The sequence below is a fragment of the Dendrobates tinctorius genome, unplaced genomic scaffold (genome assembly GCF_039654945.1).
Source record: "Dendrobates tinctorius isolate UK_male_01 unplaced genomic scaffold, ASM3965494v1 ptg000013l, whole genome shotgun sequence".
In the NCBI taxonomy this organism is placed as follows: domain Eukaryota; kingdom Metazoa; phylum Chordata; class Amphibia; order Anura; family Dendrobatidae; genus Dendrobates; species Dendrobates tinctorius.
In genome coordinates this window covers 7,354,634-7,498,812 of record NW_027361681.1, presented here as the reverse complement: position 1 = coordinate 7,498,812, position 144,179 = coordinate 7,354,634, and the positions used below count along the sequence as shown (strand labels likewise).

The following is a 144,179-nucleotide window of genomic DNA, read 5'->3' as shown; positions in this document are numbered from 1 at the left end:
CCAGGTTGGGACCAGCCTCCAACACTGGGTGGGTACAAGTGGCCATATTGGTGGGGTTGGCTTGAGGCTGACATTTGGGGCTGCGGAATAGAAGGTTGGGTAGGGGGAGGAAGGAGTTGAGGTGTTGGCACACATATTAGGGGCTGTTCGGACCCTGCTTGAGCAAGCATCTGTGTGGATGGTCTCATGCGCATTAGATTTTGTGGTGAGAGCTGCCACCTCTCCAGAAATTCAAAAACCTCATATGGGGTATTGGGGGGGGTGCTTGCATCAAGCAGGATCTGAATACATCCCCTAATACGGAGCCGGACCTCACGGCTAAGGGCACGGAGATAAAGGGTGAGGCTACGTGCATAGGCCTCCTCCCCATCATCTGTAGTTACTCTAGACAAATAATTGAGCACCCCTGTGTCCACATTGGTCCTGCTCTCTTGAATAGTGACCTGGCGCCTTCTTCTTGTTCGCCGTGATGTAAGAGCAGCCTGTGGGAAGGACCTGATCTGGGCAGTTGGGCTGCTGCTCAAGTTGCCCGGCTCTTCCAGGATGGGTGATGTGGCAGCAGCAGACCGTCCTGGTGGTGTTGTGTGTAGGCCAGCCATTGTGTTGTCCTGTGATGCCTCATCTTCAGCCATCCTTTTTGTAGGGGGAGAAGATAGGCCAGCCACCTCATCCCCTACAGGATCTATAATGGGCTCTGCCTCTGAGGCCGTTTCTCGATCCGTAAGGTTGGATTGAGTTCTGTTATGAAATAGAACAGAGGCAAAAATACATCAATATTTTTGTCCCTGTAAAGTATTTGTGTAATGTATTTGTGTAATGTGGTGTGAGGTATCTACTTACGGTCTCAGATCCAGAATTGGGGCGAGGAAGGACAGCCGGTCATAGTATATGTACTTCCTTTTTACATATCCAGCATCCCCACTCCTGGACCGCTGCTGGCGTTCCCGGCGGAACTGGTCCCGGATGCTTCGCCAGCGTTTCATCACATCTTCCACTGCAATGTGACAGGAAATATTGTCAAATTCACATATTTGAGAGGTCACATTTTCTAACAGTAGTCTAGGCATGGGGCCTTCTGGGGTGTGCGTTCTACCCATGGTGGCATATGTAATTGGGCAGATACACAGGGTCTCATTAGCTACACTTAAAATAATTTGTTTGGCTAGGAGGATGTGGAGCTTGTGGCCTAACCCCAAATTATGGCTGTGTGAAGCCACGTGTCACATCCAAATGTAACGGCCTCATGAGGCTAAAAGTACATGCACAGGAAGGGGGGTGCTGATTCTAGATTCCTTTTTTTTTGCACGCTAAGGTTAATGATGTTTAGCGTTGCACTTACGAATTTTATGCTGCTCATCACGTGGTCGGTCACCAAAGTCATGGTACATCTGGCGACAGATGCGCCTCCATGACGCCTCCTTTCTTGTCCGGTTAGCATAATTTGCATCGCGTGGGTCCCATATTTCGGGACGCTCCTGCACCAGGACAATTAGCATCTCAACATTAATGTATGTGGACGCCATGCTGCTACTGTATACCGTGGAAGCGTACTTCCTGGATGTCTGGAGCGCTTTTTGAGCTAATTTGCATGTCTAGGCTTCCTGATGATGGATTGGCCCATTTCCTGTCACCAGCCAAAAGACCTGCGTATTGCTCGCAGGTCACACGTGTGGTCCGTGTGTAATCCGTATTTTTTGCGCACCCATAGACTTGCATTGGCGTACTACGGGCGTAGTACGCTGACAATCGCAGCATGCTGCGATTGGCACGGAGCGTAGGATACGGATGAGAAATATACGCCTGGTGCGAGTGACCTCATAGAAAATCATTTGTCCGTGTCTAATGCGTGCTTTTAGCACCTCTCACTCGCCCGTATTCCTCGCCAGTGTGACTCCGGCCTAAAGCAATACCCCATGTAGTAAAACTCCATTTTTCCCTTTTCCCCTTTGCACCACCTCTGTGCGTGCATCCTGCAGTACTGATCAGTGATGAGCGTATATGCCTGCTTAAAACCAGAGCTTTTCTTTTCCTTGTCCATTGTTTTCTCCCTCCCCCTAAACACCACCTCTGTGTGTGCATCCTGCAGTCACTGAGCCGCTGATCAGTGACACTCATCACTGAATAGCGTCTGTACCCTCCTTTGGCTTGAGCCTTTTCTTTTATTGTCCATTTTTTTCCCTGTGCACCACATAGGTGCGTGCTGCAATAATAATAATAATCTTTATTTTTATTTAGCGCTAACATATTCCGCAGCGCTTTACAGTTTTGCACACATTATCATCACTGTCCCCAATGGGGCTCACAATCTAAATTCCCTATCAATATGTCTCAAATCAAATAAAAATAATAACAATCTAAAGAGTCCTCCTATAGACAGTATTTACTCCTATTAAATTCCATAAAGCAATATAATAAACTGAAAACAGATCAAGCCCATAATAAAGGCACAATGTGGAATATTATCCATCACAATTATGCCATGACAATACATCAGAGGAGACAGAGATAAGGAGATATTTAAATGATATCAAGAAATAATTACTTTATTAAATATTTTTCCCAAGGGTAACAGGACCCTAAAAGTTATTGTGCAATTTGTCCTGAGTACGCTGATACCCCATGTGTGGGGGTAAACCACTATTTGGGCGCATGGCAGGGCTCGGAAGGGAAGCAGTGTCATTTGACTTTTTTGGCTGGAATTGAGATCGGACACCATGTCACGTTTGGAAAGCCCCTGATGTACCAAAACAGTGGAATCCCCCCACTGCCAGGTGGGCCAGCTGGCAGTGATGGAAAGGGTTTTATAAGCTGATTTATCAGGCTGCGGCCAGTACTAGTTATAATTCCCTCCCTGCAGCGGCCTAATAGCCAGTGCACATCAAGTAGCCCATCCGGCGACTAATTATCCTAGGTGTAATTCCCTGACTGACCTGAGTGTAAGGGGGCACCGGAGAACTGCAAATTCCAAAGTGGAACTGAAAAGTGGTATATACATAAATTGTGATACGATGTGGCAACGGTGGGAAAACCTAAATAAACCCCCCCTGCGGTAAATTGTTAGGGTAAGACAAGCTTGCTGTTTTCATCACATTGTTGGCAGCGGCGGGATAACTAAGATAAGCCCCCCTGCGCATGTGATAACTGTGCGCGGCCAAAGGTCACACCCCCTGATCGTGACATTGTTGGAGTCGGAGGTTTGGCTTACCAACTCCATAGCCCTGGTATGAGGGAGTCGGAGTCGGAGTGGGAGTCGGAGTTTGAGACGGTGTCAAGGAAATTGAGGAGTCAGAGTCGGAGGTTTGGCTTACTGACTCCACAGCCCTGTGCAAAATGATGCTAAGTTAAAATGGCTCAATCCCCATGCAACTATTACAATTCTTATAAAACCACAATGCTAAATAACACGAGATATACACATAGGGAAAAGAAGAAAAAAACCTGTTCAAACACCAACATGCTCCTAACTGTTGTTTGGGCCCTAAAAAAGTCCCATGAGGCCCAGACGGTCTCAAATCTGTCCAAACTCGCATTAAATAAGCATGTCATGTGCTTGCTATGTACTTTTAACATCACATTGCAATTGATATATGATCTGTAAGGCAGTGATTCTGTCTGCAATGTTGTAGGTGTTACATGCAAGCAGCCTTCAAGCCTCTTACTGTCACGATCCATTTTTTGGATCTGTGTCAGAGTCTGGACTCTCTTATATAAACTTTTTTCCTTTCTGGCCCTCGGGGGTTAATATGGGTGTTTGCCCCCGGTGGCCGCTGGTGTTACTACAAGTTTAGTCAGTCAGCAGGTGTGACCACTCCCTCCTTCCTATAAAGGTCATCAGGTGCTGCAACTCACTGTTGGTGATATTATTCATTTGGAGACTAACCAAGCTGGACTCAGGAGCAGGCTGTGTTGCAGTGGAGCTCCAGCTATCCCCTTGTTCTGGTGCCTTACTCTGCTGCTCGGAGCATAAGCAGCAGAGAGAATCTAAGTCTTGTTTTTTAGTTTATTTTACCCTTAGGTGTCTGTCGTATCGTTCCTTGTTTGTTAATTGGTGCAGTACACGTTTTCCCTGTCTCACCTCCTGAGGAGGGGGTTGGGGGTTTGTGCTCAGGACTAAACAGGAGATAGGGACAGGTTGGGGACTTGGGCCTCACTACTATCAAGTGTACCCCCAAGTTAAGGAGAGTCAGGGCACCCCCTTAGCCTGAGGGGCAGTTTAGGGGTCCAGGTTCCACGTCTCCTGCTTTCCCCCTACTGCCCCGTGACGGCTATTGATTTACGTTAACAACTTTACAGCTACTTTGCTACTACTTTATGCTTTGGAAGCTTTTATTTAGACAGACATGCCATCACTTTGAGATGTGTCCTCCAAAATATGACTGCTGTAATTATACATTTTGTCATGCACTTATCTAAAATCTAAGATACATGTGACCATAATATTCATTGTACTTAGCTCCATATATACAGTACACCAGCCTTGCTGCCAGTGGCGTAATTGCAAAGTTATGGGCCCTGGTGCAAACTTTCAAATGGGGTCCCCCCATGCCAAAATACATGCACATTTCCGCTCCGTATACCCCGTACACACGTGACTCTGCTCTGTACACACGCGGCTCTTCTATGTCCACCTTATACACTGCGGCTCAGCTCCATACACTTTGTGCACACACGGCTCCTCTCCGCTCACCTCGTACACACACGGCTGCGCTCCATACACTCGTACACATTCTGCTCTACTCTGTACACCTCGTACACACACAGCTCCACTTCGTACACACATGGCTCTGCTCACCTTGTACACACATGACTGCGCTCCATACACTTCGTACACATGCGGCTTCGCTTCGTACACACACGGCTCCGCTCACCTCATACACACACGGCTCTATTCCACACACTTCATTACACACGCGACTCCACTCCGTACATCTTGTATACACAAACATGGCTCTGCTAAATCCACACTGTAAACCCCTCCTGACCCCAAACATAAACTTACCGTCATCCAGCACCATGACAACCAGCACAGCAGAGTCCTACATACACGGAGGCTCTTGATCATGTGACCCCTGACTCCTCCCCTCCTGTGACCATATTTTTTTTATATCATTTAAATATCTCCTTATCCCTGTTTCCTCTGATCTCTTTACAGGTTATAATTGTGGTGGATAATATTCCACATGGGGCCTTTATCGTGGGATTGATCTTTCTGTTTTCGATTTAAAATAAAAATAATAGTTTAGATTAGTTGATAGAGCTAGATTAGGGATAAGTTATCCACAGTAAAAAATATCTTGCAGTATTTCGTTTATTTTTTTTTACTAAAATATAACTACAATCAGCATCAGATAGTGACAGGCGCTCAGTAACTTTTTTTTTCTTAATGTCTGTTTAGTGATTGTAGAATCGGAATTTTTCTGGACAAATCAGTTTTTTTCTGTTAATATATAGAATCAAAATTAGTGTCAGATAGTTGCAGGCACTCGGTTATTCTTTTTTACTGATGTCCATTTAGTAATTGTAGTATCAGAATTTTAGTAGAAAAATCTTGTAGTAATTCAGTTTTTTTCTACTGTATAGAATTACGATTAGCGTAATTTAGTTGCGGGCGCTCAGTAATTGTTTTTACTGTAGTTCATTTAAAAGTACATATATTTTGTGTCACCATGTCTGGAACGTCCCACTCTGTAAAATTGTTCCACTAGTTAACCCCTCCAGTGAACACTTAAAAGAAAAAAGAAAAAACGAGGCAAAAAACAATGCTTTATCATCATACCGCTGAACAAAAAGTGGAATAACACGTGAACAAAAAGATGGATATAAATAAACATAGTGCCGCTGAAAATGTCAGCTTGTACTGCAAAAAATAAGCCACCATAAGCTCCATCAGCAAAAAAAATAAAAAGTTATAGCTCTCAGAATAATGAGATGCAAAAATAATTATTTTTTTTATGTAAAATAGTTTTTATTGTGTAAAAGCCCCAAAACATGAAAAAAAAAACCTATAAATGGGGTAATGCCTTATCAATTTTATCACATGTGTTTGCGATAACTGGCAATGAGTCTTTTACAATGTTCTGGAGGAATTTTGGCGCACCCATCTTTGCAGAATTAATATAATTTAGCCACATTGGAGAGTTTCTGAGCATTCATCCTCAGAAATTGGCCAACTGGGATGGTCCAAATCGTTGATCCTGTGTGAGTTGATAAGAGAGTTGACTGAATAGGTCTGTATTTAGCCATCGTTAAGTACTTCTAGTTGGATGTCTAAAAAGTTATTACAGTAGTGTTCAAAATAATAGCAGTGCAATAAGACTAACCAGATTAGTCACTAGTTTTGGTATAAATTATATTACCGCATGTCAAACAATTTACCAGTTGGTGCAGAAGATTCTAAGAAAACCACCAGACTCCGCATTCGTGATCTGCTGGTTTGAGTCTGTGTATTAGAATAATTGAGAGGGGCTGTGTTCACAATAATAGCAATGTGGAGATCAATCATTGAGTTCAGTCATTCTGTGAAGAAACAGGTGTGAATCAGGTGGCCCTTATTTAAGGGTGAAGAAAGGACATGTTGGAGGTATGGGACTGTATAACATCTCAGCTTATTATTACTCTAATCTTATTAAGAAGAGTCTATGTTGGTGGTCAACTGGCCATATACCTTCATGGGCGGACTTGGAATTTTATTTTAATAAAAATTCCCCTCCTTGTTCTCTTATTTTGAATCTATTGACATCTAAGCATTTATCTCAGTCTAATCATCCAATTTTTATGGCTGCTATTGTGGCTTGGAGGAAGTTTTTTAAATTTAAGAGTGGTTTTTCTAGGATTCAACTCCTGTTGAGGCTTCCTCTCTCTTTTCTGGCCTCTGTTTATTCATTCGATTTGCATTCTACTTGGGCTGACTGGGGTATTTTTAAATTAAATGACATCTTTGATGGTCATAAATTTGTATCTTTTTCTCATCTTAAGAAAAGGTTTGGGGTTCCCTCCTCTGCTTTTCTACACTTTACTATGTTGAAAGAATTTTTGTCTCCACTGGTGACTCGCTGCCCTCCGCTATCGGAGCCAGCGATCAATATTTTACACAACTCAGGCCATAATATTTTTTGATCCACTCGTTATATCTACCAGTGGTTCAACAACGATTCTGCATTTATAAAATCCCCATATATGAAAAAATGGGAATCGGTTTTGAATTTTTCTGTTACTCCAGAGGTTTGGGAACTGACCATGTCTCTAACCTATTCTGCTACCATGTCTATGGCTCTCCATGAGTCCTACTTTAAAATCATATCGAGATGGTATTACTCGCCATCTCGTCTAGCTTTTATCAATCCTTTCACCTCCTCTGTTGGAGGGATTGTGGGCATCATGGTAGCCTTTCCCATTTATTTTGGTTTTGTCCACGTCTTCGGCATTTTTGGGACGACATCTCCTCTCATTTCTCATATTTTAAATCAATCAGATTTTTCACTGACTCCTCAGTTCCCCCTGCTCTCGTTGGATGCAAGTCGTTTGAATCCTTCTGTTAGGAAATTGGTTATTCATTTCCTTTTGGTTTCTAAAAATGAAATTGCGTTTTATTGGAAATCCACTCAAGTGCCCTCTTCACTCGATATCATTGCAAAGCTGACTTTACATAAGGCATATGAGCAAAAATTGGCTTTGATGAAAGGCTGTCTTCCTTTCTTTATAAAGAAATGGTCTCGCTGGCTGGAAATGTTTCCATGAGTTCTTCTTATTATTATTTATAGTCTGGTTTTGTTTTTTTATTCTTTCTTTCATGTGTCATGAATGCCTCATGATATTGCATTTATGTATGCTCTGTTATAAAATGTTAATAAAATTGTTTGGAAAAGAAGCCAGGACATGTTGTACATGCATCTCTCCTTGAAAGCCTGAGAAATATGGGTCGTTCGAGACATTATTCAGAAGAACAGCGTACTGTGATTAAAGAGTTGATTGGAGAGGGTAAAACTTATAAAGAAGTGCAGACAATGATCAGCTGTTCAGCTACAATGATCTCCAGTGCTTGAAAATGGAAAGCCAAACCAGAGAGAGGTGGAAGAAAACGGAAGACTAACATTCAAATGGATGGAAGAATAGCCAGAATGGCAAAGGCTCAGCCAGTGATCAAATGATCAAAGACATTCTCAAGAGTTACCTGTGAGTACTGTGACAGTTAGAAGACGCCTGTGTGATGCTAATCTCTTAGCCCACAAAGTTCCACTGTTAAAAAAAAGACGTACTGAAGCGGATACAATTTGCAAAAGAACACACCAACTGGACTAAAGAGAAATAGAGAAACATTTTGTGGACTGATGAAAGTAAAATTGTTCTTTTTGGGTCCAAGAGCTGCAGACAATTCATCAGACGACCCCCAAACTCTGCATTCAGCCACAGTACACTCTGCAGACAGTGAAGCATGGTGGTGCAAGCATCACGATATAGACAGGTTTCTCTTACTATGGTGTCGGACCTGTTTACTACATCCCAGGGATCATGGACCAGTTTGCATACAGTGAAGGAAATAATTTGATCCCTTGCTGATTTTGTAAGTTTGCCCAATGACAAAAACATGAACAGTCTATAATTTTAAGGGTAAGTTAATTTTAACATTGAGAGATAGAATATCAAAAATAAAATCCAAAAAATCACATTAATTCACTAATTGACACTAATTCAATAAACACATCTATTGGGGATTGATATCATAAGACGGGGCATCTTTTGACTCTTGGCTTTGTGTTTGGTAAAAGGGCCATCACCTGTGTGTTCTGGAATAGAATCGAACAGGCCATACAATAGTCTCATGTCCGGCAGTAATGAATCAGGAATATTCATATCTTGACAAAGGCATTTGTCTTCCCTTATGAAGTGTTTGTGCTACTTCAGTTATCTTGTAAATAAATGAAGATCTTTACTCTCAAAGACCGGAAAATCTGAAGTTGGTATAAAATTTAGACCCTTGTTTAAAGGGAATGTCACCCTATTTTTCGCCTATCAGCTGTGGCCACCGCCATCAGGGGCTTATCTACAGCATCCTGTAATGCTGTAGATAAGCCCCCGATGTACCCTGAAAGAGAAGAAAAAGGTGTTAGATTATACTCACCCAGGGGCGTTCTGGGTCCGGTTCGGGTCCGGAGGGAGTTGCGGTCCGCTCTGGCAGCTCCCATTTTGCAGCTATGACGTCCTCTTCATTCCTGGCCGTAGCTGCTCCGGCGCAGGAGCACTGCTCTGTCCTGTGCAGTGCGCAGGCGCCGGAAGAGGTCCTCAACAGGGCACAGCAGTGCGCCTGCACCAGAGCCGCGATGGCCAGGAATGAAGAGGACATCATCGCTGCAGAATGGGAGGTGCCGGTCCGGACCGCGACTCCCTCCGGACCCGGAACACCCCGGGTGAGTATAATCTAACTCCTTTTTCTTCTCTTTCAGGGTACATTGGGGGTATATCTACAGCATTACAGAATGCTGAAGCTAAGCCCCTGATTGCGGTGGCTGCAACTGATAGACGAAAAATAGGATGACAGATTCCCTTTAAGACCTGAGTCTCTAAGTCGTTCAGAGTTCTTGCTGAGAGGTTTCTGATTTGTCCCTTATGTGGGGGGGGTCAATTGGGATTTGGTCAGTTCTATAGAAAGTAAAAACGCAAACTCCCGGGCCTTTCATCCAGTTGCCCTCCTAAATTTCCCCATCCTCTCTGTCTGCCTTTAGAGGTTTTGTGACGTTTCAGAATCAGATAGTTCAGTGTCCATTGAGGATATGTCAGTCTACAAATTCCTAGGTGAATTTTCATTGGTGGAAAGTTGGTAGGCTTTTTTATCTTTGAATTCTTGTGGATCCCTTACAAATAGAGTTGAGCGACTTTTGGTTTTTTAGGGTCGCGTTTCGTTTCGTGAAACCCAACTTTTCCAAAAGTCGGGTCGAGCCAGATCGTCCGATTATAGGGAAAAGTCGGGGTCGTCCCGAAACACGAAATCCAATGTAAGTCAATGGGGAATAAAAGTCGGCAGTGAGAGGAGGACAGGAAACACACCTACAGTGCCCATTTGAATGCCAAAAGCATCAATTCTTCTTTCTTAAGCTTGTCAACCTTAATTAACTTCATAATACAAGTTACGCACTGAAAAATGGGGGTTATTTGGCTACAAACTGTGGGGGGGGAGGGCTGGCTCCAGGTTTTCATGTGCCCTGGGCGAAAGAGCGCCCCTTTAACACATACCACAACTCATCATGCTCCGATACGGCAGAGAAATAGCGGTATAGTACAATGAAAAATACCTCACTTTTTACATCTCATGACGAGGCCCATCTATTTCTCCATACAGAATCATTGGTCCCATATAATGTTTGAAACAGTATATGATGAGCTCCACATAATGCTACAGTATATGTTGGTCCCCATGGATGAAGCTCCACTGTCTTATGGGCCCAAATAATGCTCCAAACATAATGGGCCCCATTTCTAATGCTCTAGTGTATAATGGGCCCTGTAAATGCTGCTCCAGTGTCTGATGTCCACCTTTGGAATGTTCCAGTGTATGGTGGGCCCCATCTATCATTCTCCAGAGTATAGTGCTCCCCAAAAATTGCTGTCCCAACATTGAAAACAATCAAATAAGTCTCCTCGCTAGGGAATCCCTGTACTTGTCTGGACAGGTGCTGTAGCTTGCTTAACAGCTCGCCAGCCGTTCTCACGCCCAGTATGGATTACACGTGATTGCACAAAGGTGAGAAAGGGTACCGTATCCCCAGATAACATGTATGGATAGCGTACACATTCAAAATATATGTCTCAGGAGGCAGGCTCAGACGGTGTTAGGCCCAGTATGGATTGCACGTGATTGCACAAAGGTTAGAAAGGGTACCGTATCCCTGGATAACATGTATGGATAGCGTACACATTCAAAATATATGTCTCAGGAGGCAGGCTCAGACGGTGTTAGGCCCAGTATGGATTGCACGTGATTGCATAAAGGTTAGAAAGGGTACCGTATCCCCGGATAACATGTATGGATAGCGTACACATTCAAAATATATGTCTATACAGCATGAGGCAGGCTCAGACGGTGTTAGGCCCAGTATGGATTGCACGTGATTGCACAAAGGTTAGAAAGGGTACCGTATCCCTGGATAACATGTATGGATAGCGTACACATTCAAAATATATGTCTATACAGCATGAGGCAGGCTCAGACGGTGTTAGGCCCAGTATGGATTGCACGTGATTGCACAAAGGTTAGAAAGGGTACCGTATCCCTGGATAACATGTATGGATAACGTACACATTCAAAATATATGTCTATACAGCATGAGGCAGGCTCAGACGGTGTTAGGCCCAGTATGGATTGCACGTGATTGCACAAAGGTTAGAAAGGGTACCGTATCCCCGGATAACATGTATGGATAGCGTACACATTCAAAATATATGTCTATACAGCATGAGGCAGGCTCAGACGGTGTTAGGCCCAGTATGGATTGCACGTGATTGCACAAAGGTTAGAAAGGGTACCGTATCCCTGGATAACATGTATGGATAGCGAACACATTCAAAATATATGTCTATACAGCATGAGGCAGGCTCAGACGGTGTTAGGCCCAGTATGGATTGCACGTGATTGCACAAAGGTTAGAAATGGTACCGTATCCCTGGATAACATGTATGGATAGCGTACACATTCAAAATATATGTCTCAGGAGGCAGGCTCAGACGGTGTTAGGCCCAGTATGGATTGCACGTGATTGCACAAAGGTTAGAAAGGGTACCGTATCCCCAGATAACATGTATGGATAGCGTACACATTCAAAATATATGTCTATACAGCATGAGGCAGGCTCAGACGGTGTTAGGCCCAGTATGGATTGCACGTGATTGCACAAAGGTTAGAAAGGGTACCGTATCCCTGGATAACATGTATGGATAGCGTACACATTCAAAATATATGTCTATACAGCATGAGGCAGGCTCAGACGGTGTTAGGCCCAGTATGGATTGCACGTGATTGCACAAAGGCTAGAAAGGGTACCGTATCCCTGGATAACATGTATGGATAGCGTACACATTCAAAATATATGTCTATACAGCATGAGGCAGGCTCAGACGGTGTTAGGCCCAGTATGGATTGCACGTGATTGCACAAAGGTTAGAAAGGGTACCGTATCCCCGGATAACATGTATGGATAGCGTACACATTCAAAATATATGTCTATACAGCATGAGGCAGGCTCAGACGGTGTTAGGCCCAGTATGGATTGCACGTGATTGCACAAAGGTTAGAAAGGGTACCGTATCCCCGGATAACATGTATGGATAGCGTACACATTCAAAATATATGTCTATACAGCATGAGGCAGGCTCAGACGGTGTTAGGCCCAGTATGGATTGCACGTGATTGCACAAAGGTTAGAAAGGGTACCGTATCCCTGGATAACATGTATGGATAGCGCACACATTCAAAATATATGTCTCAGGAGGCAGGCTCAGACGGTGTTAGGCCCAGTATGGATTGCACGTGATTGCACAAAGGTTAGAAAGGGTACCGTATCCCCAGATAACATGTATGGATAGCGTACACATTCAAAATATATGTCTATACAGCATGAGGCAGGCTCAGACGGTGTTAGGCCCAGTATGGATTGCACGTGATTGCACAAAGGTTAGAAAGGGTACCGTATCCCTGGATAACATGTATGGATAGCGTACACATTCAAAATATATGTCTATACAGCATGAGGCAGGCTCAGATGGTGTTAGGCCCAGTATGGATTGCACGTGATTGCACAAAGGTTAGAAAGGGTACCGTATCCCTGGATAACATGTATGGATAGCGTACACATTCAAAATATATGTCTCAGGAGGCAGGCTCAGACGGTGTTAGGCCCAGTATGGATCGCACGTGATTGCACAAAGGTTAGAAAGGGTACCGTATCCCTGGATAACAAGTATGGATAGCGTACACATTCAAAATATATGTCTCAGGAGGCAGGCTCAGACGGTGTTAGGCCCAGTATGGATTGCACGTGATTGCACAAAGGTTAGAAAGGGTACCGTATCCCTGGATAACATGTATGGATAGCGTACACATTCAAAATATATGTTTCAGGAGGCAGGCTCAGACGGTGTTAGGCCCAGTATGGATTGCACGTGATTGCACAAAGGTTAGAAAGGGTACCGTATCCCTGGATAACATGTATGGATAGCGTACACATTCAAAATATATGTCTATACAGCATGAGGCAGGCTCAGACGGTGTTAGGCCCAGTATGGATTGCACGTGATTGCACAAAGGTTAGAAAGGGTACCGTATCCCTGGATAACATGTATGGATAGCGTACACATTCAAAATATATGTCTCAGGAGGCAGGCTCAGACGGTGTCAGGCACAGTATGGATTTGACGGCCCAGATTACACAGCGGAGGAGCAGGGAGAGGTAAAGATTGCAAATGCTGGGGCCCTGCCCAAGCAAGGGGGGCCCACTCGTGGGCGTCGGTACTGGCACTGGGCCCCTCATAGTACAGCGGTGTGTCTGACGGCGGGTGTGCACCACCACCGTCAGAGACACTTGATTGCACTATGAGGGACCCTGTGCCAGTGCCCGCGCCCAAGAGTCGGCCTACCCACCTGTCCAGGGCAACGGCACTCGCACGGTGTCGTGCGGTAGGTGGTGACCCCGGCCATGGGGGGGGAGGCAGCACAGTTAGGGAGTTTTAGAAAGTGGCATATGTTGATGTTGGACATTCAGCTGATGCAAAAGGCGAAATAGGTAAAGTACCAGGAAGAGGTGGACCAAAGCAAGCCATTTTTCTGTCACCCTATGTGTCATCAGGGGAAGGTGGGACAAAATCCTTGGAAACCCATGCGTGGTTCATTTTAATGAAGGTTAGATCATCCACATTTTGAGTTGACAGACGGGTCCTTTTTTCTGACAGGATTGATCCAGCTGCACTGAAGACTCTTTCCGATAGCACACTTGCAGCTGGGCAAGCGAGCTCCTGTAAGGCATATTGGGCCAATTAAGGCCAGGTGTCCAGTTTAGCGGCCCAATAGTCAAAGGGGAATGACCTGTGTGGGAGAACATCGATATGGGAGGAAAAGTAGTTTGTTACCATAGTTGACAACTGCTGTCTCCTGTCACTTTCCATCGATGCAGTATTACCAGTTGTGTGAGCGGTATTTGAAAAATCAGTCCACAACATTGTCATGAAACCCCTGTCTCCAACGCCACTTCTGCTGTGTGCACCACGAACACCTCTGCCAAGCTGCCCCCGGCCCGTACGGCTCGTGTGAGAACCATCACCGCTGCTGTGTGCTGGGAATGCCTCAAGCAACCGATTTACCAGAGTTGCTTGTTTATTAGCCAATATTAGGTCAAGGTTCTCCTGTGGCATGATGTTTTGTAATTTGCCTTTATAGCATGGATCCAGGATGCTGGCCAACCAGTAGTCGTCATCGTTCATCATTTTGGCAATGCGGGGGTCCCTTTTTAGGATCTGCAAGGCATAATCTGACATGTGGGCCAATGTTCCCGGTGTCAATGATGCACTGCGAGTGCTGGGTGGAGGAGCACTTTCTGGCAAATCCACATCCCTCCAGTCACGCACAAACCCTGTACCAGACCTTGCCACGCCAACATTTTCACTTGCCCCACGAGATGCATCCTCCTCCCCTAAGTAATCATCCCCATCATCCTCCTCGTCCTCTTCTTCCTCCACCTCGTCCAGGAGAGGTCCCTGAGCAGACAATGGCTGAATGTCATCAAGGATTCCCTCCTCCTCTTCCTCCTCATCAACATTGGCTGCAGACGCCTGCTCCTTAAGGTGCGTCAAAGTTTGCATGAGCAGACGCATAAGTGGTATGCTCATGCTTAGGATGGCGTCGTCTGCGCTTACCAGCCGTGTGCATTCCTCAAAACACTGAAGGACTTTACAAAGGTCTTTCAGCTTCGACCACTGCACACCTGTCAACTCCATGTCTGCTCTCAAAGTGCCTGGCCGTGTATCCTCCCACAAATGCATTATGGCCTGCCTCTGCTCGCACAGCCGCTCCACCATGTGCAGGGTAGAGTTCCACCTTGTTGCAATGTCGATAATGAGGCGGTGGTTGGGAAGGTGGAGCAATCGCTGCAGCTCCTGCATACGAACGGAGTGTACAGGCGACCGGCGGATGTGCGCGCACAGTCTTCGCACCTTCTGGAGCAGGGCTGTTAACTCCGGATAATTTTTGAGGAAGCACTGCACCACCAGGTTCAAGGTGTGAGCCAAGCAAGGTATGTGGCTGAGTTTTGAAAGGGCTATGGCTGCCACAAAATTACGGCCGTTATCACTAACTACCTTGCCTGCCTCAAGATGTACACTGCCCAGCCATGACTCAGTTTGTCGCTTCAAGTACTCGGCCAGCACCTCGGCGGTGTGTCTGTCGCCCAAACACATCATCTGCAACACAGCCTGCTGACGCTTTCCACTAGCTGCTCGATAGGGGGACACATCGTGTGCAACAGTGGCAGCTGCAGATGGAGTGCTCGTACGACTGCGCTCTGTGGACGAGCTTTCGCTTCTGGAGGAGGTGGAGGAGGAGGAGGGTCGAACGCCTACAGCCAACTGTTTCCTATACCGTGGGCTAGGCAGCACTGTCCCACCACCGCTGTCCCCTGTGGACCCTGCATCCACCACATTAACCCAGTGCGCAGTGATGGACACGTAACGGCCCTGGCCATGCCGACTGGACCATGCATCAGTTGTGAGGTGCACCTTTCCGCTCACTGACTGCTTGAGTGCATGGACAATGCGGTCTTTCACATGATGGTGGAGGGCTGGGATGGCTTTGCGAGAGAAGAAGTGGCGACTGGGTAGGTCATAGCGTGGTACTGCATAGGCCATGAGTTCGCGGAAAGCTGTGCTTTCCACCAACCGAAAGGGCATCATCTCAAACGAGATTAGTTTGGCAATGTGGGCGTTCAAACCCAGTGTACGCGGATGAGAGACTGAGTACTTTCTTGACCTAGTCATAGTGTCTGGGAGGGTGAGCTGGACTTGAGAGCTGCATATGGTGGAAGTAGGGGTGGACAGGGCGGACTGAGAGAGGGTTGATGATGGTCATGGAGTTGGTGTTCTTTCTGATGGCCTAGAATCAGTCTTTCGTTGATATAACAGTGGGATTCCCTGACTGCTGTGGCCTTGCAACGACACCTCAACATTTGCTGATGTGCTAACCGGTGGGCTTACAGTGGGGGAAACAATGTAGCGTTGCTGACTACCTTCGTTGTGATCAGTTGCACATGTGGCACTTGAGGTTTGGTGTTGTGTCCACGCTTGCAAGTGCATGCTGGTTAAATGTCTAAGCATGCAACTGGTATTCAAATTTTTCAGATTTTTCCCTCGGCTAAAGGTCTTTGCGCACTTCTTACAGATAACCTTGGCCTGATCATGAGGATTTTGTTCAAAAAAGTGCCACACTGCACTCTTCCTACTTTGGCAGACATTTTGCGGCCTAGCACGCTGTGATCTTTTGACCCTCTGGACAAGCTGTCCAGCAACTCTTTTGATGTTTGGAACCTGTCTTTGGAGTGCTCCGGGCCTGCCAGATAACAGCTGTTGCGATGTCGATGTCTGCTGTGGATGCTCCTCATCTGAGCTATTGGAAGCAGCACCCTCTTCCCCCAATGGATGCCAATCTGGGTCAACAACTGGGTCATCCATCACCTCCTCTTCTATGTCATGTGCACCTTCCTCTGTGTCACCGTGTATGGTGGTATAGTGTGCAGGAAGGGGCACCTGAGTCTCATCAGGGTCAGAATCTGGCTCTGTACACTGCGAGGACAATGTAGTGCTCTGAGTGAATGTACCAGCAGAATCATCCATCAGCGGCTGTGCATCAGTGCACTCCATGTCAGATTCATCTTGGCCTGGGTAATTCACCATTTCACTTGATAATCCAGGCATGGTATGTGAAAACAGCTCCATGGAGTAATCAGTAGTATGGCCTGCGTCATCCTTTAATTTTGGTTGGGGTGAAGGACACAAGGAAAGGTGTGGTTCATGAACATGAGCCTCCAATGACGACTCAGTGCTTTTACTTTTTACAACTGAAGAAGAGGAGGCGATAGTGCTGGAGGCTGAGTCAGCAATGTAAGACAAAACTTTTTCCTGATGCTCTGGCTTTAAAAGCGGTTTGCCAACTCCTAGAAAACTAAGCGTTCGAGGCCTTATGTAGCCAGACGATGACGCAGGCTCAACACCTCCTGCATTCGGTCCTATTTTGCTCTTGCCACTACCATCAGATCCACCACCAACACCATCATTACCAGCTGCCAACCCCCGCCCAATTCCACGGCCTCTTCCACCAGCCTTCCTCATTTTTGGTAGAAATGTAGACAAAATCCAACAAACTATATAGTATGTAAAACAAGGTGTCTATAGGACAGGGGAGATTTTGAATTTCTGCACACACTTTTGGACACTGGACACTTTTGGATTGTGTGAGGCCCACTGATATCTGAGCGCTATGTGACAGGCTCGATGGCACAGCTGTGACCTAAGTGACTAGAGAATAAGTGAGATTTTGAATCTCTGCACACACTTTTGGACACTGGACACTTTTGGATTGTGTGAGGCCCACTGATATCTGAGCGCTATGTGACAGGCTCGATGGCACAGCTGTGACCTAAGTGACTAGAGAATAAGTGAGATTTTGAATCTCTGCACACACTTTTGGACACTGGACACTTTTGGATTGTGTGAGGCCCAATGAATATCTGAGCGCTATGTGACAAGCTCGATGGCACAGCTGTGACCTAAGTGACTAGAGGATAAGTGAGAGTTTGAATCTCTGCACACACTTTTGGACACTGGACACTTTTGGATTGTGTGAGGCCCAATGAATATCTGAGCGCTATGTGACAAGCTCGATGGCACAGCTGTGACCTAAGTGACTAGAGGATAAGTGAGAGTTTGAATCTCTGCACACACTTTTGGACACTGGACACTTTTGGATTGTGTGAGGCCCAATGAATATCTGAGCGCTATGTGACAAGCTCGATGGCACAGCTGTGACCTAAGTGACTAGAGGATAAGTGAGAGTTTGAATCTCTGCACACACTTTTGGACACTGGACACTTTTGGATTGTGTGAGGCCCAATGAATATCTGAGCGCTATGTGACAGGCTCGATGGCACAGCTGTGACCTAAGTGACTAGAGAATAAGTGAGATTTTGAATCTCTGCACACACTTTTGGACACTGGACACTTTTGGATTGTGTGAGGCCCAATGAATATCTGAGCGCTATGTGACAAGCTCGATGGCACAGCTGTGACCTAAGTGACTAGAGGATAAGTGAGAGTTTGAATCTCTGCACACACTTTTGGACACTGGACACTTTTGGATTGTGTGAGGCCCAATGAATATCTGAGCGCTATGTGACAAGCTCGATGGCACAGCTGTGACCTAAGTGACTAGAGAATAAGTGAGATTTTGAATCTCTGCACACACTTTTGGACACTGGACACTTTTGGATTGTGTGAGGCCCAATGAATATCTGAGCGCTATGTGACAAGCTCGATGGCACAGCTGTGACCTAAGTGACTAGAGGAAAAGTGAGAGTTTGAATCTCTGCACACACTTTTGGACACTGGACACTTTTGGATTGTGTGAGGCCCAATGAATATCTGAGCGCTATGTGACAAGCTCGATGGCACAGCTGTGACCTAAGTGACTAGAGAATAAGTGAGATTTTGAATCTCTGCACACACTTTTGGACACTGGACACTTTTGGATTGTGTGAGACCCATTGAATATCTGAGCGCTATGTGACAGGCTCGATGGCACAGCTGTGACCTAAGTGACTAGAGAATAAGTGAGATTTTGAATCTCTGCACACACTTTTGGACACTGGACACTTTTGGATTGTGTGAGGCCCAATGAATATCTGAGCGCTATGTGACAAGCTCGATGGCACAGCTGTGACCTAAGTGACTAGAGGATAAGTGAGAGTTTGAATCTCTGCACACACTTTTGGACACTGGACACTTTTGGATTGTGTGAGGCCCAATGAATATCTGAGCGCTATGTGACAAGCTCGATGGCACAGCTGTGACCTAAGTGACTAGAGGATAAGGGAGATTGGATTGCTTTTAAAAAAGCAGTTTGCGGAGCAGTGGGTAAACAGCAATGCCAGCCTGTCAGGAAGCCTTAAAAGGCAGCCCAACAACCAACACCACTGATACACCACTATATAGCCTCCCCTTGCACTGCACACAGTGACTGGTGTGTTGTGCAGGCCAAATTGCTATCAGCAGCAGAAGCAGTTTTTTTTTCTTCTCAGCAGGACAAAAAAAAAAAATTGGGATTGCTTTTAAAAAAGCAGTTTGAGGCCCAATGAATATCTGAGCGCTATGTGACAGGCTCGATGGCACAGCTGTGACCAAAGTAACTAGAGGATAAGGGAGATTGGATTGCTTTTAAAAAAGCAGTTTGCGGAGCAGTGGGTAAACAGCAATGCCAGCCTGTCAGGAAGCCTTAGAAGGCAGCCCAACAACCAACACCACTGATACACCACTATATAGCCTCCCCTTGCACTGCACACACAGTGACTGGTGTGTTGTGCTGGCCAAATCGCTAGCAGCAGAAGCAGTTTTTTGGTCTTCTTCCCTGCCTAACGCTCTCCCTACAGAATCAGCAGCAACCTCTCCCTATACTGAGATCGGCAGAAGTAAGATGGCGGTCGGCGTGCACGCCCTTTTATACCCCCTGTGACGCCCACCAAAGCAAGCCAATCACTTGCATGCCCTTCTGAAAGATGGTGGTGACCCGTACCTATGTCATCACGTTGCCCACAGTGTCCGTGGATCCTGATTGGCTGAAAAAGAGCGCAAAACAAACTTTTGAAACGCGACTTTGGCGCGTAAGTCGCCGACCTCGTGGCCGACCTCATCCTAGGGTCGGGTTTCGTTTCATGAAACCCGACTTTGCCAAAAGTCGGCGACTTTTGAATTTTTTCGACCCGTTTCGCTCAACTCTACTTACAAAGTACCGTTGCTTTTGTTCTTTTAAGTGGAATTGATATCGCTTCACTGAATTTTGAAGTGTAGTTTCTTTTATATCAAAATCAGATTCTCCTGAGAAGTTTTTTGTTATTTCAATTTGTTCTTTAAGTCTTTCGTTCACAATAGAGAACGTTTTTTTCTTCTCCTCCATCAAGATGTTCTTAAATCTCAGGGAACTAGAAGTGGCCTCTTTTTTCCATTGTTCATTAAAGGGGGAATTTCTAAAACGAAAGTCCGGTTGTAGAGTAAAGGCCCCGTCACACATAACGACTCACCAGCGATCCTGACAACGATATCAACGTGTCAGGATCGCTGGTAAGTCGCTATGTGATCGCTGGTGAGCTGTCAAACAGACAGCTTCACCAGCGATCAGCACAGCGACGCTGAGCGTGCGGCGTCGCTGTGTTCGTTAGTTACCAGTGCGCTGATGCAGGGAGCTGGTAACTGACGTACACATCGAGTATCCAAGGGACGTGCGTCCCTTGGATACCCGATGTGTACGTTAGTTACCAGCTGATCGCTGGACTCCCGCCTGTCACACACAGCGATGCGTGCTGGCCAGCGGGACACCAGTGACCAAAGAAAAGTCCTGGGCTTTCCTACAGCAATCAGCGATACCAGCAGGGGGGCCGGTCGCTGATCGCTGTCACACACAGCGATCTCGCTGGTGAGATAGCTGTTGTGTCACAAAACTTGTGACTCAGCAGCGATCTCGCTAGCGAGATCGCTATGTGTGACGGGGCCCTAATTCTCAAATGGCACGGTACTATACCTGCCTTAATATAACTTTCAATGCTTTGAACTTCCCACCAACTGGAGATTTGATTTTTATACACTCTGCTCAATTCTTTCAATGCATTATTATAGGAGGGGGTGTATTTAGGTTGCGCCGGAAGTGACGGCCAACACTCAAAATGGTGGTCTATTTAAAGCATTGTGAGTATAGAACAATAGACTGGACCATATTGTGCACGGAGAATGCACACTCTCTGGATTTTCGTATGAAGGAACCTCTTTTCCTCCCCCTTTTTTGCTGTTTTCCCCTGATTTGTTCAAAAATGAAATGCGTCGGAAGTCAATGGGAATATGATCATTACGAGATACCTGGAAGCTGTCATAGTGGGGGATAATGCAAATGGGTTTTTCCCTCCCTCCGTTGAACAACCAGGACCTTACTGTTTGGAACACAACCTGGCCACATCTATGAGGGAACCAGGTGAGATTGTTCCATTTACTATATAAGGTTTCTTTCTTTCTATAAAAATGTACTAACTAATGTATTATACTGCACTATGATAGATTGTACCATATTTTTGTATACAGCTATGCAAATAAATGGTGGCGGTTAAACTAGATTGAGTATTGGCTTCATTGGTTGGTATAGATTTGTATGGGCTCAGATCCTTTTGGGCACATTAAAGATAGACCTCTAAGAAATGATTGTATAGGTCCCCCTGGTGGAGCTAATTTAGCATCTATGTAAGTTCTGGGTCGCAGACTTCTCGTTCAATGTTTGTTTTTTTGTCATTTTCTCTTTGCGACTGAAAGTCCATTTTAAAAGGATTAAAAGTTATACCATATTTTAATTTTTTACCACTACCTTGCTATACACTATTCCTGGATTGGTAGCGCTAATCTAATATCTAATATATAAAGCTCAAAGTGTGTGTGTATGTATGTGTGTGTGTATGTCCGGGATAGGCATCCGCACCGTCGCAGCTACAGCCACAAAATTTGGCACAGTCGCACGTCTGGACCCCGAGAGCGTCCTAAGCTATGTTGTGAGGCGAAATTTTAACCCCGCGCGTTCCAATTCACCAAACAATTTTGCCCCTATCTACATACTGGGAGAAAAAGTGTGTGCGCGTCAAGCCCCGCCCCTCATTGTGATGTCATAATGCCCCTATTTGCATACTGGGGAAGCAGTGTGTGCGTATCAAGCCCTGCCCCTCATTATGATGTCACAACGGTAGCCATGGCGACGCTGATGTCATCAAGCCTCGCCGCTCATTATGATGTCATAATGGTTGACTATGGGATGGAGGATGTGTGATGGGTATATGGGCACTGGACTATGGGATGGAGGATATGTATGACGGGTATATGGGCACGGGACTATGGGATGGCGGATATGTATATGGGCACGGGACCATGGGATGGAGGATGTGTGATGGGTATATAGGCACTTGACTATGGGATGGAGGATATGTTTGACGGGTATATGGGCACGGGACTATGGGATGGCGGATATGTATATGGGCACGGGACTATGGGATGGAGGATGTGATGGGTATATGGGCATTGGACTATGGGATGGAGAATATGTATGATGGGTATATGGGCACGGGACTATGGGATGGCGGATATGTATGATGGGTATATGGGCACGGGACTATGGGATGGCGGATATGTATGATGGGTATATGGGCACTGGACTATGGGATGGGGGATATGTATGATGGGTATATGGGCATGGGACTATGAGATGAAGGATGTGTGATGGGTATATGGGCACTCGACTATGGGATGGCGAATATGTATGATGGGTATATGGGCATGGGACTATGGGATGGAGAATATGTATGATGGGTATATGGGCATGGGACTATGGGATGGAGAATATGTATGATGGGTATATGGGCATGGGACTATGGGATGGAGGATGTGTGATGGGTATATGGGCACTGGACTATGGGATGGAGAATATGTATGATGGGTATATCTCCAAAGACCAGAATGTTCCTGTGTCTACCGTGCGCAGTGTCATCAAGAAGTTTAAAGCCCATGGCACTGTGGCTAACCTCCCTAGATGTGGACGGAAAAGAAAAATTGACAAGAGATTTCAATGCAAGATTCTGCGGATGTTGGATAAAGAACCTCGGCTAATATCCAAACAAGTTCAAGCTGCCCTGCAGTTCGAGGGTACAACAGTGTCAACCCGTACTATCCGTCGGCGTCTGAATGAAAAGGGACTGTATGGTAGGAGACCCAGGAAGACCCCACTTCTTACCCCGAGACATAAAAAAGCCAGGCTGGAGTTTGCCAAAACTTACCTGAAAAAGCCTAAAACGTTTTGGAAGAATGTTCTCTGGTCAGATGAGACAAAAGTAGAGCTTTTTGGGCAAAGGCATCAACATAGAGTTTACAGGAGAAAAAAAGAGGCATTCAAAGAAAAGAACACGGTCCCTACAGTCAAACGTGGCGGAGGTTCCCTGATGTTTTGGGGTTGCTTTGCTGCCTCTGGCACTGGACTGCTTGACCGTGTGCATGGCATTATGAAGTCAGAAGACTACCAACAAATTTTGCAGCATAATGTAGGGCCCAGTGTGAGAAAGCTGGGTCTCCCTCAGAGGTCATGGGTCTTCCAGCAGGACAATGACCCAAAACACACTTCAAAAACCACTAGAAAATGGTTTGAGAGAAAGCACTGGAGACTTCTAAGGTGGCCAGCAATGAGTCCAGACCTGAATCCCATAGAACACCTGTGGAGAGATCTAAAAATGGCAGTTTGGAGAAGGCACCCTTCTAATATCAGGGACCTGGAGTAGTTTGCCAAAGAAGAATGGTCTAAAATTCCAGCAGAGCTTTGTAAGAAACTCATTGATGGTTACCGGAAGCGGTTGGAAACTCATTGATGGTTACCGGAAGCGGTTGGTCGCAGTTTATTTGGCTAAAGGTTGTGCAACCAAGTATTAGGCTGAGGGTGCCAATACTTTTGTCTGGCCCATTTTTGGAGTTTTGTGTGAAATGATCAATGTTTTGATTTCTGCTTCATTCTCTTTTGTGTTTTTTCATTTAAGACAAATTAAATGAAGATAATAATACCAAAGAATTTGTGTTTGCAATCATTTTAAAAAAGAAACTGAGTATTATCTGACAGAATTGCAGAGGTGTCAATACTTTTGGCCACAACTGTAAAGCTCAAAGTGTGTATGTATGTGTGTGTGTATGTCCGGGATAGGCATCCGCACCGTCGCAGCTACAGCCACAAAATTTGACACAGTCACACGTCTGGACTCCGAGAGCGTCCTAAGCTATGTTGTGAGGCGAAACTTTAACCCCGCGCGTTCCAATTCACCAAACAATTTTGCCCCTATCTACATACTGGGGAAAAAGTGTGTGCGCATCATGCCCCGCCCCTCATTATGATGTCATAATGCCCCTATCTACATACTGGGGAAACAGTGTGCGCGTATCAAGCCCCACCCCTCATTATGATGTCACAATGGTTGCCATGGCAACGCTGATGTCATCAAGCCTCGCCGCTCATTATGATGTCATAATGGTTGACTATGGGATGGAGGATGTGTGATGGGTATATGGGCACTGGACTGTGGGATGGAGGATATGTATGACGGGTATATGGGCACGGGACTATGGGATGGAAGATGTGTGATGGGTATATGGGCACTTGACTATGGGATGGTGGATATGTATGATGGGTATATGGGCACGGGACTATGGGATGGAGAATTTGTATGATGGGTATATGGGCACTGGACTATGGGATGGAGGATATGTATGACGGGTATATGGGCACGGGACTATGGGATGGAGGATGTGTGATGGGTATATGGGCACAGGACTATGGGATGGAGGATATGTATGATGGGTATATGGGCACGGGACTATGGGATGGAGGATGTGTGATGGGTATATGGGCACTGGACTATGGGATGGAGGATATGTATGATGGGTATATGGGCACGGGACTATGGGATGGAGAATTTGTATGATGGGTATATGGGCACTGGACTATGGGATGGAGGATATGTATGACGGGTATATGGGCACGGGACTATGGGATGGAGGATGTGTGATGGGTATATGGGCACTGGACTATGAGATGGAGGATATGTATGACGGGTATATGGGCACGGGACTATGGGATGGCGGATATGTATGATGGGTTTATGGGCACGGGACTATGGGATGGAGGATATGTATGATGGGTATATGGGCATGGGACTATGAGATGAAGGATGTGTGATGGGTATATGGGCACTCGACTATGGGATGGCAAATATGTATGATGGGTATATGGGCACGGGCCTATGGGATGGAGAATATGTATTATGGGTATATGGGCACTGGACTATGGGATGGAGGATGTGTGATGGGTATATTGGCACTCGACTATGGGATGGAGGATATGTATGATGGGTATATGGGCACGGGCCTATGGCATGGAGGATGTGTGATGGGTATATGGGCACAGGACTATGGGATGGAGGATAATTATAATTTGCTATAACTAACCACAGTTAGTTACTTTGCCTGGGCAGCGCCGGGCTCTTCAGCTAGTTTATTTATAAAGCCATAAGGTAAAATAAAAAAAATGCAATTATGTTATAGTCTGGGATTCATTTTACAGTAAAAATGACCTAGTAACAAGATTTTTTTTAAGCCTGTATAATTATTGTGAAACTAAAATTCGAAATATTTAGAGTTTTTGCATTATTTTAGAGACTTAAAAAAATTCTGAAATTTGTAAAAAAAAAAATGCCTGGAGCTGCATAAGGGCGCTGCCTTATTTGCTGCTGTAAGGAGTAATTTGGCAAATCACACTCATTTTGCATTTGGAGTTAATCACAGTAGAATTAAAATGTTAGCTGTCTTGTCTTGTTAGAATCCTGTCCTAGAATGGTAATGACAGGTGCCGGTGAGCATGCGCAGTAGGCAGCTCGTCTACTGTGACCAGGAGATACTGGGACATTATTACAAAATTGGGGCTAGGATTGGGAACATTATGGATGGAAGGCCAGGATGGGGGACATAATTATAAGCTGAGGGAAATTATTAGATGGACCAGGACATTGAACAGTATTGCATGATGGGAACTTGGGTGGGGAGTATTATTACAGGATGGGGGCAATGATTATTATAGGATAGGTGCAAGGATAGGGGACATTACTACAGGATGGGGAACATCATTACAGGATGGGGGTCAGGAATAAGGACATTATTACAGGATGGGGGGCATTATGATAGTAAGGCATGTAAGATGGGTGACAATATTAATGGAAGGAGACAGGGTGGACATTACTACAGAAAGGAGGCCTAGATGGGGACATTATTAGAGGATATGGGCCATTACTGCAGGAAGGAGGTCAGGACAGGGGACATTATTACTTGATAGAGGGCATTACTACAGGATGTAGCTCCAGATAGGGAACATTATTATAAGGTACTAGCTGAAGAGCTCGGCTCTGCCTGGCCATAGTAACTAACTACGGTTAGTTATAACAAATTATAATGATTCTATATATATATAAAGCTGAGTGTATAGCCCCGCCCACTGCATAGCCACATTCACTATAATATCCCACATCATCCCGTCAACCAGAGCTACCGGACTACTACCCCTAATATCCCACATTGTCCCGTCAGCCAGAGCCACCGGACTACTAATATCCCACATCATTCCGTCAAAGCCACCAGACTACTACCCCTAATATCCCACATCATCCCATCAGCCATAGCCACCGGACAACTACCACTAATATCCCACATCATCCTGTCACAGCCGCCAGACTACTACCCCTAATATCCCACATCATCCCATCAGCCATAGCCACCGGACTACTACTCCTAATATCCCACATCATCCCGTCAGCCAGAGCCACCGGACTACTACCCTTAATATCCAACATCATCCCGTCAGCCTGGGGTCAGAACCAGAGCGCTGCGTGAAATGGCCCTAACTTCCATACCGGGGATCCCTTTAAGAGAGGCCTGGCATCAGAACCAGAGTGCTGAGTGGATTTGCCCTGACACCCATACCAATGATCCCTTTAATAGAAGCCTGGGGTGAGAATCAGAGCGCTGATGGATTTACCCTAACTTCCATACTGAAGATCCCTTTAAGAGAGGCCTGGGGTCAGTACCAAAGCGCAGAGTGGATCTGCCCTCACTTCCATACCGGGGATCCCTTTAAAAGGGGCCTGGGGTCAGAATCAGAGCGCAGAGTGGATTTGCCCTCACTCCCATACCGGGGATCCCTTTAAGAGGGGCCTGGTGTCAGAACCAGAGCACTGAGTGGAACTGCCCTAATTTCCATACCAAAGATCCCTTTAAGAGACCCTGGGGTCAGAACCACAGCACTGAGTAGAACGGTCCTAACTTCCATACCTGTGATCCCTTTAATAGAGGCCCGGGGTCAGTACCAGAGCATTTGAAGGCAATTGCCCTGACTTCCATACCGGGGATCCCTTTAAGAGAGCTTGGGGTCAGAACCAGAACGCTGAGTGGCATTGCCCTAACTTCCATACCGGGTATCCCTTTAAGAGAGGCGTCACAACCAAAGCGCTGGATGGTTTTGCCCTGACTTCCATACCAATGATCACTTTAAGAGAGGCCTGGGGTCAGAATCAGAGCGCCGAGGGATTTGCCCTAACTTCCATTCCGGAGATTCCTTTAAGAGAGGCCTGGGGTCAGTACCAAAGCGCATAGTGGATTTGCCCTCACTTTCGTACTGGGGATCCCTTTAAGAGGGGCCTGGGGTCAGAACCAGAGTGCTTAGCGGAATTGCCCTAACTTCCATACCAATGATCCCTTTAAGAGACCCTGGGGGGTCAGAACCACAGAGCTGAGTGGAACGGTCCTAATTCCATACCAGGGATCCTTTTAAGAGAGGCCTGGGGCCAAAACCAAAGCGCTGGATGGATTTGCCCTAACTTCCATACCAATGATCCCTTTAAGAGAGGCCTGGGGTCAGAATCAGAGCGCTGAGGGATTTGCCCTAACTTTCATACCGGGGGATCCCTTTAAGAGGGAAGATGTGCCTATGGATGGAGGATGTGTCATGGACATATAGGCAGTGAGGGGGTGATTCATTTCTGTCATGTGCTCTCCTTTCTGGGGGGAAGACAATGGCTGGCAGCTTATGTTTCCGAGGATGCTAGATTTCTCCCACATGTCAGTGTCTGCTGAGGTGTTGTTGAGTGGGAAAACTGTTGCTCATAACAACTAATCACACCTCAGCTTCTTTTAAACAGCTCTGGTGAAATGAAAGATGCTTAGTGATTGGTTGCAAAGAAAACTGTTGCTCATAGCAACCAATCACAGCTCAGCTTCTTTTAAACAGCGCTGATGAAATGAAAGATGCTTTGTGATTAGTTGGTGTAACACACACATATATAGATGGGACAGGACTAGAACATTGTTACATGGTGGGGGCTAGGATGGGGGACATTATTACAGGATGCGAGCCAGGATGGAGGACACTATTTCAGGATGAGGACAGAATTGAGATTATTACAGGATGGGGGTGTGAATGGGGCACTATTACTGGAAGGGGGCATACTAGTGGACATTATTACAGAAAGGGGAAAAGATGGAAGTAATTATTACAGGATGGGGCCAGGCTAGGAAAAAATATTACAAGATTGTGGTCAGGGCAGGTGACATTATTTCAGGATGAGGGCTAAGACACAGGACATTATTACAGCTGGGGACATTATTACAGGATGGGAGAGCTGTGTTTTTGGACAATTTACAGCTGACATCAACTCCAAGCCCCTATTACCCCAATTGCCAACACCAGGGCATCAGGAAGAGCCAAGGCGAAGCGCCAGAATTGGAGCATCTCATGTGCAGCTCCACTTCTGGGGTGGCTGAAGCTTGCTACTTTTAGGTTGGGAAGGGCCCAATAACCATTAACCCAGCCTGATAATGTATCCATCGCTTTCTTTGCACATCTTTAACATGTAAAACAGTCATTTCTATTCTGTATTCTATTCCGGTACATGTCACAGGGATGACACACAGATGTCATCCATGTGCTGTAAGTGTTTACATGGACCCTTGGATGGTTATTGACCCTTGTCATCCATGCTGCCAGAAAAAACCCCAGACATTTCTATGTGTGAAGAAGTGGACATGTGCACGTCCCCATAGATTATAATGGGTGTGGGTGTGTATGTGTCTCTGGTACGTGTGAACACAGGTGACACATGTACTGGAGACATGTAAATGTGAAGGAGAATTAAAGCTGTACACTGCATTAGTTGTACAGTAATGATTACCTACTATTTGTAAAGTTTCATATATAAATACAAAACTGCACAATCTCATCCCAATTTAATGGCTCCTGAGGCCCATTATCACATGAGATGCGATCGGAGGGGTCCTATAAATTAGGACACACTGATCTTCTGGCACCCGAACACCGCACAGACTCAAAATCAACAAACACATTCTTTCAAAGGTGAAACATTGTTTTATATCATAGTTTAAGTAAAAATCCAGCACATTAAAAAGAACATTTTATTAAATTAAAGACCATATAAAACAAAAGTAACAAATGTGTCTCATAAGAACACAAACATTATTACAAATTACATCAGAAAACCAAGGATCACATTGGAAACAAGTCCTAACATTCATGTATAACACAGCTATCAACAAGCAGGCGATCACGTGCTTAAAGGTCCTGCTTTCTACACCTGGCAGACATTTTCACTGAGTTTTGTTTCTTTTTTTCTTGTAATGCCATGTACAGATTACAAACACCCAGTAATAAACGATTGCCCCCTACTAAGGCTCTACAGTGAGTCCGGAGCATCTACTGGACGCTCACTACTGCAGTCCGAAATCTCTAGCTGTACAGTGAATTACTAAGTGGCAAACAATGGTGGCTCATAGCCGGGGATCCTCTACAGAGATACAATAGGTTGTGTTCCGAAATCACATACAGAGTACAGGAAAGATTTAGATTTCCTTTCTAGTTTTAGAAAGAGCAGAATTTATTGTTTCAATCAGCGGACATGTCGGTCCTCTCTTTTCAGGCTTCAGCTTGTAGTAAAATCCCACATCATTTTCTAGCTTTTTTGGGTAAAAACAAGAGGTGGATTATCTGTTACCAAAGTAAAGGAAGCTCAGTGAATTTACAAATACACCTAATATATTAATGTCTATGGAGCGGACAGATTCCCCTTTAAATTGTTATTTTTTTCAATCATACGGTACATAATGTTGTACTTTGAGCATTTATATCATTCAAAATAATTAGGATACAATGCCACGGGACAATTCTGCAGTGGAAAATCTGCTGCAATAGTTACAGAGGTTAACACCCCTGTGGGTTTTGCAGGTTTTCCACATATTTCACCCTTTTTTTTTGCACTTGTCATGTTGCACATTTGAAATTCACAGTATTGATCTCAGGCCACGTTCACACGTTCGGTATTTGGACAGTATTTTACATCAGTATTTGTAAGCCAAAACCAGGAGAGGAAAAGTATAATAGAAACACGTCACCACTTCCACAATTTTTTCCCACTCCTGATTTTGGCTTACAAATATTTATGTAATACTGAACATGTGAATGTGGTCTTACAATGAAGATTTCCCCTTCAGTGCATTAATGAAACCTAGGGTAACCTGTCTCCAGACTAATCTGCAGGTACCATGATATAAGCCAGGGCGAGAGGAGCAGACTGGTATACAGTGTTGTGAGAAAAGATTTGGTATAACCTGTGGGAACCTGCCCCATTAAAAAACGCGATTAACTTGCAGATATGGGGTTAATATGCAACTTAATAGTGTTTTGAACCCGATAGGCACCCACACTTAGACCCCCACTGCCGGGAGGAAATTGCATTTTTTTCCTACTGGTAGCGTTCAGGTTTCAGTAATGGGCGCAACACCGATGCGTGTTCAGTCACCGCTCTGTATATAGATAGCCCTGACCTACAGCAGTGTCAGCATTACAGTCAGCTGTCAGTCAGTGCCAGGGGTGCGTGGCTACAGCCGCTGCTATGTATACACAGAGCAATGACTGAACCACCCACACCGGAGCCTGAAACACAAATATGCCGATCTACTACTTTCCCCCTGCTCTATAACATGATAGCAGCAGATCGGACAGCATTTTCATACTGACAGGTCTCCTTTAAGCCTCCATAAATATTACAAAGCTGTATCTCCCATACAAAGAAGTTCTGCTGAGGGCTAAAGTGTTCTCTAGGAGAGTTTCTTGTGGAGAGTGACAAGCCAGGCCTGGCATTCCAATGTGAATAGACATATAATTCTTTCATTGCTCCTCTTGGAAATTAAATATGCAAGTTGCCTCTTCAGAGAGGAAGAGGACCGGAACGCTATAGCACCACCGGGCGGAAGTAGCAATCCTATAAGTCACTTTTTATGATTGTTACTTCCTATAGGTGACACTAGAGTTCCAGTCCTCTTCCTCTCTGAAGAGGCAATTTCCATATTTAAACTCTGAGAAAGTGGCAGCCTGACTCATTGGGCAGCGGCTTATTTCCGGGAGAACAGCAAGATAGACATGCCAGCACCTCATCTATCATGGGCCGCCATACCCATTAGACCATCTGGTGAACCCATCAATAACGGACGATGTTAGTCTAATGTGAATCGGGGCCATTAGAGAAATCCTATTTACCGTAATACATAGCGGAAGATTAGAAAATTCCTAAAAGCTAGGAAACCATCAAAATCCAAAAATATCAAAGGAACACAATCTAGACCCTTACAGCTTACAGATACTGTCTGCTCCGTTGCACCAATGCAGCCACGTGCCATTTACCATTCTCTCACCACAAGGTAATAGCGGGTGATATCCGGGCAATGGTAGAAGCTGGCAGAACATTACAGTAATAGGTAAATCTCAGGGTAAAGGGGACGACAGCTCCATCTACGCCATAAGACACTACTACATGAATAGCGTGGACCACGAAGAGTACTAATACTGTTTTGTATTACTGGCAGAGCGCAGGAGAAGTGAAAAGGAGACATATAAAAATGGCAGAATATGGGGTTCACTGTACATTTCAGAAGACAATCTGAATCTAGTGGCTTATTTTCATGTAGCAGAGCGGAGTTTGTCATCTGTTTCATTCACTTGGTTCAGACTTGTAATTCTATGGACAATCAGCAATAAAACACTGCGATATGATGAAGAAATGATGACCCGCACAGCTAGACATACGCTAGGCACTGTCATATTCAGATTAGCCCAGAACTGACTGATAATAAATCAACATTTCATTGAAATAGAAATCTCAAGTGTCAATTTATCATGTACCAAAATAATACCTTGTTACAGTGCAATCAATGCCACATTAAAGAAAAGGCAGTGAAAAGGACTGGCATTCTTTAAGACCAATGTTATGAAAGGGTTATAAAATGCCACATCACCTTTATATAGTGTTACTACAAGCTGCATTCAGTGTGGTGTGAATGAGAGTAACGGTGTCAGCCATGATCGGACACGGTGTGCCGTCAGCAGGGATGCACTGCCATCTGCTGGACGACGGGAAGCATTACAACATACCAACCAGACATGATTACTGCAGAGCCCAGCTGCCATTATTTATCTGGTCACGGTGGCTGTTCGATACTCAACAATATAAAGAATTAGACAATAATATTCATCAGTCAAATCACAGAAACAATTAAATACAAAATATTCCCAGCATTCTTCTCAGGACCAATCCATGGATTCTCCCTCCGAAACAGAAGTGAATGAACGTCACCCAGGCAGTGGAAGTGTCTCCGCAGTGAGACCTATTCCCACCCCAGATCCAATAAACCTCTGTTGTTCCAGCAGGGCTTTGTATAATCATACTTCTTGTAGGATGGCTACACAGGAGGGAGCAGCCTGTGTGATGGATCTGCACCCAATGACTGTAATTTGTTTTCAGACCCGCCGACCATTACTGGCTGAAATGTGAGCAAATCAAGGCCAAGGCGTCTCTGTGCTGCAGCCTCTGAAGAGCGTGCACCAAGTCTAGCAGCGTACATGGGAGGTCAGAGGACAGATGAGCGTGCAATGCCTGAAATCCTGACATTCGATCCACAAGATGAGGCTGAACCCCGAGAGCAATTCCAATATCCCTGAAATCTTTCTCTCCAGGAGTCGCAGCGTCCAGTTTTTGTGCAAGAAACACAAGCAAAGACTCTGGAATTTGAGAGATGGAAAGACCTGGTAGAAAAGAAAATACAATTTCTTGTTAGAGCCTGGCATGAACGCTTCAGATGCTAAGCGATATAACTACAGTCATGATCATCACTTTATACACTGATCTAAAATGTTTGTGCCAATTCATTTCCTCCTTTAGTTTCAGGCCATGTTCACACATTCAGTATTTGGTCAGTATTTTACAACAGTGTCTGTAAGCCAAAACCAGGAGAGGAGCAATCAGAGGAAAAGTATAATAGAGACACACCACCACTTCTGGATTTATCACCCACTGCTGGTTTTAGCTTACAGAGACTGATGGAAAATACTGACCAAATACTGAACGTGTGAACATGGCCTTATTATTGCATAATGAGAGCCCTGATTCATAACGTTAGTTTGCAATCCACAAGAATTTGCTTAAAAACAAGAGAACGTGGAGTCAAACAGATAATTAATAACTAAGTGACAGCCTGCAAGGCAATTGATCGAAGATATGACCATCAGAAAACAGCAGTTGACAGCAGAGTTTGGACACGTTTATAAAGGCATCCACAAAAGAACATGAAATATACTGAATGGAGATTACATATATATATATATATATATATATATAAATATATACACACACAAGTGCTTCTCACTAAATTAGAATATCATCAAAAAGTTAATTTACCATATATAGGCGTGTATAAGCCGAGATTTTCAGCCCATTTTTTTGGGCTTAAAGTCCCCCTCTCGGCTTATAAACAAGTCATATACCTGGGGGTCGGCAGGGGAGGAAGAGTGGGGGTATCAGAGATCATACTGACCCCCCCTGACGCACCTCTGCAGCCCCCCCGCTTCTCCACGGTCTCCCTTCCTTCAGCGGTCACGCGGTACCGCTCATTAAACTCATTAATATGCATATATTCATGAGTTTAACCCCTTCCTGACATCCGACGTACTATCCCGTCCATGGGACCCGGGCCCCTATGTGGTGAGCGCCACTGATCGCGGCCGGGTGTCAGCTGATTATCACAGCTGACACCCGGCACATTAACCCCTTGCACACCGCGATCAAACATGATCGCGGTGTACCAGGAGTTAAAGGGAAGCATCGGCAGGGAGGGGGCTCCCTCCGTGCTTCCCTGAGCCCCCCACGGCAGCGCAATGTGCAGCGCTGCTGCGGGGGGCTCCTTTCCTCCAGGCCCCCGAATCCAAGATGGCGACGGGGGCCTTCGGGGGCCTGGAGGAAGCTGGCTTCCTCAGTGCCTGCAAAGCGCATGCAAGAGGAAGTCTTCTTCAATGCCTGTGACAGATTGCTGATCTGTCACAGTGATCTGTGATGTGACAGATCAGCGATCTGTCACAGTACAGTGATGTCCCACCTGGGACTATGTAATAAAGTAAAAAAAAAATAAAAAAAAAGTGTAAAAATAATTTTAAAAAAATCGCCAAATAAATTAGTAAAAAAAAAAAAAAATATTCCCCAATAAATTCATTTTTTGAAAATAAAAAAAACCCAAAACAATAAAAGTACACATATTAGGTATCGCCGCGTCCGTAACGACCCGCCCTATAAAACTGTCCCATTAGTTAACCCCTGTAGCGAACCCCTTAAAAAATAAAAATAAAAAAACGAAGCAAAAAATAATGATTTATTATCATACTGCCAAACAAAAAGTGTAATAACGCGCGATCAAAAAGACGCATATAAATATCCATGGTACCGCTGAAAACGTCATCTTGTCCCGCAAAAAACGAGCTGCCACACAGCATCATCAGCGAAAAAATAAAAAAGTTATAGCTCGCAGAATAAAGCGATGCAAAAATAATTATTTTTTATATAAAATAGTTTTCATTGCATAAAACCGACAAAACATAAAAAAACGACCTAAATGAGGTATCGCTGTAACCGTACTGACCCGAAGAATAAAACCGCTGTATCAATTTTACCGCACGCGGAACGGTGTAAACGCACTCCCCCAAAAGAAATTCATGAAACGCTGGTTTTTGTTCATTCTGCGTCCCAAAAATCGGAATAAAAAGCGATCAAAAAATGTCACGTGCCCGAAAATGGTACCAATAAAAACGTCAACTTGTCCTGCAAAAAATAAGACCTCACATGACTCGGTGGGTCAAAATACGGAAAAATTATAGCTCTCAATATGTGGTGATGCAAAAACTATTTTTACAATAAAAAGCGTCTTTTAGCGTGCGACAGCTGCCAAAAATAAAAACCGCCATAAATAGTAAATCAAACCCCCCGTTATCACCCCCTTAGTTAGGGAAAAATAATAAAATTAAAAAAAATGTATTTATTTCCATTTTTCCATTAGGGTTAGGGCTAGGGTTAGGGTTAGGGCTAGGGCTGAGATTAGGGTTAGGGGTGTGTTGAGGTTCGGGTTGGAGTTAGAATTGGGGGTTTCCACTGTTTGGGCACATCAGGGGCTCTCCAAATGCAACATTGCGTCTGATCTCAATTCCAGCCAATTCTGAGTTGACAAAGTCATAAGGTGCTCCTTCCCTTCCAAGCTCTGCCATGCGCCCAAACAGTGTTTTACCCCCACATGTAGTGTATCAGCCTACTCAGGACAAATTGCAAAACAATTTTTGGGGTCCAATTTCTCCTGTTACCATTAGGAACATAAAAAATTGGGGGCAAAAATATCATTTTTGTGGAAAAAAATGATTTTTTATTTTCACGTCCGAGCGCTATAAACTTCTGTGAAGCACTTGGGGGTTCAAAGTGCTCACCACACATCTAGATAAGTTCCGTGGGGGGGTCTAGTGTCCAAAATGGGGTCACTTGTTGGGAGTTTCAATAGTTTAGGTACATCAGGGGCTCTCCAAACGCACATGACACCCGCAGACCATTCCATCAAAGTCTGCATTCCAAAATGGCACTGCTTCCCTTCCGAGCCCCGACGTGTGTCCATACAGTAGTTTTCTCCCACATATGGGGTGTCAGCGTACTCATGACAAATTGGACATCAACTTTTGCGGTCAAATTTCTCCTGTTACCCTTGGGAAAATGAAAAAATTGGGGACTAATTGATCATGTTTGTGGAAAAAATACGATTTTTTTATTTTCATGCCCGGGCATTATAAACTTCTGTGAAGCCCTTGGGGGTTCAAAGTGCTCACCACACATCTAGATAAGTTCCTTAGGGGTTCTCGTTTCCAAAATGGGGTCATTTGTGGGGGGTTTCCACTGTTTAGGTACATTAGGGGCTCTCCAAAGGCAACATGACACCCGCAGACCATTCCATCAATGTCTGCATTCCAAAACGTCACTACTTCCCTTCCGTGCCCTGACGTGTGTCCATACAGTAGTTTTCTCCCACATATGGGGTGTCAGCTTACTCAGGACAAATTGGACAACAACTTTTGGGGTTCAATTTCTCCTGTTACCCTTGGGAAAATAAAAAAAATGGGGAATAATTGATCATGTTTGTGGAAAAAATACGATTTTTTTATTTTCATGCCCTGGCATTATAAACTTCTGTGAAGCCCTTGGGGGTTCAAAGTGCTCACCTCACATCTAGATAAGTTCCTTAGGGGGTCTAGTTTTCAAAATGGGGTCATTTGTGGGGGGTTTCCACTGTTTAGGTACATTAGGGGCTCTCCAAAGGCAACATGACACCCGCAGACCATTCCATCAATGTCTGCATTCCAAAACGTCACTACTTCCCTTCCGATCCCCGACGTGTGCCCATACAGTAGTTTTCTCCCACATATGGGGTATCAGCATACTCAGGACAAATTGGACAACAACTTTTGGGGTCCAATTTCTCCTGTTACCCTTGGGAAAATAAAAAAAATGGTGACTAAAAGATCATGTTTGTGGAAAAAATACGAATTTTTTATTTTCACGCCCGGGCGTTATAAACTTCTGTGAAGCACTGGAGGGTTCAAAGTGCTCACCACACATCTAGGTAAGTTCCTTGGGGGGTCTAGTTTACAAAATGGTGTCATTTGTGGGGGGTTTCCACTGTTTAGGTACATCAGGGGTTTTCCAATCGCGACATGGTGTCCGATCTCAATTCCAGCCAAAAACGTCAAATGGCGCTACTTCCCTTCCGAGCTCTGCCATGCGCCCAAATAGTGGTTTACCCCCACATGTGGGATATCAGCGTACTCAGGACAAATTGCACAATAACTTTTAGGGTGCTATTACCCTTGGAAAAATAAGAATTAAGGGTGAAAAGATCATTTTTGTGGAAAAAATATGATTTTTTAATTGTACCGCTGTACGTTATAAACTTCTGTAAAGCCCTTGTGGGTTCAAAGTTCTCACCACATATCTAGATAAGTTCCTTGGGGGGTCTAGTTTCCAAAATGGGGTCACTTGTAGGGGGTTTCCACTGTTTAGGTACATCAGGGACTCTCCAAACGTGACATGGCGTCCGATCTGAATTCCAGCCAATTTTGCATTGAAACAGTCAAACGGCGCTCCTTCCATTCTGAGCTCTGCCATGCGCCGAAACAGTCGTTCCCCCACACACATCAGGTATCAGCGTACTCAGGACAAATTGCACAATAACTTTTGCAGTCCAATTTCTCCTGTTACCCTTGGTAAAATAAAAAAAATTGAACCTGAAGTATTTTTTTTGTGAAAAAAAGTTAGATGTTCATTTTTTTTTAAATATTCAAAAAAATTCCTGTGACGCACCTAAAGGGTTAATAAACTTCTTGAAGGTGGTTTTGAGCACCTTAAGGGGTGCAGTTTTTAGAATGGTGTCACTTTTGGGTATTTTCTATCATATAGACCCCTCAAAGTGGCTTCAAATGTGATGTGGTCCTAAAAATAAAATGGTGTTGTAAAAATGAGAAATCGCTGGTCAACTTTTAACCCTTATAACTTCCTAACAAAAAAAAATTTTGGTTCCAAAATTGTGCTGATGTAAAGTAAACATGTGGGAAATGTTAGTTATCAAGTTTTTTGTGTGCTGTATCTCTGTGATTTAAGGGCATAAAAATTCAAAGTTGGAAAATTGCGAAATTTTCAAAATTTTTGCCAAATTTCCGTTTTTTTCACAAATAAACGCAAGTTATTTGAATGAAATTTTACCACTAACATGAAGTACAATATGTCACGAGAAAACAATGTCAGAATCACCGGGATCCATAGAAGCGTTCCAGAGTTATGACCTCATAAAGGTACAGTGGTCAGAATTGTAAAAATTGGCCAGGTCATGAACGTGCAAACCACCCTTGAGGGTGAAGGGGTTAATGAGCACCATGTGACCGCTGAAGGAAGGGAGACCATGGGAGAAGCGGGGGGAGGCTGCAGAGACTGTGCTAGGACGGGGTAAGTATATTCGATATTCACCTGTCCCCGTTCCATCGCTGCTCGCCGCTGTCTGCTGCATCCTATGTCCGTGACATTCAGCCAGCAGAGGGCGGGATGATGTGGTTAGTGCGCGCAGCACCCTCTGCTGCCTGAACATCACTGACACAGGACGCGGCAGACAGACGTGAGCAGCGATGGACCGGGGACAGGTGAATATCGCGGGTGCTTGGTCCTGAGCCAGCGGCAACACCGGCACCTGTCCCCCTTTGTGAGCCAGTGTCTCCGCCTGCTCAAGATCCAGCATCTGGCCCCCAGCAATGAGAGGTAAGTATGTCAATTTTTTTTTTTTTGCAGCAGCATATGGGGCATAGTCTATGGAGCATCTTATGGGGGCATAGTCTATGGAGCATCTTATGGGGCAGCATATGGGGCATAATATATGGGGAAGCATATGGGGGCATAATCTATGGAGCATCTTATGGAGACAGTTAATTTGGGCAGCATATGGGGGCATAATCTATGGAGCATCTTATGGGGGCATAGTCTATGCAGCCTCTTATGGGGGCATAATCTATGGAGCATCTTATGGGGGCATAATCTATGGAGCATCTTATGGAGCAGCATATGGGGCATATTATTCTATGGAGCATCTTATGGGGCCATCAACCTTTATGGAGCAGCATATGGGGCATATTATTCTATGGGGTATCTTATGGGGACATCATTAACCTTTGTGCAGCATTACACAAGGCATATTTTGTATGGAGCATCTTATGGGGTCATCATGAACTGTATGAAGCATTATATGGGGCTCCTGATTCAATATGGATATTCAAAAACATTTAACCTACTGATGTCTCAATTAATTTTACTTTTATTAGTATCTATTTTTATTTTTGAACTTTACCAGTAGCTGCTGCATTTTCCATTGTAGGCTTAAATGTGAGTCAATAAGGGGGGGTCGGCTTATACTTGGATCGGCTTATACACGAGTATGTACGGTATTTCAGTTCTTCGATACAAAAAGTAAAACTCATATATTATATAGAGTTACCGTAAACAGAGTGATCTATTTCAAGTGTTTATTTCTGTTAATGTTGATGATTATGACTTACAGCCAATGAAAACCCAAAAGTCATTATCTCAGTAAATTAGAATACAGTATAACACCAGCTTAAAAAATGATTTTAAAATCTGAAATGTTGGTCTACTGAAATGTACAGTATGTTCAGTAAATGGACTCAATACTTGGTCTGGGCTTCATTGTATCAATTATTGCACCAAGTGTGGCATGGAGGCCAAAAGCCTGTGGCATTGCTGAAGTGTTATGGAAGCCCAGGTTGCTTTGATGGCAGCCTTCAGCTCATCTGCATTGTTGGGTCTGGTGTCTCTCATCTTCCTCTTGACAATACCCCATAGATTCCATATGGGGTTAAGGTCAGGCGAGCTGGGTATTGGCCCCTTCCCAGCATAATAAGACCATCTCACAGCTGTCTGCTTTCTCTCAGCTGGTTATTAAAAATAGGGGGGGACACCACACCATTTTTTTTTCATTTATTTATTAGCTAAATGCACACAGTAAAGTACACACACATGGCATTAATTATGTGTTGCAAGGTCATTTTTCTATCGTTTTATCTGTCTGTATCAGTATATCAGATTACTTTGTTAGTTTAAAAATTAGCTTTAAATTACGTAGAGAATTACAGTATGAAAAACTACAGTATGTCATATGGATTCTGGTTGAGAAAAATCACAATGTAATAGCATGACACTCGGCTTACAACATCAGATCAATTTTTTTATATGCTAGTGTGACTCCAGCCTTAAGTCTGTGTGCACACGTTGCAGATTTGCTGCTTTTTTGGTGCGTCCTTGAAGTTGACAGCCAATTAACTGACTTCACCTATTTGACATCTGTGCGAGCGTTGTGGGAAAATTCTATCTATGTTGCGCTGACGTCAGATAAATGAAGTCAGTTAATTGGCTGTGAACTCTTTGGACCTGACCTCACTGCGAGCATAAGAAATTTCTCGCGGTGCCATCAGACAGGTAATAGGAGTTCACAGGGAGACATTGAGCACACGCTGCTCAGTGTCTCTGCTGGATGGCAGGCTGTATGGTCACATCATGCAACCATGCAGCCTGCCATCTAGATGTAGCAGAGCTAGCCGCATTGTGGGACAAATGGATTATCATCATCTCTGCAGAAAGGTGAGGAATATTGTTGTTTATTATTTTAACTCTTTTGCAGGATACAATGGCGTTTGTGGAATAGGCGATGTCGTAGTATGGTTTAGTTAAGATTAAAGGAGTCTGTGTCATTCTTTCAATTAAAGGACTTTTTTCTGGGTGTGTGTTTTTTTTATACAATATGACTATGGGGTTAGTAATGGGGGCATCTTATTGACACCTCTCCATTACTAACCTCGGGGCCTGATGTCAATGTCACCTGACAACACAAAGGGGACATCAACCACCACAACTTTTTCTGGGTCAGCTGAGAGCTGATGTTTTTAGCCTGGGGGGGCAGTATCCAGAGCACCTTCCCAGGCTATTTATATCAGACCACAGCCGTCTGCATAGCCTTTGCTGGTTATTAATTATAGAGGGACCCTATGTCAATTTTATTTTTTTTTTGGGGGGTCCCCCATTTCAATAGCTAGTAAAGGCTAGGTATACAGCTGTAAGCTGAAATTAATAGCGTGGGAAGCTCCACAGCTATTACCCCCTTCCCAGGCTATAAACATCAGTCACTAGCCATCGGCGTTGCCTCTGCTGAATAAGAAAATTACGAGGGAGCCCACCCTATTTTTTTTTTTTCAGAATAACTAATCTTTTAATAATTAAATACATATGCAGTAAGCTGCACAAGCACTGTAATAATTGTATATATCACTGACATCTATATATCTCTATGTGTATATACTATGTGTAATTCATCTATTCTATCCTGTCGGGTCCCACTGTATTTTACTGTACACAGCTGATGAATTGCCGGCTTTTATTCTATCTATCTATCAAACATAAATATGTGAGCGTTTTGAAGAATATTTCCTTTAAAAACAATGTGTAATAACGTAGAGAATTGCTCTATGTAAAAGCTCATGTTAAAATCGCATTGCAATCAGATAGCAATAACACTGCATTCTGATGTAAATCAGATGCAGGTGTGCAAAATCAGATTATACTCGCATGACACTTGCATTACATTTGTGTGACTCTCGCCAGGGAGACTGGGACAGATTTTTTATACGTTTAGTGTGATTCCAGCCTTAAAGAATTATCAAACTGACATACTAATTGAGGAATACACATGTTGGGCTGCCACCTTTAATTAATTAGACACTTACCTAGAGTGAAAGTATTCAAGCAAGACATGGGATCATCACTTGTCTATGAAAAGAAATAAATGAAATAAATGTTAAATCTTTTTTTATTAGAAAATAATTATATAAATCTACATTAAATATTTAATCAAATATGCCATTACTTTAGAATTACAGGGCACTGTAGGGACAACGACTCTTCATGAATTTATATCTTATACCGTTAGGATATCACCACATTTTGGGCTTTACCGGTGACTTATCAACATTTGTACAAAGGGAAAATTAAACAGTTGCTCATTGCATCCAAGTAGATTACATCCTTAGGCCTCATCCAGTCATATGAGTATCACACATGTATTCATATCAATATTTAACAGCTCAAAACTGCTTTAGGGTGAGTGCACACAGTGCGGATTCAGCTGCGGATTTTTCCGCGCGGATTTGCAGGTAAATCTGTAAAATGACCTGCGTTTTACCTGCGGATTGCCCCTGCGTTTTGACACCTGGACAATGGAACAGGTGTCAAACCGCTGCGGAATCCGCAGAAAGAATTGACATGCTGCGGTTTTAAAACCTGCAGCAAATCCACGTGGAAAAATCTGCAGCATGTGCACAGCGGTTTTTAAATTCCATTCATTAACATTGTACTGTACATTGCTTGCGGATCCGCAGCAGAATCCGCACCGTGTGCACATGCCCTTAGTCTGTGGTGCAGTTTTCATACCTGTGCTTCTTTTGCGGACCGTGTATACACAAGAAAAATCATGAAGGCATGTCTGTCTCCTATCTGAATCTGACAGCAAAGCCACCCGTAAGTCTGAGTATTAATGAAAATCTCGATAGCAACTGGTGCAATCTGTCTTCTGCCCGTATCTAATACTGTACGAATAAGAGATGCTTTAGGCTGTGTGACCACGATGAGTTTTTGGCAAGTTTCTGACACTGTGTATTTTTCCAAAACGCAACGTACTACAGTTGCAGTGGAATAAATTTAGACAGCTCTCCTGCCCACTGTGCTTTTTTTAACTCAGCATAAACTCATCTGCGGTGCGTGTTTCCAATCCACAACATGTCATCTTTCCTTGCAGATATGATGAGTTTTTTGTGCAGGTTTTTCCCATAGACTTAATTAAAATTAGACGCAGAAAATACGCAAGTAACAAACACACATGCGTTTGTGGAGCATTTCCTTGGCGGAAACGTATCAAAAATGCATGTAATCCTTACATGACTGTATCAATAAAGTTTTGTCAAAGCCAAATACCAGGAAGTATCAAAAACAAAGCGGCTTTGTTTAAAACACGACATCCCAAAAAGAGACAAAAAAACGCAATGTCAAAAACGCAATAAAAACGCATGGTAAAAAACTTACTCAATCTGATCTAATACTGAAGAGCAGGAAAAAAAATATTAAGCACTCAATGGGTTAATGGTACCTAAGAATTCATTATAATGACATTTTTCTTATTATATTCTCTTAGTCATCTATAGTAATATATTTTCAGGGGTGCTCCATACAGGCCTTACTTATTTTTCCCCTACGCATTTCCATTGAAATTCTGCATGCGCTACCCTTACAGGGTTTATACTTGTGCCATACTATCCTCTGGCTTATCCTAGGACTGTGCTCGTGTTCTATTATTTGAAAATGTATTACTGTTGCATTTTTGTGCCATTTTTAGATATATATCATGATTATTACCATATAATGACTCCTTACGGCACTGCATTAGTATTGATTTTGGCTAGTATTTGACTATTTGGTCCTACCGCTATGGATCTTATCTGCACAGTATTATAATATTGTTCATGTTCCTCTATATCTTGCACCAAGTTACTTTATCTATCTTTTAAGTACGGAGGAATATGTATGATTACATCCCTGTTTATGCTGCACAAAGAAAAGATTGTTCTATTTTCGCTTGATTAATCTCCATACATGATTGAACCACTATCTCTGGGTCTACAACTATTATAACAGGAAGTCATTTCCATACCCCTATAATAACACAGCACACATCAGTTCCCATTGATAGATGAAAGGATTTTTACTTTAATTTGTAATAGAGCTGTGACTAAGGATTAGATCAGTATAACCTCACACTGACAAAGTATCTTACCTCACCCTTGGCACTTGTGCTGGATGCGGCTGGTGTGGGGTAGGAACAGGTTTCATGGCTCTCGCTTATTCTTGAGTGAGCCTGATTGGGATCTTCTGAGAAGTTCTCTAAATCCAGCTCGGTGCATTCAACTGGTGCATGAGACCAGTGCTGCTTCTCTGATGCACAGGAATGAGTCTGTGCTGGAAGTGGCTCTACCACACCATGGTTGGACTCCGCAGAAGCTCCACAGCCGGAGAAGCAGTCACTACAACCTGAATTTCGGATCAATGGCTGAGTCTCCGACACACTTCGGGAATAGTGAGACTTCACAGGTGGAGAAGGTATGGCATAGATCTCCACGGGTGGCGGCAGGGAACATAGCGCGGTGGCAACAGTGCAGGAATTTGAGGTATTGCTCTTTGATATCACATTTACTTCTTCTAGCTGCCCTGCTAAGAAACATATTAAACATTTTAAAAACCTTTAGATTAATTTCCCATTTCCTCTCTTGTATTACTTCTAAAAGATCAAATTAATTTCATGCTCTTTATGGGGTCTTTGCATATTTAGAGGGAACCTGTCAGGTCTGATAATGCTATTAACTTGTAGATATAGGGTTAATTTATAGGTTAATAGCATTATGAAAGTGCCTGGCTGCTGTACTGAAAGTGTGGCACCTAAAAGTAAACTTTATTTCTCCCAGGAACCGTCAGCTTTCAGTCTTAGAGGTGTGCCCGAAGCGATTACAGTCACCGCTCAGAGCACTAAGGCTACTTTCACACTAGCGTCGTGTGACGTACGTCACAGTGCGCCGTTTTGGAGAAAAAACGCATCCTGCAAAGTTGCCCGCAGGATGCGTTTTTCTCCATAGACTTGCATTAGCGACGCATTGCGACGTATGGCCACACGTCGCATCCATCGTGCGACGGATGCGTCGTGTTTTGGCGGCCGCGACGCACACAAAAACGTTACATGTAACTTTTTTTGTGCATTGTGTCCGCCATTTTCGACCGCGCATACGCGGACAAAACTCCACCCCCTCCTCCCTGGACATTACAATGGGGCACCGGATGCATTGAAAAACTGCATCCGCTGCCCCCGTTGTGCAAATCTTTCACAATGTGCGTCGGTACGTCGGCCCGATGCATTGCGACGGGCCCGTACCGACGCACCTGTGAAAGTAGCCTGACTGACAGTCGGCTATGCAGTGCATCAGTTCAAAGCTGGCTGTCAGTGTTGGTGCGTTCTCACAGATGCCATTCTCAGTGCTGTGAGTGGTGACTGGAATTGCTTTCAGGCACGCCTCCATGACTGAAAGCCAGTGGGTCACGGGAGAAATAAATTTAATTTTCTTCCCAGTGTTGCTCTTTCAGTTATGCAGATGGGCACCTTCATTATGCTATTAACTTGCAGATTAAGCAACTTAAATGAGGCCAATTTTTGCTCCTATTACTGATGCTCCCAAGTATTCCAATCTGTTTTTTTTTTTTTTACTAACCATGTGGTTCCACGGATATGGGGCCTCTTTATTTGGTGCTAATATTTATCATGGGGGTGTTGTTCACAAATGCAGAGCAGCCTAAAGCCACCCTTCTTTGATAAAGACCATAAAATGTATCACTAAAATAAAAAACTCCCGTTTCTCTGGAACTGTATGATGGATTTAAAAAATTGAAAAAAAAAATACTCAAGGGAGCAGCAAGTATAAAAAAGGGAGTAAAAACTGACAACTTCTGACCTGGTAACAGGTCTTCTTTAGAGGTATTTTCTTGTACACAGGTGGTCAAAAATGTTGGTACCCCTCGTTTAATGACGGAAAAACCCAAAATGCTCACAGAAATAACTTGAATCTGACAAAAGTAATAATAACTAAAAAAATCTATGAAAATGAACAAATGAAAGTCAGACATTGCTTTTCAACCATGCTTCCACAGAATTAAAAAAAAATAAATAAAACTGATGAAAAAGGCCTGGACAGAAATGATGGTACCCCTGAAAATAATGTGACAAAAGGGACATGTTAAATCAAGGTGTGTCCACTAATTAGCATCACAGGTGTCTACAATCTTGGAATCAGTGAGTGGGCCTGTATAGAGGGCTACAGACACTCACTGTGCTGTTTGGTGACATGGTGTGTATCACACTCAACATGGACCAGAGGAAGCGAAGGAAAGAGTTGTCTCAAGAGATTAGAAAGAAAATTATAGACAAACATGTTAAAGGTAAAAGTTATAAGACCATCTCCAAGCAGCTTGATGTTCCTGTGACTACAGTTGCGCATATTATTCAGAAACTTAAGCTCTATGGGACTGTAGCCAACCTCCCTGGACGTGGCCGCAGGAGGAAAATTGATGATAAATCAGAGACGAATAAAACGAATGGTAAGAGAAAAACTTCTAAACAGATTAAAGGTCAACGTCAAGCTCAAGGAACATCAGTGTCAGATCGCACCATCCGTCGTATGAGCCAAAGTGGAATTCATGGGAGACGACCAAAGAGGACACCATTATTGAAAAAAATCATAAAAAAGCCAGACTGGAATTTGCCAAACTACATGATGACAAGCCACAAAGCTTCTAGGAGAATGTCCTATAGATAGATGAGACAAAAATTGAACTTTTTGGCAAGGCACATCAGTTCTATGTTCACAGATAGAAAAATGAAGCATATCAAGAAAAGAACACTGTCCCTACTGTGAAATATGGAGGAGGCTCTGTTATGTTCTGGGGCTGCTTTGCTGCATCTGGCACAGGGTGTCTAGAATCTGTGCAGGGTACAATGAAATCTCAAGACTATCAAGGGATTCTAGAGAGAAATGTGCTACACAGTGTCAGAAAGCTTGGTCTAATTCGTAGGTCATGGGTCTTAAAACAGGATAATGACCCAAAACACACAGCTAAAAACACCCAAGAATGGCTAAGAGGAAAACACTGGACTATTCTGAAGTGGCCTTCTCTGAGCCCTGACCTAAATCCAATTGAGCATCTTTGGAAAGAGCTGAAACATGCCGTCTGGAAAAGGCAACCGTCAAACACGAGACAACTGGAGCAGTTTGCTCTTGAGGAGTGGGCCAGAATACCTGTCGAGAGGTGCAGAAGTCTCATTGACAGTTACAGAAATAGTTTGATTGCAGTGCTTTCCTCAAAAGATAGTGCAACAAAATATTAAGTTAAGGGTACCATCACTTCTGTTCAGGCATATTTTATGAGTTTTATTTTTAAAAAAAAATCTGTGGAAGCATGGTTGAAAAGCAATGTCTGACTTTCATTTGTTCATTTTCATAGATTTTTGATTTATCATTAATTTTGTTAGATTCGAGTTATTTCTGTCACCATTGTGGGTTTTTCTGTCATTAAACGAAGGGTACCAACAATTGTGACCACGGGTGTATGTGGTTTATTGCAAAAGAGCCCCAGCCACAAAGGGTTTACTGCAATAACTTGGAAAAATGTAACAATAGGTTTAGTAAAAAGAAATTTTTTTTTTTTTTTTTTAAATTCACAAAACTCTGGCTGTTGTTGCAAAAAGGCCATTCTAACTCCCAAACCTTCCAAAATTTTAAAGAGGTTGTCTCATCTCACACATTTATGACATATCCACAGGGCAATAAAAATAGACGAACTAAAATCTAATCAGCAACATAACCTCAGTTTTTATGCCCCTTTTATAAACTGTAAACCAAAGTAACAAATCTGTGCTGGTAAAATATCCTACTCATACTGCTATTTCCTGGCATATGAAAGCTGCACTCCCCTGAAACTATTTCCATCGAATATACTCTTTCTAATATATTTTGCTTGTGAACAAAGCTTCAAACTGTACTACGCATCCACAAAACGCAATGACAGATTGGTCATCGTCTCGAGATCGTTCACATTGTTAAAGTGGCTGTATCCAGCACACATGGCCAGAGTGTAAGACGTTTCTGCCATTTGGTAACAGCAAATTAAACTACTTGATACCAAAGCAATACATTTCATAAAATAAAGTGGGGACCAATTTATGAGCATAGCCATTGTCCATATGAAGATTGGAGCAACCACACCAAGACATACATGTCCACTATAAGCAAGACTTACCGTATTTTTCGGACTATAAGACGCACCGGACCATAAGACGCACCCTTATTTTCAGAAGGAAAATAGGGAAAAAAATAGTAATGTGTCAAATGGGGGTCCGTCTTTCAGTCTGAATTCAGCTTACCTGGGAAGGGATCCGGCACAGGTGGAGAAGTAGTCACAGGGGTCATTCAGTGGTCCAGGCTCGTGCGGTGGCGGCAGCTCCGTGCTGGGGCAGCTGCGCTGGGGCTGGGGCAGGTGGGCTGTGCTGGGGCAGCTGTGCTGGGGCAGGGGCAGCTGTGGCAGGGGCAGCTGTGCTGGGGCAGGTGGGCTGGGGCAGGGGCAGCTGTGCTGGGGCAGCTGTGGCAGGGGCAGCTGTGCTGGAGCAGGGGCAGCTGTGCTGGGGCAGGTGGGCTGGGGCAGGGGCAGCTGTGCTGGGGCAGGGGCAGCTGTGGCAGGGGCAGCTGTGCTTGGCAGGTGGGCTGGGGCAGGGGCAGCTGTGCTGGGGCAGGGGCAGCTGTGGCAGGGGCAGCTGTGCTGGGGCAGGGGCAGCTGTGCTGGGGCAGGGGGGCTCTGCCGTGGTGGCAGCGGGCGGCGCTCTGCGGTGTGGTGGTGGCAGCGGGCTGTGCTCCGGTGCAGGGGCGGCGGCTCCGCCGGCGTTTCTTCGCAGCCCGGAGGCCCCCGCACACCCCTTGCTGGGCGCCGCCATGTTGCGGTGGCCTCCGGGAGCATGGACGCTGGCAAGATGGCCGCCGGTCCGGGGACGGCACATGCGCAGCTTCAGATCTCGTGGCGGCGCCCAGCAAGGGGTGTGCAGGGGCCTCTGGGCTGCGAAGAAACGCCGGCGGAGCCACCGCCCCTGCACCGGAGCGCCGCCCGCTGCCAACACCGCACCGCAGAGCCTCGCCCGCTGCCACCAGCGCACCAGGTACCGTGCATTGTAACCATAAGACGCACCCCCCACTTTCCCCAAAAATTTTGGGGGAAAAAAGTGCGTCTTATGGTCCGAAAAATACGGTACATGGATCAGCTTGTTCTAAAAGTGTAGTCCAGGGGATTCACATTATATCAAAAAGGTTCACGAGAAAATACCCTCACCAACCTTCTGCAGCTCTCGATCCAATGTTTACTTGGCCCATGCAGGTCTGCACTTTCTTGTCCTGTCCTGTTACATCAGAAATAGATGCAAATGTCTGCTCAGCCAATTACTGGCCGCAGAGGTAACTTTCCATAGCCAGAGGTTGGCTGAGCAGGAATTTCCATCTAAGAAGTCTGGACAGATGAGAAGACCTCAGAAATGCAAAAGTGAAAGCCTCACCTTGTACTTGGCCAGAAATGCCAGTTGTTCCAAAACAGCATGGAGGGATTTGTTGTTCAATAGGGCAGCGTGCACACTCCCCTCGCCCTTCATCCAACTGACCAGGTTGTCCTACAAAATCCTGCGACCTTCGGAAAGCTGCAAAATAATATGGTGAACAGTGTAAGTTTACTCAATTCATGAAATCCTTTACAAAGTTAGAATTGTTCAGTGCAAAACAAAAGAATACCCAAATTAAAGTACTGGTAAGACCATAACTCAGAGCCACATTATTGCACGTAATCCAAATGTACAGGGTCGGCCATGTAAATGGCTACACCTAAATAAAATGGGATTGGTTGGTGATATCAACTTCCTGTTTGTGGCACATTAGTATATGGGAGGGGGAAAAGTTTTCAAGATGGGTGGTGACCATGTCGGCCATTTTGAAGTTGCCATTTTGGACCCAACTTTATTTTTTCCAATGGGAAGAGGGTCATGTGACATATCAAACTTATTGAGAATTTCACAAGAAAAACAATTGTGTGCTTGGTTTTAACGTAACTTTATTCTTTCATGAGTTATTTACAAGTTTCTCTTTGTTTACAGCCATTGACATGTCGCAGAGGTTAACAGGTGAGGAGCGGATAGAAATTGTGTTGATGTCTGGTGAATGCAGTACCCGGGTCATTGCAGCAGATTTCAGTTCAAGACACCCTACGCAAGAAAACTGTCACCATTCCCATTTTATTTGGGTGTATCCATATAAATGGCCCACCCAAAAAAGTTTGCCCCATCACTGAACATAATGTTTTATGTAAACTGAGGGTCCTGTTCCATTTTTGTTTTGCCCATTCTGCAAATTCAGCGTGCCGATCAGGGTCACCAACCATTCCTATTTTATTACGTGTATCCATATAAATGGCCCACCCTGTTTAATGTGATGCCATATGACCGTGATAATATTGGTGCAGGGCAATAGGCAGGTAGGACAATGCGAGGGGCTTAATAAAGACACACAGATTCAGGCAAATCCAGAGTCTATAATCTGAGCACAAGCTGTCCTCATCACCAGCTGACCCTGTCCGCTCCATATCCTCCGCTAGATACCTACATCCATTAAAAAAGGAGAGAAGCCAGCGCTGCTTCTGGTCAGAGCGCAATGCATAAAATGCATATGAACATATTAATTTCTGTATTCAAAATGAGATATTTGGCAAAAAATTGATCAATTATTTGAGCCACCCCACCACGCCAAGGCAATCTCATGTGGGGCAGTCCTACTCTACGTTTTTTTATATTCGCTGTACCTGAAGCATTTCTGAATCACTCCCATGAAGCCAGAAAAAGCAAGCGCAGATAAAGGCCAACCAGGTCTAGATATAGACATCTCAGGTTTAACCTCCACACCTGCCTGCCCAGCAAACACAGATGAAGGGCAATGCAGGTTCAGACACAGGTGCACAATTAAACAGAGCTTGGGGCAGGGCAGGGCTGCTGTGTGTGCATATGCACTTTATGTATTGCGTTCTGACCACAAGCAGCACTGGCTTTTCTCTTTTTTCCTTGATTTTGGTTTGTGGTTGACCGCCACTGTTTGCCATGCGCACTGGGTTATGTTCGCCATTTTTTCTGTGTTCACTGTGATTGATCTAGGCTGCTATGCACACACAGCAGCCCTGACCTGCCACAAGCTCTATTTAATTGTGCACCTGTATCTGGACCTGTATCGCCCATCATCTGTGTTTGCTGGTCAGGCAGGTAGGGAGGTTAAACCTGTGATGTATATATACAGACCTGTTTTTATCTGCGCTTGCTTTTTCTGGCTCCATGGGAATGATTCAGAAATACTTCAGGTACAGATTGCATTCAATATGGTCTTACTTTTAATACATTTAGGAGGCCGCAATGGCACAGCGAATATAAAAAACGTAGAGTAGGACTGCCCCACATGAGATTGCCTTGGTGAGGTGGGGTGGCTCAAATGATTGATCAATTTTTTGCCAAATATCTCATTTTGAATACAGTTAGATATTAATATGTGCATATGCACTTTATGTATTGCGTTCTGACCAAAAGCAGCGCTGGCTTTTCTCTATTTCTACATCCATGTTGGCTCATCCAATGACACAACGCCATGCAGATGTATAGATATATACAAACACACACATATAAATATATTCACAGTTGAGCTCAGCTGGTGACAAGGTTCAGCTAGTGCTCAGTTGACAGACTTTGATTTTGTGAGATTTCAAGGTACAGCTAACACAAATTGTATGGGTTTGTGTATGTATGTATATATATATATACACTGCTCAAAAAAATAAAGGGAACACTTAAACAACAGAATATAACTCCAAGTAAATCAAACTTCTGTGAAATCAAACTGTCCACTTAGGAAGCAACACTCATTGACAATCAATTTCACATGCTGTTGTGCAAATAGAATAGACAACAGATGGTAATTATTGGCAATTATCATGATACCCTCAATAAAGGAGTGGTTCTGCAGGTGGGGACCACAGACCACATCTCAGTACCAATGCTTTCTGGCTGAAGTTTTGGTCACTTGTGAATGTTGGTTCTGCTTTCACACTTGTGGTAGCATGAGACAGGCTCTACAACCCACACAAGTGGCTCAGGTAGTGCAGCTCATCGAGGATGACACATCAATGCGAACTGTGGCAAGAAGGTTTGCTGTGTCTGTCAGCGTAGAGTCTAGAGGCTGGAGGCGCTACCTGGAGACAGGCCAGTACCCCAGAAGATGTGGAGGGTGCCATAGGAGGGCAACAACCCAGCAGCAGGAGCGCTACCTCATGACTGTGCAAGGAAGAACAGGAGGAGCACTGCCAGAGACCTGCAAAATGACCACCAGCAGGCCACAAATGTGCATGTGTCTGAACAGAACCGGGTCAGAACCATATAAACAAGCTATAACAACAAACAGGCACAGGCACACAGAGGTCACCACACTCGGCCAAAGGCAAAAGTATAACTAACAGGGATTGGAGCATCTCAGGGGTTTAAGAAGCTCTCCCAGAACCAAAGAGAGGCCACAATCATTAACCCCAGGTGTGCAGGTCAAAACCTGCACTGAGCTCCAGACATTAACCCCTGACGTGCATCTCAACAACCTGCACTGGGATAATGACAGTTTCCATCTGTTGTCTATTCCATTTGCACAACAGCATGTGAAATTGATTGTCAATCAGTGTTGCTTCCTAAAGGGGGTTTTATACATAGCGATATCGCTAAAGCATCACCGATTTGGTGACGCAGCAGCGATATCGCTAGCGATATCGCTATGTGTGATACTTACCTCCGACCGGCTCCCCCGCTGTCTGTCGTTGATCGCGCAGCTCCATTTCTCGTCGGGCGCTTCCTGCTGGGCTTCCTGCTGGCGTGGACGCGGACGGGAGGACATCAAGATCGCCTCGTCTGAAAGGTAAGTAACGACCGCTGCATCGCTGTGAGATCTGCCTGTGTGGCAGCTCACTAGCGACCATTTAGCGATGCACCAGCGATCCTGACCGGGTCGTATCGTTGTCGGGATCGCTGGTGTATTGCAAAATGTAAAGGGGCCTTAAGTGGACAGTTTGATTTAACAGAAGTTTGATTTACTTGGAGTTATATTCCCTTTATTTTTTGAGCAGTGTATATGTAACTGTACACACAGTCATGGCCAAAAGTATTGGCACCCTTGACAGTGTTCCAGGAAATTAAGTATTTCTCCCAGAAAATGATTCCAATTTCACATTTTGTTATACACATTTACTTCCTTTGTGTGAATTGGAATGACACAAAACCAGAGAAAGGGTCTCAGACAGTTCTCTTCTCTTCTTTCTGTTCTGGCACACACAGACACACAATGCAAACACTTAGTCAACTTCTATCCTTTTTATCTGGTTTTAGACTATGACTGATACTCTCTAGCCGAAACGCGTCGGTATTGTACCTCCCTGGACTTGTGCAACCAACAGGTATTCTTTTTAATAATAATGGAATAAATGTGAAGTTTTATCCCTCTGCGCTGGAGAATTTTTTTCCCATTTCTGATTTTCATATTGCCCACACCTGCTACTTGCCAAAGGTGAGTTGGAATGAGCATCACATGCTTGAAACAATGTTGTTGACCTACAATTTTGGAAAGGTGCCATCTATTTTGTCCAGCTCATTTTTAAGGTTTTGTCTAAAATAATGTCTGATTTACATTATTTTTTCTCCTTTTGTGTTCTTCCAATCCATACCAAGGAAATAAACATGTGTATAACAAAACATGTGTAATTGCAATAATTTTTTAGGAGAAATACTTCATTTTCTGAAACAATTTCAAGGAGGCCAACACTATCAACCTTGACAGAATACGTACGTATATACTCGAGTATAAGTCGATCCGAGTATAACTGGAGCAAGTTCAGAAAAGAGCAACCAGAATGGTGACTAGACTGCAAACCCTGTCTTATGAGGAAAGGTTGCAGGATTTCGGATTGTTTAGTTTGCAAAAGAGAAGACTGAGAGGAGACTTAATAGCTGTCTACAAATATCTAAAGGGCTGTCACATTGTAGAAGGATCAACTTTATTCTCATTTGCACAAGGAAAGACTAGAAGCAATGGGATGAAACTGAATGGGAGGAGACACAGATTAGATATTAGAAAAAACTTTTTGACAGAGTGATCAATGAGTGGAACAGGCTGCCACGAGAAGTGGTGAGTTCTCCTTCAATGGAAGTCTTCAAACAGAGGCTGGACAGACATCTGACTGGGATGATTTAGCGAATCCTGCTTTGAGCAGGGGGTTGGACCAGATGGCCCAGGAGGTCCCTTCCAACTCTACGATTCTATGATTCTAAGTCGACCCCCCCTAAATTTACCTCAAAAACCTGGGAAAACTTATTGACTCGAGTATAAGTCTAGGGTGGGAAATGCCGAAGATACTGGTAAATTTAATACTGCACAACTTACAGTATGCCCCCAAAATGCTGCACAGTGATTGCTGGCCCAAATAATGCTGCACAACATACAGTATGCCCCCAAAATGCTGCACAGTGAATGCTGGCCCAAATAATGCTGCACAACATACAGTATGCCCCCAAAATGCTGCACAGTGAATGCTGGCCCAAATAATGCTGCACAACATACAGTATGCCCCCAAAATGCTGCACAGTGAATGGTGGCCCAAATAACGCTGCACAACATATGCCCCCATAGATGCTGCACAGTGATTGGTGGCCTAAATACCGTAATGCTGCCCCCAAAGTGATAGGATTACTGGTAATCCTATCATGTTGCTGCCGCTGCCCCTGCTGGAATTTAAAAAAAAACAAAAAAAAAAAACACTATATACTTACCTACGTTGATGACAGCTGCTCCTGAGCGTCGCCGGCTCTTCAGTGACTCAGGCAGAGGGCGCGTGCTTTCCACGTCATCGCGCCCCCTGCACGTCACTGCCGGAGTACGGGAGAGAGCGGCGCGCAGAGATTTTGAACGCCACCGCGGCCCTATCATCACCCGCCGCCGCCGCCAGGACGCTGCAGGGGACCGCAGACAAACATCGGGGACCGCGGAGACGACTGGGACCGCGGAGATGACGGGGACCAGGTAAGTTGGCACCGTGACCCGAATATAAGTCGAGGGGGGTCTTTTTCAGCCCCAAAAGGGGGCTGAAAAACTCGACTTATACTCGAGTATATACGGTATATATAGTCCTAGATGTACGCACTGTATATTTCCAGTGCTAACACAGGGGGCTGGTCCCGGGATTAGGATAAGCACCATATACCTATCATCATGTCACTCCTCTTACTCCATTTAGATTGTAAGCTCTTAGAAGCTCGTTTTTACTACTATTTATTCTTTTGATTAAATTACTTGTTTGTTACATCTGGTAAAACGATGCAGAATACGTTGGCGCTATAAGAATATAAATTATCTCTTTAATATCAATATTTAGATTTCAGACACACTCATTATTTTTTTTTTACTATATAACTGATTAGTGTAATTTTTAGGGACATACTGTCTTTCTTTAGCTAACAAGTAGCACAAGTACAAAAATGGTGCAAATTTGTGAAAGTGGAATCTGAAATGAAGTTTTGTTAAAAAGTGTTTCAATAATGTTTCTTCTCATGTTGTGTGACTCGGGCATATACCAAAATATTCTGTTTTTATTGTACAGTTTCATACTGCTGTAGGGCATGCCAAAGATTACTTGCTGTCATGCCATAATGATGTATGATTGTCTATGTAAAATTTACTTTTACAGTACCCATGGGGCTTAATGTGTGTAAGTACTGTACCTATTTGCTAGATAAAGAGTTCTATTACAGGATCTTATATCCTACCACAAACTAACTGATAACTGGGAGTAAAACAGCTTCAATGTGAACCGTTATTGGCGAGCAATGTATTGGCACGCAGAAATACCTCCACTAAAAGATTGCACAAAACATAATACAACTTACCGCGATGAAACTGACTTTTCAAGAAGCGTCCGCAACAAATTACTGAGAAGGTCACCAAAGTAACCAAAATTAATGACAAGGCCACCATTATAACAGCCACTAGAAGTACAGGATCCCGAGCAGGAGGGGTAGTACTGGTAGGCAGCCCCGGCCCAGACTTAGGGTAACCTGTAATATTAGAAATGTTTCACACTTCAGTCTTATAATACAGTATAAGCCGGCTGTTAGAAGATTATACGTAGATAGAGAACTTACACTGATTCTCTGTACGAGGAGTGTGAGCTGTACATGGGAAACACTCAAGCTCACGAAATCCACCGATCCGGGTTTTACTATAAAACCTAAAAAAAATAATGAAATTAGGTCTACTGACGCTCCTACTGTCTGCATAAAGTGTAATCCATACTGACATGTGATCTTTCCAACCATCACCACATTCCTGAGGCACATGCCACCGAGGCGGCCCACGCAGCTGCTCTGGGTCCCTTGGATAGTGGGATCAGACCTTTCTTTCAGTTGGATTGCCCGGTCAAAAAAAAAAAAATTAGTAAAAGCTAAAAGCTCTGGTCACCGGAAGATCCTCAGTCTCTCTCTGACAAAGGACAGTGTTCCAAGTGTTGGCACTTAAAAAGAGCAGTGTATGGAGGGATCTGGCAAGACTTACTGATTAAAGGACATTATCATTTTTTCAGCAGGGCAACCTTTATAATAATATCTTGTTTTCTATTAAGTGACAATGAGCCCTGCAAAGCCCTCCTCTCCAGGACAATTGCATTTTTATCACACAAGAGAACAAAAATCTTTTCTGGGGTGGCACTGTCATAACTACTAAGGCTATTTAGAACTTTGCTTGATTTCTTCTGGGTGCATATTGTACTCATGCTTTACTGTGCCATATTCTACTGTACATTAAAAGGAACCTGTCACCAGTTTTTTTGCCTATAAAATATGCTCATCACCTTTAACATTATAAGTAGAGTTGAGCGAAACGGGTCGAAAAAATTCAAAAGTCGCCGACTTTCGCCAAAGTCGGGTTTCATGAAACGAAACCGACCTTAGCGTGAGGTCGGCCACGAGGTCGGCGACTTTAGCGCCAAAGTTGCATTTCAAAAGATGCTTTTCAGCCAATCAGGAAGAACGGACACTGTGGGCAACGTGTTGACATAGGCAGCGGTCACCACCATCTTGGAGAAGGGCATGCAAGTGATTGGCTTGCTTTGTGGCGTCACAGGGGGTATAAAAGGGCAGGGACACCGACAGCCATGTTACTCATGCTGATCTCAGAATAGGGAGAGCTGCTGCTGATTCTGTAGGGAGAGCGTTAGGAAGGCAAAAAGAAAAAAAAACTGCTTCTGCTGCTAGCGCTTTTCACTGTAGCTACTGTGCAGTGAAAGGTGAAGATTTTTGCTTTTGTGCGGCAGCGCTGGTGGTAATTAGCCTGCCTTTTAAGGCTAGCTGCATTGCTGTGTGCACACTGGTGTTCAAACTGCTTTTTTAAAAGCAATCCAAATTGTATTGTTTTGTCCTGGTGAGGTAGTGAGCGTTCATTTTTCACACACCGTACAGCGGTGTACGCTCCTTACACAGTACCGTGTAACGGCTGTTATCACGGCCAAATTGAAGCTATCTATGTGTGTGACTCTGTAAGGAAAAGTCGAGTAGTTTGTCCGTTCTTTCAGATCTACCTTATAGTTTTGTCCGTTTTTCAAACAGTTTAGCATATTTGCTGTTTGATTACATTCAAAACTAGAGAGACAGCGTGTGTCAGTCCGTATACAAAAACAAGGAGCTTGACAATTTTACATACACCGTACAGTGGTGTACGTGCACGCTCCTCTCTCAGTACCGTGTAACGGCTGTTATCACGGCCAAACTGAAGCTATCTACGTGTGTGACTCTGTAAGGAAAAGTCGAGGAGTTTGTCCGTTCTTACAGACCAACACCTTATAGTTTTGTCCGTTTTTCAGACAGGTTAGTATATTTGCTGTTTGATTACATTCAAAACTAGAGAGACAGCGTGTGTCAGTCCGTATACAAAAACACGGAGCTTGACAATTTTACATATACCGTACAGCGGGGTATGTGCATGCTCCTCTCTCAGTACCGTGTAACGGCTGTTATCACGGCCAAATTGAAGCTATCTAAGTGTGTGACTCTGTAAGGAAAAGCCGAGGCGTTTGTCCATTCTTACAGACCTACACTCTAGGGAGATTCCAATTCTGCCCAATTCTATATACACCTTGTAGTTTGTCATACACTAGGCAATTTCTGCCGGTCACATTGCGGTGTTATAGACACAGGGCCTGACAGAATCCAACTGTGTCCTGAAGTGTAGAGAGATTCCAATTCTCCACAGTCCTCTATCCAACTTTCTTACAACATCCAGAATCTGCCTGTCACATTGCGGTGTAAAATAAACAGGGCCTGACAGAATCCAACTGTGTCCTGAATCCAACTGTGTCCTGAAGTCTACAGAGATTCCAATTCTCCACAGTCCTCTATCCACCTTTATTACACCATCCAGAATCTGCCTGTCACATTGCGGTGTAAAATAAACAGGGCCTGACAGAATCCAACTGTGTCCTGAAGTCTACAGAGATTCCAATTCTCACCACTACTATGTACACCTTGTACCTTGTTTTACAGTACCATATAGTTGGTGTTTTTTTGGGTACATTTACCCCAAAAATGAGGAAGTGTGGTGGAAGAGTCCATGGAAGTGGGCGGGGGTTGGCAGCTGGTAATGATGGTGTTGGTGGTGGATCTGCTGGTAGTGGCAAAAGCAAAATAGCACCTAATGCAGGAGATGTTGAGCCTGCGTCATCATCTGGCTCCACAAGGCCTCAAAGGCTCCCTTTTCTGGGAGTAGGTAAACCGCTTTTAAAGCCGGAGCTTCAAGAACAAGTTTTGGCTTACATTGCTGACTCAGCCTCCAGCTCTATCGCCTCCTCTTCTGAAGATTTAAAAAATAAAAGCACTGAGTCATCATTGGAGGCTCATGTTCATGAACCACACTTTTCCTTGTGTCCTTCACCCCGACCAAAATTGAAGGATGCGGCAGGCCACACTACAGATTACTCCATGGAGCTGTTTTCACATACCATGCCTGGGTTATCAAGTCAAATCGTGAATTACCCAGGCAAAGATGAATCTGACATGGAGTGTACTGATGCACAGCCACTGATAGATGATTCTGCTGGTACATTCACTCAGAGCACTACATTGTCCTCACAGTGTACTGCGCCAGAATCTGACCCAGATGAAACTCAGGTGCCCCTTCACGCATACTATACCACCATACACGGTGACACAGAGGAAGGTGCACATGACATTGAAGAGGAGGTGATGGATGACCCAGTTGTTGACCCAGATTGGCATCCATTGGGGGTAGAGAGTGCCGCTGCCAATAGCTCAGAAGAGGAGGAGGAGCATCCGCAGCGGGCATCGACATCGCAACAGCTGTTATCTGGCAAGCTCGGAGCAGTCCAAAAACGGGTTACAAAAACCAAAAGAGTTGCAGGACAGCTTGTCCAGACGGTCAAAATAGCACAGCGTGCAAGGCCTCAAAATGTCTTCCATAGTAGGAAGAGTGCAGTGTGGCACTTTTTTGAACAAAATCCTAATGATCAGGCAAAAGTTATCTGTAAGAAGTGTGCAAAGACCTTTAGCCGAGGGAAAAATCTGAGAAATTTGAATACCAGTTGCATGCTAAGACATTTAACCACCATGCACTAGCAAGCGTGGACGGACTACCAAAACTCACGTACCACATGTGCTACTGCTCCCAAAGAAGGAAGTCAGCAACGCTACATTGTTTCCCCCACTGTAAGTCCACCGGTTAGCACACCACCAGCAGCAAAAGTTGAGTTGTTGTCGCAAGGGCAAATCAGTCAGGGAATCACACTGTTATTCCAACGAAAGACTGAATCTAGGCCATCAGAAAGAACACCAACTCCATCATCAACCCTCTCTCAGTCCGCCATGTCCACCGCTAGTTCCACCATATGCAGCTCTGAAGTCCAGCTCACCCTACCAGGGACTATGAGTAGGACAAGAAAGTACTCATCCTCTCATCCGCGTACACTGGGTTTGAATGCCCACAGTGCCAAACTAATTTTGTTAGAGATGATGCCCTATCGGTTGGTTGAAAGCGCAGCTTTCCGCGAACTCATGGCCTACGCAGTACCACGCTATGACCTACCCAGTCACTTCTTTTCTCGCAAAGCCATCCCAGCCCTCCACCTTCATGTGAAAGACCGCATTGTCCATTCACTCAAGCAATCAGTGAGTGGAAAGGTGCACCTCACAACTGATGCATGGTCCAGTAGGCATGGCCAGGGCAGTTACGCGTCCATCACTGCGCACTGGGTTAATGTGGTGGATGCAGGGTCCACAGGGGACAGCTGTGATGGCACAGTGCTGCCTAGCCCATGGTATAGGAAACAGTTGGCTGTAGGCGTTCGACCCTCCTCCTCCTCCAGAAGCGAAACCTCTTCCACAGAGCGAAGTCGCACGAGCACTGCATCCGCAGCTGACAGTGGTGCACACGATGTGTCCCACTATCGATCAGCTAGTGGAAAGCGTCAGCAGGTGTAACATCCCTGCTGGCATCACTGCATGGCCTCAAATCCCCCGCACACCAACTTACTTTCTGCTTCAAGCCATGTTGTGAATTCTGTCTGTTGCCAGCTCTGTTCTGCTCTCCATGTTTCCAGACTGTGTGTATAGGGGGGCGGCGCCTGAACTCTCTGGTTCTTATGCTGTCATGCACCTGTGTAATATGTCCCTTACCAATCACCTGGAGCCCTTGACTATTTAGTTTCGCCACTCCCACTGAAACATTGCCTGTGCAATGTCTATACTCAGTTAGTATCTTGCTGCTGAGGAAGCCAGGCCCTTTTCTGTGTATCTCCTTCTCTGTAGGAATACTCTTTGTCTTGCTTTGTACCTTGTCCGCCTGTCAGGAGGCAGAATATCCTGGCCCTTGAGTCTTGTTCCCAGTGCCTTGTCTGTTCTCTGTCCGCCTGCCAGGAGGCAGAATATCCTGGTCCTTGTGTCTTTGTCCCTGTGTCTCTGTCTGAACTCAGTCTTACCTCTGTCTGTCAGTCTCCTTGTTTGTGGTTCCTTCTCTGCCGTGTCTTTCCTTGTGTCCTCCCTGTCTGTGCATCTGCACCCTCGCAGCTTTATCTGTGCATCTGCACCCTCGCAGCTTTGTCTGTGCATCTGCACCCTCGCAGCTTTATCTGTGCATCTGCACCCTCGCAGCTTTATCTGTGCATCTGCATCCTCGCAGCTTTATCTGTGCATCTGCACCCTCGCAGCTTTATCTGTGCATCTGCACCCTCGCAGCTTTATCTGTGCATCTGCACCCTCGCAGCTTTATCTGTGCATCTGCACCCTCGCCGCTTTATCTGTGCATCTGCATCCTCGCAGCTTTATCTGTGCATCTGCACCCTCGCAGCTTTATCTGTGCATCTGCACCCTCGCAGCTTTATCTGTGCATCTGCACCCTCGCAGCTTTATCTGTGCATCTGCACCCTCGCCGCTTTATCTGTGCATCTGCACCCTAGCCGCTCTGTCTGCACGGCTCCCTAGCCGCTCTGCCTGCTCCGCACTCCTGCGGCTCTGCCTGCTCTGCACTCCTGCGGCTCTGCCTGCTCCGCACTCCTGCGGCTCTGCCTGCTCCGCACTCCTGCGGCTCTGCCTGCTCCGCACTCCTGCGGCTCTGCCTACCTGCACCTCCTGTGTGAACAGGTCCCTACCTGCTCTTTCTCATACCACGCCAATCTGTCCTGTGTCTCCAAGCCGTGCCCGCCTGTCCTGTGTCTCCAAGCCGTGCCCGCCTGTCCTGTGTCTCCAAGCCGTGCCCGCCTGTCCTGTGTCTCCAAGCCGTGCCCGCCTGTCCTGTGTCTCCAAGCCATGCCCGCCTGTCCTGTGTCTCCAAGCCGTGCCCGCCATGTCTACCTGCCTGCCTGTCTATAGCCTCTGTCAAAGTGACTTGTCCCCGAGTGGGACCAGCAGCCACAGGCAGACACCACCCTGGAGTGGCACCCGACAGCTATCTGCCGCACAAGCCTAACCTCACCATCAGAGGCTCCAGTGAAGACCGAGGTAGCTGTCGTAGTCACACCCCTTCCAGGGTAGTCTCGTTTGTGGCACAGTGGGGCCACAACCCCCCCGGTTCGAGCCATTCAGCCAAGGCGCGAGCGTGACAGCAGGCTGTGTTGCAGATGATGTGTTTGGGCGACAGACACACGGCGGAGGTACTGGCCGACTACTTTCAGCGACAAACTGAGTCATGGCTGGGCAGTCTACATCTTGAAGCATGCAAGGTAGTTAGTGATAACGGCCGGAATTTTGTGGCAGCCATAGCCCTTTCAAAACTCAGACACATACCTTGCTTGGCTCACACCTTGAACCTGGTGGAGCAGTGCTTCCTCACTAATTATCCGGAGTTAACAGGCCTGCTCCATAAGGTTCGAAGACTGTGCTCGCACATCCGCCGGTCGCCGGTACACTCCAGTCGTATGCAGAAGCTGCAGCGATTGCTCCACCTTCCCAAGCAACGCCTAATTATCGACGTTGCAACAAGGTGGAACTCCACCCTACACATGGTTGAGCGGCTGTGCGAACCGAGGCAAGCCGTAATGCATTTGTGGGAGGATACACGGGCAGGCACTTTGAGGGCAGACAAGTTGAAGTTGACAAGTGTGCAGTGGTCGAAGCTGAAAGACCTCTGTAAAGTCCTTCAATGTTTTGAGGAATGAACACGTCTGGTAAGCGCAGACGACGCCATCATAAGCATGAGCATCCCACTTATGCGTCTGCTCATGCAAACTTTAACGCACATCAAGGAGCAGGCGTCTGCAGCCGAGGATGTTGAGGAAGAGGAGGAGGGAAGCCTTGATGACAGTCAGCCATTGCCTGTTCAGGGAACTGTCGTGGACGAGGTGGAGGAAGAAGAGGAGGAGAATGATTATGGGGATGATTATTTAGGGGAGGAGGATGCTTCTCGTGGGGCAAGAGAAAATGTTGGCGTGGCAAGGTCTGGTACTGGGTTTGTGCGTGACTGGAGGGATGTGGATTTGCCTGAAAGCGCTCCTCCACCCAGCACTCGCAGTGCATCATTGACACCGGAAATATTCACCCACATGTCAGATTATGCCTTGCAGATCCTAATAAGGGACCCCCGCATTGCCAAAATGATGAACGATGATGACTATTGGTTGGCCAGCATCCTGGATCCACGCTATAAAGGCAAATTCCAAAACATCATACCACAGGAGAACCTTGACCTAATATTGGCTAAGGAACAAGCATCTCTGGTAAACCGGTTGGTTGAGGCATTCCCAGCACACAGCAGCGGTGAAGGTTGTCACACGAGCCGTAGGGGCCGGGGGCAACTTGGAAGAGGTGTTGGTGGTGCACACATCAGAAGTGTCGTTGGAGACAGGGGTTTCATGACCATGTTGTGGACTGATTTTTCAAGTCCCGCTCACATGACTGGTAATACTGCATCAATTGAAAGTGACAGGAGACAGCACTTGTCAACTATGGTTACAAACTACTTTTCCTCCCATATCGATGTTCTCCCTCACAGGTCAATCCAATTTGACTATTGGGCAGCTAAACTGGACACCTGGCCTGAATTGGCACAATGTGCCTTACAGGAGCTCGCTTGCCCAGCTGCAAGTGTGCTATCGGAAAGAGTCTTCAGTGCAGCTGGATCAATCCTGACAGAAAAAAGGACCCGTCTGTCGACCCAAAATGTGGATGATCTAACCTTCATTAAAATGAACCATGCATGGGTTTCCAAGGATTTTGTCACACCTTACCCTGATGACACATAGGTTGACAGAAAAATGACTTTCTTTGGTCCACCTCTTCCTGGGACTTGACCAATTTCGCCTTTAGCAGCAGGTGAATGTCCCACATCAACATATGCCATTTTGTAAACCTCCCTAACTGGGCTGCCTCCTCCCTCCATGGCCGGGGTCACCACCCCGTGCGAGTGCCGCTGCCCTGGACAGGTGGGTGGGCCGACTCTTGGGCGTGGGCACAGGGTCCCTCATAGTGCAATCAAGTGTCTCTGACGGTGGGGGTGCTTCCATCTCTTATGGACGTCGACTCACAATGAGATGCAGTGGTGGTTTCTCATCAGCTTTCACAGTTTTCCTACCCACAGACGTGTGACATTCCAGCGCACATTTTTAAATGTGCCCTCTCATGCCAATCCAAATGAATCGCCTATGGCCTGTGGCTTCTGTCTTTTGCACCATGTTTACATCTTTCCCTGTGATCAAAATTATATGGATATAAGTAATGGCGATGGGATCAACGGTACTGCGATACAGCAACACTTTCTTCAAAAAGAAATGTTTTCGCTGTCTCCACACACTAATTAATTGAGGGTCTGCATCACCTCTGAGAATTGTGACGGAAGTTTATCCCGAGAATAGGAATTCCTAGATTTCTGCAATCACTAGAATTTATGTCAGTAATTGTATGCATCTCATTTCCTTTTGCGGAGAGTCTAGACTGTCTTACTGAGACAGAAATATATATGAAGATTTAAAAATACCACCAAAAGTGTATACTGGTGTACGCTTCAAATACATTTTCTTTTTTCTACTTTTTAGATTGTTGTCTAATCCATACTGAGAACATGGAGATTTTAAATATTTAAACTATGCTATAAATACCTGCTATCCAGTGATAATGTACCCTTTCTCAACTTTGTACAAGCTGGTCAAATCCATACTGGGCCTGAGACCGTCTGAGCCTGCCTCCTGATCTATAGACATAGGTTTTTAATGTGTAAACTATGCTATACATACCTGTAATCCGGTGATACGTTACCCTTTCTCACCTTTGTCCAATCACGTCTAATCCATACTGGGTCTGAGACCGTCTGAGCCTGCCTCCTGTTATATAGACCTACGTTTTTAATGTGTAAACTATGCTATACATACCTGTTATCCAGTAATACGGTACCCTTTCTCACCTTTGTCCAATCACATCTAATCCATACTGGACCTGAGACAGTCTGAGCCTGCCTCCTGATATATAGACATAGGTTTTTAATGTGTAAACTATGCTATACATACCTGTTATCCAGTGATACGGTACCCCGTCTCACCTTTGTCCAATCACGTCTAATCCATACTGGGCCTGAGACCGTCTGAGCCTGCCTCCTGTTATATAGACCTACGTTTTTAATGTGTAAACTATGCTATACATACCTGTTATCCAGTGATACGGTACCCTTTCTCACCTTTGTCCAATCACGTCTAATCCATACTGGGCCTGAGACCATCTGAGCCTGCCTCCTGATATATAGACATAGGTTTTTAATGTGTAAACTGTGCTACATATATACGTGTTACCCGGTGAAACTGTACCCTTTATCAACTTTCTAAAATCTTGTCGAATCCATACTGGGCCTGAGAACGGCTGCCGAGCTGTTAAGCAAGCTACAGCAACTGTGGTTTGGACACATAATTTTTTGCATATTTTCAGGAATGCCGGTTAGGCCTAATTCAGGAATTGCGGTTAACCTGCACTTACTGGGAAATCATCGTTCACGGGGAATAATTGGAATCACAGATCCCCATCACTAACGGTGTTCTGCTGGTTATCTGCACCTGTAAGCGACAAAAGCTGGCCCTTTCAGTGTAGCGCGCATGCAGTCCCGGACATGTAACGCCATGATAGACCATGATAGTGCCAGAGCCTCGTGTATCCCTCTAGTAAGCCTGACGCGTACGGCGGGGGCATGCCAGAGTCTCGTTCGTTAAGAGAATAAAGCTGACAAATTGCTAGCACAACTACAAACGGACATACCACACCACACACACAATCGACAAAGCTTTCAATATGTGCATCTTTTCTTGAGGTGGCATGGTTGTGGTTTCCCGGGTGGAGTCCAATTAAGCTGCAGGCTCCACTACTGGTGGTGCCCTTTTGGACATTCCTTTAAGGTTCAGCTTTGCAATCATACTGCCCCCGGAAAGCAAACACTTTGCCTTCATGGACGCTGTTTGGAAGTTCGTGGGAATAACGCCACCCGATCGCCAGTTGGCATAATTTATTGGTGGGAAGTCCGACGGTATATGATCGTGTTCGATTTCAGAATTTTTTTTTTTTTTGGTTGGTATTTTACATTTTTATTCCAGCCTTTCTTAAAAGACTTCATAAGGGAATGACAAGCCTATATTTGTGTCTCCTCCACCTCCTCCTTTTACTCCTCCACCTCTTTTCTAAATGTAGCTGCCCTTTTCCACATGTAATTTTTGTCTTTTGAGCATTTTCTCTGCTTTGGGACACCTTTTAAGGTGTTTTGTAATTGTTTGCTATGTGTTTGTATGTGTTTGTGTTTGCCTGCCATTGTTTTCAATGGGGTTCGACGAACATTCGACGAACTTGCCTCCTGTGTGACGAACCAAAACACTAGCGGGATGGCTCAACACTACTCCTGATTTATAGACGTACATTGTTAATGTTTAAACTATGCTATATATACCTGCTATCTGATGATACTGTACACTTTGTCTACTTTTTATATTCTTGTCTAATCCATACTGAGCCTGTGAGAGTCTCTGTGTGACTGATGGAATATATATGGAGATTGACAATTATCCTTTGACTGAATAGAGCTGTACATTTCTGATACAGTGCCATATATCTGATGTTATTTTGTGTCTATTTTGTGCAAAATTTTGAAGTTTGGTGGAAGAGGCCGCGGGCGGGGGGGGCCAGCTGGTGATGATGGTGGTGGTGCATCTGCTGGTAGTGGCAAAAGCACAATAGCAGCTAAGGCAGGAGGTGTTGAGCCTGCGTCATGGTCTGGCTCCAGAACGCCTGGAATGATACCTTTTCTGGGAGTAGGTTAACCGCTTTTTAAGGCGGAACATGAGGAACTGGTTTTGGCTTACATTGCCGAAACAGACTCCATCAAATATGCCCGCCTCTTCTGAAGTTTCAAAAAATGCAAGCACTGAGTGGTCAAGTGCTGGCTCCTGGTCAGGAAGAACCCCTTTCCTTGTGTCCTGCACCCCCACCCAAACTGAATGAGGCAGCAGGCCACACTTCACATTAGTCCATGTAGCTCTTTCTATCATACCATGCCTGGGTTATCAAGTCAAATCGTGAATTCCCCTGTCAAAGATGAATCTGACATGGAGTGTGGGTGGCCAGCCAGGGCAGTGGGGTTAATCGGTACTGGGCCGGTGTCTCACAGGGATGTGTCACGGTTGTGGTGACCCGTTCCGTGGCCCTGGGCGTCCATGCAAAGGGGTGAATTACGTTTACAGGTGAATGATACGTGATGCCACCTGTGGTTTCTGATTAGATTGACCAGCGCTGCAGTGTCGTTTCTCTGAGACAGATGTTGTGGTGCAGCTAAGATGTAGAAGCCCTGCACAGGTAGGGCCGTAGTCGCAGGGCAGATGAAAGAGTTGGTAGATGGTGTGCAGTGCAGGATGTAGCAGAGCCGTGCACCAGATGCAGGAGAAAGATGACAGACACAGTCGTGCAGTTCCTTTACCTGTACTTGGTAAGTGCCGTCTAGGACCCAGAGTACAGATGGAGAAGGAGTTGGTCAGCCTTGAAGCCAATTTGGAATTCTGTCTCTGCAGATAGGTAGTGTGGCCTCCGTTCTAGCGCTGATCTGAGGTACTCGCAGTGCTGAGTTCAATGAAGTTCCCCCTGTTGACTCTCTTTTGGAACTTTCTCATATGGCAGGCAGCCGTAGCCTTTTCCTTCTGGCTCCCACACGTCGCTGCTGGGGCCTCCGAGCCTTAGTTGGGTACAGAGCATTTACAACTGCTACTTCCTCTGGTTTCGGCTGCAGGAACGTCAGTGTCCCTACAAACTCGGAGACCGGAATCCGGACCATGCGCTCCAGCTAGGAGTGAGCCTTAACTCTGCTCATCCTCCAGCTCCCCTTCTCACATCCACACACTTCCCCTTCCCTTCACAGACTGCCCTAACTTACCTCTTCCCGACCACAGAGAGCAGCTCCTCAGCAGTCAGGTTCAGAGGTCTCCTTGCTGGCCTGGAGTGGGAAATGTGTTGTGTGTTGGTTTAACTGCTAGAGAGATCCTTCGTTGCTCCCAAGCATGACATCACACTCCCTAGGAGGAAAATAATGCCACTGTGGCGACCGTACTCCTGGGGGCGCCACAAGTGCACTGATGCCCAGCCACTGCTAGATGATTCTGCTGGTACATTGACCCAGACCACTACATTCCCCTCGCACTCTACACAGCCAGAATCTGACCCTGATGAAACTCAGGTTACCCTTCCCATATACTGTACCACCTTACACGGTGACAAAGAGGAAGGTGCAGATGAAAGTCCAGGTTCGGCCCACGCGCCGTCAGACACACCGCCGTACTATGAGGGGCCCTGTGCCAGTGCCGTCGCCAACGAGTGGGCCCCCCCTTCTTGCTCAGGATCACAGCACTTGCAAAGTTGAAATACTTACCTCTCCCTGCTCCACCGCCATGACGTCTTCCGTGTTTCCTGACAGTGATATTCTGATCAGAGAGCGCAATGACATCACGTCTGTACGCCCAGACTAGTACAGGGATTCCCTAGCGAGGAGACTTATTTGAGGAGACTTATTTAATTGTTTTCAATGTTGAGACAGCAATTTTTGGGGTGCACTATACTCTGGAGAATGATATATGGGGCCCACCATACACTGGAGCATTCCAAAGGTGGACATCAGACACTGGAGCAGCATTTACAGGGCCCATTATACACTGGAGCATTAGAAATGGGGCCCATTATATGTGGAGCATTATTTGGACCCATAAGACAGTGCAGCTTCATCCATGGGGACCAACATATAATGTAGCATTAAGTGGAGCTCATCATATACTGTTTCAAACATTATATGGGAACAATGATTCTGTATGGAGAAATATATGGGCCTCACTACTCTGTATAGCGTACTATGCGGTGGCCATAATACTGTATGGAGTAATATACTGTCCGTTTTTGGAGCTATTAAAAATGGATATCAGTCATGAGATGTAAAAAGTGAAGTATTTTTCATTGTACTATGCCGCTATTTCTCTGCGGTATCGGAGCATCATGAGTTGTGGTATGTGTTAAAGGGGCACTCTTTGGCCCAGGGCACATGAAAACCTGGAGCCAGCCCTACCCCCCCCCCCACAAATTTAGCCAAATAACCCCCATTTTTCAGTGCGTAACTAGTATTATGAAGTAAATTAAGGTTGAAAAGCTTCAGTAATCAGAATTGATGTTTTTGGCATTCAAAAGGGCACTGTAGGTGTGTTTCCTGTCCTCCACTCCCTGCCGACTTTGCTTCCCCATTGACTTGCATTGGGTTTCGTGTTTCAGTCGGCCTTCAACTTTTCACGATAATCGGCCGATTTCGTTTGACCCGACTTTTGCGAAAGTCGGGTTTCATGAAACCTGACTCGACCAGAAAAAAGGCAAAGTCTCTCATCTCTAATTATAAGAATGGAGTTTATTCAACCCCTTTATATCCTCAGACATGCCCCTGCATACCTCCAGATAAAGTGTTTCATACGGTCCGCTCCGATGGGTGTTTCCACATTGCGATCACCTCTTCTAACTGCATTTAAGGGGATGACATCTCTCAATCATCCACCCAGTGCCCAAAGTCTCATGCCTGCGCATTGGAATCACTGGCTGTTCAGTAGGGGACAGTGAGGTGCGCATGCACAGCTCTCTGATTCCACTGCGCGGGCGCGAGACTTTGGGCACTGTGTGTAATGTAGAGAGACATTATCCACTTACATGCAGTTAGCGGAGGCAGAATTTCAAGCGACCATGGTGGCATTTGATGGGACCGAAGCGGCGCTGATCACAATTTGGAAACACCCATCGGACCTGACCATGCAATTTACAGGAAGCACGAGACAAGTATAAAACACTTTTTCTGAAGTATGCATGGGTACGTCTGACTATTAGTGTTGAGCGATACCTTCCGATATCGGGAAATATCGGATCGAATCGGACCGATACCCCAAAAATATCAGATATCCCTGATTCCGATACCGGAAACCAATGCAAGTCAATGGGACACAAATATCGGAATGAAAAAAAACCCTTACTTTTCTTGTAGGTTAATTCTACATGAAGGAAAACAACTAAGAATAATATAGAATGTATTGGGGGAGGTGGAGGAGACATTAAAGGTATAGAGGTTTAGCCCAACCAAATGGAATAGCAGGAATTTTTTTTTTTTTTAAGACGTTCGGAGTTACAAAGATATTGCCTATGTTAAATGGGTTGTCCGGGCTTTTCACATTATCTCAGTGCATATCTGGGCTGCAGAAAGCTGACAATAAGTAATTTACCTGCTGTGGCTAGTCTGCACGGTTTCCAAGATATCATCTCTTACTTCTAAGATAAACGTCCGGGGGGAGGGGTGTTCTGGCATTGAAATGAGAACTGGTCGTTTCCTCCTCCCTCACTAGTTTCACTTTCCATAGATCACTGTTCAGCATGTGCCTGGGGGAGTAGCAGCTGGGTGGTCTGCTCGCAGGCAATCACAGCCATGCCATTAGTTAACATGCCTAACATGCATAACAGGATGTGCCCACCCTTCTTAGGATTCCTCATTGGCTGAATAAAATCAAACTGGCTCATTGCATTATGGGAACTTCCGAATCCGGTATTCGATATTCTAAAAGTATCAGAACTCAGTATCGGAACTCCGGATACAGCGAATATCGGCCGATACCCGATATTGCAGTATCGGAATGCTCAACACTACTGACTATATAAATGGGTAACAGGAACCTCTTTATTATGTTCTTAAAGTTAATGGGCAAAGTTTGTAAGGTCCAAAACTGGTGACAGGATCCTTCTAAAGATAATTTTACTGAAATACAGGCAGGCAGGCCCGTATTTTCCAAGAGGCACTGGAGGTCCAGTGTATAGAGCAGCGCATTGCGGGCAGCACCAGAATCAAGATTTTTTTTTCAAAATCTTCTCTCTTGTCCTCGGAATTCTATAAGAAAACAGGAGTCTTTGCAGAGGAAGTGGGGTTTTCGGGGGGCATGGGTAGTGTCCCTATATTGATTTAGCAACTTTAAGGCCCTATTGCAAATATTTCATAGAATCATAGAATCATAGAATCGTAGAGTTGGAAGGGACCTCCTGGGCCATCTGGTCCAACCACCTGCTCAAAGCAGGATTCGCTAAATCATCCCAGTCAGATGTCTGTCCAGCCTCTGTTTGAAGACTTCCATTGAAGGAGAACTCACCACTTCTCGTGGCAGCCTGTTCCACTCATTGATCACTCTAACTGTCAAAAAGTTTTTTCTAATATCTAATCTGTGTCTCCTCCCATTCAGTTTCATCCCATTGCTTCTAGTCTTTCCTTGTGCAAATGAGAATAAAGTTGATCCTTCTACAATGTGACAGCCCTTTAGATATTTGTAGACAGCTATTAAGTCTCCTCTCAGTCTTCTCTTTTGCAAACTAAACATTCCTAAATCCTGCAACCTTTCCTCATAAGACAGGGTTTGCAGACCGGTCACCATTCTGGTCGCTCTTTTCTGAACTTGCTCCAGTTTGTTGATGTCTTTTTTAAAATGTGGTGCCCAAAACTGGACACAATATTCCAGATGAGGTCTGACCAAAGAGGAGTAGAGGGAAATAATGACTTCACGTGATCTAGACTGTATGCTTCTGTTAATACATCCTAGAATTGCATTTGCCTTTTTTGCTGCTGCATCACACTGTTGACTCATATTCAGTCTGTGATCTATTAGTATACCCAAGTCTTTTTCACATGTGCTGTCACTTAGCCCTATTCCTGCCATTCTATATATGATTTTTTCATTTTTATTGCCCAGATGTAGTACTTTGCATTTCTCCCTGTTAAAAACCATTCTGTTAGTTGCTGCCCACTTCTCCAGTTTATTTAAATCTTTTTGAATCCTCTCTCTCTCTTCTCTAGTATTAGCTATCCCTCCTAGCTTTGTGTCATCAGCAAATTTAATCAGTTTACCCTCAATTCCTTCATCTAAATCGTTGATAAAGAGGTTGAACAATACAGGGCCCAGGACAGAGCCCTGTGGTACCCCACTTGAGACATTCTTCCAACTGGATGTGCAGCCATTTATGACCACTCTTTGGGTCCGATCACTAAGCCAGTTATTAATCCACCTAACCGTTGCCTTGTCCATTCCATACTTAGTCATTTTTTCAATAAGGATTGTATGAGAGACTTTGTCAAATGCTTTGCTGAAGTCAAGATATACTATATCTACAGCATTTCCTTGATCCACCCAATCAGTGATACCGTCATAGAAGGAAATTAAGTTAGTCTGACATGACTTATTAGTTACAAACCCATGTTGACTCTGTTTAATCACTTCATTCTTATCCAGGTATTGACATACATGTTGTTTAATAATTTGTTCAAAGATCTTTCCTGGTATAGAAGTCAGACTCCCCGGCCTATAGTTGCCTGGGTCTACCTTCTTCCCCTTTTTGAAGATAGGAACAACATTTGCTCTTATCCAGTCTTCTGGTACTTCTCCTGTTCTCCAAGAATTTTCAAAGATTATGGAGAGGGGTTCAAAAATTTCTTCTGCTATCTCCTTCAGTACTCTGGGGTGTAATTCATCTGGACCTGGAGACTTGAATTCATTTAGGTTAGCTAAGTGTTTCCTCACTATCTTTCTGTTTATAGATATCCTGGATTCTTCTATTCCCTTAATAGGACAATGAATAACAGTTGATGTTACATTTCCTTTCTGAGAGAAAACAGATGCAAAATAGGAATTTAAAAGTTCAGCCTTCTCAACATCCTGTCTTACCATTTCATCATTTTCATCCTGTAAAAATCCTATAGCATCTTTGACTTTTCTTTTACTTTTGACATATCCCCAAAATCCTTTATTATTGCTTTTGACATCTCTTGCAAGCCTCAATTCATTTTCAGCTTTAGGTAATCTGATTTGTGCCCTGCAGGTTCTGCAGACAGCATTATATTCTTCTTTAGATATGCCTCCCTCTTTCCATTTTATAAACATTTTTTTCTTCCTTTTTATTTTGTAGCAGATTGGTACGGACCAGTTTTAAATAAAACTTAACTTTTAATATACCTTTAAAAACATGTAACAACAAAAAGTGCCATACAAAGTGCTCGTGCTGAAGTGATTATAAAATGATTCAATGCCGCCTGAAATCACCCATATGGAACAATGGGGCACTCATTATATCCTTTTATGTTATGAAGAATGGTCTATGGCCCCACAATATAAATTGTCCTTATATGGTTAATACTATTCTCTAGGCTCTGTAACAGTCCGTATAGGACATAAATATAAACAGAAAAGTGAGCCACTGTACATACATCAGACACCCTCAGAAAGGAAATGTATAGAGTCTCCTTTAGATTACTGACCACAAATCACCTCTCTAGAGTGTGAATAGATCATAATGTACTTATCTCAGATAACGTTGTTTTCCATGACGGTACCCAAATACTGCTCACAGCTAGGGGGCTCCACATGTCAGCGCATCGCTGGGAAGCTCGATTCCCTCTATATGTCTCCCAACGCGTTTCATCTACCACAAATTCATCAGGGGAGTAGTGGCATATAGTCCAGTGGCATTGCGCGCCATATCGCGCTCTCGTTATCTTTTAAATACTTTCAGAAGTCCCGCGGTCTATCCCCACTTCCGGACGCCGGGGTTGGCACTTCCGGTTTCCATCTTGTTCAGGCCCCTAGACTCCTCTCCTGCCCCACTTCCTGGGCATGTCTAAGGGACGAAACGTCACATCCGGTGACGCGTATTGACCAGATCATATGCCCCACTTCCTGGGTTCGTCTGGACGTCAATAGCGTCACATCCGGTAAAAACGGCGATGTAAACACATCGCGTTCAAGTGACTCGCCCGTGCCCATAGCAACCAGCCGCTATTGTACATGTCTATCTAGCGTTAGGCATCTCCTTCTAGGGATTAGGGCTTGGGCTAAAAAAGAAAATTATACAACTATTCCCATTTAGATAACACTAGTATCAATGCATTGGAGACGTGTATAATAACAAGAGATCAGCAAAAACCATTTTTTATTTTTTGCTGATAACCCAAACAAGGGACATTTTCAGTGCATTCCTAAGTCCAAAAAACAATTTTTGCACCATATTCAGGATAAAAAACGTATGATTAAACTTTACAGAAAAAATAGTCAATTGATCAATAAATGTTGCATGGTAAATGCTGGACACCACGGAACTTTTTAGGGAAGGATAGAGAAGGGTGCTCACTAGAACTTACCCTATTATACCCTCTCTATATGTCACCTACCTAGCGCGGAGGTTGGCACCCTAATTCCTGCGCAAATGGCGCCCCCACTCGACGGCGGCTCTCCCTATACTTTGATGGCCCTATTAAAGTACTCCCTACAAGAAGGAAGAATAGGTGAGGAGTTCATTAAGTCCCTTGGGATGTACTGTTCGTAGTGAGAAAATCCAGAAGGTTTCTCTCTGGAGGATTCGCTTATCCCAATCACCTCCTCTTTGATTTTTTGGGACTTTTTCAATGCCTATGAAACTGACAGCCTTAACATCCCCATTGTGGACCTGGTTGATGTGATTCGCCACTGGTGTATCTCGTTTGTTTATGATATCCCTATGATGCTCTCCCACTCTCACTCTAAACTCTCTCTTGGTTTTGCCAACGTATTCTAAACTACATCTACAGGTAATCTTGTACACAACTCCAACCGATCTACAATTAATAAATTGGTGTATGGGAAAAGTTCTTCTTGTGACACTACTGCGAAAATTAGTGTCCTGTGTGATTGATGCGCAATATTTGCAGTTGCCACACTTAAAACACCCTTTGGGTTGGGTACCCAGCCAAGTAGATCTATTGTTAGTGTTTAAGGAAAAATGGCTACGGACTAGTCTATCCTTGATAGAACGACCTTTTCTGAACGTAATTTGTGGGGTACCAGGTAAAATTCCTAGAAGGTCTTGATCCATGAGGAGAATTGGCCAATGCCGTTTCATAATTTCCCTCAAGTCATTGGATCCATTAGAATATTTTGTTATAAATCTGATCGTTCCTTCATCTGTGTTTTTCTGTTTTGGAATTAATAGCTCTTTTCTATCTCTGACTACAGTAGTCTTGAATGCCTCCTTGAGGATATCATCAGGATATCCACGCTCCAAAAACCGAGATCTCAAGTCATCGGCTTGTTCTCTGAAATCTCTGTGATTAGAGCAGTTTCTTTTCATTCGTAGGTATTGTCCCTTTGGAATGCCTCTTCTAAGGGGGGCTGGGTGACTAGAATCCCATCTCAGCAGAGAATTTGAGGAGGTGGGTTTTCTATAGGTTTTAGTTATCAACCGACCATTCTCTCCTCTTTCAATGCTGATGTCTAGGAATGATAGTTTGTCTATCCGCCTCAAAGGTAAATTGAAGGCCCAGATCATTCTTATTCAAACTTTTTACAAAATTACCAAACCCCTCCTTATCTCCTTTCCAAATTATGAACACATCATCGATGTAGCAGAGCCAGAGCACAATACTCTCCTCCGCCACATCCATGTGCTCTCCAAATACAATGTTTTCCTCCCACCAACAATAGATCTACTTGGCTGGGTACCCAACCCAAAGGGTGTTTTAAGTGTGGCAACTGCAAATATTGCGCATCAATCACACAGGACACTAATTTTCGCAGTAGTGTCACAAGAAGAACTTTTCCCATACACCAATTTATTAATTGTAGATCGGTTGGAGTTGTGTACAAGATTACCTGTAGATGTAGTTTAGAATACGTTGGCAAAACCAAGAGAGAGTTTAGAGTGAGAGTGGGAGAGCATCATAGGGATATCATAAACAAACGAGATACACCAGTGGCGAATCACATCAACCAGGTCCACAATGGGGATGTTAAGGCTGTCAGTTTCATAGGCATTGAAAAAGTCCCAAAAAATCAAAGAGGAGGTGATTGGGATAAGCGAATCCTCCAGAGAGAAACCTTCTGGATTTTCTCACTACGAACAGTACATCCCAAGGGACTTAATGAACTCCTCACCTATTCTTCCTTCTTGTAGGGAGTACTTTAATAGGGCCATCAAAGTATAGGGAGAGCCGCCGTCGAGTGGGGGCGCCATTTGCGCAGGAATTAGGGTGCCAACCTCCGCGCTAGGTAGGTGACATATAGAGAGGGTATAATAGGGTAAGTTCTAGTGAGCACCCTTCTCTATCCTTCCCTAAAAAGTTCCGTGGTGTCCAGCATTTACCATGCAACATTTATTGATCAATTGACTATTTTTTCTGTAAAGTTTAATCATACGTTTTTTATCCTGAATATGGTGCAAAAATTGTTTTTTGGACTTAGGAATGCACTGAAAATGTCCCTTGTTTGGGTTATCAGCAAAAAATAAAAAATGGTTTTTGCTGATCTCTTGTTATTATACACGTCTCCAATGCATTGATACTAGTGTTATCTAAATGGGAATAGTTGTATAATTTTCTTTTTTAGCCCAAGCCCTAATCCCTAGAAGGAGATGCCTAACGCTAGATAGACATGTACAATAGCGGCTGGTTGCTATGGGCACGGGCGAGTCACTTGAACGCGATGTGTTTACATCGCCGTTTTTACCGGATGTGACGCTATTGACGTCCAGACGAACCCAGGAAGTGGGGCATATGATCTGGTCAATACGCGTCACCGGATGTGACGTTTCGTCCCTTAGACATGCCCAGGAAGTGGGGCAGGAGAGGAGTCTAGGGGCCTGAACAAGATGGAAACCGGAAGTGCCAACCCCGGCGTCCGGAAGTGGGGATAGACCGCGGGACTTCTGAAAGTATTTAAAAGATAACGAGAGCGCGATATGGCGCGCAATGCCACTGGACTATATGCCACTACTCCCCTGATGAATTTGTGGTAGATGAAACGCGTTGGGAGACATATAGAGGGAATCGAGCTTCCCAGCGATGCGCTGACATGTGGAGCCCCCTAGCTGTGAGCAGTATTTGGGTACCGTCATGGAAAACAACGTTATCTGAGATAAGTACATTATGATCTATTCACACTCTAGAGAGGTGATTTGTGGTCAGTAATCTAAAGGAGACTCTATACATTTCCTTTCTGAGGGTGTCTGATGTATGTACAGTGGCTCACTTTTCTGTTTATATTTATGTCCTATACGGACTGTTACAGAGCCTAGAGAATAGTATTAACCATATAAGGACAATTTATATTGTGGGGCCATAGACCATTCTTCATAACATAAAAGGATATAATGAGTGCCCCATTGTTCCATATGGGTGATTTCAGGCGGCATTGAATCATTTTATAATCACTTCAGCACGAGCACTTTGTATGGCACTTTTTGTTGTTACATGTTTTTAAAGGTATATTAAAAGTTAAGTTTTATTTAAAACTGGTCCGTACCAATCTGCTACAAAATATACAACCTATCTTTGGTATATACCCCTGCTAATAATTTTGATATATCAGGACATGGCAGGATTCCTGTCCATAGGAATAGACACCAATCAATGGGTAAATGAAGCAAAAGACGTATTTTCAGACGGTAACTTTACTCAGAAAAAATATATACCATCGTTCAGCGCAGCATTCAAGGAATTAACTAAGGTATATAAAGAACAGATTACATCCTGGTGGGAGGTGCAAAGCCTGGAGAGCTATATTAAAGCAGGGATAGTACCCCGGCATCTCAGGATTTCCGTGAATTTCGGCTATAGGTATAGAAACTCAGCCCTGCTGGCTAGACTTGAAAAAGAGGCAACGGATAGTTCACTGAGGCTGATGAAGATACTCCTCGATGAGGAGAAATCCATGTTAAACAACATCAATGAACGCCTCAGGGAACAGATTGAAGTAACCAAGAAATTTTCAACGGAAACAGATTTTGCCCTAAAAGAGTCTAGCCTACAGGGCATAATAGAGAAATTCCAATACCATTTAAAGGAGAGGAAACATAAGTTTTTTATTCGGGACTTACAGGAGTTCCGTGAAAACAAAGCTTATACGGTGACCAAAAATAATCGCACACAAGATACTGATATATCTTCCTCGGAGGCAGAATATTCTGATTCCGAGGTTAGATTTAAACACAGTAGAGGCAGAGTCAGAGGGAGAGGTGGCTCACGGGGGGGGGGGGGGAAGGGGAGTGGGTCGAGGCTCACCACAGAGGGAGCATTTTTTAGACTCCAACTACCCTCTAAGGAACAGATTCAACAACCGGATTCCCAATTGAATAATCATATTATCAATCTATCCTCAAAATCCCTCAGTAGTGAACAGATGGCGGTCCTTAGTAAAGGCATGTCATTTGTGCCTACCTCTGACTTTGAATGTTTTGAAACCACCAAAGACCTCAATTTATTTGTTCGGAAGTTAAAGTGGAAAAAGCACTTCATTAACCTTGATAAAAAAAGCTGTGCTGAATTGGGGATTAATGAAGATTTGTTAAATGATGTTAGATTTTTGTATCATCTGGGGGATGTGGACCCTAATGTACAAGGTAAAGGACCCTTTACAGCGTTAAAAATTAAGAGTACACGTATGCCACCTACCAGCAGTGATGCTGGTGCTATAGATGTCTTTCTGAACCTAGTCTCTAAGGATTTGATGGAAATAGAGAGGATTAAAAAACGTAGATTTCACAACCTTTCCAAAAAAGAAATGGATGGGTTGTTGGATCTAGAAAGGGACAAATCTATAATAATAAAACCATCGGACAAAGGGGGTAACATAGTGGTGATGGACGTGGTCCAATACAAAACACTCTGTTACTCCCTTTTACAGAGATCCATGGGTTATGAAAGGCTTAAGAGTAATCCCACAGAATCCTTTGTGAAAGAATTGAAAGGACTAATTGATGGAGCTTTTCATTCTAAAATTATTGATAAAAATGAAAAGGAATTTTTGATACCGACGCATCCTGTTGTTGCTACCTTTTATGCCTTACCAAAAGTGCATAAGGGTTTGGTCCCTCTAAAGGGAAGACCCATCGTCTCTGGGATCGGGAGTCTAACACAAAATCTAGGATTATATGTAGACCAAATCCTTAGACCATTTGTCATTTCCTTAAGTTCATACATCCGGGACACCACGGATCTTTTGGTGAAACTTGACAACATCGATTTGGACACCAATATGATATTGGGTTCAATCGATGTAGAGGCCTTATATTCATCCATCCCCCATATTAAAGGTCTAATGGCTGCGGACTACTATCTAAAAACCAGGGGTATCCAGTTCTCTGAACACAACCAGTTTGTCATTAAGGCCCTTGAATTTTGCCTCACTAGGAATTTTTTCCTATTCAATGGAGAGTACTTCCACCAGCTCAGGGGCACTGCGATGGGCAGCCCATGTGCGCCATCGTATGCAAATTGGCTCCTGGGTTGGTGGGAGGAAAACATTGTATTTGGAGAGCACATGGATGTGGCGGAGGAGAGTATTGTGCTCTGGCTCCGCTACATCGACGATGTGTTCATAATTTGGAAAGGAGATAAGGAGGGGTTTGGTAATTTTGTAAAAAGTTTGAATAAGAACGATCTGGGCCTTCAATTTACCTTTGAGGCGGATAGACATAAACTATCATTCCTAGACATCAGCATTGAAAGAGGAGAGAATGGTCGGTTGATAACTAAAACCTATAGAAAACCCACCTCCTCAAATTCTCTGCTGAGATGGGATTCTAGTCACCCAGCCCCCCTTAGAAGAGGCATTCCAAAGGGACAATACCTACGAATGAAAAGAAACTGCTCTAATCACAGAGATTTCAGAGAACAAGCCGATGACTTGAGATCTCGGTTTTTGGAGCGTGGATATCCTGATGATATCCTCAAGGAGGCATTCAAGACTACTGTAGTCAGAGATAGAAAAGAGCTATTAATTCCAAAACAGAAAAACACAGATGAAGGAACGATCAGATTTATAACAAAATATTCTAATGGATCCAATGACTTGAGGGAAATTATGAAACGGCATTGGCCAATTCTCCTCATGGATCAAGACCTTCTAGGAATTTTACCTGGTACCCCACAAATTACGTTCAGAAAAGGTCGTTCTATCAAGGATAGACTAGTCCGTAGCCATTTTTCCTTAAACACTAACAATAGATCTACTTGGCTGGGTACCCAACCCAAAGGGTGTTTTAAGTGTGGCAACTGCAAATATTGCGCATCAATCACACAGGACACTAATTTTCGCAGTAGTGTCACAAGAAGAACTTTTCCCATACACCAATTTATTAATTGTAGATCGGTTGGAGTTGTGTACAAGATTACCTGTAGATGTAGTTTAGAATACGTTGGCAAAACCAAGAGAGAGTTTAGAGTGAGAGTGGGAGAGCATCATAGGGATATCATAAACAAACGAGATACACCAGTGGCGAATCACATCAACCAGGTCCACAATGGGGATGTTAAGGCTGTCAGTTTCATAGGCATTGAAAAAGTCCCAAAAAATCAAAGAGGAGGTGATTGGGATAAGCGAATCCTCCAGAGAGAAACCTTCTGGATTTTCTCACTACGAACAGTACATCCCAAGGGACTTAATGAACTCCTCACCTATTCTTCCTTCTTGTAGGGAGTACTTTAATAGGGCCATCAAAGTATAGGGAGAGCCGCCGTCGAGTGGGGGCGCCATTTGCGCAGGAATTAGGGTGCCAACCTCCGCGCTAGGTAGGTGACATATAGAGAGGGTATAATAGGGTAAGTTCTAGTGAGCACCCTTCTCTATCCTTCCCTAAAAAGTTCCGTGGTGTCCAGCATTTACCATGCAACATTTATTGATCAATTGACTATTTTTTCTGTAAAGTTTAATCATACGTTTTTTATCCTGAATATGGTGCAAAAATTGTTTTTTGGACTTAGGAATGCACTGAAAATGTCCCTTGTTTGGGTTATCAGCAAAAAATAAAAAATGGTTTTTGCTGATCTCTTGTTATTATACACGTCTCCAATGCATTGATACTAGTGTTATCTAAATGGGAATAGTTGTATAATTTTCTTTTTTAGCCCAAGCCCTAATCCCTAGAAGGAGATGCCTAACGCTAGATAGACATGTACAATAGCGGCTGGTTGCTATGGGCACGGGCGAGTCACTTGAACGCGATGTGTTTACATCGCCGTTTTTACCGGATGTGACGCTATTGACGTCCAGACGAACCCAGGAAGTGGGGCATATGATCTGGTCAATACGCGTCACCGGATGTGACGTTTCGTCCCTTAGACATGCCCAGGAAGTGGGGCAGGAGAGGAGTCTAGGGGCCTGAACAAGATGGAAACCGGAAGTGCCAACCCCGGCGTCCGGAAGTGGGGATAGACCGCGGGACTTCTGAAAGTATTTAAAAGATAACGAGAGCGCGATATGGCGCGCAATGCCACTGGACTATATGCCACTACTCCCCTGATGAATTTGTGGTAGATGAAACGCGTTGGGAGACATATAGAGGGAATCGAGCTTCCCAGCGATGCGCTGACATGTGGAGCCCCCTAGCTGTGAGCAGTATTTGGGTACCGTCATGGAAAACAACGTTATCTGAGATAAGTACATTATGATCTATTCACACTCTAGAGAGGTGATTTGTGGTCAGTAATCTAAAGGAGACTCTATACATTTCCTTTCTGAGGGTGTCTGATGTATGTACAGTGGCTCACTTTTCTGTTTATATTTATGTCCTATACGGACTGTTACAGAGCCTAGAGAATAGTATTAACCATATAAGGACAATTTATATTGTGGGGCCATAGACCATTCTTCATAACATAAAAGGATATAATGAGTGCCCCATTGTTCCATATGGGTGATTTCAGGCGGCATTGAATCATTTTATAATCACTTCAGCACGAGCACTTTGTATGGCACTTTTTGTTGTTACATGTTTTTAAAGGTATATTAAAAGTTAAGTTTTATTTAAAACTGGTCCGTACCAATCTGCTACAAAATATACAACCTATCTTTGGTATATACCCCTGCTAATAATTTTGATATATCAGGACATGGCAGGATTCCTGTCCATAGGAATAGACACCAATCAATGGGTAAATGAAGCAAAAGACGTATTTTCAGACGGTAACTTTACTCAGAAAAAATATATACCATCGTTCAGCGCAGCATTCAAGGAATTAACTAAGGTATATAAAGAACAGATTACATCCTGGTGGGAGGTGCAAAGCCTGGAGAGCTATATTAAAGCAGGGATAGTACCCCGGCATCTCAGGATTTCCGTGAATTTCGGCTATAGGTATAGAAACTCAGCCCTGCTGGCTAGACTTGAAAAAGAGGCAACGGATAGTTCACTGAGGCTGATGAAGATACTCCTCGATGAGGAGAAATCCATGTTAAACAACATCAATGAACGCCTCAGGGAACAGATTGAAGTAACCAAGAAATTTTCAACGGAAACAGATTTTGCCCTAAAAGAGTCTAGCCTACAGGGCATAATAGAGAAATTCCAATACCATTTAAAGGAGAGGAAACATAAGTTTTTTATTCGGGACTTACAGGAGTTCCGTGAAAACAAAGCTTATACGGTGACCAAAAATAATCGCACACAAGATACTGATATATCTTCCTCGGAGGCAGAATATTCTGATTCCGAGGTTAGATTTAAACACAGTAGAGGCAGAGTCAGAGGGAGAGGTGGCTCACGGGGGGGGGGGGGGAAGGGGAGTGGGTCGAGGCTCACCACAGAGGGAGCATTTTTTAGACTCCAACTACCCTCTAAGGAACAGATTCAACAACCGGATTCCCAATTGAATAATCATATTATCAATCTATCCTCAAAATCCCTCAGTAGTGAACAGATGGCGGTCCTTAGTAAAGGCATGTCATTTGTGCCTACCTCTGACTTTGAATGTTTTGAAACCACCAAAGACCTCAATTTATTTGTTCGGAAGTTAAAGTGGAAAAAGCACTTCATTAACCTTGATAAAAAAAGCTGTGCTGAATTGGGGATTAATGAAGATTTGTTAAATGATGTTAGATTTTTGTATCATCTGGGGGATGTGGACCCTAATGTACAAGGTAAAGGACCCTTTACAGCGTTAAAAATTAAGAGTACACGTATGCCACCTACCAGCAGTGATGCTGGTGCTATAGATGTCTTTCTGAACCTAGTCTCTAAGGATTTGATGGAAATAGAGAGGATTAAAAAACGTAGATTTCACAACCTTTCCAAAAAAGAAATGGATGGGTTGTTGGATCTAGAAAGGGACAAATCTATAATAATAAAACCATCGGACAAAGGGGGTAACATAGTGGTGATGGACGTGGTCCAATACAAAACACTCTGTTACTCCCTTTTACAGAGATCCATGGGTTATGAAAGGCTTAAGAGTAATCCCACAGAATCCTTTGTGAAAGAATTGAAAGGACTAATTGATGGAGCTTTTCATTCTAAAATTATTGATAAAAATGAAAAGGAATTTTTGATACCGACGCATCCTGTTGTTGCTACCTTTTATGCCTTACCAAAAGTGCATAAGGGTTTGGTCCCTCTAAAGGGAAGACCCATCGTCTCTGGGATCGGGAGTCTAACACAAAATCTAGGATTATATGTAGACCAAATCCTTAGACCATTTGTCATTTCCTTAAGTTCATACATCCGGGACACCACGGATCTTTTGGTGAAACTTGACAACATCGATTTGGACACCAATATGATATTGGGTTCAATCGATGTAGAGGCCTTATATTCATCCATCCCCCATATTAAAGGTCTAATGGCTGCGGACTACTATCTAAAAACCAGGGGTATCCAGTTCTCTGAACACAACCAGTTTGTCATTAAGGCCCTTGAATTTTGCCTCACTAGGAATTTTTTCCTATTCAATGGAGAGTACTTCCACCAGCTCAGGGGCACTGCGATGGGCAGCCCATGTGCGCCATCGTATGCAAATTGGCTCCTGGGTTGGTGGGAGGAAAACATTGTATTTGGAGAGCACATGGATGTGGCGGAGGAGAGTATTGTGCTCTGGCTCCGCTACATCGACGATGTGTTCATAATTTGGAAAGGAGATAAGGAGGGGTTTGGTAATTTTGTAAAAAGTTTGAATAAGAACGATCTGGGCCTTCAATTTACCTTTGAGGCGGATAGACATAAACTATCATTCCTAGACATCAGCATTGAAAGAGGAGAGAATGGTCGGTTGATAACTAAAACCTATAGAAAACCCACCTCCTCAAATTCTCTGCTGAGATGGGATTCTAGTCACCCAGCCCCCCTTAGAAGAGGCATTCCAAAGGGACAATACCTACGAATGAAAAGAAACTGCTCTAATCACAGAGATTTCAGAGAACAAGCCGATGACTTGAGATCTCGGTTTTTGGAGCGTGGATATCCTGATGATATCCTCAAGGAGGCATTCAAGACTACTGTAGTCAGAGATAGAAAAGAGCTATTAATTCCAAAACAGAAAAACACAGATGAAGGAACGATCAGATTTATAACAAAATATTCTAATGGATCCAATGACTTGAGGGAAATTATGAAACGGCATTGGCCAATTCTCCTCATGGATCAAGACCTTCTAGGAATTTTACCTGGTACCCCACAAATTACGTTCAGAAAAGGTCGTTCTATCAAGGATAGACTAGTCCGTAGCCATTTTTCCTTAAACACTAACAATAGATCTACTTGGCTGGGTACCCAACCCAAAGGGTGTTTTAAGTGTGGCAACTGCAAATATTGCGCATCAATCACACAGGACACTAATTTTCGCAGTAGTGTCACAAGAAGAACTTTTCCCATACACCAATTTATTAATTGTAGATCGGTTGGAGTTGTGTACAAGATTACCTGTAGATGTAGTTTAGAATACGTTGGCAAAACCAAGAGAGAGTTTAGAGTGAGAGTGGGAGAGCATCATAGGGATATCATAAACAAACGAGATACACCAGTGGCGAATCACATCAACCAGGTCCACAATGGGGATGTTAAGGCTGTCAGTTTCATAGGCATTGAAAAAGTCCCAAAAAATCAAAGAGGAGGTGATTGGGATAAGCGAATCCTCCAGAGAGAAACCTTCTGGATTTTCTCACTACGAACAGTACATCCCAAGGGACTTAATGAACTCCTCACCTATTCTTCCTTCTTGTAGGGAGTACTTTAATAGGGCCATCAAAGTATAGGGAGAGCCGCCGTCGAGTGGGGGCGCCATTTGCGCAGGAATTAGGGTGCCAACCTCCGCGCTAGGTAGGTGACATATAGAGAGGGTATAATAGGGTAAGTTCTAGTGAGCACCCTTCTCTATCCTTCCCTAAAAAGTTCCGTGGTGTCCAGCATTTACCATGCAACATTTATTGATCAATTGACTATTTTTTCTGTAAAGTTTAATCATACGTTTTTTATCCTGAATATGGTGCAAAAATTGTTTTTTGGACTTAGGAATGCACTGAAAATGTCCCTTGTTTGGGTTATCAGCAAAAAATAAAAAATGGTTTTTGCTGATCTCTTGTTATTATACACGTCTCCAATGCATTGATACTAGTGTTATCTAAATGGGAATAGTTGTATAATTTTCTTTTTTAGCCCAAGCCCTAATCCCTAGAAGGAGATGCCTAACGCTAGATAGACATGTACAATAGCGGCTGGTTGCTATGGGCACGGGCGAGTCACTTGAACGCGATGTGTTTACATCGCCGTTTTTACCGGATGTGACGCTATTGACGTCCAGACGAACCCAGGAAGTGGGGCATATGATCTGGTCAATACGCGTCACCGGATGTGACGTTTCGTCCCTTAGACATGCCCAGGAAGTGGGGCAGGAGAGGAGTCTAGGGGCCTGAACAAGATGGAAACCGGAAGTGCCAACCCCGGCGTCCGGAAGTGGGGATAGACCGCGGGACTTCTGAAAGTATTTAAAAGATAACGAGAGCGCGATATGGCGCGCAATGCCACTGGACTATATGCCACTACTCCCCTGATGAATTTGTGGTAGATGAAACGCGTTGGGAGACATATAGAGGGAATCGAGCTTCCCAGCGATGCGCTGACATGTGGAGCCCCCTAGCTGTGAGCAGTATTTGGGTACCGTCATGGAAAACAACGTTATCTGAGATAAGTACATTATGATCTATTCACACTCTAGAGAGGTGATTTGTGGTCAGTAATCTAAAGGAGACTCTATACATTTCCTTTCTGAGGGTGTCTGATGTATGTACAGTGGCTCACTTTTCTGTTTATATTTATGTCCTATACGGACTGTTACAGAGCCTAGAGAATAGTATTAACCATATAAGGACAATTTATATTGTGGGGCCATAGACCATTCTTCATAACATAAAAGGATATAATGAGTGCCCCATTGTTCCATATGGGTGATTTCAGGCGGCATTGAATCATTTTATAATCACTTCAGCACGAGCACTTTGTATGGCACTTTTTGTTGTTACATGTTTTTAAAGGTATATTAAAAGTTAAGTTTTATTTAAAACTGGTCCGTACCAATCTGCTACAAAATATACAACCTATCTTTGGTATATACCCCTGCTAATAATTTTGATATATCAGGACATGGCAGGATTCCTGTCCATAGGAATAGACACCAATCAATGGGTAAATGAAGCAAAAGACGTATTTTCAGACGGTAACTTTACTCAGAAAAAATATATACCATCGTTCAGCGCAGCATTCAAGGAATTAACTAAGGTATATAAAGAACAGATTACATCCTGGTGGGAGGTGCAAAGCCTGGAGAGCTATATTAAAGCAGGGATAGTACCCCGGCATCTCAGGATTTCCGTGAATTTCGGCTATAGGTATAGAAACTCAGCCCTGCTGGCTAGACTTGAAAAAGAGGCAACGGATAGTTCACTGAGGCTGATGAAGATACTCCTCGATGAGGAGAAATCCATGTTAAACAACATCAATGAACGCCTCAGGGAACAGATTGAAGTAACCAAGAAATTTTCAACGGAAACAGATTTTGCCCTAAAAGAGTCTAGCCTACAGGGCATAATAGAGAAATTCCAATACCATTTAAAGGAGAGGAAACATAAGTTTTTTATTCGGGACTTACAGGAGTTCCGTGAAAACAAAGCTTATACGGTGACCAAAAATAATCGCACACAAGATACTGATATATCTTCCTCGGAGGCAGAATATTCTGATTCCGAGGTTAGATTTAAACACAGTAGAGGCAGAGTCAGAGGGAGAGGTGGCTCACGGGGGGGGGGGGGAAGGGGAGTGGGTCGAGGCTCACCACAGAGGGAGCATTTTTTAGACTCCAACTACCCTCTAAGGAACAGATTCAACAACCGGATTCCCAATTGAATAATCATATTATCAATCTATCCTCAAAATCCCTCAGTAGTGAACAGATGGCGGTCCTTAGTAAAGGCATGTCATTTGTGCCTACCTCTGACTTTGAATGTTTTGAAACCACCAAAGACCTCAATTTATTTGTTCGGAAGTTAAAGTGGAAAAAGCACTTCATTAACCTTGATAAAAAAAGCTGTGCTGAATTGGGGATTAATGAAGATTTGTTAAATGATGTTAGATTTTTGTATCATCTGGGGGATGTGGACCCTAATGTACAAGGTAAAGGACCCTTTACAGCGTTAAAAATTAAGAGTACACGTATGCCACCTACCAGCAGTGATGCTGGTGCTATAGATGTCTTTCTGAACCTAGTCTCTAAGGATTTGATGGAAATAGAGAGGATTAAAAAACGTAGATTTCACAACCTTTCCAAAAAAGAAATGGATGGGTTGTTGGATCTAGAAAGGGACAAATCTATAATAATAAAACCATCGGACAAAGGGGGTAACATAGTGGTGATGGACGTGGTCCAATACAAAACACTCTGTTACTCCCTTTTACAGAGATCCATGGGTTATGAAAGGCTTAAGAGTAATCCCACAGAATCCTTTGTGAAAGAATTGAAAGGACTAATTGATGGAGCTTTTCATTCTAAAATTATTGATAAAAATGAAAAGGAATTTTTGATACCGACGCATCCTGTTGTTGCTACCTTTTATGCCTTACCAAAAGTGCATAAGGGTTTGGTCCCTCTAAAGGGAAGACCCATCGTCTCTGGGATCGGGAGTCTAACACAAAATCTAGGATTATATGTAGACCAAATCCTTAGACCATTTGTCATTTCCTTAAGTTCATACATCCGGGACACCACGGATCTTTTGGTGAAACTTGACAACATCGATTTGGACACCAATATGATATTGGGTTCAATCGATGTAGAGGCCTTATATTCATCCATCCCCCATATTAAAGGTCTAATGGCTGCGGACTACTATCTAAAAACCAGGGGTATCCAGTTCTCTGAACACAACCAGTTTGTCATTAAGGCCCTTGAATTTTGCCTCACTAGGAATTTTTTCCTATTCAATGGAGAGTACTTCCACCAGCTCAGGGGCACTGCGATGGGCAGCCCATGTGCGCCATCGTATGCAAATTGGCTCCTGGGTTGGTGGGAGGAAAACATTGTATTTGGAGAGCACATGGATGTGGCGGAGGAGAGTATTGTGCTCTGGCTCCGCTACATCGACGATGTGTTCATAATTTGGAAAGGAGATAAGGAGGGGTTTGGTAATTTTGTAAAAAGTTTGAATAAGAACGATCTGGGCCTTCAATTTACCTTTGAGGCGGATAGACATAAACTATCATTCCTAGACATCAGCATTGAAAGAGGAGAGAATGGTCGGTTGATAACTAAAACCTATAGAAAACCCACCTCCTCAAATTCTCTGCTGAGATGGGATTCTAGTCACCCAGCCCCCCTTAGAAGAGGCATTCCAAAGGGACAATACCTACGAATGAAAAGAAACTGCTCTAATCACAGAGATTTCAGAGAACAAGCCGATGACTTGAGATCTCGGTTTTTGGAGCGTGGATATCCTGATGATATCCTCAAGGAGGCATTCAAGACTACTGTAGTCAGAGATAGAAAAGAGCTATTAATTCCAAAACAGAAAAACACAGATGAAGGAACGATCAGATTTATAACAAAATATTCTAATGGATCCAATGACTTGAGGGAAATTATGAAACGGCATTGGCCAATTCTCCTCATGGATCAAGACCTTCTAGGAATTTTACCTGGTACCCCACAAATTACGTTCAGAAAAGGTCGTTCTATCAAGGATAGACTAGTCCGTAGCCATTTTTCCTTAAACACTAACAATAGATCTACTTGGCTGGGTACCCAACCCAAAGGGTGTTTTAAGTGTGGCAACTGCAAATATTGCGCATCAATCACACAGGACACTAATTTTCGCAGTAGTGTCACAAGAAGAACTTTTCCCATACACCAATTTATTAATTGTAGATCGGTTGGAGTTGTGTACAAGATTACCTGTAGATGTAGTTTAGAATACGTTGGCAAAACCAAGAGAGAGTTTAGAGTGAGAGTGGGAGAGCATCATAGGGATATCATAAACAAACGAGATACACCAGTGGCGAATCACATCAACCAGGTCCACAATGGGGATGTTAAGGCTGTCAGTTTCATAGGCATTGAAAAAGTCCCAAAAAATCAAAGAGGAGGTGATTGGGATAAGCGAATCCTCCAGAGAGAAACCTTCTGGATTTTCTCACTACGAACAGTACATCCCAAGGGACTTAATGAACTCCTCACCTATTCTTCCTTCTTGTAGGGAGTACTTTAATAGGGCCATCAAAGTATAGGGAGAGCCGCCGTCGAGTGGGGGCGCCATTTGCGCAGGAATTAGGGTGCCAACCTCCGCGCTAGGTAGGTGACATATAGAGAGGGTATAATAGGGTAAGTTCTAGTGAGCACCCTTCTCTATCCTTCCCTAAAAAGTTCCGTGGTGTCCAGCATTTACCATGCAACATTTATTGATCAATTGACTATTTTTTCTGTAAAGTTTAATCATACGTTTTTTATCCTGAATATGGTGCAAAAATTGTTTTTTGGACTTAGGAATGCACTGAAAATGTCCCTTGTTTGGGTTATCAGCAAAAAATAAAAAATGGTTTTTGCTGATCTCTTGTTATTATACACGTCTCCAATGCATTGATACTAGTGTTATCTAAATGGGAATAGTTGTATAATTTTCTTTTTTAGCCCAAGCCCTAATCCCTAGAAGGAGATGCCTAACGCTAGATAGACATGTACAATAGCGGCTGGTTGCTATGGGCACGGGCGAGTCACTTGAACGCGATGTGTTTACATCGCCGTTTTTACCGGATGTGACGCTATTGACGTCCAGACGAACCCAGGAAGTGGGGCATATGATCTGGTCAATACGCGTCACCGGATGTGACGTTTCGTCCCTTAGACATGCCCAGGAAGTGGGGCAGGAGAGGAGTCTAGGGGCCTGAACAAGATGGAAACTGGAAGTGCCAACCCCGGCGTCCGGAAGTGGGGATAGACCGCGGGACTTCTGAAAGTATTTAAAAGATAACGAGAGCGCGATATGGCGCGCAATGCCACTGGACTATATGCCACTACTCCCCTGATGAATTTGTGGTAGATGAAACGCGTTGGGAGACATATAGAGGGAATCGAGCTTCCCAGCGATGCGCTGACATGTGGAGCCCCCTAGCTGTGAGCAGTATTTGGGTACCGTCATGGAAAACAACGTTATCTGAGATAAGTACATTATGATCTATTCACACTCTAGAGAGGTGATTTGTGGTCAGTAATCTAAAGGAGACTCTATACATTTCCTTTCTGAGGGTGTCTGATGTATGTACAGTGGCTCACTTTTCTGTTTATATTTATGTCCTATACGGACTGTTACAGAGCCTAGAGAATAGTATTAACCATATAAGGACAATTTATATTGTGGGGCCATAGACCATTCTTCATAACATAAAAGGATATAATGAGTGCCCCATTGTTCCATATGGGTGATTTCAGGCGGCATTGAATCATTTTATAATCACTTCAGCACGAGCACTTTGTATGGCACTTTTTGTTGTTACATGTTTTTAAAGGTATATTAAAAGTTAAGTTTTATTTAAAACTGGTCCGTACCAATCTGCTACAAAATATACAACCTATCTTTGGTATATACCCCTGCTAATAATTTTTCTTCCTTTTTAGCATGTGCTTAAGTTCTGTGTTCATCCATCCTGGTTTCCTTAAATGCTTCCTATTCTTCCCTCTTTTCGGAATTGTTAACAACTGTGCTTTGAGAATTTCATTTTTCAAGATTTCCCATCCTTCCTGGACATTTTTGTCTTTAAGGATATCCAGCCATTGGATCCCTCCAATTCTCTTTCTGAATCCCTTAAAATCTGCCTTTCTGAAATCTAACCTTGACGTCTGAGTTTTCACAGGTCTTCCGCCTCTAGTTATCCAAAATTCTAAAATAGCATGGTCGCTACCTCCTAGGGTCCCAGCCACTATTACCTCCTCAACCATTTCCTCCCTGTTTATAAGGATTAGATCCAAGGTAGCAGTTCCCCTTGTTTTCTCCCTTACCTTTTGGAAGATAAAGTTGTCAGCAAGAGAGGATAAGAATTTCCTTGACCTGTTAGTCTTGCCTGAGAGAGATTCCCAACAAATGTCTGGATAGTTGAAATCTCCCATGACAACTATGTCATATTTTTTGGAGAACTTGGCCATTTGATGCATAAAGAGTTCATCCATATCTTCAGCTTGCACAGGCGGCCTGTAGTAAATGCCTACAATGGTGTCCTTTCCATTGTTCTGTCCTTGTATTCTTACCCAAACAGTTTCCACAGAACTCCCAGTCTCTGAAGCTTCAATCTCTGTGCAGATATACGCGTTTCTAACATACAATGCGACACCCCCTCCTCGTTTATCAAGTCTGTTTCTTGCAAATAAGTTGTATCCTTCTAGTCTTGTATTCCAATCATGTGTATTGTCCCACCAAGTTTCAGTGATTCCAATGACATCATATTTCTTTTCCTGTGTTAGTAGTTCCAATTCTCCTTGTTTGTTGCCCATGCTTTGTGCATTAGTATAGAAACATTTTAGTTTGTGATTGGTTTCTCTTTCTCCAATATTTTTATTAATTAGATTCTTTTGTCTTTGTTCTTCCTTTCCACTTCTAATAGCAGAGTTCTCAATAGCATTTGTCAGATGTATGGCTTTTTCTGGTCTTTTGCTTCCCTTCCCATGTTGTTCTAGTTTAAAGCTCTCCTTACAAGTGTAGCAAGGCGACTTCCAAATACATGCTTTCCAGTCTTCGTAAGGTGCACCCCATCTCTAGCAAGTAGTCCATTGTATAAGTAGTTCACTCCGTGATCCAGAAATCCAAATCGTTGCTGACGGCACCATCGACGTAGCCAGTTGTTCACCTGCAGAATCTTATTCCACCTCCTTGTTCCATGGCCATCCACTGGGAGGATGGAAGAGAAGACCACCTGCGCTCCCAGTTCTTTCACTTTCTTGCCTAAGTCTTCAAAGTCTCTGCAGATGGTTTCCAGGTCGTTTCTTGCGGTGTCATTTGTCCCCACATGTAGTAGCAGGAATGGGTAGTCATCTGTAGGTCTGAAGAGTCCTGATATCCTGTCAGACACATCTTTAATTTTTGCACCTGGAAGACAGCACATTTCTCTTGAAGTTATATCCGGTCTGCAGATAGCGGCCTCTGTTCCTCTCAACAGGGAATCCCCCATGACCACCACTCTCCGTTTCTTCTTCACAACATTTTTCTTTCTCCATCCAAGAGGACTCTGAAGGCGTACAAGGTTGCTGTTTGTTGGCAAAGTCTTATCCTGATGTATTTCTTCATCGTTTTCCTGCGTGAGAGCCTGGTACTGGTTTCTGAGCAGTATGGGTGCTGACTGCCTCCTGATCCTCCTGCTTCTCTGGGTCACATGTCTCCATTCCTCTGTTTCTTCAGGTGCACTTCGAATTTCTTCTCTTTCTGTAACATGAAGAGATAATTCTGCTCTGTCCAAGAACTCTTCACCTTCCTTAATGATCTTCAACGTAGCTAACCTCTCTTCGAGATTTTGCAACTTTTCCTCCAACAGGGACACAAGCTTGCATTTGTGGCATGTGAAGTTTGGCTTTTCCACTGGTAAATCTGTGAACATGTAGCAAGAAATGCAGCTCACCAAATGGCTCCTGGCCTCTTCCATCTTGAGATTTCTTAAAAACGATGAAAGATGAGCCAAAATTTTCCGATTTCCTCTTTTCAGCTGCAACGGCCAAAACCCAGTGATCGTTGAGCTCGCGGAGACTCTTCACTTATCCCAGAAGGCACTGGGAATATGCAAATGATCTCCTCAAGACTCTTCCCCTGGTTTTCCGATTTCCTTTTTTCAGCTGCAACGGCCAAAACCCAGTGATCGTTGAGCTCGCGGAGACTCTTCACTTATCCCAGAAGGCACTGGGAATATGCAAATGATCTCCTCAAGACTCTTCCCCTGGTTTTCCGATTTCCTTTTTTCAGCTGCAACGGCCAAAACCCAGTGATCGTTGAGCTCGCGGAGACTCTTCACTTATCCCAGAAGGCACTGGGAATATGCAAATGATCTCCTCAAGACTCTTCCCCTGGTTTTCCGATTTCCTTTTTTTCAGCTGCAACGGCCAAAACCCAGTGATCGTTGAGCTCGCGGAGACTCTTCACATATCTCAGAAGGCACTGGGAATATGCAAATGATCTCCTCAAGACTCTTCCCCTGGTTTTATTTCTCCATGCACATCGGCACTTCTGGGGTCATTGGAGCTTCAATCAGTTTGACCGGATGGGAGGTGGCGAAAAGGGTCAGCTTCAGGTAGGATCACTATGGGAAATCGGTAAGACTGGTGTGGGATCATTTTTGAAAATGGGGCAGTATGGGTTGGGATTAATATGGGAAATGGGTCAGCGTGAGTTGGGATCACTATGGAAAAGAAGGCAGCATGGGGTAGGATTACGATGGAAAAAGGGGGTAGCATGGGGTGGAATCACTTTGGAAAATGGGTCAGAATGGAGTGGGATCACTATGGGAAATGGGTCAGCATGAGGTTGGGTCACTATGAGAGATGGGTCAGTGTGAGATGGGATCACTATGAAAAAGGGGGTAGCATGGGGGGTGAAATCCATATGAAAAGGAGCAGCATGGCATGGAATCACTATGGAAAAGGGGGCAGCACGGGGTGGGATCACTATAGGAAACTGGTCAGCGTAGGGTGGGATTACTATGAGAAAGGGTCAGTGTAAAGGTGGGATCACTATAAAAAAGGGGGCAGCATGAGGTAAGAACCTTATGGGAACAGAGGGCGACGTGGGATGGGATCACTATGGGAAATGGGTCAATGTGAGGTTGGATTGCTATAAAAATCAAGTCAGGGTGGGGTGGGATGACCATGGAAAACGTGTCAACATAAGGTGGAATTACTATATCATACGGAAAAGAGGTTAGAATGGGGTGGCATCACTATGGTAAATGGGGAAACGTGGGGCAGGATCTCTATGGTAAATGGGGCAGCATGTGGAGAACTTAATGTACAGAAGGGACAGTGGGTTCAGTATGCCTGGGGTGAGATCACCATGGAAAATGGGGCAGCCATGGTTGAACTCTGTATGGAAAAGGGGGCAGCATGGGGTGGCCTTGGAATGGAAAAGGGGTGGGCTCAGTATGAAAAAGTGTGTGTTGGGCTCTGAATGGCAAAGGGGGCAGTTTGGAGTGGTCTCAGTATGAAAAATGGGACAGTGTGGGTGGCTCAGTACAGAGAAAGGGCTACATGGGCTCAGTATGGAGAAGGGTAACATGAGGGACACCGTTTGAGGAAGGGGCAGCATGGGGTGGGGACAGTGTTAGGCTAGTTTCACATTAGCGCTTTTTTGCGCAGCGCATCGGGCGCATAAAAAACGCAAAGAAAAACACGCAAAACAAACGCGCGGTTTTTTAGCGTCATGCGCACGCTGATGCGTCAAAAAAAAGCAGCGTTGCTTGCGTTTTACATGCGTTTTTGCATGCGTTTGCGTTTTTTATGCGCATGCGTTTTTAGGTGTGACATTTTTTCCATTGTCTAGAGAACATTCCAGACTTGTTTACCTCAAAAACGCACGAGCAAAAAAACGCAAGTGTGCGCAAGACCATGCGCACGCATGCGTTCCCATAGACTTCAATGTGTTGTTTTTGCACATTCCGTGCGCATGCGTTTTTTTGACGAGACAGGGCGGACCAAAAATGCAACATGTTGCGCCTGGAGCGAAAGACAAAAAAACGCATGCGCACGAAAACGCAAGTGTGCGCAAGACCAGGCGCACGTCATGTTAAACATGGGTGCACAGTGCGCACGGGTGCGCTGCGCACAAAAGCGCTAATGTGAAACCAGCCTTATTATTGTAGCTCATAAGTGAGGAGGGTGCGGTGAGTATAATTCATAAGGAGGAGGATGTGGTGGTCATAGTACAAAAGGGGACCGTGTGGAGGTCATAGTATATAAGGAGAGATGGTGTGGAGGCCATACACTGTGTTCCAAATTATTATGCAAATGATATTTTTCTATGATTTTCCTAAATAGTCGGCACAAATGACAGTCAGTCTAATAAAAGTCATCACCTGTTAGAGTATACATCAAATTTTATTGAAGAAACCTCCCAATGATAACAGTACAATCGCCAAAATGAATAAAAACTCAAATTGCACTGTTCCAAATTATTAGGCACAGTAGAATTTCTAAACATTTGATATGTTTTAAAGAACTGAAAATGTTCATTTGTGGAATTTGCAGCATTAGGTCACATTCACTGAACAAAAAAGCTATTTAACTCCAAAACATCCTAACAGGCCAAGTTATATGTTAACATAGGAACCCTTCTTTGATATCACCTTCACAATGCTTGCATCCATTGAACTTGTGAGTTTTTGGAGAGTTTCTGCTTGTGTTTCTTTGCATGAAGTCAGAATAGCCTCCCAGAGTTGCTCTTTTGATGTGAACTGCCTCTCACCCTCATAGATCTTTTGCTTGATGATACTCCAAACGTTCTCTATAGGGATGAGGTCAGGGGAAGATGGTGGCCACACCATGAGTTTCTCCTTTTATGCCTATAGTAGTCAATGACTCAGAGGTATTCTTTGCAGCATGAGATGGTGCATTGTCATGCATGAAAATGATTTTGCTCCTGAAGGCACATTTCTGCTTTTTATACCATGGAAGACAGCTGTCAGTCAGAAACTCGATATACTTTGCAGAGGTCATTTTCACACCTTCAGGAACCTTAAAGAGCCCTTCCAGCTGTTTCCCCATGATTCCGGCCCAAAACATGACTTCCACCTCCTTGCTGACGTCACAGCCTTGTTGGGACATAGTGGCCATCCACCAACCATCCACTACTCCATCCATCTGGATCATCCAGGGTTGCTCGACACTCATCAGTAAACAAGACTGTATGAAAATTAGCCTTCATGTATGTCTGGGCCCACTGCTACCATTTCTGCTTGTGAACACTGTTTAGGGGTGGCTGAATAGTAGGTTTATGTGTCACAGCAAGCCTTTGAAGGATCCTACACCTTGAGGTTCGAGGGACTCCAGAGGCACCAGCAGCTTTAAATATCTGTTTGCTGGTTTGTAATGGCTTTTTAGGAGCCACTCTCTTAATCCAATGAACTTGCCTGGCAGAAACCTTCCTCATTCTGCCTTTATCAGCACAAACATGTCTGTGCTCAGAATCAACCACAAATCTCTTAACAGTACGATGATCACGTTTAAATTTTTGGGAAATATCTAATGTTTTCATCTCTTGACCAAGGCATTGCACTATTTGATGCTTTTCAGCAGCAGAGAGATCGTTTTTCTTTCCTAAATTCCTTGAAACCTGTGCCCTGCTTAATAATGTGGAACATCATTCTTAAGTAGTTTTCCTTTAATTGGGCTCACCTGGTAAACTAATTATCACAGGCATTTGAGATTGATTTCAGTGATCCAAAGAGCCCTGATACACAATACCATCTATGAGTTTATTTGAAAAACAAAAAATTACATCTTTATGACACTTAAAACAAATTTGCATAATAATTTGGAACACAGTGTATACCATAAGAGGGACAATGCGGGGCCACTTTTTGTGCTGGGATCAAAGTGAGGGGCAGTAATGTAGGAATTATTTAAAGGGAATCTGTCAGGTGATTTTTTTTTTTAATAGCATACTAATGGAATCTTGAAATAGGGCTTGGGCAGCTCTTTCAGACTATATAACATTTATTGCTGTACCTTGCCCCTTTGTCATGCTGTAAGCTAGGAACAATTCAGTAGCATGTCAGATAGTCAAGTGTATGTAAATCAAAAGAAAATATTCACCCCCGTCCATCCCTCTGCGCCGACGTTAAAGTCTCTAGGGCAGCATAAACACCCAATACAGCCCTGAATAATGTGAAGTATAAAATCTAAAAAATAGACTTAGGCTAGTTTCACATTAGCGTTTACGGCCGCAGCGTCGGGCTGCGCACGGCCGCCGCTAAGCCCCGCCCCCTGCCGAGCCTCCGCCGGTAGCTCCGCCTACGGACGCATGGTGCTGCATGCGTCCGGCGTCCCCTATCTTTAGCACTGGGGACACAGGCCGTGCGCAGGTATGCGTTTGGCGGCGCATGCGTCCTTTTGACGCTGCGCCGAGCGCACCAAATTGCAACCAGTGCTAAAGATAGGGGACGCAGGACGCATGCAGCGTCATGCGTCCGTAGGCGGAGCTACCGGCGGAGGCGCGGCAGGGGCGGGGCTTAGCGGCGGCCGTGCGCAGCCCGACGCTGCGGCCGTAAACGCTAATGTGAAACTAGCCTTAGTTGATATTTCCAAATTCTAAAATGAATGTGTACAATTTTTACTTTGTTGAGTGTAAATCATAAAAGTGATGGCAGCAAGTTCTGCATGTAACCAAGTTGTCCAAACTTATCTTCCTGTTTGTATATAACGACCTACTAAGTTGGAATAATCCCATTTAGGCTGGAGTCACACACAACGTCCAAAAAATCGGTCAGATTTTGTCGGACAACAATCGCACAAATGTTTCATGGACAGTGATCCGTCTGTCATACGATTTTCATGCGAGGATGCGATTTTATCGCATCTAAGCATCTGTTTGACATCCTTATGCCGATATTTTGTCGGATGCTTGCAAAATGGACATATAATGGAGCTCAATGACAGGTTAAAAGACAAACAAAAGAATTGATATATACACATAGAATACATATATAAATATATATATATATACACACATGTCATTGAGACACACATATATATATATTTATATTTCACAGAGTTCTACTTAGCAGAATAGCCGCTAATTCAATTGCCGGCTTTCGTAAAATCATTACAAAACCCTACATGAAATGACACATGGTTTAAATACAGTAAACCATTTCATTTCATGTATTTTTTTATATGTCCCTGACTAATAATTAGATGAGGGCATGTGTGCAAAATTTGGCACATGTAGGTGTTAAATTAAGGAGTTAATTCCTTGTAAAAAATTGTGTGACGTCCCTGGCTAACCTGAGTTGAACTGATGAGCGTGGGAAAAAATGCAGAAACTTTCCCACGCTCATTAGTTCATCTCTGGGCAACCAGGGAGGCTGCACAGAGAGGAACTAATTAATTCTGGCAGTGGTTTAGAGCGGGCTGGTCGCATTAGCACCGGTTCCGTTCTAAACCACTTAACCCCTTCTGATGGATTGCAGCGGGGGACATGACTGACCTGCGGAGAAGTAAGGATAGTGTTGCTTTTTTGTTTTATTTTTGCTACAGGTCGATGGTTTATTTTTGAATTAGCAGAGGACTAAATCTTGTCAAAAACTTGGTGTCTTTATTTCATTAAAATAATTTTTAATTAATGTCTGTGTGTTTTTTTAACCCTTTAATAGTCTAGGGTTAATAATGGATCGGTGTCTTATTGACACCTCTCCATTATTAATCGGCTTAATGTCACCTTCCAATTGCATGGTGAAATTAACCCATTCATATTACCCCATATCCCACCGCTACATGGGAGTGGGATTAGAGAGGATATGTGCCAGAAAAGGCGTATCTTATAGATGCGCCTATTCTGGGGTGTCTGGGGGCAGATTTTTGTAGCCCATGGGGCAAAAACAATGGTCCCTTTCAAGGCTATTAAAATCTGCCCTCACTCACTAGCTTTACCTCTCTTGGTGAGAAATTGCCACGGGAGCCCACACAATTTTTTACAACGAATTAACCCCTTAGGCTAGTTTCCCACTAGCGTTTTTGAGCGCAGCGACGGCCTGCGCACGGCCGCCGCTAAGCCCCGCCCCCTGTCGCACCTCCGTCGGTAGCTCCGCCTACCGGCGCATGACGCTGCATGCGTCCCCTATCTTTATCACTGGGGGCGCAGGCCGTGCACAGTATGCGTTTGGCGGCGCATGCGCCTTTTTGACGGTGCGCCGTTCGCAACCAAACTGCAGCTGGTTGCGTTTGACGCAGGTCGGTGCACCGTCAAAAGGACGCATGCGCTGCCAAACGCATGCTGCGCACGGCCTGCGCCTCCAGTGATAAAGATAGGGGACGCAGGACGCATGCAGCGTCATGCGCCGGTAGGCGGAGCTACCGGTGGAGGCGTGGCAGGGGCGGGGCTTAGCAGCGGCCGTGCGCAGGCCGTCGATGCCTTAATTTGACACCTACATATTCCAAACTTTGCACACATACCCTCAACTAATTATTAGTCAGGGACATATAAAAATGCATGAAATGAAATGGCTTACTGTATGTAAACCATGTGTCATTTCATGTCGGGTTTTGTATTGATTTTACAGAAGCCGGCAATTGAATAAGCGGCTATTCTGCTATGTAGAACTCTATGAAATATAAATATATATATATATGTGTCTCAATGACGTGTGTGTATATATATATATATATATATATATATATATATATATATATATATATGTATGTATTCTGTGTGTATATATCTATTCTTTTGTTGCTTTATTAAACATCTCAGTGTGATTTTAGTGTATTACAAAATGAATTGATGGCTTTTGTTAAAGGACACCGGGTGCGATTTTCTCGCAAGTCACACTTCTGGTCCGTTTGTAATCCGATTTTTCATCGCACCCATAGACTTGCATTGGCAAGTATGATCCGATAATCGATGACAATCGCAGCATGCTGCGATTGTCTCAGACCGAGGAAAAGAGCTGACAAAAAATTCGGATGATGGGAGCTGCCCCATAGATTAACAACATTGGGAAAATTGCAATACGATTTATAATCGCATTGCACTCGTCCGTTTTTGTCGCTAGTGTGACCAAGGCCTTATGGAAGGATTTGGAGCTCAGTAGTAAAAAAACCAAAAAACAAACAAACAGTGATTTGATCTTTTTATGATATACTACTGAAGGTATTTAGCACAAAACTTTAATGTGAATCCTGACTAATGAGTGATTCAGAGGTTGTCACTGAACTGATTCACAAGCTATCAATAATGTTTGCTGACTTCCAGGTATCTTACAATATGTCAGTCTGGGAAAACAACTAAGACATAAAAGCAGAACAATAACTAAAATATATCAAAGATGCTCCTTACCCCGGCAGACAATCTCCACAGATAGCGTTAGATATTAAAGAGCAGTTCGCTTTTAGACTGCGGTTAATTACTGCACAATTGAGGCAACGCAGGCAGTGGTGATGTCCTCGGTCTTCTTTGTATCTCCCTGGCCTACAAGGCAGACACTGACTTTCTCTCCCACTGCCGCAGTCCTAAGAGAAGACAGGTAAACAGTAATACATGTGAGAGTGCAGTAAATCATGTGAGCGTGCAGAAAATCATATGAGAGTGCAGTAAATCATGTGAGAGTGCAGGAAATCATGTGTGGGTGCAGCAATACATGTGAGAGTGTAGAAAGAAAATTATGTGAGGGTGCATCAATACATGTGAGCGTGCAGAAAATCATATGAGAGTACAGTAAATCATGTGAGACTGCAGGAAATCATGTGTGGGTGCAGCAATACATGTGAGAGTGTAGAAAGAAAATTATGTGAGGGTGCATCAATACATGTGAGAGTGCAGCAATACATGTGAGAGCGGAGGAAATCATGTGAGGGTGCAGCAATACATGTAGAGTGCAGGAAATCATGTGAGAGTGCAGAAATACATGTGAGAGTGCAGGAGATCATGTGAGAATGCAGAAATACATGTGAGAGTGCAGGAAATCATGTGAGAGTGCAGGAGATCATGTGAGAGTGCAGAAATACATGTTAGAGTGCAGGAAATCATGTGAGAGTGCAGGAAATCATGTGAGAGAGCAGGAAATCATGTGAGAGAGCAGGGAATCATGTGAGAGTGCAGGAAATCATGTGAGAGTGCAGCAATACATGTGAGGGTGCAGCAATACATGTAAGAGTGCAGGAAATTATGTGAGGGTGCAGCAATACATTTAAGAGTACAGGAAATCATGTGTGGGTACAGCAATACATGTATGAACAAGGCATAGGCTTTGGCACGGGAGCAATGTACAAAAAAGACGGACAACAGCCGTTTCGCGCATAATGCGCTTCAACAGATCCTGTTGAAGCGCATTATGCGCGAAACGGCTGTTCTCCATCTTTTTTGTACATTGCTCCCGTGCCAAAGCCTATGCCTTGTTCATACAAAGTAAATTACTTCAGTTGAACGGTGAGTGCCATCCTTCTTTCTTCACAATGACATTTCATGTTTTTTCGTTATGGGATTGAGCACCTGTTCTATACGTGAATAAGGTGTTTAAATCTGCTGTGGATGCAAAATTATGTGCGTTGATATTCAGGGTAATTTTCTTTACACAACGGTGCCGGATACTTGTTTCTTTCATTTGTCAATACATGTAAGAGTGCAGGATATCATTTGAGGGTGCAGCAATGCATGTGAGAGTGCAGGAAATCATTTGAGGGTACATCAATACATGTAAGAGTGCAGGAAATCATGTGAGGGTGCAGCAATAAATGTGAGAGTGCAGGAAAACACAGCTGCATACCCGAACCCTTAATTGCCTGGACTGCTGTGACTATCTATCTATGTACAAGGGCCCAGAGGGTGCTCACTGACCATTTGCTCAGTGTATTCTGTCTATTTACTGTGCCTTTAAATAACTCGCCACAACTACCTTCCCATTTTGGCGTCACGAACAAGATTTAGTAGCCCGGTATTGCCCGGTGCTGTGTGCCTTAGACTTTATTGAACTGTATAATAACCGCCATTCGCCACGTGGCGTGCGGGAAGCTGAAGGGGTGTGTTGTCGTGGGTGAGACCCAGGAGAAGAGTGCAAAAAATCATGCCCGCCCACTGCACCTATTTCTATGTGACAAAAACATGGCCGACGGCTAGGGGGACCCGCCTCCTGGCCTGGTATGGCGGCAAAAGAAGGAACCACCCATGAAGGCAAGGGCAGGAAGGAAGGCGAGGGACCCAGGGGACGCCATGGCGAGCGGAGGTCTCAAGAGCGCGTGGTGGAATCAGTGGGCTCCCCCGGCCAGCAAGATGAAGGCACTTCTCGGAGATGAGGTGGAGGAGCTGACCTGCCAGCTCCTGGGCACGCAGCTTACCACAATCACAAGATGGAAAGCGGCCTCATTACCAGCATCCACAACTCCAGTGGAGAAGGAACCTGGCACCGGAGAGACACCAGAATCAGGTATGGTAATCAACCCTGCCCCGAAGACCAAAGGGACCCTGTTAGGCCCACTGCAACCCCCGTAAGTCCTCAAAACACCTAGGTCAGTTGCTGCCAGTCCAGAAAGGCTGCCAGAATCTCTTGCCTCAGATGCTATACCGGTACCTGCAGCAGCGGTAACACCAACCGCTGCACCAGCCCAAGCCAAACCGAATTCTGCAGAAACAACAGCTGCACCAGTCCATGTTGCAAGTTCACCGGTACCAGAAGCGGAGCCGGTTTCCCCAGCACCAATCAAACCTGCAGTACGCCATTAAGCTACCCAAACCCTGGTAGCAGGACCTGAACAGCTGGTAATTGCAGGCATTGTTATGCATCAGGAACTTTCCCGGCCAGGGAGTGGCCAGCACCAGGTACTACCCTGGAAGCATGACATTAAGATCATGGATGGTGAATGACCAAGGACTTTCCCTTATAAATAGTTAGCACTACTTGAGGTGCTCCTTGTTGGTTTTACAGTTTACATATTGGGTGTTGCAGTCATATTCTTTGACTAAAGAACAAAAATCGTCTGGCGTGGTCGGAAAAGTGGTCCAAAGAGGTGACCAGCTATGCCTTGTAGCCACGCCCAAGGCCTACATCGGGGTTTGAGATGGGTCCCCCATATTGCACGAAGGACTCAGAGACGAATACTGAAGTTTATTAAACTTGAAAGAGAAAGTTTTATTATAGTCAAGTAATATCTCGTATTTTCTAGATAGTGTCTATTCATAGTAAAGTTAAATTTATATTATTGTAGTGTTATGTAACATTTAAGTGAAAGTGCCTCACATTAAGGGAAGAGGAGTTCCTGTTTAATTGTTACTCTGTTGCAATGCATTGCAGAAAATTTTGCATGTCTGTAACATCTGTTTTGCTGTGTTCCAGCCCGAGGACGTGCTGTGTTTAACTGGGGGGCTGTGGTGCCCCTGCGGTCTCAGTCGCCACAGTGTACTGCACTTCATCCAGAGGTGTGGTACTCTGCTACCAGGTAAGGAAGGGGCACTGCCAGGAGTCACACACCAGCACCCAACACTAGTCCCCATCTGGCCAGAGGAGAGTTAAGTAGAGGGTGTGGGTGGAGGAAGTAGATAAGGGTAGGACAGCTGGAGAGAGAGCTCACAGTTGGGAGTGGAGAGTTGTCATGGTAACAGGAGTGACAGTTGGTGGGAGGAGTTAGTGCTGAGGTAAAAAGATTGTTCTGGAAAGATTCAGTCAGTCAGTCAGAGAGTGGTGTGAGGGGACAGAAGTCAGTCAGGAGGAGTCGCTTGTGGAGATTGAAGCTGAATGCAGCTTGTCTCCAGAATAAAGAGAGTGAGAAGAAAGGAAAGGAAGCTCAAGGAAGAGAGGAAGAAGAGGTCTAAGGGACACGCATAGTGAGAGATCCATCCGTGGGGCCCGCATCCACCGGCGTGGTCGGTGGAGGGACCAGGTCACAGTTAGGAGAAACTAATGGAGAAACTAAGGGCTCAGCTAGGAAACCGGAAGCGGCAGTATCTTTAAGTGCTGCAGCCGACCCCACACTCATACGCCGAAAAGGCAGACATATAGGATCCAGGGGTCTGACCAACGTCGCCCGACAAGATCCGAGTCTGCTGGATTGGGACACTGTGTGTGAAGACGCAGGGCAGGAGAGCTGGTAGGCAGCATAGTGAGACGGCCAGGAAAGGAACATCAAAGGGAGCCCTGGCAACGTGCTTCCCAAGCTACCTGAGAGCTGTCTGGACCACAAGCCTGGAGGACACAGCACACCCCAGCTGGGGATTGTAACAACTGAACTGTGAGTAAAGTGTGAAGACTGCACCCTGCTGTGTCCTTCAGTTTATTTTCTGCGTCATCTGCCCTGCACTACAACCCCCATCATCTTCCGCACTTTACTATGCCCTGGGGCTCAGCTCTGCCTGTGGAGAGCTGAACCAACTCTGCTGCATCAACAACGGCCCCAGCGGACTGAATCTGCAGCGTTGGCTAACACCTTATTTGCTGAATATCACAGGTGGTGTCACGAATAATCTCCTATAAACTTTATTTCCCATTTCAATAATTTTTTATTGGACCCCCAGGGCCACGGCCTGGGTCACTGCTGCCGTGACACATCCCCTTAATAACTGGCCCGGTACCAAGTTATCCCCACGGCCCTAGTGGGCGCCCCACTTACCTCAGAGAGCTCATAACCTGGTCCACATTGTTTGCATGGGATGCATTTTCCTTGTTCATTCTCAAATTCACCTTCCATACAGTCTGCAGCTTCTGAACTGACCAAGTGTAGCTGTAATAAAACAAGAAATAGGTTGTATATTTAGTGTCTAATCTGCCAACTCAAGCAAGTCTGAATTTATCCTAAAGATGTAACCATCCTCTCCAGAGTCTGGTCCATGGTAACTCAGAAATAATGGGTTGATTGCTGGGACCCCATACTGTAGATGATTTAAAAGGGATTGTCAGCACAGAATGACTGTTCAAAACTAAGTCCTGACGCTCGGTGCTTCATGGCGGAGTCAATCATTTATATAGACGCTCCCACCTGTTTGTTTTCCCTCCACCTCTGCTCCCTCTCTTCTTTGATAGACAGCTCTGTCTTCATAAAGCCACAGAAGGGTGGAGATAGATGGAAACCAAGCAGATAGGAACGTGCATAAACAGTTGAAACCGGAAGTTTCCATACACTATATAAAAAGACACATCTGCATGTTTTTCTCAATATCTGACATGAAATCAGAATAAACCTTTCCCGTTTAGGTCAATTAGTATTACCATAATTATTAATATTTGCCACATACCAGAATAATGAGAGAGATAACGTTTTAAGGGTATGTTTCCATGGTCAGGATTGGCTCAGTATTTGCTCAGGATTTGACGCAGGTAAAATCTGCACCAAATCTGCATCAGAGGTCACTGGCAGGTCACCTGCGTTTTTTTGTAAGCTAAATAAAGATATATAATTTAACAAAAAAAAACAATTGTGATGTCATTTCCTTGCACAACCTCTTCTTTTACATACTCAATCGAAAAATGTTCACACAGATGGATAAGATAGACAGAGAGATAATAGATAGATGATATATAGATATGGGATAAGATAGACGGCACTTGGGACTGGAGTGTGCGGCTGCATGTATTTCTATGCAGCTGAACGCTCCGGTCCCGAGTGCAGTGCCGGGTACTGAGGTGCGAGACTCGCGCAAGTTTCTCGCATGTCCGGCTTAATATGGAATGTCCTTTCCTTTTTTTTAATTATTAAAAAAAATAAAAATTAATAATTTAAAAAAAAAATGGCGTGCGCTCCTGCGCAATTATTTGCACCAGAGAGGGAAAGCCAGCAACTGGGGGCCTATGTTTATAGCCTGGGAAGGGGTTAATACCCATGGATCTTCCCAAGCTATGAATATCAGCCTGCAGCTGTGTGCATAGCCTTTACTGGCTATTAAAATAGGGGGACCCCCTCAAAAAAATGACGTGGGGTCCCCCTATAATAGCCAGAAAGGCTATGCAGACAGCTGCGGGCTGATATTAATATCCTAGGAAGGGGTCATGGGTATCACCCCCCCCCTGGCTACAAACACCAGCACACAGTCACCCCAGAAATGGCGCATCTGTAAGCCCAGTTAGCAATGGAGAGTCGTCAATAAGACGCCTGGCCATTACTAATCCTATAGTATGTAAAGGGTTAAAAAAACACAGCCAGTAAAAAGTATTTTTATTGCACGCCCAAATCCAAGCGAAGCCCTCGATCTTCTGAAAAAAATAAAAATAAACACAAATACTTCCTGTCCGATGTAGTCCTTAAAAACGAGTGTCTCACGATGAGTCCAGCCCTGCTACATCTGGATGCATGACATCCAAAGATAGCAGAGCTTGTAGATGACCACCGGAGATCTCCAACTGTCACCTACACCAGGGTTCCCCAACTCCAGTCCTCAAGGCCCACCAACAGATCATGTTTTCAGGATGTCCTTAGTATTAATAGCTCAGGTGATAATTTCATCACCTGAGAAATACAAAGGAAATCCTGAAAACATGATCAATTGGTGGGCCTTGAGGACTGGAGTTGGGGAACCCTGACCTACACTGTAGTTCTCATGGTCAGCTAAGTTATCGCGAGAACTGCAGTGGACGGGGACTTACGGTGGTGGGAGGAGGTAAGACCTTATTTAAATTAGTAGACATGCGTAGTAAGCTGCGTTTATGCAGTTAGCACGCATGTGACTAATCATTAGATGCGGTTTTACCGCATCTAATGATAGTCTATGGTAAATTTACGGTGTGGCAACGGAGCATTGCCGCATTGTAAACAGACATGCTGCGTTAAGGAAAGATGCGCCACATGTCCGTTTACGCAGGTTTGCCACCTGCGTCTTTTAACACATAGTGGAGACGGGATTTCATGAAATCCCCTCCACTCCAATATGCTGTAACATCTGGACGCTGTATGTTTGACGCTGTGGTTGTATGCAGCATCAAACACGCAGCGTTTCCTGACCGTGGAAGCATACCCTAAGGCATTTTTATTACTTACTGCAAAGTCAAAAGTTTACATACACTAAAATTACTATGCCTTTAAACAATTCTGGACTGCCCATACAGTGGGGGAAAAAAGTATTTAGTCTAAGGCCAGGGTCACACTAGAGAGGAATACGGACGAGTGAGAGGCGTTAAAAGCACGCAGCATGCTGCGATTGTCAGCGTACTATGCCCGTAGTACACCAATGCAAGTCTATGGGTGCGCAAAAAATACGGATTACACACAGACCACACGTGTGACTTGCGAGAAATACGCAGGTCTTTTGGCAGGTGACAGGAAATGGGCCAATCCATCATCAGGAAGCTTAGACATGCTAATTAGCTCAAAAAGCGCTCCAAGCATCCAGGAAGTACGCTTCCACGGAGTCCTGCAGCATCATGGCGCCATATTTCCTCAATGTGGAGTTGCTGATTGTACTAGTGCAGGAGCGACCGGAAATCTGGGACCAACGTGATGCCCATTATGCCAACCAGGCAAGAAAGGAGGTGTCATGGAGGCGCATATGTCGCCAGGTGTTTCACGATTTTGGTGATCGGCCACGTGAGGAGCAGCAGCAAATGAGTAAGTACAACCCAAAAAGTGTTTAAAATTACCTCACATCAAAAAAGGCATTTAGAATCAGGACCCCCCCTTCCTGTGCTTGGACTTTTTGCCTCATGAGGCGGGTAGATTTTTATGTGACCCATGGTTTTACACTGCCATAATTTGGCCCAGGCCACAAGCTCCTCATCCTCCTAGCCAACCAAGTTATTAAGTGTAGTTACTTGATAGATGAACTATAGTGACCCTGTGTATCTGGCCTGGATGCCCCAATTATATATGCCACCCTGGGTAGAAAGCACACCCTAGAAGGCCACATGCCTAGGCTACTGGTAGCAAATTTGACCTAGCAAATATGTGAAATTGAGAATATTTCCTGCCACATTGCAGTGGAAGATGTAATGAGACGCTGGCGCAGCATCCGCGATCAATACAGGCGGGAACGTCAGCAGCGGTCCAGGAGTGGTGATGCGGGCCACACAAAGTGAAAATATATTTATTATGATCGCCTCTCCTTCCTCGCTCCTATTCTGGATCTGAGACCCTAAGTAGATACCTTACATCACATTACACAGATACTTTACAGGGCCAAAAAAATTGATTTTTTTACTCTTCGCCACGACAGCACCCACTTGGAGAGAGGGATCCGCCTATAGGAACAGGAAACCTACAGAGATAAAAGAGGGCGGTCCGTCTCTCCTCAGTTGGTTTCCTGTTCCTATAGAAACCGCAGGATCTCTACAGAAGACATACCTGGGCCAAGGAACCGCCTGTGCAGTGTCCGTGCGAACGGCAGGGGTTCCAGTCCAGAAGCAGCGTCGGGGGAGTGCTGGAATCCGGCTCCCCCCTCGTCTGAGACAGCAGCAGCGCAAGAAGAAACACCGGTACCGGGTGGAGCCGACCGGGGGTTTTCTTATATGGATACACGTCACCAGGATCTTGGAGGCAGCCATCCCGGTCCGTGTGGGAGTGCGGAGCCGAGATAGAGAATCTATCTCTGGCGTTCTGAGAGCCTCAGCGAGGACGCAGATACAGCGCTGGGAAGAGGTAAGGAGGAACTTCCGGGTTACCTTAGGTTCCTCAGCGTACAGCGCATGCGCGGTCTTTCACAGCCGCGCGATATCAGCAGAGGAGCACTCCCCGCCCCCTCCAGGCAAAAAAAAAAAAAAAAAAAAAAGGAATAGGAGCCACAGAAGCCATGCCAATAGAACCCCTTCTCAGCCTCCTGAACCGGTACCTGCAGCTTCTCTGGGTGAGTGAACGACTCTCTGCCTATCAAGCTGTTAAAGAACCTCTCTCTCTCCCTCTCTCTCTCTCCTCTGCTATGTCCACCGTAGGCTAAAAGGAAGGAAAAATCAAAAAACAAGGAATGTGCCCTCTGTACACGTCCTTTACCGGACTCTTATACAAAGAGGCTGTGCAAAAAATGCATTTCTGAAAATACAAAACAGGCTTCAACATCAGCCACAGACATTAGGGCTATAATAAGGGAGGAACTACAGACCCTAACCCAGTCTAGCGGCATATCTAAGAAAACTAAGGCTAACAAGCCGACGGCAGTTAGCGTAGACACAGATGAAGACGAAGCAGTAGTCTCTGACAGCTCCAGTACGTCTACATCATCATCTTCCTCTGATATGGAGGGTCGTTCATGTTTTCCATTAGAGAACATGGACAACTTGGTGAAATCTGTAAGAAACACCATGGGTTGCACAGACGCTAAGGAGCCGCAAACGACACAAGAGATTATGTTTGCGGGATTGACAGATAGGAGAAGGAGGGTTTTTCCCGTTATACCAGCAATAAAGGCCTTAGTGAAAAAGGAATGGGAGAAGCAGGATCAGAAAGGTTATCTCCCCTCGGCGTCAAAAAGAAGGTATCCCTTCAGCGACGAGGAATTGTTAACGTGGTCTAAGGTCCCGAAGGTCGACGCGGAGTTGCCTCAGCCTCAAAGCAGTCGGCCTTACCAGTAGAAGACGCAGGGATTCTAAAAGACCCACTGGATCGAAAAGCGGATGCCTCACTAAAGAGAGCATGGGAGGAAGCCACAGGCACGTTTAAACCGGCAATAGCCAGTACGTGCACAGCTCGCTCTATGCTGGTCTGGATTGATCAGCTAGACCAACAAGTAGAACAAAAAGTCTCCAGAGATAAGCTACGAGCAGCCATACCACTGATTCGTGGCGCTGCGGCATACATAGCAGACGCATCAGCCGATTCACTACGCATGGCAGCCAGAACAGCAGGCTTGCTTAATAACGCCAGACGAAGCCTATGGCTTAAAAGCTGGAAAAGTGACACCCAATCCAAGGCAAAGCTCTGTGCCATACCTTGTGAGGGTGAGTTTTTGTTTGGAAAAGCTTTGGACGAAATCCTTGCTAAAGCAAAGGAAAGGAAAAAAGGGTTCCCTAACCCCTCTCTCCCATTTTATAGGAGAGCGTTCAGGAGACGACCATTTGGTAGGGGAAGACCAGCAGAGAATCAGAACCGCTGGGCCACGAAAGAACGAAAAGGCAAAGGTGCTATGTTTAGAGGATCCTCCTTCCACAGAGATCGGAGCTAAAGAAAAAGTCCCTCCAGTAGGAGGGAGACTAAAGTTTTTCCTTCAGGAATGGGAGAAAATCACGGCCAGCCCTGGTGTCCTGGGCATTATTAGAGAAGGACTAAAATTAGAATTCCATCATGTACCCCGTAACTCAGTCATTGTAACATCCCTTAACTCCCTAGTCCAACAGCGGGCCTTAGAGACTGAAATTTTCAGTCTTCTGGACAAAAAAGTCTTGGTCCAGGTGCCAAAAGGACAGGAAGGGCGAGGATTTTACTCCCTTCTCTTTCTGATACCTAAACCCGATGGCTCCTTCAGGACGATAATTAACCTGAAGAAACTGAATACTTTTGTAATAAATCATAAATTTAAAATGGAGTCTATTAGATCCGCAATTAAGCTCCTTTTTCCCAATTGTATGATGGCAGGCCTGGATCTGAAAGATGCCTATTATCATCTTCCCATCCATTACAGATTCCAGAAATACCTCAGAGTGGCGGTCTTCCTCGAGGGCACCATACAACACCTTCAGTTCACAGCCATGCCATTCGGCCTTTCCATCACACCAAGAGTCTTTACAAAGGTGATGCTGGAAGTGATGGCTTTCTTACGCCAGAAGGACACACTGATAGTACCCTATTTGGATGATTTTTTGATAATAGGTAACTCAACTAGACAATGTAATGAACGAGTGGCTGATGCAATCTTAACCCTACAGGCTCTTGGTTGGGTAATAAATTTCAAGAAATCCAGAATCGAACCACAATCAGTTCAGTCCTTCCTGGGTCTTCAGCTAGACTCCATAAGCCAAAAATGTCTGCTACCACAGGTAAAGATTACAACAATTAAAACGAAGGTCAGATTAGCGATAGACAAACCACACATATCGTTAAGGGAGGCAATGTCCCTCCTGGGGTCCCTTACTTCCTGCATCCCGGCGGTTCGGTGGGCCCAATTCCACACAAGAGAATTACAGCATCAAATCCTCTTGGAGGAGACACAGGACCAGGGGAATTTAAGTAAGAAAATCACTTTATCTCAGATAGTCCTAACCTCCCTAACATGGTGGCTAGACGAGAATAACTTATCGGGAGGAGTTCCATGGGTAATAACACCCTCCCGTATAATTACTACTGACGCCAGCCCCACAGGATGGGGAGCCCATATGGGAAGCACCTTCACCCAAGGCTTATGGGATATAAGGGAGGAGCACGATTCATCAAACTTGAAACAGCTAAAAGCAGTGGGTCATGCATTATATCATTTTCTCCCACAGTTACAAGGAGAGAACGTAAGAATCCTGTCAGACAACACCACAGTGGTGGCATATCTGAACAGGCAAGGCGGGACTCGATCAGTCGCATTAATGTCTTCCGCAAGAAAGATCTTGTCTTTAGCCGAGAAACATTTTTCGTCTCTCTCAGCCCTCCACATAAGAGAAGACAACACGAAAGCGGATTTTCTAACCCGCCATACACTGCGGCAAGGAGAGTGGTGCCTGAGCCGGCAAATATTCACGAACATCGTGTCACTATGGGGCCTTCCCCAGATAGATCCTTCGCCACCAGGGAAAACAGACAGGTGCGAAGATTCGCCTCTCTGAATGTGACGGACAGCCCAGAAATCCTGGATGCCCTCCAGGCCCCATGGCGGGTCAAACTGGCATATGCCTTCCCCCCAATCATACTACTACCGCAGGTGATCAGGAAGATCAGGGCAGAGGAAGCACGAATGATCTTAATAGCGCCATTCTGGCCCACGAGACCGTGGTTTTCATGCCTGCGGGCAATGTCAGTGACCGACCCTTGGGTGCTTCCTTCAACCCCCAGGCTTCTCTCGCAGGGGCCATTCTTCCATCCTCAAGTGGACAATCTCCACTTGACGGCATGGAACTTGAAAGGGAAATGTTGAGAGCAAGAGGATTCTCGGAAGGGCTAGTCAACACTCTCCTACAAAGTCGGAAATTGTCTACGACAAAAATTTACACCAGGGTGTGGAGAAAATTCCTAGAGTTTCACACAGCCCCTGATTCCAGAGAAATTCCAATAACAGCAATCCTAGAGTTTCTACAGAAAGGAAAAGATTTAGGACTATCTGTTAACACTCTAAAAGTCCTGGTGTCGGCTCTAGGGGCCCTCTATAGTTATAACGTGGCAGGAAATAGATGGATTGCCAGATATATCTCGGCCTGTGAGCGGAGCAAACCGGTACACATACCTAGAGTCCCTCCTTGGGACTTGAATCTGGTGCTGGAGGCCCTTACACGTTCTCCGTTTGAACCATTAGACTCAATATCCCTTAAACACCTATCTCTCAAAACAGTACTGCTAGTTGCACTAACCTCAGCCAGAAGGGTTAGCGACATACAAGCGCTATCGATAGAACCCCCTTTCCTATTAACATTCCAGGATCAGCTAATATTAAAACCAGACCCCTCATACTTACCAAAGGTAGCAGGGAAGTTCCATAGATCACAAGAAATCCACCTCCCCTCATTTTTTAGTAACCCTTCTACTCCAGAGGAAGAAAAATTTCATACGCTAGATGTTAGAAGAGCAGTATTACAATACATCGAGAGATCTAGCAGCTGGAGGAAGAGTAGGGTTCTACTTATTTCCTTCCAGGGCCAAAAGAAGGGATATGAGGTCACAAGGGGTACCCTGTCACGATGGATCAGAGATGCGATCAGCCTGGCATACTCCGTGAACAATGAAGATCCCCCGGAAGGTATCAAGACACACTCCACCAGAGCGATGGCTTCTTCTTGGGCAGAGAGGGGAGATGTCGCAATCGAGTCTATATGTAAGGCTGCTACTTGACCTAACCTTTGGTAGAGCGGTCCTCGCCACGGTGGTCCCTCCCAGGTGAAGGTCTCTGAAAGTCTCTCCAAGTGGGTGCTGTCGTGGCGAAGAGTAAAAAGCCGGATTACTTACCGGTAATGCTCTTTTAATGAGTCCACGACAGCACCCATTCACTAACCCTCCCTAGAAGTTAACATAATGTATATACACCTTCTTAGTTGTAAAAATAGAATGATCATATGGAATAATATAATGGCCTAATAATTGGCGGTCCTCCGGGTACTCTGAAATCCAACTGAGGAGGAGAGGCGGACCGCCCTCTTTTATCTCTGTAGGTTTCCTGTTCCTATGGGCGGATCCCTCTCTCCAAGTGGGTGCTGTCGTGGACTCATTAAAAGAGCATTACCGGTAAGTAATCCGCCTTATTTTTGGCTCTGTTCTATTTCATAACAGAACTCAGTCCAACCTTACGGAGAGAGAAACTGGCTCAGATACCGAGCCCATCATAGATCCTGGGTCTGTAGGGGATGAGGTGGCTGGCCCATCTTCTCCCTCTCCAAGAAGCATGGGTGAAGATTCCTCTCAGGAAAACTCAGTGCCTGCACCACAAACCCCACCACCAGGACCACATCCACAAGCAGGACCGTCTGCTGCTGCACCATCAGCCATACAGGAGGAGCAGGGCAACATCAGCAGCAGCCCAACTGCCCAGATCCGGCGCTCCCCACAGCCTGCTGGACCATCCCGGCGAGGAAGAAGAAGGCGCCATATCCCTGCCCAAGATACCCGTACCAATGTTGACACAGGGGTACTGAACTATCTGGCTAGAGTCAATAATGATGATGGCGAGGAGGCATACTCACGCAGCCTGGCCCTTTATCTTCGTGCCCTTTCCCGTGAGGTGAGGCTACGTATTCGAGGATGTTTTCAGATCCTGCTAGATGCAAGCACACACCCCAATACCCCATATGAGTTATTTGAATATCTGGAGAGGTGGCAGCTTTCACCCAGGAATCTGATGCGCCTTAGGCTGGTTTCACACTAGCGTTTTTTAGCGTAGCGCATCGTGCGCTTACATGCGCATGCGTCCTGAGCCCTTATCTTTAACATGGGGTGCATGGTCTAGCGTTTGTATGCGTTTGTATGCATTTTCGTGCGCATGCAGTTTTTGTAGTGTGCCCAGGCGCGCCGGACGCAACCTGTTGCATTTTTGGTCCGTCCAACCTGTATAAAAAAAACGCATGCGGACGGAATGCGCAAAAAAACACATTACAGTCTATGGGAACGCAGTTCTCATTTCAGTGCCAGAACACACACCCCCGGACGTTTTTCTTACAAGCAAGAGATCATATCTAGCAAACGCTGCAAACTGGCCACAGAAGGTAAATTACTTATTGTCAGCATTCTACAGCCCAGATATGCTCTGAGATTATGTGAAAAGCCCGGACAACCCCTTTAATAGCCTCCATGGGAGGCTAAAAGCTGCCATAACTCGATCAGCTCTGCTACATAGAGGCGATGCTCAGATCGCCTCTATGTAGCAGAATTACTGCATTGCTATGAGCAGTTGGCGCTCATAGCAATCCGGCATCAACAACCATAGAGGTCTCAAGGAGACCTCTGGTTGTTATGCCAACGAACCAATGACCCTCGATCACATGACGGAGGTCAGCGGTGTGCGTTATTCCGGCCTGATAGTCGGACGTTCGCGTTAAATGCTGCTGCCAGAGTTTGACAGTGGCATTTAACTAGTTAATAGGCGTGGGCACATGTCAGCTGTTCAAAACAGCTGACATGTCCCGGCTTTGATGCGAGCTCACCGCTGGAGCCCACATCAAAGCAGGGGAAACTCCCTTCGGACGTTCTATACCGTCCGATGGCAGTAAGGGGTTAAGAGGCTCCTCTGTCCTACACTCATTACCTGTAGTAATGGCACCTGTTTGTACTTGTTATCAGTATAAAAGTCACCTGTCCACAACCTCAAACAGTTATACTTCAAACTCCACTATGGTGAAGACCAAAAAGCTGCTGAAGGACACCAGAAACAAAATTGTAGCCCTGCACCAGGCTGGGAAGACTGAATCTGAGATAGGCAAGCAGCTTCGTGTGATTAAATCAACTGTGGGAGCAATAATAATAATGATGATGTCATGTGTTTGGAAGATTCTGATTCTTTTGGCAACATCTGAGTTAATTAGACACACCTGTATGTAATTTAATGCACACCTGAAAAACACTGCTTCTTTGTGTAGCATCATGGGAAAGTCTAAAGAAATCAGCCAAGATATTTGCAAGAGAATTGTGGACTTGCACAAGTCTGGCTCATCCTTGGCTACTATTTTAAGATACTTGACGGTGCCTTGTTCATCTGTACAAACAATTATACACATTATACACAAGTACAAACAAGATGGGATTGTCCAGCCATCATACTGCTCAGGAAGGTGACGGGTTCTGTGTCCCAGAGATGAACGAACTTTGGTTCAACATGTGCATATCAACTCAAGGACAAAACCAAAAGGCTTTGTGAAGATGATGGTGGTAACTGGTAAGATTGTGTCAATATCCACAGCGAAACGAGTACTGTATTAACATGGCCTGAATGGCCACTCTGCCAGGAAGAAGCCATTACTCCAAAAGAAACATAAAAAATCCAGATTAATATTTTTAAATGCACACAGGAAAAAATACCTTAATTTTTGGAGACATGTCCTGTGGTCTGATGACACTAAAATTTAACTTTTTGGGCATAATGACCATTGATATATTTAGAGGAAACAGGGAAAAGCTAGGAAGCCTAAGAACACCATCCCAACTGTGAAACATGGGGGTGGCAGCATCATGTCGTGGGGTTGTTTTGCTGCAGGAGGGACTGGTGCACTTCACAAAATACTGTAGATGGCATCATGAAAAAAGAAGATCTCAAGACATCAGACAATAACCCGAAGCACACTGCCAAAATGGTAACAAAGTGGCTTAAGGATAACAAAGTCAATGTTTTGGAGCGGCCATCACAAAACCCTGATCTCAATCCTATTGACAATTTAAGGGCAAAGCTGAAAAGGCAGGTGTGAGCAAGGCGACCTACAAACCTGGATCAGTTACACCAGTATTGTCTGGAGCAATGGGCCCAAATTACGACCAACTATTGTGAGAAGCTTGTGGAAAGATATCCTAAATGTTTGACCCAAGTCATTCAGTTTAAGGGCAATGATACCAAATACTAATGAAATGTATGTAAACTTTTGACTTTGCAGTAACTGATAAAAATTTCTTAAAACATTCTCTCTCATTATTCTGGAATTCGGCAAATATTAATAATTATGGTAATCCTAATTGACCTATAATGGGAAAGGTTTATAATGATTTCTTGTCAGATATTGAGAAAAACATGCAGATGTGTCTTTTTATATAGTGTATGGAAACTTCTGGTTTCAACTGTAAATAACTGGCCCCATCATGAAGGACCGAGCGCCTGTTCTTGGTTTTAGCAATCATTCTTTCCTCATAGAGTAACTTTTTCTACATATTCTTAGATCTACAGTGAAATCTTGAGATTTTTAAATTTAAAAAAAAACTAGTCCGATATTCAGCAGGGTGAAAGGTCTGTTAACAAATGTGTTGGAGCCTCCGACTCTGATTCCATCAGATTGGATGGGAAAAATAGCCCTGCATGACATGTCATTTTTCCTGTAAAGGATAATGTAAATTTATATTAGAATTCGACGTTCTCCATTACAAGTCAATGGGGTCCATCGTGTGCAAGTGGTGACTGACGGACACTGTGTTCTCATTCGTGAAGATAGCATCAGAAATCTCAAGTTCAGCCAGCAGAGCCAAAACTTTGGTAATGCTAGCAGACACAATGTTCCCCCCCACGTCACAAGCAGCTGCCTTATCAGTTTTCTGTACCTATATGGGTATTACTTAAAGGGGTTGTCTCATTTTCATGAAGAGGTAAAATTGGAAATGGCTTTTACAATCAACTTTACAATCCATGTCTTATTAAAATTCCTCTAGGTTCTCTAGAATGGGGAGGTTTTTTAATTCTACACGTGTATAGCTTATTTCCCAGTTCACCAGACACCCTGCAGTCTCAAAATGGCTGGTTTCCTAGGCATGGCGAGAGCACCACTTGCAGGCAGATTGCAGAATGGTTTAGATCCTTCCAAGGATCACTAGATCCGGCCAACATCAGCGCCATTGCACTTTGCTGCACTCCTGAAAATTAGAAGATGAGACACACCGTTTAAGCATGGGTGGGACATGGGAGCCACATTTCTCATTCATTCGAGTATCATGGCTAGGTTACGATATCATAATCTGACAGATGGGAGACTGTAGACATACTGAGGCCATCCATACCTTAAAAATGAGAAGAATACAGATCAGCTGATAGAAATGAGCCATTTTCCCTGGGTATAAGGATTTGAAGAGTCAGGCGGGAACTCTGCAAAGAAAATCCGTGTTGATCTCGTTTATATCTGTAAATAACAAAAGAACACTGCATAGAAAAAAAATCCACATATAAATCCAACCTCTTACACATAAAGCTGACTTAAAAGGGGTATTCCAATCTTAGTCAGTGATAACATTTCTCGAGGATATGCCATCATTTAACGATCGCTGGGTGTCTTACCACGGTGACTCCTACTGATACTGAGAATAAAGGGGCTATAGTGTAGCTTCAGCACAACTTCCCCTTCCAAATTTTTAGTTTGCGCAAGGGTGTTCCTGGGCACCCACTGCCATGTGGCTCCATTCAAGTAAATGCCGAGTAGTCAGGAGTGCTGCAGTGCAGGGAAAAGGCTGCTCGTGTTCCCACTAAAATTGGTAATTTTGGTGACCTGTCATCAAGATTTACCCCTAGAAGGTATTGGGATCATTTTATCCCCCTCCTTAATGATGCTTTTATTAGACTTAGTAGCTAAATGTATCTGCTCTCCCTGCCTCCGATCACTAGACTAGTCCAGGACTGCTGTCAATCAATGCCACTACATGGAGGGAGCACGCCACAGCAGAGTGACTGACATCCCACTTGTGCAGGGAGGGTTGGAGATTAACCTATTCAAAGGAAATGTCTGATTTGGGTTTTTATCATAAGTCATGTGGCAAGTCTTATTAAAGGGTTGATATTGACTTTTTGGATTACTACATCCAATAGGTGTAAGTCTAGGAGTGGGAACCAGAGCGCACAGTAGAGTGATACCCTATAGAGGGAGAGAATGGGGATGCTGGTTTTGCTCACTTGATGGGGAGACAGGCACAATTCCTATGTAGGCATGAAGAGAAACAGCTGATGCCCAGTGGCTGGTGGACAAATCCTCCACAGATATTGGATCCAGTTGGATAAACACGTAGGTGGGCTGCGCTGCTGGAGTAAGTCAATTCTTCAGAAAATGATGATGAGGAAAGGATTTTATTCACAACGCGTTTCAACACCGTACCAGCGTCTACTTTTTATCAACTGAAAAAAACAAAACCATTTGTGGTCTTTTTCACTTAATAGAGTAGACGCTGGTATGGTGTTGAAACGCGTTGTGAATAAAAATCTTTTCCTCATCATCTTTTCTGAAGAACTGATTCATTCCAGCAGCGCAGCCCACCCATGTGTTTATCCAACTGGATCCTACATCCAATAAGTACAAGTCCTCCTCCTCTCTGAATAGGCTATTTGGATATTTAAATTCCCAGAGGAGCTTTGTATGGCCTACAAGTCTCCTTACGCCACCTTAACACTCTCCACAAGGAGAAATGTTCCCCCTCAGAATTTGCTGGTAATACATAACTCTGAACAACTATTGGTGGTATATATCAGTATAACGGTTCATACACAATGCTTGGTATAACTGTTGGCATACCATTGGGCAATAGTACAATAGACAGTCACTATCAGGAAACACACAATACATGTATTAGTGAGAAATGTTCATCAAAACAACAGGCACTTTTCCTTACACTTACACCATTATTATTGGTAACTTGTTATTTCGCACCGTACACACTGAAACGTTGCAGCCATTGTGAGAACAGGTGGTCGCATTCAATCTTAAAGTGGCACAGGGATTGTACCTGTAACATATCCTAATCCGCGGCCCTCTGGTTGCTGGGTCTCAATGTTCTGGCTTCACAACATTACAACAGTAGGCAGTGGAAACCAAAAAAGAGGTAAAAGAACTGCAATGGATATGCTTTAAAAGTTTGTGTAGGCGACACAGGCTATGTACTAATTCTACACTGCCAAAGTCTTTATAATCGTATTACTAAATATCTGGGGATCTGTGGACATTTCTAAATGGATTGGGAACAATCACCCAAAATGAAGCTAAATACTAGTTTTCATGAGAGAATATTTTAGACACACAGAAAAGTGTGTGAAGTAACTACATATTGCTGGTATACTGAAGTCTAATATATAAAGCTCAATGTGGGTGTGTATGTATGTATGTATGTATGTCCGGGATTGGCATCCGCACCGTCGCAGCTACAGCCACAAAATTTGGCACAGTCACACGTCTGGACCCCGAGAGCATCATAGGCTATGTTGTGAGGCAAAATTTTAACCCCGCGCGTTCCAATTCGCCAAACAATTTTACCCGTATCTACATAATGGGGAAAAAGTGTATGTCCGGGATTGGCATCTGCACCGTCCGTCGTAGCTACAGCCACAAAATTTTGCACAGTCACACGTCTGGACCCCGAGAGCATCATAGGCTATGTTGTGAGGCGAAATTTTAACCCCACGCGTTACAATTCACCAAACAATTTTGCCCCTATCTACATAATAGGGAAAAAGTGAAAAGAAAAGTGTTGGAGGCAAATTGACAGCTGCCAGATGTGAACAAGGGGGACTTAAAGAATGAGAGCGATGGCGCTAAAGAGTATATACCGTACAGTTGCTAAGGTGGGGCCCTGACATGGGATACTCACCACACACGGGGATATGAACACACACACAAAATGCGCCATACACTACCACGTGCTTCACCACATATACCACCCTCAGCACACATTTCACCACACATACACCAACCTCGCCACATAAAAGTCGAACCACAAAAGTCGCCACTCAAAACTCACCACGCTGTCCCAGAGCTGTTTAAAAGATGAAAAATGAGCTGTGATTGGTTGCTATCAGCAACAGTTTTCTTTGTAGACAGTTGTGGTAACTGAGGCCTATTATTCTTATCATTTCTATGGTGTTATCGTCCTTCTGTAAAGCTGGAAATAACAAAATTTATTACTCTGCCAACACAGACCACACTCTGACACAGACTGCAGGGGGAGCCCAGTATCACACAGGATAGGATTAGATACACGGTTCAGCAGACAGTATCACACAGAATAGGATTAGATACACGGCTCAGCACTCAGTATCACACAGGATAGGATTAGATGCATGGTTTATATGTGCAATATAATCATTAGAATTTGTTATAACCACTGTTGATTACTATTCCCAGGCAACGCCGGGCTCTTCAGCTAGTTACCATATAAAAAGCATTACTAGAGCACTAGTGGCAAAAGGCACACTCTGCCGTCAGATGCTAAAAGGCTTCAATGCCCAGCTCAAATACAGACGTTCCAGAGCTGTATGCCGTCATAACCTTTCATAAATTCTAAAAAGATCTTCATTTCTAAATACTAATTACACTTACTTTCAAAGTAAAACTATAAAGACATTTATTACAGACAAATGCCTCTATATCAATTTATCAGTCCCTTTTTGTGTCCTCAACTGATACTTCACTCTCAAATATTGCTCAAGTCTGTCTACAATTCTGTCTGCAGAGTAGGATCAAATAGCTCCAGCTGCTATAAATTATTATAAAGAGGGGAAGGGGAGTGAACTGGAAGGAATCAAAAGCAGTAAGGCACACTATGAAACTGCTGAGGCTTCTAGTGCAGTGGGAAAAAAATGCTAAAACTGCAAGCAAAGGTGGAAATAACACACGTACAGGCAAGATTAGTCACATGTGCACGCTATTTTATTCTTTGAAAAAAAATCTCATGTAATCCATGAAGAAACATTTCCAGCAATACACAGATGGCTACAAGCAACAGTGCCATAGCTACTGAAGTGTTGGCAGAGATACACCTGCTCCGTGTTGCAGGGTGTTGCAGGGCAAGTGCTGATGTCTAATGTTCAGGTGGACCTGGCAAATGCCAATGCTTTTGATGGGGTTGGATGGATCTGATGTTTGAATGACCCTCAGAGGCCATTGCCATGTCTGGAATTTGGGAGGCTGTGATGGGGAACATTACATTGGCTGGGGTTCGGGTGATTCTGTCAGGTGCTAACATTAAAGGTGTTGTCCGGGCTTTTCACGTAATCTCAGTACATATCTGGGCTGCAGAATTATGATAATAAGTAATTTACTTTCTGTCACTAGTTTGCACGGTTTTCTAGATATTCTGAACAGAACGTCCAAGGGGGGGAGCGTTCGGGCATTGAAATGAGAACTAGTCGTAACCTCCTACTCTACTCCAAACATGCCCTCTATAGCAACAACCCCACCCTCCATAGCTACAGGCCCTCCCCGTCCACATGAAGCAGCCGTCATCACACAGTAACAAATTCTTCCCCTCCAGCAGCCTCAGTGCAGAGAGCTGCTCCTCCCCCAGACACACACTGAACAGTGTTCTATGGAAAGTGAACCTAGTGAGGAGGGAAAATCGTCCTGTATTCTGGGCCACTCCATGATTACAATACATAACTCATTATCAGTAATTCCTTCCCTCACTGTCCAGGCTGCTGGCAGCAGTGAGAACAGACTGTGTGATATCAGGCCAGTGATGGGGGTCTGCAGCTTCTAATCTGCACAGGGGATGGCAGTCACTGATGTAATCTGTTGTGTGACAAAGCCTCTGCTGTGTGAATGAGACAGCTCTGTGTCACTGATGTCTTCACACAGCAGCAGATTTGGTGCAGTGTATGTGCGAAGCTCCACCAAACTCCCAGCAAGCTCCAGTGACCAGCACCACCCACTGCCCACTCATTGGCTGGCAGTAAACTGAACCAGCACTCATCTTTATCATCATTCCAGCATTGGAAAGAACACAGCAGTGATCCTGTATTTGTGAAAGCAGCACAATACATACATACACCCCCCAACACTTCACACTGTTAAAGCTGCTGATTGGACAGGCTGCTCCCATCAGTATTTGTGTCATTAGAGACACAGTGCTCACACATACACTGCACCAAATCTGCTGCTGTGTGAAGACATCAGTGACACAGAGCTGTCTCATTCACACAGCAGAGGCTTTGTCACACAACAGATTACATCAGTGACTGCCATCCCCTGTGCAGATTAGAAGCTGCAGACCCCCATCACTGGCCATCACGCAGTCTGTTCTCACTGCTGCCAGCAGCCTGGGACAGTGAAGGAAGGAATTACTGATAATGAGTTATGTATTGTAATCATGGAGTGTCCCAGAATACAGGATGATTTTCCTTCCTCACTAAATTCACTTTCCATAGATAACTGTTCAGTGTGTGTCTGGGGGAGGAGCAGCTCTCTGCTCTCTGCACTGAGGCTGCTGGAGGGGAATAATTCGTTACTGTGTGATGAGGGCTTCTTTATGTGGACAGGGAGGGCCTGTAGCTATGGAGGGTGGGGTTGTTGCTATAGAGAGCATGTTTGGAGTAGAGTAGGAGGTTACGACTAGTTCTCATTTCAATGCCATAACACCACCCCCCCTTGGACGTTCTGTAAAGAATATCTAAAAAACCGTGCAAACTAGTGACAGAAAGTAAATTACTTATTGTCATAATTCTGCAGCCCAGATATGTACTGAGATTATGTGAAAAGCCCGGACAACCCCTTTAATGTCCTTGGCTGGGCTGATCGAGCTGTGGTGGCCCTTGAATTTCAAAGTTCAAATTTTTTTAGACCAGAAAATACAGACAAACAAGATTTGTTACTTAAGACCCTTATCATCTATAAATACAGATAATACATGTGTAGAAGCCACATTCCGACATGGCTAAATTGTTTCACATTTAAGATGCAAATTATTCAGCGCAAATCCACCAGAATTTAAAGTACAATTACATGTCACTGGGAATTCAACGCCACAATCATATGCAGAACTAACATTTAAAAAGAAATATTGGTATGCTAGTCTTCATCTCATTAGGACATATGTGTCAAACTTTGGCACGTGGGCCAATTGTCGCGGCAGGGTGATTATATTTGGCTCGTGACACCGACACTGCCCTTCCCACCCCCACCTGGCATTACACTTTCAACTGTATCGGCATCCTGCATACGAATACAATTGAAAGAAATAAAGAAAGAGGAAATATAAGGGGCATCCACCTTACTGGAAGTACAAAGGTTCTGTAAAAGTGCTAGAGCTCCTTAACCCAACAAAAATTCAGCAAAATCCTTCTGAGCCCCACAGTGTGCCTAAACCACATTTGGCGTTCACGTTTGGCATTTCTATAATGATGAGAGCAAGATTAATTTACAGGTGCATGTCTCCAAAAGCATGAGCTGGGCATAATGTACGGGTCACTACAACATACTGGTAACTACAACATACTGGCCACTACAGCGGCAGTTTGCAATTTACTCAATAACATCCACAGCTGCTTGTTTCTGTAAAACACCCATAGAGTCAAAATTGTCACTACACCAGTAGATAAACTCCCAAAGAGGTACAGATTCCAAAATGGGGTCACGTGAGTGGGGGATTCTGCTTTACTAGCACATAGGGGCTCTGTATATAAAGTATGTAAATTATTTTAGCAAAATCTCAGCGCTAGTAGGTAAATAGCGCTCTGTCATTTCCAAGTCTCGTTATATGGCTAAGCAGTACTACACAGCCACATATGGTTTATTTCTACATTCAGCAGAAATTGACAAATTTTTGAGCCATTTTTACCCATTTCCCAGTGTCCGTGTCATGGTTCCACCCCTCAGGGTGTCTGGTATGCAGTTACTGACAGCTCGGCCGTCCAATCCTGTACAGGGGAGTGCTGAAGCTGTCAGTACTTTAATTGAAAGCATGGCCATCCAGTCTGGTGCAGGGGCGTGCTGAGCTGTCAGTGTGTTGATTGACAGCTCGACTAGCCAATCTGTGACTGGGAGGCGTTGGCTGTCTCAGGTGTTCACATCCCAGGTAATGGCCATGCCTACTTAACTAAGCAGCTTCTCCCAGACCACTGCCAGAAGTACATTCATTTTGTGAGGTTTGTGCTCTGTGCTTTCCTGTATGTCCCCCCTGAGATGCAGTATAAGGGGAGGTCGCATGGGAAAACGGGCCCTAATACCTAATTTAATTTGGCTAAATTCATATGCAGGTGTTCTGTGAGACATCATTCAAACTGCACTGTTATGCTGTGTCAAAGGTCAACTGTTAGCTGTGTGTTAGGAACTGGCTATTTCTGTTTTTTCCTGTTTTCTTGGCGCTCTTTTTCTTTAAACTGATTGGTCAGTTGATGTAAAGAGCGGGAAGAATTTTTGTATAAATATATCAGTTTTCCTCAGTTTTGCCCATTACAGTTTTTTTATGAAGAAAGAAAATCTCACCCTCCCTCCCTATTTTTCTGTATCCTTTCCCTGTCGTGTTTGTTTATTTGTGGGAAAAATCGCCCAGTATTTAGGCGGATTGGTTCGTTAAAATTTTTATATGGTGTTGATTTACTCATTATTTAATTTATTCAAGTAACCCTGAATAAAAACCACGGCCATTAACCTCCAACTTGGGTGTCAGAGTCTTTATTTTCTTATGGGTTCTGTGTTACCATGTGCCTTGAGTTCTGTTTGCCTGATCTTTGCTTGCCTGACTTTGGACTTCGTTCTGTTTAACCCCATCAGCTCTGATCCGTTAACCTTCCGGTACTCTGACCTCAGTACGTTACCTGACTACGCCTTTGTCTCTTCCTTCTGTTTATGACGTACCCTCCTGGCTTTTGACCTTGGACTCCTTGACCACTCTGACTCAAGGCTGTGACAGTGAAAATGTAAAATCTGGGGCTAAAACAAAATTTCGGTGGTAAAGATTTAATTATTTTTTTCTTCACTGCCCAATGGTATAAAATTCTGTGACACACCTGTGGTGTCAATATAATCACTGGACCCCTACATTAATTCATTAAGAGGTATAGTTTCTAAAATGGGGTCACTTATGGGGGTTCTGCTGTTCTGGCAACTCAGGGGCTCTATCAATGTGGATTACCATGTATGGGGTATTTGTGTACTTAAGAACAATTGCACAAAAAAAATGGAAGTCCATTTTCTACTGTTACCCATTTGAAAATAAAAAAAATCGGGGCAAAAAAAAAAACATTTTTGTTGGAAAAATGTTTGTTTTTTTTATTTTCACGGCTCAATGTTATAAACTTTTATGAAGCACCTGGGGTTTCAAGGTGTCACCACACATCTAGATGAGTTCCTTGACGGGTTCTAGTTTCTAAAATGGGGTCACTTTCCTTCTGAGCCCTGCCATGACCCCAAACAGTAGTTTTCCTCCTCATATTGGGTATCATGTACTCAGGAAAAATTGGACAACAAATAATATGGTGCATTTTCTCCTGTTACCCTTGTAAAAATAAAAAAAATCGGGGCTAAATAAACATTTTTGTTGGAAAAATGTGATTATTTATTTTTACGGCTCAATGTTATAAACGTCTGTGCAGAACCGTTGGGGTTCAAGGTGTTCACAACACATTTAGATAAGTTCCCTGAGAGGTCTAGTTTCCAAAATGGGGTCTCTTGTGGGTAGTTTCAAATCTTTAGGCACATCATGGCTCTCCAACGGCGACATGAGGTCCACTAATAATTCCAGCAAATTTTGCATTCAAAAAGCAAATGGCGCTCCTTCCCTTCTGAGACCTGCGGTGCATCCAAACAATTGTTTTCCTCCATAAATTGGGCATCAGCGTACTCAGGAGAAATTGCACAACAAATTGTCTGGTGCATTTTCTCTTGTTATCCTTGTGAAAATAAAAAAAATTGGGGCTAAAACATATGTTTCTGGGGAACAATGTGATTTTTTTTATTTTTACAGCTTAACGTTATAAACTTCTGTGAAGCACTTGGGGTTTTAAGGTGCTCACCACACATCTAGATTTCCCTGAGGGGTCTAGTTTCCAGAATGGGGTCACTTGTGGGGGGGTCCCAATTTTTAGGCACATCAGGGGCTTTCAAATGTGACATGGTTTCCCCCACATATGGAGTATCAGCATACTCAGGATAAATTGCACAACAAATTTTGGGGTGCATTTTTTTTTCCTGTTTCCCTTGCAAAAATAAAAATATGGGTCTAAAGTAAAATTTTGGTGACAAAAGTTACCAAAAATGTTCATTTTTTCCTTGGACATTCCATTAATTCCGTGAAGCACCTGAATGGTTAATAAACTTCATAAATGTGGTTTTGCGCACCTTGAGTCCATGATTAAGACTCTTTTGAGTTGAAACGCGTTGGATTCATCTGCGACAGCAGAAAAAGAACGGGCCTATCTCCGCAAGCCTTGCGCCATAGACTATAATGTGTACATGCTGTGTCTGTGAAAGGAGCAGATAGCACACACAGTGGAAACACGGATGTCTGATCGGAGCCATACATAAAGTACGACGTGTCAGAAATCCAGCATTATTGACATACAGTAATACCAATCAGATTTTAACGTTTTGGCTTGGACATTAAGGGGTTAAAAGCTGTTTTGCAACATTGCAATCAGAAATATATATATATTAAAAGGCTACAACTGACCCCATAAAAAGACAAAACACAACGCTTCCTAAGGCCTCGCGCACACGCCACTTTCCACGTTTTCGCTGATAGCCCACTGGCACCTTATATTACTGGGGGCAATTCCCATGTTGCTGCCGAGGGCTGAGAGACCACCATGTGTATTTGCATGCAAGAAAGCAAGAAAAATGGGGGACACAAAGAAAATTGGTCAGGTTTTTGCTGGGAACACAATGGGAAAAAGCAGATACCTGGAAACATGGCCAATGTGCCCAAGGCGGGGGTCACCTGAGAGACCAGCACCAAGGCAGGTGACAGAAGCCCCCAGGACGCCCCCAGCTGTCTATATATAGCTGGTGAGGCGCCGGCCTCCCCCACAGGTCCCCACATACCTCACATGTTTGCCCACACGCCCACCACCCTCCATGCCAGCCAGGCACATAGCTGAGCAGTGTCTCACAGCCGCTGCCATCCTGAGCACTGCGCGGCCGCCTACAAGCCCCGACTTGTCCTCAGCACATGTCCCGTCCCCGCCGCCTCCTCAGCCTAAAAATACCGGCCCGCCGCCTGCAGGACGGAGCCCGGTCACATGACTCAGCAGCCTGGCACCCCGATACATCCAGTCTACGGTATACCGAGCAGCCTGGCACCCCGGGGGCACAGACCGTGCTATATACTGCACTCGGGACAACACCTGGCACAGTAAGCACTGCACATGCATCACACAGGGCACACCTACATCCTATAGGGTCAGGGCACACGTACAGAATGCAGGGCACACAGGTGACTGGCACACATACAGAATGCAGGGCACACGTACATCCTATAGGGTCAGGGCACACAGGTGACTGGCACACATACAGAATGCAGGGCACACAGGTGACTGGCACACAAGCACCATATAGGGTCAGGACACACGCACACCTTACAGGGCACACAGGTGACTGGCACACATACAGAATGCAGGGCACACAGGTGACTGGCACACAAGCACCATATAGGGTCAGGACACACGCACACCTTACAGGGCACACAGGTGACTGGCACACATACATCACACAGGGCAGGACGCAGGTACCAGTGACTGGCACACAGGTGGTGCATGGTCCGGGCATGTTCCTCGCTGCGCTGCCCCATGGCATCACATTGCCACACTCCGGAGCACACTGTCACGTACCTGGCAGAGGAGGCGGCGGGAGATCGGAGCCTCCGGTGATCCCGGGCACTGCTGGTTGATGAAATCGCTAGAAATCCTCATACACTGACTGAAGTCATTCGGACAGAGACAAGCCGCGCCCCCTGCGCGGGAGTGGGCGTGGCTATGTAGATAGAAAGGGAGGCTGTGTGTAAATAGTAAACAAAGAAGCGTGGCGCAGTGTGAGAGGGGGGGGCCTGCGGTATTACACAGCGTCCAACCACCGCGGACACAGCGGACACACGGCCTCCGTCCACATCATACGCAGCGGACACACGGCCTCCATACACAGCGAACACACAGCCTCCATCCACATCATACGCAGCGGACACACGGCCTCCGTCCAAATCATACGCAGCGGACACACGACCTCCGTCCACATCATACGCAGCGGACACACGGCCTCCGTCCAAATCATACGCAGCGGACACACGGCCTCCGTCCACATCATACGCAGCGGACACACGGCCTCCGTCCAAATCATACACAGCGGACACACGGCCTCCGTCCAAATCATACGCAGCGGACACACGACCTCCGTCCACATCATACGCAGCGGACACACGGCCTCCGTCCAAATCATACACAGCGAACACACAGCCTCCATCCACATCATACACAGCGAACACACAGCCTCCATCCACATCATACACAGCGGACACACGGCCTCCGTCCAAATCATACGCAGCGGACACACGACCTCCGTCCACATCATACGCAGCGGACACACGGCCTCCGTCCAAATCATACACAGCGAACACACAGCCTCCATCCACATCATACACAGCGGACACACGGCCTCCGTCCAAATCATACGCAGCGGACACACGACCTCCGTCCACATCATACGCAGCGGACACACGGCCTCCGTCCAAATCATACACAGCGGACACACAGCCTCCATCCACATCATACACAGCGGACACACAGCCTCCGTCCACATCATACACAGCGGACACACGACCTCCGTCCAAATCATACGCAGCGGACACACGACCTCCGTCCACATCATACGCAGCGGACACACGGCCTCCGTCCAAATCATACACAGCGAACACACAGCCTCCATCCACATCATACACAGCGGACACACGGCCTCCGTCCAAATCATACGCAGCGGACACACGACCTCCGTCCACATCATACGCAGCGGACACACGGCCTCCGTCCAAATCATACACAGCGGACACACAGCCTCCATCCACATCATACACAGCGGACACACAGCCTCCGTCCACATCATACACAGCGGACACACGGCCTCCGTCCAAATCATACGCAGCGGACACACGACCTCCGTCCACATCATACGCAGCGGACACACGGCCTCCGTCCAAATCATACACAGCGGACACACAGCCTCCATCCACATCATACACAGCGGACACACAGCCTCCGTCCACATCATACACAGCGGACACACGGCCTCCGTCCAAATCATACACAGCGGACACACAGCCTCCATCCACATCATACACAGCGGACACACGGCCTCCATCCACATCATACACAGCGGACACACGGCCTCCGTCCAAATCATACACAGCGGACACACGACCTCCGTCCAAATCATACGCAGCGGACACACGACCTCCGTCCACATCATACGCAGCGGACACACGACCTCCGTCCAAATCATACGCAGCGGACACACGACCTCCGTCCACATCATACACAGCGGACACACGGCCTCCGTCCAAATCATACGCAGCGGACACACGACCTCCGTCCACATCATACGCAGCGGACACACGGCCTCCGTCCAAATCATACACAGCGGACACACAGCCTCCATCCACATCATACACAGCGGACACACAGCCTCCGTCCACATCATACACAGCGGACACACGGCCTCCGTCCAAATCATACGCAGCGGACACACGACCTCCGTCCACATCATACGCAGCGGACACACGGCCTCCGTCCAAATCATACACAGCGGACACACAGCCTCCATCCACATCATACACAGCGGACACACAGCCTCCGTCCACATCATACACAGCGGACACACGGCCTCCGTCCAAATCATACACAGCGGACACACAGCCTCCATCCACATCATACACAGCGGACACACGGCCTCCATCCACATCATACACAGCGGACACACGGCCTCCGTCCAAATCATACGCAGCGGACACACGACCTCCGTCCACATCATACGCAGCGGACACACGGCCTCCGTCCAAATCATACACAGCGAACACACAGCCTCCATCCACATCATACACAGCGGACACACGGCCTCCGTCCAAATCATACGCAGCGGACACACAGCCTCCATCCACATCATACACAGCGGACACACAGCCTCCGTCCACATCATACACAGCGGACACACGACCTCCGTCCAAATCATACGCAGCGGACACACGACCTCCGTCCACATCATACGCAGCGGACACACGGCCTCCGTCCAAATCATACACAGCGAACACACAGCCTCCATCCACATCATACACAGCGGACACACGGCCTCCGTCCAAATCATACGCAGCGGACACACGACCTCCGTCCACATCATACGCAGCGGACACACGGCCTCCGTCCAAATCATACACAGCGGACACACAGCCTCCATCCACATCATACACAGCGGACACACAGCCTCCGTCCACATCATACACAGCGGACACACGGCCTCCGTCCAAATCATACGCAGCGGACACACGACCTCCGTCCACATCATACGCAGCGGACACACGGCCTCCGTCCAAATCATACACAGCGGACACACAGCCTCCATCCACATCATACACAGCGGACACACAGCCTCCGTCCACATCATACACAGCGGACACACGGCCTCCGTCCAAATCATACACAGCGGACACACAGCCTCCATCCACATCATACAGAGCGGACACACGGCCTCCATCCACATCATACACAGCGGACACACGGCCTCCGTCCAAATCATACGCAGCGGACACACGACCTCCGTCCACATCATACGCAGCGGACACACGGCCTCCGTCCAAATCATACACAGCGAACACACAGCCTCCATCCACATCATACACAGCGGACACACGGCCTCCGTCCAAATCATACGCAGCGGACACACGACCTCCGTCCACATCATACGCAGCGGACACACGGCCTCCGTCCAAATCATACACAGCGAACACACAGCCTCCATCCACATCATACACAGCGGACACACAGCCTCCGTCCACATCATACGCAGCGGACACACGGCCTCCGTCCACATCATACGCAGCGGACACACGGCCTCCGTCCACATCATACTCAGCGGACACACGGCCTCCGTCCACATCATACGCAGCGGACACACAGCCTCCATCCACATCATACACAGCGGACACACAGCCTCCGTCCACATCATACACAGCGGACACACGACCTCCGTCCAAATCATACGCAGCGGACACACAACCTCCGTCCACATCATACGCAGCGGACACACGGCCTCCGTCCAAATCATACGCAGCGGACACACGACCTCCATCCACATCATACACAGCGGACACACAGCCTCCGTCCAAATCATACGCAGCGGACACACGACCTCCGTCCACACCATACGCAGCGGACACACGGCCTCCGTCCAAATCATACGCAGCGGACACACGGCCTCCGTCCACATCATACGCAGCGGACACACGGCCTCCGTCCAAATCATACGCAGCGGACACACGGCCTCCGTCCACATCATACGCAGCGGACACACGGCCTCCGTCCACATCATACGCAGCGGACACACGACCTCCGTCCACATCATACGCAGCGGACACACGGCCTCCGTCCAAATCATACGCAGCGGACACACGACCTCCGTCCACATCATACGCAGCGGACACACGGCCTCCGTCCACATCATACGCAGCGGACACACGGCCTCCGTCCACATCATACTCAGCGGACACACGGCCTCCGTCCACATCATACGCAGCGGACACACGGCCTCCGTCCACACCATACGCAGCGGACACACGGCCTCCGTCCACACCATTTACAGCGAACACACAGCCTCCATCCACATCATACACAGCGGACACACAGCCTCCGTCCAAATCATACGCAGCGGACACACGACCTCCGTCCACATCATACGCAGCGGACACACGGCCTCCGTCCAAATCATACGCAGCGGACACACGGCCTCCGTCCACATCATACGCAGCGGACACACAGCCTCCGTCCACATCATACGCAGCGGACACACGGCCTCCGTCCACATCATACGCAGCGGACACACGGCCTCCGTCCACATCATACGCAGCGGACACACGGCCTCCGTCCACATCATACGCAGCGGACACACGGCCTCCGTCCACATCATACGCAGCGGACACACGGCCTCCGTCCACATCATACGCAGCGGACACACGGCCTCCGTCCACACCATTCACAGCGAACACACAGCCTCCATCCACATCATACACAGCGGACACACAGCCTCCGTCCAAATCATACGCAGCGGACACACGACCTCCGTCCACACCATACGCAGCGGACACACGGCCTCCGTCCAAATCATACGCAGCGGACACACGGCCTCCGTCCACACCATACGCAGCGGACACACGGCCTCCGTCCAAATCATACGCAGCGGACACACGACCTCCGTCCACATCATACGCAGCGGACACACGGCCTCCGTCCACATCATACGCAGCGGACACACGACCTCCGTCCACATCATACGCAGCGGACACACGGCCTCCGTCCAAATCATACGCAGCGGACACACGACCTCCGTCCACATCATACGCAGCGGACACACGACCTCCGTCCACATCATACGCAGCGGACACACGGCCTCCGTCCAAATCATACGCAGCGGACACACGACCTCCGTCCACATCGTACGCAGAGGACACACGGCCTCCGTCCACATCATACGCAGCGGACACACGACCTCCGTCCACATCATACGCAGCGGACACACGGCCTCCGTCCACATCATACGCAGCGGACAAACGGCCTCCGTCCACATCATACGCAGCGGACACACGGCCTCCATCCACATCATACGCAGCGGACACACAGCCTCCGTCCAAATCATACGCAGCGGACACACGACCTCCGTCCACATCATACGCAGCGGACACACGGCCTCCGTCCAAATCATACGCAGCGGACACACGACCTCCGTCCACATCATACGCAGCGGACACACGGCCTCCGTCCACATCATACGCAGCGGACACACGGCCTCCGTCCACATCATACGCAGCGGACACACGGCCTCCGTCCACATCATACGCAGCGGACACACGGCCTCCGTCCACATCATACGCAGCGGACACACGACCTCCGTCCACATCGTACGCAGAGGACACACGGCCTCCGTCCACATCGTACGCAGCGGACACACGACCTCCGTCCACATCGTACGCAGCGGACACACGGCCTCCGTCCACATCGTACGCAGCGGACAAACGGCCTCCGTCCACATCATACGCAGCGGACACACGGCCTCCATCCACATCATACGCAGCGGACACACAGCCTCCGTCCAAATCATACGCAGCGGACACACGACCTCCGTCCACATCATACGCAGCGGACACACGGCCTCCGTCCAAATCATACGCAGCGGACACACGACCTCCGTCCACATCATACACAGCGGACACACGGCCTCCGTCCACATCATACGCAGCGGACACACGGCCTCCGTCCACATCATACGCAGCGGACACACGGCCTCCGTCCACATCATACGCAGCGGACACACGGCCTCCGTCCACATCATACGCAGCGGACACACGGCCTCCGTCCACATCATACGCAGCGGACACACGGCCTCCGTCCACATCATACGCAGCGGACACACGGCCTCCGTCCACATCATACGCAGCGGACACACGGCCTCCGTCCACACCATTCACAGCGAACACACAGCCTCCATCCACATCATACACAGCGGACACACAGCCTCCGTCCAAATCATACGCAGCGGACACACGACCTCCGTCCACATCATACGCAGCGGACACACGGCCTCCGTCCAAATCATACGCAGCGGACACACGACCTCCGTCCACATCATACGCAGCGGACACACGGCCTCCGTCCACATCATACGCAGCGGACACACGGCCTCCGTCCACATCATACGCAGCGGACACACGGCCTCCGTCCACATCATACGCAGCGGACACACGGCCTCCGTCCACATCATACGCAGCGGACACACGGCCTCCGTCCACATCATACGCAGCGGACACACGGCCTCCGTCCACATCATACGCAGCGGACACACGGCCTCCGTCCACATCATACGCAGCGGACACACGGCCTCCGTCCACATCATACGCAGCGGACACACGGCCTCCGTCCACATCATTCTCGACGGACACACGGCCTCCGTCCACATCATACGCAGCGGACACACGGCCTCCGTCCACACCATACGCAGCGGACACACGGCCTCCGTCCACACCATTCACAGCGAACACACGGCCTCCATCCACATCATACACAGCGGACACACAGCCTCCGTCCAAATCATACGCAGCGGACACACGACCTCCGTCCACATCATACGCAGCGGACACACGGCCTCCGTCCAAATCATACGCAGCGGACACACGGCCTCCGTCCACATCATACGCAGCGGACACACGGCCTCCGTCCACATCATACGCAGCGGACACACGGCCTCCGTCCACATCATACGCAGCGGACACACGGCCTCCGTCCACATCATACGCAGCGGACACACGGCCTCCGTCCACATCATACGCAGCGGACACACGGCCTCCGTCCACATCATACGCAGCGGACACACGGCCTCCGTCCACACCATTCACAGCGAACACACAGCCTCCATCCACATCAAACACAGCGGACACACAGCCTCCGTCCAAATCATACGCAGCGGACACACGACCTCCGTCCACATCATACGCAGCGGACACACGGCCTCCGTCCAAATCATACGCAGCGGACACACGACCTCCGTCCACATCATACGCAGCGGACACACGGCCTCCGTCCACATCATACGCAGCGGACACACGGCCTCCGTCCACATCATACGCAGCGGACACACGGCCTCCGTCCACATCATACGCAGCGGACACACGGCCTCCGTCCACATCATACGCAGCGGACACACGGCCTCCGTCCAAATCATACGCAGCGGACACACGGCCTCCGTCCACATCATACGCAGCGGACACACGGCCTCCGTCCACATCATACGCAGCGGACACACGGCCTCCGTCCACATCATACGCAGAGGACACACGGCCTCCGTCCACATCATACGCAGCGGACACACGGCCTCCGTCCACATCATACGCAGCGGACACACGGCCTCCGTCCAGATCATACGCAGGGGACACACGGCCTCCGTCCACATCATACGCAGCGGACACACGGCCTCCGTCCAAATCATACGCAGCGGACACATGGCCTCCATCCACATCATACGCAGCGGACACACGGCCGCCGTCCACATCATACGCAGCGGACACACGGCCTCCGTCCACATCATACGCAGCGGACACACGGCCTCTGTCCACATCATACGCAGCGGACACACGGCCTCCGTCCACATCATACGCAGCGGACACACGGCCTTCGTCCACATCATACGCAGCGGACACACGGCCTCCGTCCACATCATACACAGCGGACACACGGCCTCCGTCCACATCATACGCAGCGGACACACGGCCTCCGTCCACACCATTCACAGCGGACACACAGCCTCCATCCACATCATACACAGCGGACACACGGCCTCCGTCCACATCATACACAGCGGACACACGGCCTCCGTCCACATCATACGCAGCGGACACACGGCCTCCGTCCACATCATACGCAGCGGACACACGGCCTCCGTCCACATCATACGCAGAGGACACACGGCCTCCGTCCACATCATACGCAGCGGACACACGGCCTCCGTCCACATCATACGCAGCGGACACACGGCCTCCGTCCAGATCATACGCAGGGGACACACGGCCTCCGTCCACATCATACGCAGCGGACACACGGCCTCCGTCCAAATCATACGCAGCGGACACACGGCCTCCATCCACATCATACGCAGCGGACACACGGCCTCCGTCCACACCATACGCAGCGGACACACGGCCTCCGTCCACATCATACGCAGAGGACACACGGCCTCCGTCCACATCATACGCAGCGGACACACGGCCTCCGTCCACATCATACGCAGCGGACACACGGCCTCCGTCCAGATCATACGCAGGGGACACACGGCCTCCGTCCACATCATACGCAGCGGACACACGGCCTTCGTCCACATCATACGCAGCGGACACACGGCCTCCGTCCACATCATACACAGCGGACACACGGCCTCCGTCCACATCATACGCAGCGGACACACGGCCTCCGTCCACACCATTCACAGCGGACACACAGCCTCCATCCACATCATACACAGCGGACACACGGCCTCCGTCCACATCATACACAGCGGACACACGGCCTCCGTCCACATCATACGCAGCGGACACACGGCCTCCGTCCACATCATACACAGCGGACACACGGCCTCCGTCCACATCATACGCAGCGGACACACGGCCTCCGTCCACATCATACGCAGCGGACACACGGCCTCCGTCCACATCATACGCAGCGGACACACGGCCTCCGTCCACATCATACGCAGCGGACACACGGCCTCCGTCCACATCATACGCAGCGGACACACGGCCTCCGTCCACACCATTCACAGCGAACACACAGCCTCCATCCACATCAAACACAGCGGACACACAGCCTCCGTCCAAATCATACGCAGCGGACACACGGCCTCCGTCCACATCATACGCAGCGGACACACGGCCTCCGTCCACATCATACGCAGCGGACACACGGCCTCCGTCCACATCATACGCAGCGGACACACGGCCTCCGTCCACACCATTCACAGCGAACACACAGCCTCCATCCACATCAAACACAGCGGACACACAGCCTCCGTCCAAATCATACGCAGCGGACACACGACCTCCGTCCACATCATACGCAGCGGACACACGGCCTCCGTCCAAATCATACGCAGCGGACACACGACCTCCGTCCACATCATACGCAGCGGACACACGGCCTCCGTCCACATCATACGCAGCGGACACACGGCCTCCGTCCACATCATACGCAGCGGACACACGGCCTCCGTCCACATCATACACAGCGGACACACGGCCTCCGTCCACATCATACGCAGCGGACACACGGCCTCCGTCCACATCATACGCAGCGGACACACGGCCGCCGTCCACATCATACACAGCGGACACATGGCCTCCGTCCACATCATACGCAGCGGACACACGGCCTCCGTCCACATCATACACAGCGGACACACGGCCTCCGTCCACATCATACGCAGCGGACACACGGCCTCCGTCCACATCATACGCAGCGGACACACGGCCTCCGTCCACATCATACGCAGTGGACACACGGCCTCCGTCCACACCATTCACAGCGGACACACAGCCTCCGTCCAGATCATACGCAGGGGACACACGGCCTCCGTCCACATCATACGCAGCGGACACACGGCCTCCGTCCAAATCATACGCAGCGGACACACGGCCTCCGTCCAGATCATACGCAGCGGACACACGGCCTCCGTCCACATCATACGCAGCGGACACACGGCCTCCGTCCACATCATACACAGCGGACACACGGCCTCCGTCCACATCATACGCAGCGGACACACGGCCTCCGTCCACATCATACGCAGCGGACACACGGCCTCCGTCCACATCATACGCAGCGGACACACGGCCTCCGTCCACATCATACGCAGCGGACACACGGCCTCCGTCCACATCATACGCAGCGGACACACGGCCTCCGTCCACACCATTCACAGCGGACACACAGCCTCCGTCCACATCATACACAGCGGACACACGGCCTCCGTCCACATCATACACAGCGGACACACGGCCTCCGTCCACATCATACGCAGCGGATACACGGCCTCCGTCCACATCATACGCAGCGGACACACGGCCGCCGTCCACATCATACACAGCGGACACACGGCCTCCGTCCACATCATAAGCAGCGGACACACGGCCTCCGTCCACATCATACGCAGCGGACACACGGCCTCCGTCCACATCATACTCAGCGGACACACGGCCTCCGTCCACATCATACACAGCGAACACACAGCCTCCATCCACACCATACACAGCGGACACACAGCCTCCTTCCACATCACACACAGCGGACACGCAGCCTCCATCCACACCATACACAGCGGACACGCAGCCTCCATCCACATCATACACAACGGACACACGGCCTCCATCCACACCATACACAGCGGACACACGGCCTCCATCCACACCATACACAGCAAACACACAGCCTCCATCCACATCATACACAGCGGACACACAGCCTCCATCCACACCATACACAGCGGACACACGGCCTCCATCCACATCATACACAAAGGACACACGGCCTCCATCCACACCATACACAACAGACACACGGCCTCCATCCACACCATACACAGCGGACACACGGCCTCCATCCACACCATTCACAGCGGACACACAGCCTCCATCCACATCATACACAGCGGACACACAGCCTCCTTCCACACCACACACAGCGGACACGCAGCCTCCATCCACATCATACACAGCGGACACACGGCCTCCATCCACATCATGAGCAGCCGTGCACACAGCCTCCATCCACATCATACGCAGCGGACACACGGCCTCCGTCCACATCATACGCAGCGGACACACAGCCTCCATCCACATCATATGCAGCGGACAAACGGCCTCCGTCCACATCATACGCAGCGGACACACAGCCTCCATCCACATCATACACAGCGGACACACAGCCTCCGTCCAAATTATACGCAGCGGACACACGACCTCCGTCCACATCATACGCAGCGGACACACGGCCTCCGTCCAAATCATACGCAGCGGACACACGACCTCCGTCCACATCATACGCAGCGGACACACGGCCTCCGTCCACATCATACGCAGCGGACACACGGCCTCCGTCCACATCATACGCAGCGGACACACGGCCTCCGTCCACATCATACACAGCGGACACACGGCCTCCGTCCAAATCATACGCAGCGGACACACGACCTCCGTCCACATCATACGCAGCGGACACACGGCCTCCGTCCACATCATACGCAGCGGACACACGGCCTCCGTCCACATCATACGCAGCGGACACACGGCCTCCGTCCACATCATACGCAGCGGACACACGGCCTCCGTCCACATCATACGCAGCGGACACACGGCCTCCGTCCACATCATACGCAGCGGACACACGGCCTCCGTCCACATCATACGCAGCGGACACACGGCCTCCGTCCACATCATACGCAGCGGACACACGGCCTCCGTCCACATCATACGCAGCGGACACACGGCCTCCGTCCACATCATACGCAGCGGACACACGGCCTCCGTCCACATCATACGCAGCGGACACACGGCCTCCGTCCACATCATACGCAGCGGACACACGGCCTCCGTCCACATCATACGCAGCGGACACACGGCCTCCGTCCACATCATACGCAGCGGACACACGGCCTCCGTCCACATCATACTCAGCGGACACACGGCCTCCATCCACATCATACACAGCGGACACACAGCCTCCGTCCAAATCATACGCAGCGGACACACGACCTCCGTCCACATCATACGCAGCGGACACACGGCCTCCGTCCACATCATACACAGCGGACACACGGCCTCCGTCCACATCATACTCAGCGGACACACGGCCTCCGTCCACACCATACGCAGCGGACACACGGCCTCCGTCCACACCATACGCAGCGGACACACGGCCTCCGTCCACACCATTCACAGCGAACACACGGCCTCCATCCACATCATACACAGCGGACACACAGCCTCCGTCCAAATCATACGCAGCGGACACACGACCTCCGTCCACATCATACGCAGCGGACACACGGCCTCCGTCCAAATCATACGCAGCGGACACACGGCCTCCGTCCACATCATACGCAGCGGACACACGGCCTCCGTCCACATCATACGCAGCGGACACACGGCCTCCGTCCACATCATACGCAGCGGACACACGGCCTCCGTCCACATCATACGCAGCGGACACACGGCCTCCGTCCACATCATACGCAGCGGACACACGGCCTCCGTCCACATCATACGCAGCGGACACACGGCCTCCGTCCACATCATACACAGCGGACACACGGCCTCCGTCCACATCATACGCAGCGGACACACGGCCTCCGTCCACACCATTCACAGCGAACACACGGCCTCCATCCACATCATACACAGCGGACACACAGCCTCCGTCCAAATCATACGCAGCGGACACACGACCTCCGTCCACATCATACGCAGCGGACACACGGCCTCCGTCCAAATCATACGCAGCGGACACACGACCTCCGTCCACATCATACGCAGCGGACACACGGCCTCCGTCCACATCATACGCAGCGGACACACGGCCTCCGTCCACATCATACGCAGCGGACACACGGCCTCCGTCCACATCATACGCAGCGGACACACAGCCTCCGTCAAAATCATACGCAGCGGACACACGGCCTCCGTCCACATCATACGCAGCGGACACACGGCCTCCGTCCACATCATACGCAGCGGACACACGGCCTCCGTCCACATCATACGCAGCGGACACACGGCCTCCGTCCACATCATACGCAGCGGACACACGGCCTCCGTCCACATCATACGCAGCGGACACACGGCCTCCGTCCACACCATTCACAGCGAACACACAGCCTCCATCCACATCATACACAGCGGACACACAGCCTCCGTCCAAATCATACGCAGCGGACACACGACCTCCGTCCACATCATACGCAGCGGACACACGGCCTCCGTCCAAATCATACGCAGCGGACACACGACCTCCGTCCACATCATACGCAGCGGACACACGGCCTCCGTCCACATCATACGCAGCGGACACACGGCCTCCGTCCACATCATACGCAGCGGACACACGGCCTCCGTCCACATCATACGCAGCGGACACACAGCCTCCGTCAAAATCATACGCAGCGGACACACGGCCTCCGTCCACATCATACGCAGCGGACACACGGCCTCCGTCCACATCATACGCAGCGGACACACGGCCTCCGTCCACATCATACGCAGCGGACACACGGCCTCCGTCCACATCATACGCAGCGGACACACGGCCTCCGTCCACATCATACGCAGCGGACACACGGCCTCCGTCCACATCATACGCAGCGGACACACGGCCTCCGTCCACATCATATGCAGCGGACACACGGCCTCCGTCCACATCATACTCAGCGGACACACGGCCTCCGTCCACATCATACACAGCGAACACACAGCCTCCATCCACACCATACACAGCGGACACACAGCCTCCTTCCACACCACACACAGCGGACACGCAGCCTCCATCCACACCATACACAGCGGACACACAGCCTCCATCCACATCATACACAACGGACACGCGGCCTCCATCCACACCATACACAGCGGACACACAGCCTCCATCCACACCATACACAGCAAACACACAGCCTCCATCCACATCATACACAGCGGACACACGGCCTCCGTCCACATCATACGCAGCGGACACACGGCCTCCGTCCACATCATAAGCAGCGGACACACGGCCGCCGTCCACATCATACACAGCGGACACACGGCCTCCGTCCACATCATACGCAGCGGACACACGGCCTCCATCCACATCATACACAGCGGACACACGGCCTCCGTCCACATCATACTCAGCGGACACACGGCCTCCGTCCACATCAGACACAGCGAACACACAGCCTCCATCCACACCATACACAGCGGACACACAGCCTCCTTCCACATCACACACAGCGGACACGCAGCCTCCATCCACACCATACACAGCGGACACACAGCCTCCATCCACATCATACACAACGGACACACGGCCTCCATCCACACCATACACAGCGGACACACAGCCTCCATCCACACCATACACAGCAAACACACAGCCTCCATCCACATCATACACAGCGGACACACAGCCTCCATCCACACCATACACAGCGGACACACGGCCTCCATCCACATCATACACAACGGACACACGGCCTCCATCCACACCATACACAACAGACACACGGCCTCCATCCACACCATTCACAGCGGACACACAGCCTCCATCCACATCATACACAGCGGACACACAGCCTCCTTCCACACCACACACAGCGGACACGCAGCCTCCATCCACATCATACACAGCGGACACATGGCCTCCATCCACATCATGAGCAGCCGTGCACACAGCCTCCATCCACATCATATGCAGCAGACACACGGCCTCCGTCCACATCATACGCAGCGGACACACAGCCTCCATCCACATCATACGCAGCGGACAAACGGCCTCCGTCCACATCATACGCAGCGGACACACAGCCTCCATCCACATCATACACAGCGGACACACAGCCTCCGTCCAAATTATACGCAGCGGACACACGACCTCCGTCCACATCATACGCAGCGGACACACGGCCTCCGTCCAAATCATACGCAGCGGACACACGACCTCCGTCCACATCATACGCAGCGGACACACGGCCTCCGTCCACATCATACGCAGCGGACACACGACCTCCGTCCACATCATACGCAGCGGACACACGGCCTCCGTCCACATCATACGCAGCGGACACACGGCCTCCGTCCACATCATACGCAGCGGACACACGGCCTCCGTCCACATCATACGCAGCGGACACACGGCCTCCGTCCAAATCATACGCAGCGGACACACGGCCTCCGTCCACATCATACGCAGCGGACACACGCCCTCCGTCCACATCATACGCAGCGGACACACGGCCTCCGTCCACATCATACGCAGCGGACACACGGCCTCCGTCCACATCATACGCAGCGGACACACGGCCTCCGTCCACATCATACGCAGCGGACACACGGCCTCCGTCCACATCATACGCAGCGGACTCACGGCCTCCGTCCACATCATATGCAGCGGACACACGGCCTCCGTCCACATCATACTCAGCGGACACACGGCCTCCGTTCACATCATACACAGCGAACACACAGCCTCCATCCACACCATACACAGCGGACACACAGCCTCCTTCCACACCACACACAGCGGACACGCAGCCTCCATCCAAACCATACACAGCGGACACACAGCCTCCATCCACATCATACACAACGGACACACGGCCTCCATCCACACCATACACAGCGGACACACAGCCTCCATCCACACCATACACAGCAAACACACAGCCTCCATCCACATCATACACAGCGGACACACAGCCTCCATCCACACCATACACAGCGGACACACGGCCTCCATCCACATCATACACAACGGACACACGGCCTCCATCCACACCATACACAACAGACACACGGCCTCCATCCACACCATACACAGCGGACACACGGCCTCCATCCACACCATTCACAGCGGACACACAGCCTCCATCCACATCATACACAGCGGACACACAGCCTCCTTCCACACCACACACAGCGGACACGCAGCCTCCATCCACATCATACACAGCGGACACATGGCCTCCATCCACATCATGAACAGCCGTGCACACAGCCTCCATCCACATCATATGCAGCGGACACACGGCCTCCGTCCACATCATACGCAGTGGACACACGGCCTCTGTCCACATCATACGCAGCGGACACACAGCCTCCGTCCACACCATTCACAGCGGACACACAGCCTCCGTCCACATCATACACAGCGGACACACGGCCTCCGTCCACATCATACACAGCGGACACACGGCCTCCGTCCACATCATACGCAGTGGACACACGGCCTCCGTCCACATCATACACAGCGGACACACGGCCTCCATCCACACCATTCACAGCGGACACACAGCCTCCATCCACATCATACACAGCGGACACACAGCCTCCTTCCACACCACACACAGCGGACACGCAGCCTCCATCCACATCATACACAGCGGACACATGGCCTCCATCCACATCATGAGCAGCCGTGCACACAGCCTCCATCCACATCATATGCAGCAGACACACGGCCTCCGTCCACATCATACGCAGCGGACACACAGCCTCCATCCACATCATACGCAGCGGACAAACGGCCTCCGTCCACATCATACGCAGCGGACACACAGCCTCCATCCACATCATACACAGCGGACACACAGCCTCCGTCCAAATTATACGCAGCGGACACACGACCTCCGTCCACATCATACGCAGCGGACACACGGCCTCCGTCCAAATCATACGCAGCGGACACACGACCTCCGTCCACATCATACGCAGCGGACACACGGCCTCCGTCCACATCATACGCAGCGGACACACGACCTCCGTCCACATCATACGCAGCGGACACACGGCCTCCGTCCACATCATACGCAGCGGACACACGGCCTCCGTCCACATCATACGCAGCGGACACACGGCCTCCGTCCACATCATACGCAGCGGACACACGGCCTCCGTCCAAATCATACGCAGCGGACACACGGCCTCCGTCCACATCATACGCAGCGGACACACGCCCTCCGTCCACATCATACGCAGCGGACACACGGCCTCCGTCCACATCATACGCAGCGGACACACGGCCTCCGTCCACATCATACGCAGCGGACACACGGCCTCCGTCCACATCATACGCAGCGGACTCACGGCCTCCGTCCACATCATATGCAGCGGACACACGGCCTCCGTCCAC

General features: G+C 46.3%; 1 protein-coding gene across 3 annotated transcripts; it reads right to left on the bottom strand.

The window, feature by feature from the left end:
- Nucleotides 1-29,296: 29,296 nt before the first annotated feature.
- On the bottom strand, nucleotides 29,297-127,612 carry EDA2R (ectodysplasin A2 receptor). Of its 3 annotated transcripts, none has more exons than XM_073558347.1 (10): nucleotides 127,344-127,612; nucleotides 116,828-116,946; nucleotides 104,213-104,323; nucleotides 99,954-100,126; nucleotides 55,750-55,835; nucleotides 55,495-55,662; nucleotides 49,054-49,191; nucleotides 43,696-44,126; nucleotides 41,597-41,639; nucleotides 29,297-32,989 (listed from the first exon to the last, which is right to left on the bottom strand). In XM_073558347.1, exons 2-10 carry the CDS (start codon nucleotides 116,870-116,872, stop codon nucleotides 32,721-32,723), a joined length of 1,464 nt encoding a protein of 487 aa, XP_073414448.1. In that variant the 5' UTR covers nucleotides 116,873-116,946; nucleotides 127,344-127,612; the 3' UTR covers nucleotides 29,297-32,720. The 3 variants fall into 3 exon arrangements, with proteins under 3 accessions (XP_073414448.1, XP_073414446.1, XP_073414447.1); XM_073558345.1 differs by having other exon boundaries at nucleotides 43,696-44,129; nucleotides 127,344-127,609; XM_073558346.1 differs by lacking the exon at nucleotides 127,344-127,612 and adding an exon at nucleotides 119,543-119,668 and having other exon boundaries at nucleotides 43,696-44,129.
- Nucleotides 127,613-144,179: the final 16,567 nt, after the last annotated feature.

Coding starts and splice junctions, on each gene's coding strand:
- EDA2R (XM_073558345.1), bottom strand. CDS start 116,872: ATGGCTCATTTCTATCAGCTGATCTGTATTCTTCTCATTTTTAAG. Junction 104,324..116,827: donor GTATTCTTCTCATTTTTAAG/GTATGGATGGCC, acceptor GTTTTATTACAG/CTACACTTGGTCAGTTCAGA. Junction 100,127..104,212: donor CAGGTTATGAGCTCTCTGAG/GTAAGTGGGGCG, acceptor GTCTTCTCTTAG/GACTGCGGCAGTGGGAGAGA.